This window comes from Brachionichthys hirsutus, chromosome 4 (genome assembly GCF_040956055.1).
Source record: "Brachionichthys hirsutus isolate HB-005 chromosome 4, CSIRO-AGI_Bhir_v1, whole genome shotgun sequence".
Taxonomy (NCBI): domain Eukaryota; kingdom Metazoa; phylum Chordata; class Actinopteri; order Lophiiformes; family Brachionichthyidae; genus Brachionichthys; species Brachionichthys hirsutus.
The window spans coordinates 8,054,044-8,179,794 of record NC_090900.1 but is presented as its reverse complement, the minus strand read 5'-3'; the positions used below and the strand labels follow the sequence as shown (position 1 = coordinate 8,179,794).

General features: G+C 42.1%; 12 protein-coding genes and 1 long non-coding RNA gene across 13 annotated transcripts in view; 4 read left to right on the top strand and 9 right to left on the bottom strand.

Annotated features, from left to right (window-relative positions):
- Positions 1 to 5,146, bottom strand: part of LOC137892959 (transducin-like enhancer protein 4) — a 21,272-nt gene extending 16,126 nt beyond the window's left edge. The window contains exons 1-4 of the mRNA XM_068738378.1: positions 5,102 to 5,146; positions 4,657 to 4,754; positions 2,808 to 2,871; positions 2,664 to 2,708 (exon numbers count right to left, since the gene is read on the bottom strand). Of these exons, the coding sequence (XP_068594479.1) occupies positions 2,664 to 2,708; positions 2,808 to 2,871; positions 4,657 to 4,754; positions 5,102 to 5,146 (252 nt within the window). The remainder of the gene's footprint in view (positions 1 to 2,663; positions 2,709 to 2,807; positions 2,872 to 4,656; positions 4,755 to 5,101) is intronic.
- Positions 5,147 to 23,987: 18,841 nt separating this feature from the next.
- Positions 23,988 to 30,137, bottom strand: psat1 (phosphoserine aminotransferase 1). The gene is made up of 9 exons (XM_068738656.1): positions 30,081 to 30,137; positions 29,396 to 29,456; positions 28,997 to 29,066; positions 27,678 to 27,883; positions 26,862 to 27,034; positions 25,966 to 26,135; positions 25,557 to 25,685; positions 24,490 to 24,627; positions 23,988 to 24,325 (listed from the first exon to the last, which is right to left on the bottom strand). Exons 1-9 carry the CDS (start codon positions 30,135 to 30,137, stop codon positions 24,223 to 24,225), a joined length of 1,107 nt encoding a protein of 368 aa, XP_068594757.1. The 3' UTR covers positions 23,988 to 24,222.
- Positions 30,138 to 35,139: 5,002 nt separating this feature from the next.
- isca1 (iron-sulfur cluster assembly 1) lies at positions 35,140 to 37,693 on the bottom strand. Its single transcript, XM_068738548.1, has 4 exons — positions 37,597 to 37,693; positions 36,618 to 36,671; positions 36,150 to 36,255; positions 35,140 to 36,044 (listed from the first exon to the last, which is right to left on the bottom strand). Exons 1-4 carry the CDS (start codon positions 37,675 to 37,677, stop codon positions 35,896 to 35,898), a joined length of 390 nt encoding a protein of 129 aa, XP_068594649.1. The 5' UTR covers positions 37,678 to 37,693; the 3' UTR covers positions 35,140 to 35,895.
- A 1,927-nt stretch (positions 37,694 to 39,620) lies between these two features.
- On the bottom strand, positions 39,621 to 51,535 carry tut7 (terminal uridylyl transferase 7). Its single transcript, XM_068760738.1, has 28 exons — positions 50,962 to 51,535; positions 50,486 to 50,634; positions 50,005 to 50,127; positions 49,702 to 49,879; positions 48,893 to 48,981; positions 48,444 to 48,495; positions 48,267 to 48,336; positions 47,939 to 48,065; positions 47,731 to 47,850; positions 47,500 to 47,634; positions 47,242 to 47,419; positions 46,342 to 46,985; positions 46,019 to 46,169; positions 45,598 to 45,684; positions 45,397 to 45,497; positions 45,217 to 45,274; positions 44,610 to 44,713; positions 44,410 to 44,499; positions 44,192 to 44,305; positions 43,069 to 43,146; positions 42,804 to 42,981; positions 42,646 to 42,693; positions 42,461 to 42,552; positions 42,258 to 42,373; positions 41,961 to 42,160; positions 41,748 to 41,821; positions 41,580 to 41,643; positions 39,621 to 41,114 (listed from the first exon to the last, which is right to left on the bottom strand). Exons 1-28 carry the CDS (start codon positions 51,365 to 51,367, stop codon positions 41,068 to 41,070), a joined length of 3,873 nt encoding a protein of 1,290 aa, XP_068616839.1. The 5' UTR covers positions 51,368 to 51,535; the 3' UTR covers positions 39,621 to 41,067.
- A 1,717-nt stretch (positions 51,536 to 53,252) lies between these two features.
- LOC137918103 (cyclin-O) lies at positions 53,253 to 54,885 on the top strand. The gene is made up of 3 exons (XM_068760851.1): positions 53,253 to 53,597; positions 53,992 to 54,177; positions 54,262 to 54,885. The coding sequence occupies exons 1-3, from the start codon at positions 53,253 to 53,255 to the stop codon at positions 54,883 to 54,885; spliced, it is 1,155 nt and encodes a 384-aa protein (XP_068616952.1).
- Positions 54,886 to 56,349: 1,464 nt separating this feature from the next.
- mcidas (multiciliate differentiation and DNA synthesis associated cell cycle protein) lies at positions 56,350 to 59,157 on the top strand. Its single transcript, XM_068760850.1, has 7 exons — positions 56,350 to 56,718; positions 57,078 to 57,150; positions 57,271 to 57,347; positions 57,801 to 57,849; positions 58,055 to 58,281; positions 58,501 to 58,611; positions 58,711 to 59,157. Exons 1-7 carry the CDS (start codon positions 56,350 to 56,352, stop codon positions 59,155 to 59,157), a joined length of 1,353 nt encoding a protein of 450 aa, XP_068616951.1.
- Positions 59,158 to 65,152: 5,995 nt separating this feature from the next.
- On the bottom strand, positions 65,153 to 66,881 carry gpx8 (glutathione peroxidase 8 (putative)). The gene is made up of 3 exons (XM_068738566.1): positions 66,675 to 66,881; positions 66,088 to 66,349; positions 65,153 to 65,775 (listed from the first exon to the last, which is right to left on the bottom strand). Exons 1-3 carry the CDS (start codon positions 66,879 to 66,881, stop codon positions 65,612 to 65,614), a joined length of 633 nt encoding a protein of 210 aa, XP_068594667.1. The 3' UTR covers positions 65,153 to 65,611.
- A 4,330-nt stretch (positions 66,882 to 71,211) lies between these two features.
- Positions 71,212 to 73,671, top strand: LOC137918101 (granzyme A-like). Its single transcript, XM_068760849.1, has 5 exons — positions 71,212 to 71,284; positions 72,287 to 72,425; positions 72,619 to 72,766; positions 73,122 to 73,397; positions 73,513 to 73,671. The coding sequence occupies exons 1-5, from the start codon at positions 71,212 to 71,214 to the stop codon at positions 73,669 to 73,671; spliced, it is 795 nt and encodes a 264-aa protein (XP_068616950.1).
- A 4,989-nt stretch (positions 73,672 to 78,660) lies between these two features.
- areg (amphiregulin) lies at positions 78,661 to 83,489 on the bottom strand. The gene is made up of 6 exons (XM_068738800.1): positions 83,394 to 83,489; positions 82,554 to 82,730; positions 81,890 to 82,118; positions 81,615 to 81,785; positions 80,490 to 80,598; positions 78,661 to 78,923 (listed from the first exon to the last, which is right to left on the bottom strand). The coding sequence occupies exons 1-5, from the start codon at positions 83,428 to 83,430 to the stop codon at positions 80,505 to 80,507; spliced, it is 708 nt and encodes a 235-aa protein (XP_068594901.1). The 5' UTR covers positions 83,431 to 83,489; the 3' UTR covers positions 78,661 to 78,923; positions 80,490 to 80,504.
- A 4,627-nt stretch (positions 83,490 to 88,116) lies between these two features.
- On the bottom strand, positions 88,117 to 92,593 carry LOC137893289 (proepiregulin-like). The gene is made up of 5 exons (XM_068738744.1): positions 92,400 to 92,593; positions 90,057 to 90,122; positions 89,820 to 89,946; positions 89,590 to 89,736; positions 88,117 to 88,925 (listed from the first exon to the last, which is right to left on the bottom strand). The coding sequence occupies exons 1-5, from the start codon at positions 92,440 to 92,442 to the stop codon at positions 88,811 to 88,813; spliced, it is 498 nt and encodes a 165-aa protein (XP_068594845.1). The 5' UTR covers positions 92,443 to 92,593; the 3' UTR covers positions 88,117 to 88,810.
- Positions 92,594 to 93,360: 767 nt separating this feature from the next.
- On the bottom strand, positions 93,361 to 94,854 carry epgn (epithelial mitogen homolog (mouse)). The gene is made up of 5 exons (XM_068738749.1): positions 94,785 to 94,854; positions 94,460 to 94,570; positions 94,169 to 94,289; positions 93,847 to 94,002; positions 93,361 to 93,638 (listed from the first exon to the last, which is right to left on the bottom strand). The coding sequence occupies exons 1-5, from the start codon at positions 94,816 to 94,818 to the stop codon at positions 93,584 to 93,586; spliced, it is 477 nt and encodes a 158-aa protein (XP_068594850.1). The 5' UTR covers positions 94,819 to 94,854; the 3' UTR covers positions 93,361 to 93,583.
- Positions 94,855 to 96,009: 1,155 nt separating this feature from the next.
- On the bottom strand, positions 96,010 to 104,620 carry LOC137892902 (bifunctional methylenetetrahydrofolate dehydrogenase/cyclohydrolase 2, mitochondrial-like). Its single transcript, XM_068738315.1, has 8 exons — positions 104,490 to 104,620; positions 103,598 to 103,782; positions 103,254 to 103,376; positions 102,908 to 103,060; positions 101,031 to 101,138; positions 98,381 to 98,473; positions 96,494 to 96,619; positions 96,010 to 96,125 (listed from the first exon to the last, which is right to left on the bottom strand). Exons 1-8 carry the CDS (start codon positions 104,612 to 104,614, stop codon positions 96,010 to 96,012), a joined length of 1,029 nt encoding a protein of 342 aa, XP_068594416.1. The 5' UTR covers positions 104,615 to 104,620.
- An 11,022-nt stretch (positions 104,621 to 115,642) lies between these two features.
- LOC137917942 (uncharacterized) lies at positions 115,643 to 116,614 on the top strand. Its single transcript, XR_011106682.1, has 2 exons — positions 115,643 to 116,151; positions 116,233 to 116,614. It is a non-coding gene; the product is annotated as an uncharacterized lncRNA (long non-coding RNA).
- The last annotated feature ends 9,137 nt before the right edge of the window (positions 116,615 to 125,751 follow it).

The window sequence follows — 125,751 nt, the reverse complement described above, 5'->3', positions numbered from 1 at the left end:
TCTCCTTCCTCCTGATTCTCTCCATATGCCGCCATATTTCTCTTTCAGTCTTGCTGATTTGCAATTGATTAGCTGTCCTCTGGCAGATCATCCCCATGCCCCCCCCCCCCCCCCCCCCCCCCGATCTCTGCTAACCCCTCTCCTCCCGCCTGTGTGTGTGTCCTCCCCTCCATCTGAAACTCAATTTCTCTTTAATGACGGCACCAGAGCCCTTCTGTGTAAATAAAACCAAGTGAAGCTAAAATCAATGTGGTTTATTGCCCTCACAAAATGCTAAACAAGCAATATTAGCAAGTCACTTTGTAGGTGAGGCAGACTGCCTTAATGTCACTACACCCCACCTTCCCCTAAAGCTCTCCAACATGACCTTCTCACTCTCAGCATCCGTGCAATGGTTATAATGGTCCAAGATCCATGATGGCATATCCAACTCCCTTTTATCAGTTAAACAGCACATGATTAGAGGAAGAAATTAAAGCTCAAGATGCTAATTGATGCTCTACAATGATTCACGGGTAATTCATTCACACACCTACTTGTAGTCAAAGTTGAAAACAGCGCTTACCTAGACAGATTTACATCCCCACAGTGACAGCATTACAGTCCCTCACACACAAGCACACAAAATACACACACACACACACACACACACAGTCTACCGGCGGAAATTATGGATTCACTTTGCAAAGCTGCTTCCTGTCAGAAATCGCTGAGAAGCACATGGACTCATGGGCCACACTTTACCTCTTAATTTTGTGTCCAGTCTCACACACACACACACACACACACACAAACATCAGACACATCTGATGAGTGCGCCAGTAGAAAGCTGCAGAGACATATGCAAAGATCAATATGTATAAATACAGTAGTGCACAAATCCACACAGAACTAAACAACCACAGTGTTCTTTCAGACAAATACACACACTCACACACACACTGTGTAAACATGCACAGTATACATATAGACACTACACCACACACAAATGCAAACACGCACAAAAGGTAAACACACAGTATAGATACACACAAACAGATCACACATAGAGCAAGACAAACACGCGCTCACACACAGACGGCACACACTGTCTTTGTGGAAATACACATGTAGCTGTTAGCTCTGGCCCAATAAGCTCCATCCACATTTATATATAATAAAAAAAGGAAATAAACAAAAGCAGCATGAATGTGAATGTTTAATATGGCCAAATCCTCAAATTCTACTCATTTATCAGTTTTCTTATTCAATCAAATTATTATCATCTGCTACAAAATGTTGCAACACCCTGTAAATGTCCTATAGTTCCATTATGAAATGCAAGATTTCCCTTTTCTTGGTGCTAACAATAGAATCGTACTCGAGTGAGTCATTTCTATGATTTGGAGTCATGCTGATCTTGGTTGAAAAAGTTAATTGATGCAAAAACAGAAACAATCGACCAGCGGTGATCAATCCAACAATTTAGACCAGTGATTGAAAATTCTTGATTTGACGTTAGAAATGAAAAGAGCACCTGAAGTGCTGGTAATACTTTGAGAGTATTTATTGTCACATGCACAAAGCTAATTGTAATTCTTGAGAGTTTCCTTCCATACCCTCCTCCTATTGTCACCAAACTGTCAGGACCTCGACCTCGACGGTAATTCGACCTTTGTTGAAGTTGAAGCATCTCAGAAATGAGCTATAGCTAAATTTTTATTCAGACAGAATATCAGACAAGTGGCTTAATTGATGGTAAAGGAATAAAATAAAACAGTTTTTATAGAAATGTGAGCAGATCTTAGTGACACGAACTGGAATGATTGATCTGATGGACCCCAGAATGCAGAGACAAATCATGCGCAATGCGAGTACAAAAAACAGAAGTATAGGATAATTTAAAAACAGACTGAATTATAATACTAAGGCTTGGACTGGCTGAGGTCCCACAAAACAAAAGCACAAAATAGAGCCAGATAAAAATCCTAAATATTACACTAACAGTGGGCAAGTGCTGGAAAAAACAGCAAATCAAAAACACTGCCAAAATAACTACATCAAAAAATAACAATCTTACGGTCACAGAAGAGAAGGCAAATCACGCTGGAGATACATATTACATATAGGAGCAAAGTCTGGACAGCTCCATAGGAGCCGGTTATATGTGGCGCTCAGGATCAGCACCGGACAGCTCCATAGCCTATGGAGCTGTCCGGTGCTGATCCTGAGCTCCATCCTGAAGGTGAGTCTTTTCCGTAGCATTAACTCGGGGAATGTTCTTTATCTTGCCCACTTTGGCTGTTTTTTCTGGTTTGACAAGACAAGGTGGTGGTTTTTTGGTTTTGCTTTGATTTTGTGTCGATTATCTTTGTTCTTGCGTGATGATTGCATTTTAATGCAACATTTCCGCATTATTAGATGTGTTCATTTATTCCCATCACAAACTTTGGTTCATACTTATGATTTTTTCTCATTTTCAGTATGGCTTTATCTCTAACATTTTTAAGTTACAACCTTTTAAAAAAGTGATATCAAAACGGAATATTTTATTGTAAATGGCTAAAGAGTTAAATCAAACTCGTGTTGCTTTTTTTCCATCTGCCTTACTCTGACATCCACTAATGTGTGGTTTGAATTGCTTCTTTTCAACAATTGAGTGAAAATAAAATACATTTTCCTACCTGCTTGTGCATCTCAATGTTCAGTCCGTATGACATTTCATAGTACTGAAAAAAAATCATATCAAAAATAGATTCAACATATTCCCTCCGCACCAAACTAATGCATTCATGAAAAAACACAACATCTAAACAAATGAGACTCACCATGATATAATGTCTCTGCATTTCAGTTTTTTCACTCGCCAATTTTTCACATTCCATTTTCAAGCTGTGAAGCAAAATGAAAAAGCGTTACTTGAATATCGTGAACAAACACGCACGACCAACAAGCGAACACAAATGAGAAATCATTCATGACAAGATGGCAAAATTTGACATATGCCTTCAAAAAGAGGGCATTGGAGATATAACTTGCGGAAGAGGGAACTTAGAAGTGACCACATCCTGTTACTTACATTTTCAATCCTAAATATTACGATGTGGGGGGGGATTGGAGTTGGCTGGACCGTGCTGGTTTACTCTGCAGACACTTACTCAGCAAGTACAGAGCAGTAATTAATGGATCAATAGACAACCACACAAACCTCATCACATACCGTTACAGTGTGAGTGGATGCCCAAACTGCACCATCAACAAAAAAAACAACCATAATATGAGAATCCATTTAACAGCTGTGGTTACACAAAAGCTTCCGTTAATGGAAAGCCTCCACATACGACTACAGCAAAGCTTTTATGTGCGTGTTTAGGTAAAGGTATAATGTTGTGGGTAAAGAGAGGACACTAACATGTATCTTATCAAGTATAAATAATGTCTCATCAGCTGGATTTTGCTCTTTAAAGTTTAAAGCTCTGAATCTTCAATGCATTAGGATCAACTGAAGCTGCAATTTAGACTTGATGATGATGTATTTCTGACGGTATGAAGCAGGTTTAATCAATCCAGGAAGTTGGAGGATGTAATCAGCCAGAAGTATAACTGTTCAGTATTTTAAATGAACAAATGTTAAATATTGTCTAAATGGTTTTTTTAGATTATATGTATTAACATCAATTGAGCCGTCTGAGATATTTACAGACATGGGATTAAAAAAAAGCATTTAAAACATTTTACATTCTTATCATTAATAACTTCCAAAAAAATATATGTTACATTCAGCATGGCTGCAAACATATTCATCATCCATAGGGTCTATAATATAAATATATCATTTATATTATAGTCTAGAAATGACACTCGTACATTTTTGACATTCAAACATTTTATGTTTTACATTCACATACTTTTAATGGAAATTCACAATTACTATTCTGAGACTGCTGTACTCACTGGAAATCATATATCGTGTTTTGTTTGCAGTAAATGTAATATATGTTGCATCGTGTCAGTTTTTTCTTCGCGTTGGTCACAACCGACTGCTAATAAATGGAATGTTTGATTTTTATGCATTGCTATTGCGCTTATGGCTCTGCTCCCCCACCCCGAGCAATGTATTTCACACTTCATCATGTTGGGCAAAAAAGTGTTTCACCCCACTTAAACTTGCAAAGACAGACAAGCTCACCAAGGTTGATAGGTTTTTGGACCCGAGACAAAAGCAGCAGCAGATCTACGGCGGGTCTGAGGAGAATCATTTCACGGATGTTTTCCCCAAATCACAAATGTTTTATTTCTCACATCCAACACAACAATCAGTTTGTATTTCATGCCATTGCATCATTCATGTCCCAGAAAATGTTGGTTATAATTTCGGATTCAGGCATGACATGAACATCCTGGAAATTGCCCCTTTTTTCAGATAATCCGAGGGTTCCAATTTGTAACAGTGAATAAATCTGCAACTAAGAAATGTATTGTTTTCATCAATGTATTGATTATTCTCTCAATGAATGGTTTGGCCTGAAAGCACATCCTGAACCTTGATGACAGTGATTCATCAATCAAGTGTTGAAGCGCTGATATCGACCCATAATGAGATGCATTAACTTTACTATCCATCTTAACCCAATCGCATTGGTCGACGCAGCTTCCCCGTGAGGCTCGTCCACATACCTGTGATACTGGGCTTGAAGGAAGTGGAACTCCTCCTTGATCCGGTCGCAGGACTCGGTTACAGTGAACTTTAACGGCTGTCCCGGCTGGTGGGGAACCTCGACCCAAACCAAACAGCATGTGGGGAAGAGAGTAAGAACTGAGACACCCAAGTTCAGAATTAGGACACACACACACACACACACAAACGCACACACACTCACCCACAATGCCTTGAGAGACGACAAACGGCCATTGTGGTACGGATGGTTTCACTCAGACTCCTTTCGCATTAACACACACACCAGTCACACATTCGACACTTACAGCTGCAGCAGTTTGTCAATGAACGCAATTGTCTGTGCGGGCGCGCAGTGGCACGGAAACTCAATCTGAAAACGATTACGCGTCGGGCGCGCTGATGTTAATTTGACATCCCGCCTTGGGAATTGCTGTCTCTACTTACCGGATGGCGGGCCGGGGGGTACATCTTGCTCAGATCGCGAATCATTAAAAATATATTGGCAAGTTCATCCACATGAAAGAGAAAACAGGTGCGCGCGTGAGGACGGATGTTTCCCTGCGTAAAGGTCAGTCAGTTTCGGGTTTGCGGGCTAAACGCAGGTTCCGCGATGAGTAGAAACATCCTGCTGTTCATTCTTTTATACAGTATTTCAAAAGTCCATTCACAAAGCAGGAGTTGCCTCGAATTGCTCCAGTATCTCCAGGGCTTAGTTGTGCGCGCACAAGACTGAATATTCTCCCTCTGATCTAGCAAGGAATCCTCGATATCTTCTGAATTTCCCTATAAATCATCAACTTCTGGCTGATTTTCCGTGACTAAATATCTCCACTTAGTCCCGACGACACTCTTTCATCGGTTCCTAAAGCATCCCGTTAAGGCGGCGGGAGCGTTCCGTTGGCGTTCACGTCCTCACATCCAGCACCGGCGGAACGGCCACATCACCGACGGACGCAGCCAGCCTCTTCCAAGTCAAATTTACAAGCGACCAATCGCACGAGTGTAATTACATATTCAAAAGCAATTACAATGGCCTCTGACGTTACGTCGGGACGTGTAGTTTACTTATACTACAGATGTGCGTTCGCAGCGAAGAACTACAACTTCCCGGCTCCTCCGCAAAGAGCCCAAAGTCAGTGCTGTGTGGTCTGAAGCGCGCCGTGGAGGAGGAGCGGACATTAAAGAGCACCAATAGCTGCAGACGTGTCTCCATGCTGCGCTCGGCTCTCCTGCCAATCATTCGCATATTGTCCAATCATCTCGGGCATGAGGCGCTTCATGCAGACGCCCCACGTGGGGGGCTCGGGCTGCGACCAAAAGATGTTACAACGAGTAATCTGGAGATTATCTGTCGACTTGGGTGTTGTTGTTGTTTATTGTGACATCCGTCTCATATGTTTTTCTGTTGTTGTTTTTTTTTCATTGAATCACCTTGGAACATTCATTCATTCATCCTCTAAAACCGTGTTGTCCGTTACCGAGTCGTGGGTCGTGCTGGAGCCAAGCCCAGCAGTTACACCCTGGACAAGCCGCCAGATTATCGCAGGGCCACAGACAGACAATCATTCACACACACACACACACACACACACTCACACTTATACTACACGCATTTAGTGTAACCAATTCACTAAATATGAATGCTTTTGGTGGTGGGAGGAACTTCCAGACTTCCCTTGTATATTCATCTGCCCGTTTGTATAAAATGTAATTCATCCAGGAGATATACGTGATAAACCTCAACTTCAATTTCCACTAAGCCCAATACTCCAATGGTAAAGGCTAGTTCATACTTAGACTGCCCTGAGGGCGCATGTAGAGCATCAAAAATGCACTCGAGTGCAGAGGGAGTGAACCAAAGGAGTAAAGAGCTAAACAACGAGCTGAAATTCACTCCGTGTAACTCGGTGTAGCTGATGGCAGCAACAGGTTTGGGTGAAATGAGAAATTTAGGCACAAGAAACTCGTTTCACATTGTTAGAACTTTGTCATTCAACATACAAATATCAATTATAGTCACATGGCTTTAAAAAATAAGAATAAAAATCATCTTAGTTAACATTTCACTGCTCTTCAGACGTCTATGTTAAAGAGCCACAGTGCAGCACGACTCTTTATACCTCCCCTCCTCTCTGCAGTGATGCCTCTTTGCAGACGAGATGCGCTGTTGCTGGGTCAGCGGCTTGCTGCACGTGAACACTGTTCGCTCGTTGGCTCTACTAATTGACTGACAAAAATCTAAATCTTCTCCTCCATCACGCTTCACATTTACGCTTACTTCCTCTGAATTATCAGTGCCTATTAAAGGGAGATTGAGAATTTGATGTGCCATAATTTGCATGCTTCAAAGTGATTTTTAAAAACTATAAAAGGAGTTTCTAGTTGTTTATTATTTTATTTTTTATATACATCTCAAATACACACATGTGTACTGTTATCCCTAATATGATGCCACATCAATCATGTTTCCTTTAGTCTGTCTGCCGCTGTCTCTGCCTTTTTTGATGTCCAACCTCTAATTCATACATACACATTACTGCAAGCGTGCACACACACACACACACACTGCCTCAGACATTCAAATGCACATCTCTAGTTCGCCCACATATAAACTAATATCTCAGGTAAGCACAGGGCCTAAAGTGACCTACTATCATGGTGTGTAAATCCACTGAGGCTCAGAGAAGGTAATACCATTCTCTCTTTTTCCCCTCCAAGGGTTGAGCAGCGATGTGGGTGAGCATGGGGGGGTGCAGAGGTGAGGGAGGGGGGCAGGGGAGGAGGAATAAACAGATTTATTTGCCTGCGTCGTTCTCTGATTATTTTGGCCCTGCCTTTTGTTCCAGACCTTATGAAACCCAAATGTCAAGTGAGGCGAGGGCCTCATATCGAGGCCTGTCAATCACATCTCTCTGCGCACCTGAAGCCCTGACACTGGATTATTGGCTCTGACACAAGGGCTGCCTTTGCTGCTGGCCACGGCGCCGCCGATGTTTCAACAGCCAAGTTTTTTTTTTTCTAAAGAGGAACTTCATTTGGCAGCTGATGCACAGGAGATTGCACAGAAGCAGATTTTGACTGTAAATAGGTTGGAGGCTGGATATTTGTGAGCGTATGTGGGGAGACAAGTGGCTTATCGAGGGGAGAGGGGGGGATTAAGTGTGTGTGTGTGTGTGTGTTGGAGTCATTATAAGGGGGCCTGGCTTTGGCTGAGGGAGTTGGTAGCATAATAACCCAAACCTTAGCATCATGCTCTGTGTACTGATCCCGTTGAGCTATCAGCACCTGGACATGCGTCTCTCCATCTCCTTCTTTTCACTCTGACACACACATTACATCCCACAGCATCTATTTATCTCTAATGTGCTCTATTCACTGTTACTAACTTTGACATCACACCCCACAATAGTCAATGTTCAGCCTCCGGGAAGCTATGAACGAAAACGCGACTGCATTGCACTCCCATGGCGTTGTCGAACTCCTTAATAGACTACTGCTAGTCTCAGAAGGACACAAGGTTACTGCTACAGGCATCTGGTTACATTTGCTTCCCCAGATGTTTTTGCATTTTCCAAATGATGCTGACTTGAGTGAAATGACTTGAGGCTATTTATCACAGTTTGCTCAGCTCATTTGTAGCCTCAAAGGGTTTCATGAAGCTTTTTTGAGCCCAAGACCCATAAACAGACTTGGCTTCTAAAAATCAGTGGAGTTCCCTTTAAACAGCAGCTTACCAGCACCACCATTCTGGAATACCTGGCATTTATTTTATATAGAGTACACCAACGTTGCAGTGAGGGTTTTCAATATGAATCAATGGATAGGAAAATATAAGACGCTGCAACGCTTAGTTGTTGAATCTTCTTTGTTCAAGTTTGATAATTAGAGAATGTGGTTTTGAAGATGTTTGTGTCCAAGGTGCTGAAAAGGTGTACGTGTGCATGTGATGTCTAATGCATGTTATCTTGTCTTGTATGTCTTGTATCTTAATATTATTGCGTGGCTGTTTCAGCTGATTAAAAAAAAAAAGAAAAAAGGAAACTTAAGTTAACTCTTTTATAATCTAGCATGGGAGGTGATTCCAAATGAGATACCAAATCCTCTGCTTGGGTCATTTCACTGATAAAATTCAGTTCATACAGTAAGCATACAAATATTTTTAGCTTCTCGTGCCATTTTCATATATAAAAAACTTAAATTTTAAATCTAACATTACACAATGGCGAGTCATTAAGCCACTGCTGGATTGTTCAGTCAAAACAATCAAAGGGGGCAGAGAGAATGGCCTGTCTTACAACATTAGTGAGTAATGTGCAACGAACAAAAAGGATTATTGTGTCACTACAAATCTGAGTAACCTAACATTTGAATTGTGTTTATTTCATTACCTGAGGTGTTGATGTAGCTCTGGTAATAGTAATACATAATTTACTCATATGCCAGTCCCACTTTGAAACCATTAAAGAAGCTGATTCACAGACAGACATCAGGTTAAGACACGTCATTTTGGATATAGACAAGTCAAACCTTTAAAAAATTACCGTAATAAGAAAAGCTCATTGATGTCCGATAGGTCAACATTTATTTATGCATGTATTTTTCTTCCACTGAACATGTGGAATAATAACATAGCACCAGTGTTCCATTGTCTGTGCCTGTGTTTGTGTGTTGGGGGTACAGTGTCTAACTAATCATACTTCAATGAGCACTAACCACTGGCCCGTGTTTTTAAATCTCCTGTCCTTACAGCAAGCCGCCTCCAAATCCTCCATGCTCACCCCTTTAACACGTCATTAATCCCCGGCGGCCGCCTCTTTGAACAGGGAGCTTGTGTGAAGGGATAAGCAGGCCTCCTCAGACTCAGAGACAGAGAGGTGGAGGAAGCGCTGGATTTACTCCACAACCAGCAGGTTAATCCTGCCTCCATACTGAGGGAACCGGAGGAGGTGGTGTGTGTGAGAGAGAGAGAGAGAGGGGAAATGCATCCCACTGGAGACAGTTAAGGATCGGCTCCATCAGGGTAACGACTCTCGGGGAACATCAGCATCTGGTGCTCAAAGTCATCCAGTCCCCCAAAAGGAGCGTACAGATTGCTGCCATTCCTTTATTAGATTACAAATGGATGGATAAAAAATGATTGTGCTGATAAAAACCGAAACGGCACGGAGCAACCAGATGACAAACAGGCCAAGACACTGAAAACGGAAAAATAGGAGACAGACCTATAGAGAAAGAAGAATTAATTACTTGTGAATTGGTGACATGGAGAACAGACGAAGGAAGAAATCCCAAGGGTCTAAATCATGCAGCGAGTCAGTCTAAGAGACAACGTCCAAACACAAAACACTGTTTAAACAGACGTTGTGGAAGAAGGCATCTTTGCTGCATAGGACTTTACTTCAGTCAGTTATATGAATTTAATATTAATCCTTCACAATACAATGCAATGTAACTGAGCAGATAGGAGGTCATTTGTAGAAAGATATAGAATTTGTTCAAAACCTTCCACACAAAAAACATTTTATATTGTTTTTCTGTCTTATTCTTTCTGTTGCTCCTGACTCAGGGCCACCATCCATATGAACATTTAAACATTCATATGTTTATAGTGTGTCTATAAAGCATTAATTGACAGGTCATGGACTGCTAATAAACAATAAATATGAGGGATTTTCAAGAATCATTGCCTGATTTTTCTTATTACACAATGGTTGATCAATGTTCTTTACAACACAATTAAATACAGTGAAATCTTTAAAAACATTCCATATGCCTACATCTGGACTAAAAGACACACATGAACATGCACTTACACACACATTCCACTGGTCACTTTAATTACTGTTCAGATTAATGTTTCACATTCACATGGTGACAATGAGACTGTAAGGGTTTAATATTAAATTGACCTTTGTTTGTTGAACAGAACATTGTCGGATGGCAGCTGGACCTTTAATATTCCGTCTCCTCTCCAGTCTAAAAGACTAATCAGCCACTCGGCAGGGCTCTGGCTGCTCACCAGGACTAATTCTGCCTCCTGCTGGCTGGTGACACCCACTGGGACAGCCCTGATTGGCTGTTAAACACCAGGGGGTACACCTCTGATTGTCAGTTTAGCATATTTTCATCCCTCATTTTGCTAACACATACTCACTATCCTCATAACACAAGTTATAGATGTTGGTGTGTGTGTGTGTGTGTGTGTATGTGTGTGTGTGTGTTTTACACTGTGTGCTTGGAAAAACATATCGCCAAATTCTGCAGCAACATGAACCTTCCTCCTTGCCTTTCCTCCCTCCTTTGTTGCTCCCTTCCTCCCGTTACTTCTACATCCTCCTTCTCCACTGCAACACAGATCAGATAGAATGTCACCTCCACAAACTGCTGCAAGCTAATTAGCTGTTAGCCATGTTTGTGTTCTTGACTGATGACAGGATCATTTACTCTGGTCTCCAGCTGGCTCTGTTTGTTGGAGCCATCTCATTAGAATGGCAAATTAGTCCCACTCTGTCAGTGTTCTTCCTCGCCCAATGAGAGGTGACTGGAATGCAAATCAATCAAGAGGGCGGAGAAATGGAAATAACCGAATTGTGACAGAGAGGGGAGGATTAGAATATAGCATTAAAAGGTTTTTCTGGAGGTGATTAAAAAAAATCAAATCGGTTTGTTTTCTGGAATTTCTGGACGAAATAATAGAAAAGGCCAATTTGGGATTTTTATTTATTTCTATATATTTTTTTATTTTAGTAGTGGAGGATGTGGCAGGGTCGGTATTTGCCTTTTCCAAGGTGAAAAAATATTTAAAGGTGACGCTGTTTTTAGTCGGAGGACATCGACATCATGGTGAAGGAAAATTACTCTGAATTTGTGAATTTAATTCTCCTAAATGCTCAGCTTCATTCATAATAGCAAAGCCCAGATCAACAGCATCCATCAATCAAATTAGTAGCAGGACAGCCGGGAACAGTTCGCTGAAATAAAATGATCCTGGATGAAATGGAAATAACTATCAATAACTAAACAAGCACATAAACAGCACTGAACACTAAATGAACCTTGTTTGTCATCATTGCCTCATAATTCTGCTAAGTGAGCCGTTAAACATTCCCGGCATGAGACGATCGCTTTAATTTAATATTCTGTCATCAGGTTTTCTCCTCCTCAGCAGGAAGTTATTGATCACGCCAAGGGTTGCTTTCACAACAGACAGGCTCATTCACATAAGTAGGTGCATACAAATTTCTCATCTTACAGAGTCGTAATTCTTCATTAGAATGAAGCTGAGGAAAATTGCTAATATATATATATTGCTATTGCAGAACAATAGAGGATTAAGTCACTTGGGTTTCTAGGTACATCTACGCGGCTGAGGTTGCAGGAGGTCTCAGGTCCCGCTCTGTTTCTGTGTGTTTTACACTTTCAAGTCAACCTCTGTGAAGTCACCGCTATCTCCAGTTTCATTTGTCGACAGGCCTGGTAGCAGAGAAGAGGGAGAGCAGAGGGGTAAAAGAGAGGCAGGGGGCGGGGGGGGGGGGCGGTAATGTAAGAAAATTGGAGGATTAGACGGCGAGTCGTCTTCCTGTCTGCTGCAACCCCATTCTCCTCTTCTTCCTCCTCATGCTTCCATCCAACCCTCAGACTATAATAACACCGTCTGACACGCCGACAAGCCCCTCACGCCATTTTCTGCTTTATCCCTGATTTGTTCCACTTCTTTTCCCCTGGCTTTGTTTTCCTCCTCTTTCCATAAATCTTAAACCCTAACTATCTCCCTCTTACTTGCTCTTTTTTATTTAATAGCAAAATTACACCTGACGATTTACATTCCTGTTATCCTCAACAATGTTGCTCACCATTATCAGATTCCCTCATTTTAACCAAGGCACACTCCATGCTATAAGGGATGCTGCAGATCTCTATATCAAAGCCTGAGGCAGATTTTTATTGTACATCTACTTTTGCATGCAGGTAATAGCATAGAGATGTGGTGCTGACATGACACAAGGCGAAGAGGTAGTGGTGGTGGGGGATGTGAGCAATGAGTGAGACTTTCGGAGTGTACACAGAGGGGTCTGAAAGGGCCTAAATGGATCTGCGATTGGACTCTCTGAGGTCGTCATCAGCCCAGATTGGAGGCCATTAGGGCCTATTTAAAAGAATTACTTCCAGGATGCAATCAAAAACCCTGATAGGTAATCAATGGCAACTAGATCAGGGCACAAAGGCAGTCCATGTGTCTCAATCAGCCACCATTCAGCAGGACAGGGAGATCAGTACCAGCCAGAAACTAGTGCATGCATGCACATACACTGCACATGATAGGCAGCCACCAATAGCTGAGACAAATGCACACAAATACACACTGGTATAAAAATGTACAATCACTGGGACAGAAGTAGGCATGGATGGATAATCCACAAGCACACATAAGAGTAAGATGATTTGCAGATGGCCGTGTCACTCTGACCTGCTCGCACACAGTGATTTATCAATAGGCATCTAATGTCTCCAACTTCACCTCCTGAGCTTCAGAATAAGAATTACAGGACACATCGGAGGCTGATGGACAGAGAGGGCACGAAAAAGAGCAAGGCGCAAACTCATGAGTGGGGAGGGAGGTGGAGGGAGGAGTAATGGGGAAATAGGTAACGGCGAGGGAGGAGATTGTGGACAGACAAGCTGATTTATTAGACCCTCTAGTTAACTGAGCGCTCTGCACAGGCTGCATCCACACCTGCAACACCCAGCGAGAGTGATGAGTGGGGAGAGGCTGGTAACGCTGCTCAATGATGCACACGGTGTTTAGTTCAGTATGAGTGCACCCGTTCCTTCACCCATGGAGACTCCCGTCGTGCTGCGGCAGGTGGAAGAAATGGGAATGGTAAAGAGAGAGAGAGAGAGAGAGAGCCAATGCCACAAATTGGGTCAACATGCCTGTTCATGAACAGAGCAGAGCCCACAAAGCAGCCCCGCATGCTGCGAGGCAAAATTAGCACCCACAGTCCAAGCTGCTGGGGCTTCAGAGTGCACACAAACATGCACGCGTGCATATACAAACAGTCACGGGCTGTGCAATAACTCGATTTATTAGGTTATATACACTGGCGCATATAAATGCAGAAACACGTATAGCAATAGGAACAATAATAGTCCTGACGTGATAAAACACCATCAAGAAGGGGATATGAAATACGCTGCGCTCGCTGCAATAAGATTACCGGCTATCAGCCCTCAGTAGATTTGCCAGCGGGAGTCCCCAGTATAATAAAATCAGATTAAAGGACAATCATATTTATTTCTTGTATATACAATATATCAAGGTTGCTCAGTAGCTCTTATTGTGATAGGCTGCGAAAAGGCAAGCCTCTGTGTACTCTCCTTCTTCTAAGTTGACGTTAGACTGCGTTTAATGAGCTTCAGGTGTCAAGGAGTTGGGGATGTAACAGGATCGGCTGCTGAGGCCTATTGATTTATTGTTTTTCACACAAGTTTTTGTACTTTTGTTATTGCCTGGCTGTCAGTGGTAACGTCATTTCTGAATCATTTCAGTTGAATAAAAGTTGAGGGACAGTGTGTAAATGTGAGCAGGCCAGTTCTGCGGCTGGATAAAATATTAGAAAAAAAAGATGATTCGGAGAAGTTGATGTGACACATAAACCCATCTCCTAGAAAAAGGTATGGGAACTTTAGTGAATAATTGGTGTTACTTAGGAGGCAAAGGTGTGAAGTCTTAATGACTGAGTTTTACGTACGAAACTACCACCAATAAGAGTTTACTTCTAATGGTGCTAAGTCAGTATAGGCACCGCATAAAAGGTTTAGGGGATAAAAAAAAAAAATCAAACCACAAATCTACACATATGAGAAATAATAATATTCAGTCACACAGGAGCAGTAAGTGATGAACCCCGACTATATTACTATGTTATTTACATATACATATACATGGCATGTTCTCAGCTCCATTCAAAGGGCTGCTTCTTATGCTATGTTCAGTAATATTTATAGCTGTAACTGTACAGAGACCACAATGTCCTCCAGCATCTATGTCAGAATTGACTGCCTGGATTAATGGCCCCTGCTTGGATAATAGTGTGCTATCTTTGCAATCTTGTCAGCTGAAACCATGGCTTTTGTTTTATATATATAAATGGTGAGATTGAGATTGGTGGGATTGAATTTTGTTAGCGCAGGGTTGTTAACCTCAGCAACTCTTCAAAGAGAGACCTAGAACGGTACTCTGGAGCGTGCAGTGTGTGTCCCTCTGCCAAGGCCCAGCAGTCCCCTCTAATTCAATCAAGCCTCAACTCTCTAGAATGTCTAGATGATCAAAATGAGGCATATTTAGGGGGTTGGTATTGTTGATTATGAACTTTGGTGTGGATCTAAATAGAAATTCTGATCCAAAAAATATATCACAAATATAAAACTTGAATCCTGCGATTGGACCGAGTGACCGACGTTTGGATATTTAAAGACCTGGGGATGAGACTCATCAGTCTGTCTCCAGTGTCACTCACACCAACACTAAGGATGCTGCACCTGTAAATACAATGTGGATTTACACAATCATTAATTACACAGATTTGTCTCATTTACTTCTTTAACTAAAATATTTAAATTCCATTTAAAAACAAAAAATGTGGACACAGGCCATTGTCATATTAGCAAAAGTCCACCTTTTTAAGGTTGGAGAATTCTAGCCATATCATCCTCAAATAACAGCAGGAAGCAGAATCTCAGACGTCTCAGTGGTTCCCTCGCCCACACGACTACATGTCCCTCTCCTCTGCCTAAATGCCACGTAATTATGAGTGGCTCCAGGTTTGGCAGGCCAAGATAGTTGGGGGGGGTTGTTGAGACTGTGAGATTGCATGTGTGAGCGCATAAGTGTGTGTTTGTGCATGTGTACATTGTGTGAACAGAGAAGTCATCTTATTTACCCACCTTGGTGTAGGGGTGGCCATCGCCCGCCCGGCTAAATGCCATGCAAATGTTGCCGCCACCGTCAAGCTGCCAATCACGGCGCTGTTGGCATTCACGCATGCCGCTGGAGCATTTAGACCATCTGTGATCTTTACTAAATGAGAAATAACCCTAGCCTGTCCAAGCCGGCCGCGACGTTTAAACAACGCTATCCACAAATTCCCTATGAAGAATGCCGTGGAGTGAAGACATCGCATCGTGTCAGAGGAATGATAAAGAAAACAAAGAGGGTGGAAGGGAGTGGGCGATAAGGGCGATGTCTTACTCCCCTAGCACAGCCTCATTATGATGATGTGATTTGCCGGAATGGCAGCAGCAGCTTTCGTCACTAATACCAGCTCCCCAGAGGCACGAAACAGCGCTTTATTAAACTTTATGAAAGGCTTAGCTGTCCAATTTATGAGCCTGCCTGCTGAGGACATGAGCGTGCAGAGAGGGAGGAAACACTGCGGCATTACATCAGATGAGATTACACAGAACAAAAAGTTTTACCCTTGACAGCAATTCTCTCGTTTTGCTCAGAGACGCAAACACAAGACACAATATCAGACTGATCTTGCAAGAAAGTAAGGAACGGCAGCATTTCTGTAATAACATATTTGTGGAAACACCCAAAAGGCAACCTTTAATTAAATAATTTGAATATGCATTTATGGAACAGGAATGACAAAAGAATGGATAATTAGATTACAGTATTGGCAGATTGTTTTAACAGCATTGGTTGTTTCTAGTTCATGTTTTCATTTACATATATATATATATATTTATTTATTTAGAATACCATGAAAAATTAAATCAAATAAATATTAAAATACCCAGACATAGATATTTGATGTTCCACCACTATTTACAATTGGACCCAGATCCACACAATAATCTGGACATGATACCATAAATCATAGATCGGTAGAGATCTATGACTGTGTACACTAACAAGCCATTTCTTATTTCAGAGCCCCAAACACTTTTTTAGTATCTTGGGGCGTAACCATCAGCGCTTCCTAAGTTATCACTAACATGAATAAAGTTACTTTAATTCATCACATAGAGACATATATATATACATACTTATAAAATGTGAGCCGTCTACAATAAACAGCCAACTATATAAAGTAAAAACTCTCATCCCATCTCTACTTGTAAGGGATGGGATTAACCATTTTACCGTTGTGTTCCCTCTTCTTGTTTATTGTTTTTAACAATCATGTAACCGGATGACAGACAGAAACTTAATGTGTAAACACAATAAGAATATCTAACTTGGGAACATCTTGTACACAGATTTAGTTTTCCACACTTATCATTCACCCATCATCTTTTTTCTCTGACACATCTGGAAATACAAGATGGTGTAACACCAAATATTTGTTTGATGATCGAGAGATGAGATAGCTTACTGCATTGATGTGATATCTGCTCTCATAATGTGTACTGCGGCTGCCCAGATTACTCACGACTCTCCTGATTATACATAGACACATGCACACAGAGTTGCACACACCTTGCTCAATCCACTCATGCTGGAAAAAAGGCCTCATTAACTCCTGTGTCTTTGCTGACATACTGTTATCACATGCTGACAGACACACACAGATAAACACACTCATTAAATATTCACTAAAGTGTTTATTTTGGCAGCCGGGCAAACACACACACACACACACGTCAACGCATTTGCACAGATCCCTAGGCAACAATTAGTCCTGCCCCATAAGAGTTTCCTCTCTTATCTCACTTAGCTGCAGGTGAAAATTAAATTTGTCTTAATGCACCAAAACAGGTCTCCTATCATAATGTGAGTGTGTCAGGGTCAGACAGAGGAAGTAACAGGTACACTTAGCGACAGCAAGATTGTATTTATTCCCTGTTTTTGTTTTTAAAGGTATATGCTTAAAAGAAGGGAGCCACAACATTTTAATTAAATATCTGTCGTTTGTGTGCTTTAAAAAAGACTAAGGTAACAGAATGCAAGGGTCCTTTCAAGATGAAAACAATGTGCAATTTTCAGGGGGGAACAACATCCCAATAAAATCCTTACCAGCTGCTTCTGCTACTTACATGACAGTAGAGAAAAAGAAGCAAGACGTTATTTTAATTTGCCACAGTCTTATCAAAAGAATTCAAATCGGGCTGTTTTCAGTCGTGTCAGATGGGCATGAATTATACATTAAATCTAAGATCGTGGAAGCAAGTGTCTCAAATCTGAATTACAAACCTTGAATTTTGTTGTCCATATGCAAAAAAAAATCTGATTTATGGCACATTAAGCCAAAAAAGAAAAGAATGAAAGAACTTAGTCATGTTAGCCTGGTAATGTATTTTTGGTGACTCAGCAAAATCCTTAAAAAAATAAAAAGAAGTGATTCGATGCTGTGATTTTACCCCGTTCATGTTTTTTGCACACCTTGAAACAGACGTTGAATGAATGATTATCAATGGTGGCAAATGACAACATAACCCTCAAATCAATGACACTTTGCTGCTAATGAATAACACGGCTAATTGCGGAACGGCTTGTTGCTCTTTGGTTGAGATTAATACTCCGACAATTGAAGTGCTCTAATTATCCCCGGTGTGTCTGTGCCTGAGCGCCGTCGCCACGACTTCACTCGAGATGCCTGCCGAATGAGACGAGCTAATTAAGAGTGATTTCTCCACTCCCCGCTCATTAATAACACAACGGCAATTAAGAGAAGCTACACGGCGCATTTCTGTGCTAACAGGATTAGCCTCGCAAAGAAATGAGTTCAGGAGAACAGAGAGCGAGTAAAAGGAAAGGTTAAAATGGAAAAGACAGAATGAGATATCAGCAGGCGTTGGAAGGAGAAAGAAAGTGAGAGGGACTGAAAGGAAATGAAAGGAGGAAAGAATAGGAAAGACAAAAGAGGGGGGGGGGGGGGTGGAATAGGCCAGAGAGGAAGGTGCAAATAAGAAAAGATAATAAGAGAGAGGAGAATGGTGTTCGTCTGGTATAAACCAAACCGACAGAGAGCTGAGAGTGTACAGAGGACGTTTGGTTTGCAACGAGAAGACTGATAACAAAGGAGGTCACAACGCAGGCCTCTGTGTGTGGCAGCGGGTAAAGAGGGCAGGTGCAGCTCTGACGGCTGAACGTCTCCCCTTCAGTGAGTCGCGTGGCTGTTTGCTATAAAACATCAGATCAGCAGGCTTCAAAGGTTTCCCTCATTACTAAATGAAGGAGCTAAAGTGGGTGATTTGGGGACGGTAAGAACTGTCGTTGCAACATTTGGTCTGACTTCTGACTGCGTTCATTTGAGAAAAGCGCGCACACACACACACACACACACACACACACACACACGACAGTGTTGCTGCCTTGTATGACTGTTTTACAAATTGCGTGCTGTCCCTCCGTCCACTGCTGGCTCAGACAGAACAACAATGAGCCCTCGTTTTGTATTTGTACTCATTAAGCAGAAGAGTAAGGCACAATAGAGTCGCAACGCTCCCACCTTGCTTTGGGCTACTGCACGTAAACATCAACAGGGAACTACCTTACCTTGTTGTGTTGATTCTTCTTGTTGGTTGTGTTTATAAAAAAAAAAAGAAAGACGTTTTCCCCCGATGGGTTTTACAGGAGTTCCTCTCGACTTACATTTCCTGCTTGAAACGACTGTTTGAAGGTGAAGCTGCCTTAATAGGGTTTTTTTTTATTATTAAAATTAAATAATATTAGCAGATGTAATGCAAAATTAGAAAATTCATTGGAGATTCTGAAGAATCTCTCCTCTCAATTCTACATATTCATATCTGAAATACCTTGTGTTTCACGTCAAGACAAACATGTCCTGTTATTGCCCTCCCGTGGCTCCTGTCCCTTTGATAGGCCACACCTGCTCCCAATTACCCAGCTGCCCCTGGCCTTGCTGTTAAACAACTTGTGTGCACTGTGCACGGTTCCTCTGACGGGCGATTTGGTTCGTGCGTGCGTGTTCGTCACTCCCCAGCGGTTTTCTTAACGCGATGGCTTTGAGCTTCGTCTTTCTGTTTTCTCCGACTCCCTTCCGAGCTTTGTCTGTGTCAAACTGACTTCTTTTACATGGCCACCATGTTTACCTTGAAGCTTTGCCTTTTTTTGTGTGTCTCTGATCTTCCCAGGGGTAACACTGTATTGATTTATCGGTGTCGTCTTCAGCGGCCAAAGGCATCTTCAGCTTTCTATCTCTGATGAACCCACCGTATCGGCTCGGCACTCCATTGACGATAGTTCAGAGATCCACATGGCGTTATTTCAAAAATAAAGCTGGGTCCATGCATTTTGCTAATTAATTAAACATGTACTTAATTAAACATTTCGCAAAAGGAGCAGCTACTTCTTCAACAGCAGGGCAACGCGTTTCTTTGTGACAGGGCAGTTAAAGTGCAGCAGACGCTCTGTGAGGTAAACTAAGCATTACCGAGAAAAAAGAGAAGAGCCGAGTTGAAGGAAAAAGTGTTCGTTTGAGCAGATTGTATGTACATTATCTATAGAAGACAGATTGTGAAGCAATGTCTGTCTGAAATAGACTGTATAAGGATGTCAGTCATGCTGCAAGCATGGAGCTCTTGACAAGAGACTCAATCAGCAGCACTAAAGCCTGCCTCTGCCGCTGCCGCCCTTCTTTTGCCACCACTAATCTCCACCGTAGGATGTACAGGAGCCATTTGATATTGTCTTCCCCGGTGTTTTTCATTATCGCCGTCTTACTGCTGCCTGCCGGTGGCATTACCACAACATTAGTGGGCTTGACAGAATGAGAATCACTACACAATCCTGTCACAACCTCCCATCTCTGCTGCAACCCTACTTCCATTTCAAAGCCCCTCTGTCTCCTCTTGCCTTTTTTTTTTTTTGCTTCGAGGTGGCTCTGCAGCAGGGTAATGGACAATATTTTTGGGGAAATTGCTGGGGGGTTTAGGCAGTTTGTTGGACTTCAACAGCATTCGAGCAGAAAGTAGAGTGTAAAGAACTTTTTATTGAACACCTGATTGAGGCACAGGAGTAAAAGCTCCATTAGCAAGATGCTAGAAATTGCTCTCTATTTTCTTACATTCCCCCCTGCTGGTTGTTGAAGATAGCTCAATATGACTGTCTAAAGTAAACCTATTCTTGCACTTATCTGTTCCCAAACATGAGTCTTAATTTCTTTACTGCCATAAATTCACAGCCAGGTTTGTTTAACACAGTCATGCAATTGCAAACATGCAGAAATTGTTGACAGGCGTATTCCAATTAATGCTTGACTGCAATCAGTTATTTTTGCCTCCAGTGACTGTTGCAAACCACAATAGCATTTTTTTTTTAAGGACTGTAGAATTTTTGCAGCTTCATCATCGCCTCTTCTAATGAGCAATCTGAAATCGGTGCTTGTCAAAGGGAATGGAGTATTTCTTCCCATCCCTCCTTGGATTTGCTGCATCTGATTTATTCCACTTTGCTCCCACTGGGGTGTGCATGAAATGTCGATTCCTGGTTCGGCTAGGTCTTTTAGCTTGCTGGTTCTATTTGGATGTCTATCAGATTCTCTCTTGAGCATGTGGATCTAGGGATGCTCATTTTGCAAAACATTAATATTCCTGTCTGAATAACAGTTAATTTTCAATTTTGCACCTTCATCAGATCAAATCACATTTTGTCAGGCACATTGCAAAACGTGTCTGTATTTAAACATTTCTACACAAGCTACGATGACGAATGTTGTTCCCATTATTTCTGTTAGACATGGTGTTTAATTGTGTTATATTTTATCCAAAAGCATGCGATATCTAAATTAATTCTCATTTACTCCCTCCTTGCACGGCTGCAGTTTTAATCTCAATGTTTGAATATGTAAAGTTTTTCTCGGCCAAACGCAACTAAACAAATTAATATAGGGTCGCTATTTTTGTAAATGGTAGTAATATTTCTTCTTTTTTCAGTCAGTATCTTAACTGAAAAAGGAATATAGCCATTATAGAAATCCTCTGTCTATGTTCTGAAACATGGCAAGGACCTCAAATGTATACTCACGCATATATGGAAATAATAGCAGGTGGTCAAGTGTGGGTTAATTGCTAAATACACTAAAATGTATGAGATGCGTGAATGTTCCTGCGGATGACGGGAACATGCAGGTTTTCAAGGACACTAAGTGACTATGAACTAAGACAGGCTGTTAAGGCGCGAGCCGCAAATGTACATTTAAAGAAAGTGATGAGGCTTGCTCTGACATAAAACTCACGTGGCTCAAAGCAATACCTCATCCAAGCAGAAGAATTCCACCTTTCAGCACACAAACCTTCGCAGCAGGTACATTTCCCGCCCCGGGGATCGACAGTCAACACCGGCATTCAGACTTCCTCCCTTGCCCTCGGTATTGATATTTGCTAACAGCCAAAATTACTTTTTGGAAAGAATCATCTGGGATGTTATATAAAATAATGACTCCTGGATCAACTTTGCCTTGTGTTTCATTATGTTTCGAAATGAAAGTAAGAAAAATAGCTTTTTGCCTGACTCGGGGAAAAAAAAGAGTCAGTTTCAAAGGTTATACTTCAGGATCGACTCCGGGCAGCATCTAGATGTTTACTTTTTAAGAAGTACATTGCATCAATAAGTGAAAAATAATTTCTGCCAACTTCTGAAAAAGAAATTGTGCATCTAAATTGTGAATTGATGTTTCTAGGTCAGATAAGACATGTATGTAATCACTGGTGAGTTCAGGGTCTCCTCACATCAACATTTGGTCTGAGATATTGTGGTACCATGCACACTTATTATCCACCTAATGCTCTACAAGATGTTTGTGATCTATCCAATCCATGAAGTTCAGCAACATAGAAGCTAGTTCAATTCAGGCAGAACGAGTCTCCATATCGTCATCCTCCAGGTTGCTCCTCAGACGGGCACGGATATCTCTCAGGAGAACTCTGGAGTCCCAGGATGGAACCCTCCCCCCCAGTCCGTCCAGTGATTTGTAGTAGTAGATCCTCTCTAGGAGTTTGGTTCCAGGACCAGGATTATACAGGAAGATACGCCCAAGTTCGTACAACACCCATGCAGTCTACGACCACAGAGGTCAGAATGCTCGTGTCCCTTCCCTCACCTGCCATCCAGTCCACAAAGCACCTGACCCCTGCAGGTCATGGTCCCATAGTTCAAGGACCAGCAACCAGACACCCACACGCAGGCTCGAATTTCAGGTCTAACTCCATAGGGGGGGTATTGCCCCCCCTTATTACAAGGACACACAGGCCCCACTAAAACACTGCAAAGGTCATTTTTTGGGGTAGAATTTGTGAATCAGAAATATGTATTTTGGAGAGGCTACTGATTTTAATTGGTTAAAGACTTTGCTTGTCAAGTCGGCAAAATGTGTGTATTTGTGTTTGCGTGATTAAACAAAGAACTTATTTTCCTTCATTCTCTCGTTACCTTTTGTTTCAGATCTGTGCTTCATTTGTTTTCTGGGAACTGCATTTCCCCCCCTACGATTGGATATTATGTATATTTACTACGGTACATGTTCTTACTTATACTTGTATACAGACATACATTATAATTAAGTGAAACCATCACGCCATCAAAGCCTCATTAAACTGGGCGACCAGCGCATGTGACTGGGAAAGCATCCCAATCACTACATTTAATGAGCGTACTGTAAGTTTCTTGACGAACACTTCCCCCTAGTGGCCAATTGCAGCAAAACCAGATGCATTTTCAGGCTTGACAGCAGCAGTGACTAAATATTCGAGGCTCTTCTTGGTTAAGAGTCAATGCCATATTTAATTTGACAACTTAAGTTTAATTTGACTATTCTTGTTTATTACAACATGATTTAATCCAAGTAGTCTATTACTTTTATCTGTGGAATTTGTTTTACAAATTTCATTTCCTACCACGACTGGAAAACCGGTCTTTAATGCAACGCTGCAGACAAACCATCCCACAAATAGTGTAAAAACACAACCTCCTGGGTCAAGCAATGATCAAATATTTTTTTCTTTAATGTGGCTTATTTATAGTAAAGGAGAAACCGATCCTGAATTTAGTGTTAGTATGTCAATTCACGGATTTGTGAACTAGTAATTACCCAATAACTGATTTACGCAACATCTCCCAGTCTTATCTCTGCCTTATTTCGTAGTTCCTGAGTCATTCATCACTTGATCTACAGCAGCTACTCAGTCTTGTAACGTTGAGTCTGTTAAAAGTAGTGATGCCATGTAATGTAAGAGAGTAAAGATTTATTGGAATGTGATTCGTTTTTATTTGGGGGGGGGGGGGGGGTACCACTCACAGCGACACAATGAAGGGAACAGCCTGAGAGAGATCAAGTACATGTAAAGCATCACCAATATCGGGCGCATCAAAGCAATGTCAATCACAAATTAATTAAACCAGAAAAATAATGAGACCCATGTGTGAGTGAAACATTAAACAGTAATAGTAGTTAAAGAATATCAGAGATGATTAGCGGGTGTCAGAACCACGCGTCTTAAGGTGCGCCTCCCAGATCCAACATGGATCTTCGCTAGAGGAAAGAATATCTATAAAGCCGCTGCAGGACATCAGCTGACTTTCAGAATGGCCTTTTGTTTTACTGCTGCCCTTTCTGAAATTCTTTCATGTAGCTGGCCAGAGCTTCAGCCTCCTCCAGCGTAACAGCGTTGTACAGCGACGCACGCATTCCTCCAACGGACCTGCAAGGAGAGGACGGGCGTCACGTTTCACTCCTACAAAGAAACGACATCCCGCACGGCTGGCGTTTTGATTTTACTGCATTATGTCCGTGTTGCTATACGGATTTTAAAGCGCATCTATAAAGAGTAGTAATAAAGCAGGTATTACTGCATGATAAACTAACCTGTGTCCTTTCAATGACATCATTCCACGTTGGGTCGCGCCATCCAGAAACTTCTTCTCCAAGGTTTTATCTCCCTCTTTGTTCCCAATGTGAAAGGTCACATTCATGCGACTTCGACAAGCCTCTTCTACAGGACACCTGCGCAGGTGGACATAACAGCACGTCATTATCATGTGCTTCTTTAGTCATACGGTTCTTCGCTGTCTTTATAAGGAATCAAATGAATATTTAAGGGAGGAAGAAGAGCGTAATAGTGGGCATCAGTCTAAATAAGCTTCCGTTTGGTCTGGAAGCCTTTTCTGAATTCTCCTGAGGCCGTTTGATTTTCCTGATTAGTCATACTATGAAGTAGATATATCTTGTTCTGACGGCGAACTACTCGAGGTGCAGTGAAAACATGGATCATTTGAGCATGATTACGTTTGTTTTCCAAGTAAATTAAAATAAATATTTTAACACGAAGAAAAGGAGCACGGAGCGTATGTCTTTATTTTAATTATACTGTGTTTGTTTTGAGCAATGTTATGTAATGTTTCATTAAAAATGTGTTTAAGCTGCCAACAGCTCAGGAAGTCAGTGCATCAAAATATCTTCTTCTGGTTTGTCCCGTGAGGGGGTCGCCACAGCAAATCAACCTTCTCCACTTCACCCTGTCCTTTGCATCGTCCTCCCCAACACCAGCCACTCTCATGTCCTCCCTCACTCCCTCACTACGTCCATGTATCTTCTCCTGGGTCGTCCTCTAGCCCTGTTCCCTGGCAGTCCCATCCTCAGAATCCTTCTACCGATATAGTCCCCGTCTCTCCTCTGGACATGTCCAAACCATCGAAGTCTGTCCTCTCTGACCTTGTCTCCAAAACGTCCACCATTCGTTGTCCCTCTTATTGTCTCATTTCTAATCCAACCCGGTCACTCCCAAGGAGAACCTCAGCATCTTCATCTCCTCCACTTCTAGCTCCGCCTCCTGTCTCTTCCTCAGAGCCAGTCTCTAAGCCGTACATAAGCGCATTAATATATATCGATACACATATAAAATATGAAGCTACAGCAGGTTTGGTGATACTTACACATAGAAACCATTAGAGGCGCTGATGACGTCATAAATCCTGGTGGACTTCTGCTTGTTGAGCAGCTCCATGGCAACGCTGCCGCCGTTGTTCTTAATCCACTCCAGAACCAGGCCCATGATGTAGATACTGAACAGATGAAAGACACAACGTGGTAACTAGCAGGACATTCTAAGACAACAACTGTCCGCCTGAGCTAAACCAAACCCTTACTGTTCCAGACCCCCCCCCAATCAAGCTCCATCCAGCGTCCATAATCCTGCTAACAGACGGCATCAAAATTATAACCTCCTTGCTGGCGGTAATCAACTTCTTTTTTTTTTTTAAATGCAGTTTTTAAGTTGAAACCATTTAGAGAAATGTTTTGTCTCACCGGTTACAGAAAACAGAAGAAAGAGTGACTCTGTACCTGAAACAAGGCGGTGTATTGTAGAGCGAGTTCATGTCAGCCTGCGTCTTGTAGTCCAGGATAACGGGACACTCCTTCATCGAGTGACCCAACAAATCCTCTCGCACGATGACCACGGTGACTCCGGCACAACCCACGTTCTTCTGAGCCCCGGCAAAAATCAGCCCGAACTACAAAATACAAGAGGAGTCATGAAAGCGCGACCGTTTATGTTTGGTATAATTGACTCGCAGGGTTTAAACTATTGCAATGGCTCAAGAGGAAAGGCCTCAATGTTTCTTACTCTGCGTGGGACAATGTCTGACTCGCCTCTGCTGCTTTGTCAGGCTCAGGCATATAGATATAATCAGCATAATCAGATCATTATTTTTGTACACACACCTGTAGCAGGCAAGTAATAGAGAGACAGCGGACAGATGGGCAGGAACGTAGCCAAGGAGCAGCATGTTCGGTGCCTCGCTCGAGGGCACATTGGCAGCGCCCAGGAGGTGATCTGACACCTCTCCTGCTACTTTTGGACCACTCTGGACTTGAACCAGCCACCCTCCGGTCCCCAAGCCGAGTCCTTGTGTACATCTTAAGCTACCGCTACTAACTTATGGCAATGATTTATGATGAGTTAAACTATTTGCAGTGTATTTGTACAATTCATTTCATTCTTGATGATACTATGAAGTATAAATGCCAGCATGAACACATGAACGTATGTGGATTAAACGGATTCGCCCTTTGAGTGGATTTATTTTGGTACCTATGGGTGTAAATCCTATTTGAACCGATCTTGTTTTCTATTACACATTTTAAAATGTCAGCATTTGCCGCCTCCTTTTTAAACAGGCTGCTGTTTTCCCAGACTGTTGAGTCAGTCAGTGTGGAATATCAGTTCTCGTCCTCACCTTCGACACATCCACAGGCCGGGACAGGAAATTGGAGGACATGTCACAGACCAGGACTGGCCCATTTGTTTCAGGTATGAAGTTGTATTCCACGCCGTGGACGGTTTCATTGCTGCAGTAGTACAGGTAGGAGGCGGAGGGGTTCAGCGTCCAGCAGCCGGAATCCGGGATTTCTGCAGGGAGTAAAACCAGAGTTCAACCAGGCAGAAGAATCTCCAGCCCTGCAGACGCCACCTACGGTTCAGCAAAGCGACTAACGGCTGAAACATGCCCATGTTCAACCAGCTGCAGCGGCTTAGTCGCCATCTGAAAGTATGCAATCATTTATCTATTTACTAATAACAAAAATATCACCCGAGACCCGGTTCATCCTCCGTACCAAATAATCCAGAGAAAGATGAATTTTGCATTAGTTTTATTTTAATCCATGTCTTTGAGGAAATAAAGTTCAAATTAAATGCACATTTAAAACGGAAGCAGTGCATTAGGGTCAACTTACTGCACTGAAAACCACAATCAGACACGAGCAAGTGTAAGAGGCTGCGTGCCAGAGTATTTGCTGAGTCATCAGCTTTGTCGTTTGTTACGCAACAGCCTGGACGCGCTGGAAAAGGAACGGCCTGAAACTAACTGAGGTGACTGCAATAAATCCCCATTATCCAAAACAATGATTTGAGCAACCAAATCCCAATTCTGAGAGAAAAAGTCATCAAGAATTCACGTTTATTGTTGCTTTCCTTCATTTGTGAGAGTCATTGAAGACCAGCAGTCTTCTGCCGCTACATGCACAAGACATCTCTGCGCACGCAGACTCACTCGTGTAAGAATCCAGCTTTGGGTGAACAATGTTGATTTTGCCATATTTCTCTGCTTCTTTTGCTGCCGCCGCGGACCAGTTACCGGTCACCAGGTAATCGGCACGCCTGTCCTCCTTCAGGCCAATGAGGTTGAGAGGAACCGCGCTGAACTGTCCACACCCACCGCCCTGCAGGAGCAACACTTTGTAGTTGTCTGGGATATCCCTGCAGAGAGAGGCGTCACCGTTCAGTTCGTACAGTAGGCGAGGATGGTGAACGGCATTACATTTTTACCTGAGACTGAGACATCATATGGTGCATCTACACTAGTAACCCTATATTGTCCAGATCAATACGCTGCTGTTAGACGACTGCTGGAATGTTCACATGTTAAATAAAACTGATAGATGTACAAGGAAGAAACTAGAAGGCACTCTGAGAGCGCAATCCTCCACCAAGGCACAATAAATAAAATAGCCCGGTCATGTATTTAAAACATCCTGGATCCACATGGTGATCCTGATCATCACCAAAAGGTTCTAAATGGTTCTTGGTATCTTTCATACACCAACCATGAAAAGTAAAAGGAAATCGGAGTTTATTTTTAACTGATTTTTGAATCCATAAATGAGGTTTTCAATGTTAAAATGTAATATTTTTCCATGACCTCATTCTGGATCAGATCCAGATCACAGGCAACGCTCGAGCAGATTCCTCAGTTTCACGACAGCAAAAAAAATCCCAAACTTCCTGCGGCCCCCTCTTCTTTACAGTTTTCTGCTGCAAATGACCTGCATCGTCTGCAGAAGGACTCGAAGTTCATTCATTCATTCCTTCATCTCATCCCAAAGAGCTGTCCAAGAACACTTGCTTTTAGCCATTTGCTTTTAACACGAGTCACTGTGCGTGTGTGTGCATGTGTGTGTGTGATGCAGTCCTACGGTTTGCGTGCGTAATGTTGGATTGTTCTTTAACTGCCTATTTGCCAGGTCATCATTGAGAACCAGTCATCAACTTGACAATAGCGTCACACATCACAAAAGCGGTTTGGCCTTCAGCCATCGGGGGCCGAGATAGCGTGAGCGCAAGATGTCTAATTATGCGCAAACGATGAAGGGAAAAACAGCAACGTCACACATAAAACGATTAATACATATAAAATGACTTGGTCTAGAACAGCCGAGAACGATGATGCTCCGTCTCCACAAAGTTTAATGCATGCTTTACAAAGTCTGTTAGTTAAAAGCACAAGTTAATATGAATCAGCAGCATCACGTGCCTCCCCTTTAGAGGAGCCACGAAGGAGGAGGAGGAGGAGGAGGAGGAGACAGCACTTACAGCAGCTCCTTCAGGAGGTCCGTAGTCGTGTTCAGGATTCTGGCGAAATCCGACGACCGATGGCTCATCTCTGGTTTGAACAAACAATTGAACAACAATTTAAATTTGATTTCTTTTAGCCTTTAACAAAAAAGTTATATTCAGAGTCCAGTGGGTGAGGAAGCTGGGATCGGCTGTGGAGGTAGATAAAGGATACATGACCGACTTACCATTTAGTTTAATTCTGGTTTAAAGAAAGAGAACACAACTTTTTAAACATGTCGAGCCCATTCGGACACAACAGCAGCTGTTTGCTGGTAGAATTCACGACTTCGGTCATTCCGTAATCTTGATGATCACGAGATCCTTCCAAGCAATCAATGAGGAACGAACTAAAGTGCAGAGAACTGTTCTACTCACCCAGAACACTGATGCCGGTATCACGGTAGTGGAGGAGTTCCTTCTGTGCTTGACGCAGAACCTAAAACATTTCATATATTTTTTTACATGGTTTTATGATGATGCTAACAGAGCCAAGCAAATCAAGACGTCATTCGTATGAACTAAAACACAATCAATCTAAAAACAGTCCTGGAGACTCTTCGGATAAATTGTTAATCTGATATATCCCCCCCTATTCTGCGTAGATTAAAACGAACCAACACAAGTACAACACTCAGCAGGACAAATTCAACTATTTATCGCCGAATAAAAATCCAGTGCGCAAATGTCCCACCCGGCTGCAAACACCTGAACGCGTCTGCGGTCAGACCTCCTCTCTACAGATGAAACGCAGGAAAACGACATAATCTGGGTGTTTAAAGCACAACATGCACATTGATCTTGCGTCTTTAGATTATTGGGCCAGGTAGAGGCTGCACGGGTCGATACCGAATCTCAAAGTAGGTCTGCACGAATGGATCAGGGCTGATGCAACGCTGCACGGACATTAAACATTATCCAACACATCTCTATGCTGAGCGCTGTCGTCACAAGAAGCCGAATGACAGGGCGAGTGTGCAAAATGCCGAATAAATGATAACCCGGGTTAAAAATTGCACTCCAAATGCGGAAAAAAACACGCTAAGTAAGAATGTAAACTCACGGGCTGGGGGAGCTTCGCCGGTCCGGCGCCGAAGTTAATGGTTTGTTTGTGCTCCATGGCATTAAAGGAGTTTCTTTGTTCAGATCAAGGATGTTTCCTCAGCAAAATGGAAGACTTTCGTCGCGAAGTTCAGTTTTATCCTCCGCTCTCCTCCTGCGCCCGTGGCCTAAACGCAGGGACGGTGCGTTCAAGTGCTGCTCGTAACGTCGCGAAGTTCAGTTTTATCCTCCGCTCTCCTCCTGCGCCCGTGGCCTGAACGCAGGGACGTTGCGTTCAAGTGCTGCTCGTAACGTCGTGAAGTCCAGTTTTATCCTCCGCTCTCCTCCTGCGCCCGTGGCCTAAACGCAGGGACGTTGCGTTCAAGTGCTGCTCGTAACGTCGTGAAGTTCAGTTTTATCCTCAGCTCTCCTCCTAAATCAGTATACGGTAATAGAGCGGGGACAAACTAATGCAAAAAGTAGGCGTCAGGAACTCAATTTATCAATTTTGTCCGTCATCTGGGCTGATAATGCAAGCAAAGTCTTCAGTAAAACACGACTTTGAGTCTATTTACATCATGTAGAACTTATCACCAACTTTAGACTGTGAGAAATTATTATTATTTTTTAAATAAAATAAAAACCTGTTAGGCTTTCTTTGGAAGCGGTGGGATATTTTGGGACCCAAAGAGAGGCCCCAAAAACAGTTGTTCTCCTGTCTCAAAATATATTTCCAGTCGCAGAGTTACACATCTGTCCATTTCGCCAAAATGCACGAGAATTTGATTAGTTTATCGAACTTGCAAGACCAATTCTTGAACACTGTCTCGGTCTTGAGTTTTTTTTTTACCTCCGCCAAGGAGTTCATGCTTTTTTCTATCCGTCTGTTAGCAACATAACTCAAAAGATGAGAGAGATCTTGATGATTTTTTTTTAGGAAATGTTGGGAATGTTATGATGTAATGAGATAGAAGTAGCATTAGTTTAAACGAATGTTGTCTTTCGGGGCCATAAGTTAAACACTGAAGCATCTTTCCTTTTGCACGGTCAGCTGTGAAGCAAACTGTCCAAGTCCTGGAGGTCGACTCCAACTGTCATTTCATTTTAATCACGTGTCGAAACCTCATTTCTTACTGCATTTCATTTGCACCTTCAAAATTCTGCTTTACGCATCTCTCCTAGTCTAATCTGTTTTCTTGTCCTTGCATGTTGGTTTTACCATACAGTATTTAATTGCAGATCTACTCGTCATCTTTTTTTTTTCCATGCATCATGAATGCAAACAAATATTGATGTTTAAGGAGTCTGCGACAGAAACACAAATCTCTGATGAAACAATCATTTTGCTACAACTCCTAGACTCAAGCGACTGTAAAGAAAACACACTGCTCCCATAATTCCATTTTACTGGGTTTATTACTTCATATGTACACAGATGTATTGCACAGGTAGAAAACAGCACACGACTGTACATAAAATCCTGGCATTGATTAGGCAAAACTAATCAAAAATAATAATTCATATGTACTGTCGTGAAGGATGTTTGGGGTTTTTTTTTTGTGCGCTTGAGTTTCAAGTGAGAATTACATTCCTTATATTTACATGCAGAGATAAATACATATACTTATGAACTAATGAAGCAGTTTCAAGACACTCCAAGGCTTCCACATTTGTATAGCACTGGTACGAGACACTGGATGATGGTACGCGCTCTCTGTTTATCTGACTTCAACCATGATGAACATGGGTTTGCCGGACAGATTCAAATTCAAACACAAAATACATACTGTACCATGCTTGAAGCCATTAGCCTCATAAACTCGTAGCTTCAGTGTGCATGTTGTTGGTTCTGTTGCACCATTTTATGCTGCATACATGTACTAGAAGTCAAGGAAATATTGTGCGCATGTGTGAGATGGTTCTAAATGGTTCTTGGTATCTTTCATACACCAACCATGAAAAGTAAAAGGAAATCTGAGTTTATTTTTAACTGATTTTTGAATCCATAAATGAGGTTTTCAATGTTAAAATGTAATATTTTTCCATGACCTCATTCTGGATCAGATCCAGATCACAGGCAACGCTCGAGCAGATTCCTCAGTTTCACGACAGCAAAAGAAATCCCAAACTTCCTGCGGCCCCTCTTCTTTACAGTTTTCTGCTGCAAATGACCTGCATCGTCTGCAGAAGGACTCGAAGTTCATTCATTCATTCCTTCATCTCATCCCACAGAACTGTCCAAGAACACTTGCTTTTAGCCATTTGCTTTTAACACGAGTCACTGTGCGTGTGTGTGCATGTGTGTGTGTGATGCAGTCCTACGGTTTGCGTGCGTAATGTTGGATTGTTCTTTTAACTGCCTATTTGCCAGGCCATCATTGAGAACCAGTCATCAACTTGACAATAGCGTCACACATCACAAAAGCGGTTTGGCCTTCAGCCATCGGGGGCCGAGATAGCGTGAGCGCAAGACGTCTAATTATGCGCAAACGATGAAGGGAAAAACAGCAACGTCACACATAAAACGATTAATACATATAAAATGACTTGGTCTAGAACAGCCGAGAACGATGACGCTCCGTCTCCACAAAGTTTAATGCATGCTTTACAAAGTCTGTTAGTTAAAAGCACAAGTTAATATGAATCAGCAGCATCACGTGCCTCCCCTTTAGAGGAGCCACGAAGGAGGAGGAGGAGGAGGAGACAGTAGAGACAGCACTTACAGCAGCTCCTTCAGGAGGTCCGTAGTCGTGTTCAGGATTCTGGCGAAATCCGACGACCGATGGCTCATCTCTGGTTTGAACAAACAATTGAACAACAATTTAAATTTGATTTCTTTTAGCCTTTAACAAAAAAGTTATATTCAGAGTCCAGTGGGTGAGGAAGCTGGGATCGGCTGTGGAGGTAGATAAAGGATACATGACCGACTTACTTAGTTTAATTCTGGTTTAAAGAAAGAGAACACAACTTTTTAAACATGTCGAGCCCATTCGGACACAACAGCAGCTGTTTGCCGGTAGAATTCACGACTTCGGTCATTCCGTAATCTTGATGATCACGAGATCCTTCCAAGAAATCAATGAGGAACGAACTAAAGTGCAGAGAACTGTTCTACTCACCCAGAACACTGATGCCGGTATCACGGTAGTGGAGGAGTTCCTTCTGTGCTTGACGCAGAACCTAAAACATTTCATATATTTTTTTACATGGTTTTATGATGATGCTAACAGAGCCAAGCAAATCAAGACGTCATTCGTATGAACTAAAACACAATCAATCTAAAAACAGTCCTGGAGACTCTTCGGATAAATTGTTAATCTGATATATCCCCCCCTATTCTGCGTAGATTAAAACGAACCAACACAAGTACAACACTCAGCAGGACAAATTCAACTATTTATCGCCGAATAAAAATCCAGTGCGCAAATGTCCCACCCGGCTGCAAACACCTGAACGCGTCTGCGGTCAGACCTCCTCTCTACAGATGAAACGCAGGAAAACGACATAATCTGGGTGTTTAAAGCACAACATGCACATTGATCTTGCGTCTTTAGATTATTGGGCCAGGTAGAGGCTGCACGGGTCGATACCGAATCTCAAAGTAGGTCTGCACGAATGGATCAGGGCTGATGCAACGCTGCACGGACATTAAACAGTATCCAACACATCTCTATGCTGAGCGCTGTCGCCACAAGAAGCCGAATGACAGGGCGAGTGTGCAAAATGCCGAATAAATGATAACCCGGGTTAAAAATTGCACTCCAAATGCGGAAAAAAACACGCTAAGTAAGAATGTAAACTCACGGGCTGGGGGAGCTTCGCCGGTCCGGCGCCGAAGTTAATGGTTTGTTTGTGCTCCATGGCATTAAAGGAGTTTCTTTGTTCAGATCAAGGATGTTTCCTCAGCAAAATGGAAGACTTTCGTCGTGAAGTTCAGTTTTATCCTCCGCTCTCCTCCTGCGCCCGTGGCCTAAACGCAGGGACGTTGCGTTCAAGTGCTGCTCGTAACGTCGTGAAGTTCAGTTTTATCCTCCGCTCTCCTCCTGCGCCCGTGGCCTGAACGCAGGGACGGTGCGTTCAAGTGCTGCTCGTAACGTCGTGAAGTTCAGTTTTATCCTCAGCTCTCCTCCTAAATCAGTATACGGTAATAGAGCGAGGACAGACTAATGCAAAAAGTAGGCGTCAGGAACTCAATTTATCAATTTTGTCCGTCATCTGGGCTGATAATGCAAGCAAAGTCTTCAGTAAAACACGACTTTGAGTCTATTTACATTATGTAGAACTTACCACCAACTGTGAGAAATTATTATTTTTTAAATAAAATAAAAACCTGTTAGGCTTTCTTTGGAAGCGGTGGCATATTTTGGGACACAAGGAGAGGCCCCAAAAACAGTTGTTCTCCTGTCTCAAAATATATTTCCAGTCGCAGAGTTACACATCTGTCCATTTCGCCAAAATGCACAAGAATTTGATTAGTTTATCTAACTTGCAAGACCAATTCTTGAACACTGTCTCGGTCTTGAGTTTTTTTTTACCTCCGCCAAGGAGTTCATGTTTTTGTCTGTCCGTCTGTTAGCAACATAACTCAAAAGATTAGAGAGATCTTGATGATTTTTTTTAGGAAATATTGGGAATGTTATGATGTAATGAGATAGAAGTAGCATTAGTTTAAACTAATGTTGTCTTTCGGGGCCATAAGTTAAACACTGAAGCATCTTTCCTTTTGCACGGTCAGCTGTGAAGCAAACTGTCCAAGTCCTGGAGGTCGACTCCAACTGTCATTTCATTTTAATCACGTGTCGAAACCTCATTTCTTACTGCATTTCATTTGCACCTTCAAAATTCTGCTTTACGCATCTCTCCTAGTCTAATCTGTTTTCTTGTCTTTGCATGTTGGTTTTACCATACAGTATTTAATTGCAGATCTACTCGTCATCTTTTTTTTTTCCATGCATCATGAATGCAAACAAATATTGATGTTTAAGGAGTCTGCGACAGAAACACAAATCTCTGATGAAACAATCATTTTGCAACAACTCCTAGACTCAAGCGACTGTAAAGAAAACACACTGCTCCCATAATTCCATTTTACTGGGTTTATTACTTCATATGTACACAGATGTATTGCACAGGTAGAAAACAGCACACGACTGTACATAAAATCCTGGCATTGATTAGGCAAAACTAATCAAAACTAATAATTCATATGTACTGTCGTGAAGGATGTTTGGGGGTTTTTTTTTGTGCGCTTGAGTTTCAAGTGAGAATTACATTCCTTATATTTACATGCAGAGATAAATACATATACTTATGAACTAATGAAGCAGTTTCAAGACACTCCAAGGCTTCCACATTTGTATAGCACTGGTACGAGACACTGGATGATGGTACGCGCTCTCTGTTTATCTGACTTCAACCATGATGAACATGGGTTTGCCAGACAGATTCAAATTCAAACACAAAATACATACTGTACCATGCTTGAAGCCATTAGCCTCATAAACTCGTAGCTTCAGTGTGCATGTTGTTGGTTCTGTTGCACCATTTTATGCTGCATACAAGTACTAGAAGTCAAGGAAATATTGTGCGCATGTGTGAGATGGTAGTCACTTTAAAAAAACAACAACAAAAAAGAAACACCTGTGATTTTGGGTCATTGTATTGTGTTTTGATGCAGACCCAAAACTAAAAAGCAATTGTTAACAGAGGAATCTGAACTTAAAACCATGTGTATGCGAGTCTGGAGTAAGAGAAATGTAAGAATGCAAGCATTTCATTAGGCCAGTGGCTTCAGCAACAAAGATTCTCTCAGTCCTTATAAATAGGGCAGCAAATGCTCACATGTTAAAGCTTTCTCCACAACCACATGTTCCCTTTATGTTGGGATTGTTGAAGACAAATTCACTGGACAGATTCGACTCCACGAAGTCCATCTCAGTTCCCAGAAGCGTCAACTGAGCCTTCTTTGCTATGAAAACCCTGACCCCTGCAGGAGAATCACAGCATGACATCATTATTTCCAATTAAAAAAAAGAAAATCACATCGATATATTATTTTGATATACAGATTACAATATACAGCATAAGTTACCATCCTGCAGCACTTCCTCATCAGATTTGTCACTCTCCTTGGTGTAGTCCAGCGTGTAAGTCAGACCATTACAGCCACGCGTTCTTACTCCGACCTTCAAACCGATCTGGAGAAAGATGAAGGGAACGTAAATTTAAAATGCTAACTCAGGCTACTAACTATCAACTGACTAGATCCGTAGCTAGAAAAGTTTATTTATATATCAGTAGCATGAGTGCGCAAATGTGAGAGGAGAGCGGATTAGATTAAACGTATAAAAATAACGTCAAACGTTGCTGTTTACTAAAAAACAATTAACAGGACAACTTGTAAGAGAATAAGAAGTCTACCCTGTTGCTAAGGCATTCAAGTTTAACACTACCAAAAGTAGGAGAAGGATGAATTCCTCTCATTTGTACTCAAATCTTAACACCCTGCTGCCATAGCAACACATGCAGACGCTGCTCTGGTGTCAGATCAGTTACTCACATATTCTGGCTTGTCCTGCAACAAGAACTTGATCTTGCTTACAGCTGACGGAGTCTGAGGACAACAGAACAACAACAACAAGCGGTGATTAAACCTTCTCTCTGTCTGATTGGCTGACGATTGATGGAAGCTGTGTCAGGGTCAGAGCCAGTCAAGAGGCAGCGATGTAGTGAGGGCGGCCGTCACTCGACCCCGGTCTGCTGCTGTGTGTCAGGACGCAGGACGCAGTCTCATGCATCATTGGTAGAAACGTTTACGCGCCAGCGTGCTGGATAACTTCCACGATTTACTCGCCATACATATATTTTACCCGCCATTGGTGTTGGGAAGGTGTTGGGTTCGGCCCCTGGAGTAGATTCCACCTCTTAAACCACAAAGCTGCAGCAACAGCTTGGTGAATTGAGAGACTACGCGTCGGCGTTCGCGTGCCATGTCACGCAACAGGAGGATTTCAAAAACCCGAAACAAAATAAGAATAGACGTCTTAGTAAAAAGGAAAAACCAGGAGTTGTACCAACACAAACCTCCATCAATCAGCAATGGGGGTTTAAAGTTTTCAGACCGGGTTACTACAAGAGATTCAACACCAAACACACACACGCAGCGCACTATAATCCCAATTACGCCATAATGCGGTCAACAGAAAATACGACCGCTAGCGATAGCATTCAAATACGCCCAGGGTTACTTTAAACGACACCCGGTTTGACGTCATACTTGTCTACAACGTGTTGCTATACTATGAGCTCATCTACACGATGATAATCTGAAAAGTAAAGCTCCGTAAAAGAAAAAACAGAAAACACTCGAGTTGTACCGAGTACCGTCCAAGGAGAATATGTTTTGCTAACGTTAGCTTATCTAACTTTGGATCACGTCGCATTACTATTAGCTTCCGCCGCACCTTCTGACGTAATGCATGAACCAAGCAGACGCAAATAACAACCATTCATAAGCGCAGTTTAAAATGGCGACTTACCAGCGTCAGCGCAGCTCTAGTCGGTAATATTTTTCTTTTGCTGACCGCTCGGACGGTCGCTCGCACCATGGAGGCAGACATGTTGCTCCCGTTAAAACCAAAACAATAAACTGCGCATGCGCAAGTGTGTAAATATGTCTCCGCCCTTCAGAGTGTAACCCGTTCAATGATTCGCTAACGATACGACAGACAGGAGCGACAGCCAATCAGATCGCGGGAAAGTCTACCGATAACTTGTCAAACGCAATAACAAGGCTATTTAGCACGAAGGATAAAACTTATTCACAAATGGTTAATATAACCATTAAGATTGTATAAATAATGATTCTCTGTGCACACTGTTGTAATAGGTAATCATGTATCTCTAATCCAGTGTTTAAGTCCAGGAAAACCCTGGTCATGCATGTTCACCCTCGCCGAAGCGGAGGCGAGGGTATTGCAATTGGGTGCGTTTGTCTGTCTGTTTGTCTGTTTGTTTGCTTGTTTGTTTGTCTGTCCGAGCACATAACTCAAAAACTAGTAACCCAATCGACTTGAAATTTTTACACAAGCAAGGTTCTGTCCGTGGCTCGGTCCTCCCCGAGAATGGCGTTGATCCGGATTGGATCCAGATTCTAGAATTATTTTTACATCTGGAATCGTGCCTGTGCTGTAAACTGCCACTTTAAGGGGGAGGGACACGAATGGCATGATGGGAAAAAGAGTCCAGAAGGAGTCTTGTAGTACGTTCCGGAGCAGCAAGCTAGAGCAGGTTTTGGCCCCTCTGATCCGGAAGCCTTGTTTACTGTCTCACAAGATCGAATAGTCTTTTGGAAGCGAGGGTCTGCAATCTCATTGTCGTTTTCTAGTTTAGAATGGTTTAGTCGTCGACAGGGATTCATGACGATCCTTTGAATCACGTGTCCTGGACGAGGGACGTGAAGAAATAAACAATCACAACCTGGATTGGAGATTGTGGCAAGGAGAGTTAGACAGTCACCAGGGCTGCATGCAAAGACAAAGATTAAATTAAACTAGTGGCAAATAAAATCTAAAATACACAAGTAGTGATCTTTTTGCTAATTGCAGCATCTGTTTGTCGTATTGGCAACATTTAGAACGTTATGATGCACCTTCTGCACAACCTCTGACAATTGAAAAAATAATTCCGTCTGTCTGGTTTGCAGAGGACAGTGTGAAGTTTCTAGTTCCATGTCAAACAAAAATATTTGAAAAGCTGTTCCATTGTTTTAGTAAAACAGTGTAGGACTTCATTACAAATTATCCCTACCAAGTCACAGTGTCTGCTTCTTTTTTTAAGCTGCAGTATGTGCAAGTGACTTTTTAAACATTGACTGTTGCTGTAGCGCCACCATCTGGACTACTACTGCAAAATATTGGCTGAGGAAGTTTGTCTTGCAAACCATACCAAGTTTCACGAGCTTTCCAATTCATAAATACAATTATTTGTAATACATAGAATCTATGTATTACAAATAATTGTATTTATGGGTGCCCATTACGTCGATCGCGAAGGTAAAGTCGGTCGATCGCGTGACGATCGCGTGACGATCCCTCGGCGGTCACACAAGTACGGCGGTCACACAAGTACTGTTCCACCATGACCGATGAACATTTGGAAATGTGCCTGAGGCTGGCTGTCAGCAGCTACTGTCCGGACTATGCATCACTGGCTGAATCAAGTCAATGCAAGTCATCAAAGTAAACTGATGTAAATACAAAAAATGTTCATTGTTAATTAAATTGTGTTATGCAGTATCAACATACACTGTTAATAAAGAATCCTCAATACATTGAAAATACTTCTATGTTTGTTTTTCTAGTGGGTAGATCTTCGTGATTTGGTCATTTTAAAAGTAGCTCGCATGCTGAAAAACTGTGGGCACCCCATGTCATAGAGTAAATATAATGCCTCAGAATGTAACACACAAACAATGCATTTGTGTTCACTGACTATTGTATTGGATAAAATGTTTTATGCAAAGACAGAGTTGGAGTTTTTAACCAATGGAAAGATTGACATCAAAGAGTTTCCAAATAAATATTCCGGACTGGGATTTGGTTTTAGTTTAATATTTTCACATTGAATGCATTGCAAATTAACCTTTCCGGATAGGACTGGGGTACCAAAATATCAAAGCAAATATCTCATTTGCATCTAACAAAAAAATGCAAGGCTGACATGAAATCAAAGCTCTTTTAAAATCAGAAGATTCAAACAAAGTTCATAAAAAAACAGCTCTATTAGGACAGCGATGAAGCCTGAGAGGCCATACTGAAGGATAAGCAGGTCTTTGAGACATTGATGAACAATCAATTAAAGGGCGTGAACCCCGACAGTGCAGCTACTAATCTGTGGCACCATTACAAGAAAATGAAACCGCTGTAGGAAATAAATACATTTATCTTGCCATAGAGCTAAATGAGACATTTAATCTGAGATGAAGTCAAACGTGTTTGCAGCAGTGGACACTATCATTTGGAACGGGGTGTGTTAAACTTTCTAAACTATACTTTTGCACAACAGCTACAACATTTCTCTGTGTGTGGAAAAAGAGACAGGCCGGAATCAATTCGAGAAACTTGAAGGGCAATATATGTTTTAGAAAATAATAAAAAATGATCTTGAAAAACTATCTACAGGGTTGTTTTCCTAACATATTCTCAACATTTAAGAGACTGACTGGTGGATATCACTGCAGATAAAGTAATGACAACTGAAAATAATGTACACTTGTTCCTGGCCCTGCATATTTTTAATTAAAAAACCTTTTTTTTTGGGGGGGGGGGGGGGGGGGTAAAATCTCAAACAAATAATGGAATAAAGAATCAAACAAATTACCATAACTGGTACTTGTTGATTGGTTTGGTTTATCTTAAGTTGAATGTGAACTGGATTGAACAGAGATGTGTAAACGCCAGCTGGAGCAGTTTTCTGAACCCTCATTCTTGTGTGAACTATTAAAAATAAATTCTTAAAAGACAAATATGTCATACTGTTAGCATCATAGCATAATTGCCTATGTCTTAGACAGAGTCTTAAGACTTAGGCAATTATGCTGTGAGGCTAACAATGTGCAAACATGATAGTTATGAAAACCTAGCCTATGTACTGTAACGCAACAGACACATCTCAATCACTTACACGTCACACCAACAGGCATTTCTTGAAATGTTACCATTAAAAAACACCTTGACTGGCAGTGTAGGTAAACAAAGAGATGACGTGCATACATATTGGTTTGTCTTGTTAAAAGAAAAAATTTAAGAAGCTCCTCTGAACAGGAGGGTTTTTTTAGGGGGAGGGGGGGGGCACACACATAAAAAGGCCTTATGTGGCTTCAAGTGAAGGTGTCCTAGCTTTGGCTTTCAACAAGTTCCCCACTGGCCCAGCAGGTCATCTCAGACTTAAGGGTTTTTGAACGTTGAGTTACTCTCTGCCTGGGCAAGCAGAGGAAACACAGCTGCTGCTCATTCCAATGGGTTCTTCTTCTGATCAGAGCGAACCAAAGTTCTGCCTGAAAGAAAGCAGAACAACTGTCAAAAGTGATGCAAAAACATATTTTTTGATCTGTCAAGGCCACTAGTTGATGACAAAATGGAGCAGCTTCCCTCTTCTTAAAGCATATCTTCTTTTTCTTTCGGCTTGTACCGCGACTTGTCCCTTCTCCACTTCACCCTGTCCTTTGCATCGTCCTTCCCCGACACCAGCCACTCTCATGTCCTCCCTCACTACGTCCATGTATCCTCTCCTGGGTCGACCTCTCATCCTGTTCCATCCTCAGCATCCTTCTAGCAATATAGTTCCCGTCTCTCCTCTGGACATGTCCAAACCATCAAAGTCTTTTCTCTCTGACCTTGTTTCCAAAACACCTAACCTTCACTGTCCCTCTCATTTCTATTCCTATCCACCCTGCTCACTGCCAAGGAGAACCTCTGCATCTTCGGCAATTCTCACTTCAAAAAAGTTGAAAGTTGCATACCTGCTTGTGGACTTAATATCACATTTTGTTGCGTTCTCTTATGCTCTTCTTGCACAGGTGAATCCTGAAAAACACAAGATAGAGGAGGTATAGGCGTAGCCATGGACACAAGCTCCTACTTTGTATGTCAGAAATATTTTTATCATCGGTTATATAATGAGATCTCACCTGTCTCTTTTTTTCTCTCAAGTTTTTGAACTGAGCTAAAAAGGTGGTGGGAAAGATTTCCATCTTCCCATTACCTGCCAAAAGACAATTACATATTAAACGCAGCCACCGAGGTCCACCCCTTCTTACCATATTACCATGGTCGTCTGTTAGTTTCCATTCTCTTGAATTGAAAACACCACAAACGATTGGAAAAATGTAAAGAAAGCAAACCTGCAGGGCTCCTGTACAGCTGACAGTCCTTCTTGATGTGGGCACTTGACCCACACAAGTAGCAGCAGCGTACGTCCAGTGGATCTCGCTTCCTCCAGTTCTCATTATTATGCCTGACCGGATCCTTGGCAACTCCTCCAGCGTCCACTTTGTCTCTGGGGTGCTCTGGCCTTCTTTTCCCATCCTTTCTATACTTTGGCCTTTGAACAAAACAAGCAACATTTATTTTGGTGCAGATAAACAATCGTCTGAAAGTGAACGGTGACAAATGCACAAAGGCAGCGTGGTTCCACCTACTTCTTACGAATGGGACAGTCTTTAATGAAGTGGCCGATCTTTCCACAAATGCGGCAGCAGCGGTCATTCGGAGCAACTTCTCCCCCGGTCAAGACCTCAGGATCAAAGAAATACTCCTGACACAGATCAGGACAAATCACACTTTCAATGATCACACATTTTATCTTCAACAACCAAACGTGGCGTTTAGAACGAGCACCAACCATCTGACTGGGGTACGTGGGAGGAAGGGCTTTTACTGGTGTGCCAAACACCCTTCTGCCATTGATGAAAGCCTTCATGATGAAGTTAGTCACTGGTAAATAGCAAAAACAAGAACATATATATATCATAAAACGGCAGGACAAGGAAAGAAGACTGATAAATGACAACACAAAAATAGCCTTACTTTTCCTGGAGAGCCCAGCGCCAAGATTGTGATTTAGGTCAAATGGATCTGCAGTACCAATCAAGGGAACGCCGAAATTAGTGCCACACATTTAATGACGACACAGACGTCCCCCAAGTGCCAAAACAAAACAGTTGGAGTTTATCACACAAGCTGACCTTCAATGACAATGTATTTGGACACCCATTGCTTTCTGAAGGTGGTGAGGCGGGCATGTTGACGGATGCAAACGACATGCTCTCTGAAGTCAAAGTCTTCGGTGTAAAAGCGCAGCAGGCCGAGCCACAGCTCCCCAACAGACTCGGAGTTCTTCCCGTACTGTGGCCAACGACTGGGCTGCAGGTGGAAGAGGCAGTTATTGAATTGTATTTTGTATTTAGTGATGTCATGTTCAGGTTATGTGTACAATTATATAACACTCACCAGCGTTTTTAAGTCCTCAAAGAAGTACACATTCCAGCCATCAACTAGCAGCTCTGGCTTCGTTTTGCCATCGTAAATCTGCAACAGACAGTTCAGGAGTTGAAGTTTGTGGATTCCGGGTTACAGAGAGGCTGAATTTTACGCTTGCATACTGAATATTTATATGTAGATAAACAGAAAGGTACACAGGCATCCTTGCAATGTTGAAAATCACAATTTGACAGCAAGCCAAACACCAATATTTGATGGCACTAGAGCCAGCGTTAGTTTGGAGCTCCCATATTTTATCACCATCCCAAGTGACATTAAATGAGTGAAACTGCAGTTCACAAGAAATATACTTGAGTATAAAGTCCTAAATCATTATCAAAATAATCAAGGCATACAAATACATTTGAAGGAAAGGCATAAATACAAGCAGGCATAAATCTATTGAAAGGCAAACAATTACAAAATGGCTGAATTGTCTAATTCCCATATAAAAGGACAATATAAACACATAGTATCAGTAAACAAACAGCGACAGAATTCCTTTATTCTAATAAAAGGAAAATTACTTGCAGGCGATGGTTTCTAAAGGTACAAACAGCATGATGGCATCACATCCCTTTTGTGAAGCGTAGCATTGAACAGAGACTCTGCTGCAAAGACCTGCCTGTATCAAAACTTCCTGTCAACCCACTTCCTACTGGCTGCAGAATCCATCTGCCTGCTTGAATGGCATTACAAATGAAATACAAGAGATCTGTTCTTGAACAAGGCAGCATCACAACCAAAAAAACAATCCATGAACAGAAAGCTATTTGAATGCTAAATAATCCTCAGGGCTCTAAAATTGCAGATTGGTGATGTTTAGAATGTAAACCTGAAGGGAAACTGGATGTTTCAGGAGGGAACACAGAAATATTCTGTGACATTAAATATGCTCAAACTAAAGATGTGTTTAGAGATAAATTTATAGTTCCTGTAAGATTAAGAAGAGCAAAAAGAGAATCGACTGGACTTGATTGACAGCTTTCATTTTTCTTGGCTCTTCTTGATTTACCTCGACCTGGATAACTGAGCGCCGACACAGACTTTCAGTAAGATCTTTAATACATAATGACACCGCTCCAAATACTACCTCTTGTAGCACAGGGATAACTGGCGGGTTCCTCTGCTGGAGAAAGAACAGCGCCATGAGGGTATAAGCATAGGACGAGAGGCTGCCGCGTGAAGCATCCCCAATGTCACACATCTGTAAGAGGAATAAACACCATGCAATATACTGATGTGATCAAAATTAAAACTTAATGCTACAGCGCCAGACACATACCAGGACCCTACACAAAGCATACTCACTTTGGCAAAAACCTTCATGACATAACAGAGGATCTTCACCCTCCTATCAATGGCAGCATAGCAAGCTAGCAGGTGCGTGTTGTGAAGAGCCTGAGAAGAGACGTCGGTCTTAGATCATTTGGAAATATCTTAAAGCGAAGCTGCTTTCTTTTGTAAAGGCAGATTTGAAAGGAGATGAAGAAAAGTTATAGAGGTTCTACCAGAGTGTTGTAGAGGCTAATGTCTCCCTCCAGGCCAGTTTGAACATGGTAGAACTTCACAATGGGCACTTTTGCAGTAGTGATGGGAAGGACGTTCCTCACCCCTGGTGACAAGGTGCAGATGTAGAAATAAGAAAAACGATGTGCTTTGATATTTCAGGTTTTACACATTCGTTATCTTCAATCATACTTTGCATTTTTTGTAATTGTGGGGAAAATCCCTTCTAAAACAATTAATTCTGCTGTGAGCCACTGAGAGAATGCCGCCCCCCGCCCCCCAATCATTTAAATCAGAATCAGAAGTAGTTTATTGCCATCGTCAGTGAGTGTTCACTGACTAGGACTGTTTCTCGGTGAAGTCGTGCTACATCTAACAGTAATGACAAAATACAAAAACCATACAAGTACAGACACATCAGCAGCAGCAGGAGTTGATACACAGATGTGTACTAGCAGCAGTAAACTAGCGTAATCACGCTAGTTTAAAATTTGTTAAGCAGGGTTTTCCCATTTCTGAACTGTGGTTCTAAAGGTAGGGTTTGTTTTTTGGAGCCAAATGCTTGTCCTTGGATCTGCAGAAATAAAATGTCCCAAACCGATTACTAACCTTGATGTCTTTTCAGAAGTCGTGCCAGGCTTTCAATTATAGTAATGCAAATACCATCCTGTGGAGAAAATTAATTCTGCATTATATTCTTTATTACAATTAAAAACCGAATAGCAACAACAAATCAAAACATAAGGTAATTGCAAATAAATCTTGCACTATGATCAACTGATGACTCACATTTATGCTCTCTTGCCCTTCCAGCACCATACAGAGGTCTAGGTCACTCTGTCTGAAGCCAAAACCATTTTTGGAAGACCCAAAAAGTTGCAGCCGAGCTCCTGAATATGAAAACACGATTTGTCAGTCTTGTGGATTATCCTAATAGTTTAACTTGGACACCACAAAGATGATAACTGTGAAGCTGGCGGTTGAGTTCACCAGTAAAATGTCGCCGGATAAAAGCCTCCAGGTCCTGAAGGATGCACTCTCTCACATCCACTTCCAGTTCGTCTGGGGCGAAGTCAGCTGTAGAGACCCATACTCAGATCAAACCAGCGGCCAATTTTATTAGTTTTCATTTATTTAACCAGATCAGTCCAGAGGATGTCGGAAGGAATAAATGTGTACACTTCGTAAAAAAGACATTGTTGTATTTCCGAGGCAACTCTGATCAGTCTCTTTCTGCACAGCCGGTACCTACAACGGCTAGATGAGACTAAAAATGGCAAACTGAGGGTTTAGTTACAAGTTAAATTGAAGTCATCACTTTCCATGACGGTCCGATGTAAGCATGAACCTTAATATTGACTGACTGGAACACTTGATCAATGCGACAACACATCAGTCGCAGGATACTCACTGGAGCACTGTTCGCAGACTTTGTCCAGGATGCTGAGAAACGCTGGGGTTAGTGGGGGCAGCGGATCCAGCTGCACCTTCTTGAAATCTTCTGGACAGTCTTTCTTTAGATGTCCATCACGTTTGCACAAGCTGCACACAACCATGTGTGACTAGGAGATTGAGGATAGTTTCATTTAGATTAGGCATATCATAAAGTTTATTCGCTGAAAGTATCGTCTCGTTTCCTTCAGTCGCCGACAACTTGTATTCATACAGATCAACAAAAATAGCCTCCAGCTTTTTGGGTTGTTTTTTCTTTCATAAAAGTAAGACAACATTCACCTTGCCTCTTGTGAAAGCTTGCCTGGTAAACTCATAGGACTGTGCCCTCTGTTTTGGGGTTTTGTTTTCCTTGTTCTCATTTTTTATTCCATCCCCTGAAGATGAAGGATTCCCAGTCTCCAGCTCTCCCTCATCTTCATCCACCGAGCCGGGAGTGTCAAAATCTGGCCCCTCCTCATCAGACAGAAGCTCCCCCCCTGAGATTTCATCTACTGGGAAAATGTCCTCATCCTCTGTGGTAAAGCTGTCCAAATGTCGCCTGTTACACGTTTCCGCATAAATATCCACATTTTCATCCTCCTCATCCTCAGAGAGGCCGCTTTTGCCTCGGTCCACTTTTTCCTTATCTCTCTCATCAGAGTCACTGTATTCTTCAACTTCCTCCTCTTCCTCAATAATGCAATCAGAGTCTTCGGGACGCTTTTCTTCAGCGTGCTCCGACTGAATGCCGAGCTGACTGAACTCCAGCATCGTATCTTCATTCAAAGGCTTCTCATCCGCGACTTGCGTCTTGCGACTGGAAGCCGGTGCATTGAGAGGCAGTGCAAAGTACTTGTATGTGGTTTTGAAGCAGTGGCGGATGTATTCATACATTTGCTGGCTGCTCACGGAGCGGGCCACATTTCTCACGGTGGCAAACGGGTCTGAAACAGTGACAGCCATTGTTAAACAATGCTTAGCACAGAGCATTAGCATTTAACAAATCATCAGCCCATCAACAAAACTCCCAAAACAACAGACAAAATGTCCTTTAAGGGTTGGGACAAAATGTAAGTACTGTAAAAAGCATGGAACAGAATGAAAAAGTGAATGAATGAACACCTGAACATAGAAAAGTATCAACATAATCAATATTTGAGCGATTGTTTCCCCACTACCCGAACAAAGAAAGCTTCTGACCCTCCACTGCAATGCGTTTCTTTGGCCAGTCTTTTATCTCTCGGGAGAGGACAGCACTGGTCCGCACACTGATGACATTATCGGCCATGTTGAACTCCAGCGAATAGAAGCGAAGCATTTCAATCCAAAGAAGCCCAATTTCCACGGGCAGGCGAGGAGTCTGAAATACCAGGGGCACCTAGAAGGAAAACGCATCAAGACAGGACTCAAACACCAAACTATTCAGATAAAAACCTGCAATGGAATGTTTAGCATTACCTTTCCCTTCATAAGGGAGCTCTGTGCTGGCTTTGATGACTCTTTAGAGGAAGGGTTATGAGCCCAGTGTAAATGTCCATCCTCCACGTGTGTGAAACTGAACTCTGACAGTCTGCTGAGTGAAAACACCTTAATCTAAAAATAATCAGGTTATTAGGTGTGTAAAGTGTAAAAAGGGGATAATATCAACATGAGCATGTACATTTAGACCCAGGATGTAAAGAAACACACCTCATGTCTCAGGTAAGTAGGCAAGAGGGGATCTTTGCGTTGCTGTAAGAAGTAGATAACCATAAGTGCGAAGACATATGGTGGCAGCCCACCTTCCTCTGCACGGTCAATCACACAGATCTAAGCCAAAAGAAATACCACAGAATGATGCATCTTTTTTCGTCAGATTACTGTGAGCTACAAGTCATGGTATCAACAGGACACATACCTGGGCCCAACATCTGAGGCCCAGAACCAGTGGGAGGAGGAGATGCTCCCGACAGGATAAAGCAGAGAGGTAGGAGGCAGTCTGGAACGCATTTTCATTTCCTGCACTGACTTTGCAGACAAGACCACTGTTGTGGAAAACAACAGATTGCATTTTCATTAAAGGTTTACTGCTCTGGTGCTTCTGAAACCCTGATGTAAGCAGTTTCCATTTTGCATGTAAACAAAAATCTTTCTTGAATATAATCTTGGTTAACGGCCAACTTTTATATCTCTGCAAGTCAGAATTCCATTCATTATTTTGACATAATGCAGTAAGAGGTGCCCACCTGTTTCTCTCTTTGCAGATGAGCACCGGCACCCGGGCATGAAAATCAGCTTCCAGATCAACAAAGAGAGCTGGGGACACAACAAGCTTGGTTTTTTATTTATTTCCACTACAATCTCACACATGACTGACTCCCCTATGAGAGAATCTTCCGTTGAATGAATAAGAGCTCACTCACGGCTCACAGAGAGAGATTCCTTGGCCAGCAACAAGACATCGGGCTGATGCATCTGTAAATACATTCAATTTCAAAGCATCCATAAAATATAAAAAGGTTATAAAAATGTGGTGGCTCTTACAAACTTCATAGAAATATCCTCTAAACAATTAACTTGTAAGATTGAAGTACAAAAAAAGATAAATAATTGTAAACCATAACAAAATTTAATAATAGTTGTCCCAACAAAATCATACTGGACATATTGATTCTAAGAATATCTAACACCAATTTTAAATAAAGACAATAAAACATTTACCATTTTAACCAATGTCTCATCAGTGATCTGTATCCCAAATTGTACCAAGTAACTTGTGTGCCTGATTTATTTAATCACAGCCATTTAGGTTTAAGTAACTAGAGGTTGGAGAAAATAAATAAATTGTTCACATCATCAAACTCAAACTCACATGAATTGGAAAAAGAATATCAATGTTGACATCAGAATCCTTAAATCCAAGCTTGGAGCAGGATGATCCATATAGCCTGAGTCTGATGTCTGTGGATGCAAGAATGGCAGAGGGGATATAATCTCAGAATAATCAGATGAACACTTAAAACGTTCCTGTAGAAAGAAACACTACTTTTTACTATGGAAAGATTATGTCCAAGGTCAAACAAAAATGGCACACAGGGTGTAATGAAAATATACCAAAGTAATCCCATATCTTTTAAAATATTCAACTTCAGCCAAACACTGCATGTTTTTTGCAGATTTTTGTGGAAGGATGGCCAAACATTGGAGTAGGGGGGAAAGTTCCCCGTCAGTCCCTGAGAGCCAGGAGGAAATGTACATGCAACTCGGCTCCGATCGGAGGAACAGTTTCTCAGCAGAGTTGACTTCTCACACATTTTGTGATTAAGTAGTGGGTTCATCAACCTGTATGCAGGTTGGAGGGGGGGGAGGGGTTACTCCACAAAGATAATACAGAGAGAACAAAACGTTCTGATAAGTCCCAAGTTCAATGAGAGGCTGAACTGAATTCAAATACACACACAGCTAATGTGGAGCAATCTACTCTGGCTGTCTGAAATGCACAGATATGTGTTACAAAAATAAAGAACCATATCATAATAATACAAGCAAAGAAAGTCCTAAACTCCCTGTGAGAAACGACACAGGAGCAAATAGTGTGTCCTCTACAAATCAACATCAGTATCTAGATGACTTCCTGCCTCATCACGTTTTCAGTGAACACTTTCCCCTTGAGGGACCTACCAGGCAGGACGGACAGAAGGAGGTCTTCCATGATGCCAACAACAAATAGTCTCTTTTCAACATCCTCGTCACTCATCCCACGTTCTCGTACGACAGCCTCCAGTGCAGCCGTCACGGCACGGATCTGCTCTGGACCAGGAGGCAGGATCTCAGTCAGCATCACCTGCTCTTGCCTTTCCTATAACAAACGCACAGACACAAATGGGGGGTTCATGACGATTATAGCATACTACCGACTATACTAGAGCATCATTCATTGTATCTGAGGAAAATCCTGATTTGCATATAAAGAGCATTTCTCACCCGAGCGTTCTTCTTATGCCGTTTGTCTCCGATATGCCTGTAAGCAACAGACAGAGAATCCAGGACAACGTCACACAAAGTGCACGTGTAAAGTGCACCGGGGTTGCTGGGGGACCTCTGCACCTGTTTTTGGTGTTTATTCAAAGAAAGAATATACATTAAACAGAAAACATAAGGCAGCATAGATGTTTCCCCAATAAAAAGCGACTGGACTTGACAGGTTTGAAGACATTTCACTTCTCATCATCCGAGAGGCTAACTGGATTATACATTTATGATTCACTCCACCGGTCCATAAAAAAAATAGAAATAAAAATAGAACCAGAAAACACTAAAATAATTCCAAACTAATGTCTTAGAACAAAGAACCTGAATGCAGACATTTTAGCATGCTGTTGAAAATAAACATACATCCTCTCACTCACAACTAAAAGTGATCCACAAGGTCAACATTATTTTGGGTACCACGCCGAGTCTGTACCTTTGTCAGACAGAAAATATCCTCTCTATTGAGCTGCCTCTCAGCTTCTCGCAGGTCGTGCATGTCTATGGCTGAAGCTGGAACCTCTTCAAGGCCTCTGTTCGCTTCAGCAAAGGTTTTCTTCTTGTATCCATTTTTCCATTTTCTCCCTTTGGAAGGAAGAACTGTCAAAAATGTGTCCACTGTGTCATCACTGAGTTTTTTTTAAAGCAACAATTCGTGCACTAACGGTCGAACATTTTGATACACACTCCCTTTGAACTGTCTTCAAACATTTGGCTAGTATTGCACAAGTAAAACCCTCAAGTGAAGCCATTTCCTGCGACAGATAGGAACCGTACAGTAAAGAATCCCAATGCACCCCGATGTAAAAGTGCCCTCTGAGATTGACGACTGCCGTCAACTAATTTTAGGTGAGAAAATGTAAAAACGAAAAAGCCACTTTCCTCTTACCAGTTTGTTTTTCAATTGCTCACCTGAATTATGAGCGCTTTCATCAGTCGTCCCTCTCCTCCCCTGCTCCCTGTCCTCGTTTGGACCTCCGTGTGAGCTACTCCTCCAGTGCGGCTGCTGCTGCGAGCGCTCTCCCGCGTCGTCTCCTCGACTCCCACCGCTATTCTCAGGGCCTGAGAACCATTGGCCGTCACCCTTCTGTGAAGGGCTATGTCCACCTCTGAATACACCGGGGGAGCAGCTCAGCGGCCCCAGACCTCCTTTCTTGGGACTAAGCCGGTAGCCCCCACCCTGGTGACTTCCCTCAGGTCTGAAGCTCTGTCCTTGACCCTGGTCCTGAGTCCTCCAGCTTTCAGTCTTTTCTGTCGCTCCTCCCCTCTCCCGGCCACCTTGCCTAGCTCCTCGGTAAGGTCTGCCTGAGTTTTCCATTTTCACTTACGCTAAAACTGAAGGATTAAATGTTCAGTTATTCCATCCTTATGTCCTCGTGAAACTGTATCCTCCAAGGGACCATCTGTCAAACTTTGGAAGAAACCACTTCTTTAAATAGCAGCATGCTACTTTAGCTGTTTTATATTTCTTTGCGCAGAAACTCCCGTTGGCTGCAAATTACAAAGCGTTGTAATTCGTCACAAATTGTCGCAGAGTAATTTGCATCTGAATAAAGACATCAGAACAGAATGTCTGGTTGTTTATGTTGAACCCACAAATAAAGCTGTTATGGACGTGTAGATATGTGTTCATTTAGTGTCTTATAGCATAGATCTCTGATTTCTCGGTTAACCTTCAATTGATTATTGGTAGTGAATGCAATTCTGAAGAGAAATTATCACCCCTGTGGGTGGGACGCGTTAGTGACCGTTCTGTCACCACAAATATCACTAAATTACCTTCGCCATAGTACTACTAATAGCAGTTGCTAAAAACGCGCGGACGTAGCTATAAATAAGGTTAGCCAGCGACTTAAATTAGATGGAAGATTGTGACGTTCGCCGAGCAATCCAAATGACTTCAGGAACTTGTTATGAAATTGGGTTAGCATAAGCTAGCTAACTAGCTCCTGCGGTCTCATTCGCCACTAGCGTTAATTCACCTCTCCCGCTTGAGAGAAACGCACATTCATTAATCACTCGTGTAATTAAACGCCGTGTACAAATTAGTATTTTCGTATAATTCTACGTTAGTTAACTAGACACAGCTTAACAGCCAGACTGCAGTTACTTTTAGCTTCTGATGTTTAGCTTGAAGCTAGCAGCGCAGACAAACAACAGCTAGCTACGCAAACGCTAACAACAGCTAGCTTTGCTGACTATTTATAGTTTTCTTGTGCATCTGTTCTGCCAACAGCTGCAGCAAAAACTGCCACCGACGTAACGTCAGCACTACCTAGCTATAAATAATTAGAACGTCATTGAATACCTCGTGTACTTGCACGGAGAACATACTTGAAGTCCTGTTCAGGGCTGACTTGGCGTTATCGCTAGTTTCACATTCGAGTTTGAAAGGTGACGTCCGGGCTCTGTTTTGTAGACGTAACGCGTCATGGTTCCACCCAGCGCAAAAGCGTGCTCATCTACGGAAGAGCGTTTGGGACAAACTACTTTTTTTTTTCGATTTTTGACTTGTCTCAGTTTTTAAACATGCTTTTAGAGCAGCTAGATAAACAGTGTATCATCCCAGTGTCATTGTCATCATCTTCATTGTTCTTAGGTTTTATTGACACTGGCGTTGTCAAAGGAAGGCACACCCCCAGTGAGTTCTTGTCTCTGTTGTGTTTATTCTGTTAATCTGCAGTATAATAACATTTTTTTTTTAATTTAGCCTATAAATTACAAATATGTACATTTCACAGTTGAAAAAGTCATTATGTAGTCTCAAAATGTCTAAGACTGGTCAGACTTTTGCACACAATACCACAAGTGAAAAAGCAACTTCTATTTTACCGAGTGATACAAAAGCAAACGTGAAATCCATGTTGCAGTGAAACTTTAAGTCATATTTCAATTTTGAAAACATTTTGACTTCTTTTGGTAAGAATGTCTCTCTTTTTTGTCTCATTAAAATACTTACATACAGAAACAAATATGGCATAAGGTTAAAGTTTTAGAAGAATGAATGCCTATTACAGGGATTATTAGGTTTTTGTTTACACTCTGTCCCCCGGGGAAACACGAGAAAGGTGCCCTGCCTGAGCGGGGAAGACCCCGGGAAAGCTGACGTCACCAGAAGGAACTCTCCTTCACCATCCAGCGCACCGGCTGCTTTGTGAGACAGACGGATGGTGGCCATGCTTTGAACATTACCAACACAGGAAATGGTGACTTTTGCGAACGGTGACTGCGGCCTCGGGACTCTTTACAAGCGCAGACGGACATCAAACAGTGCGATTCCTGCAACACCTGTGCGGCGGCGTCAGGCTGCCCGGCGCAGGAAGCAAGTCCTCATGTCTAAAATAAGTGACTCGGGATTCGAGGACGATTTGGGATCCTCACCGATTTCATCCGCGGTTCGAATAGACGCGTCCCCGCGTCGTCCAGGTGAGCCGCCAGCGGGACCGCTGTCCACCTGGTACCTGCAGTATGGCGACGTCGGGTACCAGATTCAGAGGGAGAAGGAGGCGCATTATCACCCCTGCAGAAGCTTGGCCCGGCAGCCACAGGTACGCCGTAAAACCCGTTAAATGAAACGTTCAAGGTGATATGGATTATCGGGTACTTGTACAACAAGTCATTTAATTGTTGTTCTATATTCAAATGGAATCGACAGATATACATTGAAAACATCTGCAGCCCAATAACTCTAGTCTCCCTCAAAGATAAAAAAAAAAAAAAAAAATTATATGATAATAATATTTCACAGTTTCATTGTTTGAATCATTTATTGAGTAACTGTCTATCTCAATATGGTGACTTATTTCATGACTTACTTTATATTTAACAGTCTCCTGAAGGTCTTTGCAGAAGTAGCACAACAGCAGTGGATGAACGTATGAAAAACGAGCACGGAACTATTTGTGCGTTCGACCTGCTGCTCAGACTCTGCTTTGCTTGCAGTTGACTGCTGATGCGCGGTGCACCCTGGTGAGCTGGCTGATCCCTGTGCACAAACATTTCCGTCTGTCCTTCGAGTGCTGCTGCCTGGCGGTGAACATCATGGACAGGTTCTTGGCATCCACACCAGTGGCGACTGATTGCTTCCAGCTACTGGGTGTCACTGCACTCCTCCTGGCCAGTAAACAGGTATACTGTACCTCCGTTGAGAATGGCAAATCCTTGAGCAAGAGATTGTGTATTTCCACCCTCTTCTCTGTGTATCACCCACAGGTGGAGGTGTGCTCACCACGGATCTGCACTCTCCTGTCATTCTGCTGTGATGCCTTCACGAGGGAGCAGCTCTGCAACCTGGAGTGTGTCATCCTCCTACGTCTCAATTTCTGCCTTGACACCCCCACCCTGGCTTTCTTTTTGGACTATTACACCAACTGCAACGGGGCAGCCCAGGTTGCATCTGAGGACGCAGGTGGTAACGGGTTAGGACAAACGGTTCCAGGCGCAAACACACCCGGGCAGTGCAGCAACTTTGCACAGAAAGTGTGCGAGTTGAGTCTAGCGGACTATTCTTTCAACAAATATCCGCCGTCTCTGACTGCAGCTTGTGCCCTGTGGGTTGCCAGGGACTTACTGGAAACTGAACATGGCCTTGTTGGTCAAACAACTCTGCGGTCCAAGGAAGATATGTGGGATAGTTTTGTGGATGAACTATGTATCCGACCAGCTTCTGCTCAATCATCTGGGAACCACGAGCAATCTGATGTCAATGCTCTGTCCTCTGTTAAGGGTCACTTCCTGTCTACGAGAGAGGAAACATACAGTCTGGCCCAGGAATGCAAAGACAACCTGAAGCTGTTGGTGTCTTTAAATCAGGAAATATTGATTTCTAACATGTGAAATAAAGTGTCAGCATTCAGATGTTATGTTGAACCCAATCCACTTTGGTTTAGTCCGTTTGTATCAACTTATTTCTTATTTTTCTCCTTTTTAGTCTGTTTCTGCAGACCTGTATACCTCAAACTATTTGTTGTTTGAAACAGAATGTTTTACATCTGAGCATACATTTTACAGATGTTTTTATATTATTGAAGTATATTAATATATTCTGTTTATAATATTTTGTCCACAAGGCTTTTACTGTATCTATGCAGTGAATTACTGCAGTTTGATAAGTGTAATTATTCTTGCAGCCTCCTTAATGAAGGAAATCTTTTTTTTAAATCATATAATAAATAACAAAATGAACTTGTGTTGGTCTCTGAATGTATAATAGAATTTGAAGCCATGTGTCATACATTTTCTGGTATAGTTGACAACCCAATTCACTGAAGTATGCACCAGTGCCGTTTTACAACAACCCGAACAACCAGGAAACAGTTTCCAGTGTGTCAAAACAAAAATATGTCGCAACTTCTAATCACAGTTTAATTAAAACCATGATGCCACTCAGATCTCCCGAATCTAAAATTAAGAATTACCACCAAATTCATTGATCTATACAATTTGGAAACAAGAGTTTATCATCAGTTTATGAGTTATAAAGACAATTTTGAGTTTTCACAGTGCAGTTAAGTCTTACTTTTTCCAGGTATGAGATTTCAGTGAGTCTGAATGTACTATAATTAATTTATATTCTATTATAGTGAGGAGGGGGGGCATTTTCTTATACTTCAAAAAATAATTTCAGTTCACATTCATAGACAGTTCCTCGGCTTTTCGAGATCAACATCCTGCATGCTGAAACAAATAATAAATAAATATAGTGCAGATCAAGTTCGATCACTGCTTTATTAGACTGCTTAAACGCTGAGAAATAATAACTCAGCCTTTAAATGAATCTTAAATGTGAGGGGTGGAAGAGGAGACTTCCTTCAGATTTTACTCACATGCACAGATGATATTCGTCCCTTGCAGGCTGGGCGGTCACTTCCACTATTTTTGCTTATCACTGTTTGAACTGTACCGAACAGCCTGCTCTCTTGAGGGGCTCGCTGATAATCCATTACGCGTGGCATCTCGACCTGCTGACACGGTGTCGACCACACAGGTGCCTCCAGCGCTGAGGGCCAACAAGGCTCGCTCTTGTTTGTTTACTAATCGGGGCATTTGTCACCGTGTGTTGACGACCCTGTCGCGTTTAATTACTCTTTTCCTTTTCCCACTTTGCTTTAAATGTAGCAACCGGCCTCGACCGAATTCGATATTTACGCATTTAATGAGTGTAAATAATGCACGGGATTATATGAAACGAGGAGATGTAAATAATAATGTGTAGAATTAGATCATCTGCTGCATGAAACGTCCCGAATGAGTGTTGATAGGAAAACAAAAGCCAAGATGTTTAAATCTGATAAATCTGACATGGCGCTTCTGGCACGGAAAACGTGTCCGCAGGCGGGAGGGGAGGGCCGGGCTGACGCAGGGCGCACCTGCTGCAGGGCCGAGTGGCGCCGTTGTGCGCGGCACCACTTTACACCTCAGAGCAGGAAACCGTTAGTCGGCGCCAGTTTAATCTCCGTGGAAGCGGTCACTCCCCGGAGACCGCATAAGTGCATTTTGATTGGGCCAAAAGACGCGCGCCCGCGGCATAGAAACACTCTCACCGGGAGAATGTCTCCTTTAAACCATGGAGCCCTCAGTCCTGCAGCGGAGCTGATGGAGATGCAAAGAGACAGAGACCTTGACATCATCTCTTCAAACAAAATGGGCCAGCAGAGGAGGAGAGCCGCGGTAAGATACACACACATATTACTGCTGCACAATAAACACACACACAGGAGAGCCGCGGTAAGATACACACACATATTACTGCTGCACAATAAACACACACACAGGAGAGCCGCGGTAAGATACACACACATATTACTGCTGCACAATAAACACACACACAGGAGAGCCGCGGTAAGATACACACACATATTACTGCTGCACAATAAACACACACACATATTACTGCTGCACAATAAACACACACACATAATACTGCTGCACAATAAATACACACAGGAGAGCCGCGGTAAGATACACACACATATTACTGCTGCACAATAAACACACACAATAACTCTGTTCTCGTGGATCACCTGCAGGATAACGCGCTGGAGCCCAGAAGCAGCAGCCCGGTCACTGTGTACGTGGACCTGCCCCGCGTCAGTCATCAAGGTATCGGCTCCGCGCATCTCACGCACGCGCCATGATTAAACTTCACGCGCTCGCTTAAAGACAAACATGAGCGAGGAATAAACACATGAATCACGTGACAGTTTTATTTTTTTCCCACAGCATTTCCAACAATTGCGTGGGATGATTTGGAAGAGTGCGGTGGAGGGAGGAGAGAGAGCGACTCCATCGGCTCACAGGTGAACGGAAACATGACGTTTAGAAGTATGTATGTGTGTGCGTGTGTGTGTGTATAGGTGTGTGCGTGTGCGTGTTATTTCTCCTGGATCCCATTGTACAACAACTTCTACCGACGGCGGAGACGCGACATGACAGATCGTCGTTCGTCCCATGCAGGCTGTTAATGTTTGACACGACGCGCAGGAATCCTGCCTGAACGATCCCTGTTTGCTCGGGACACGCAGACTACCGCTAATTGGGCGGACCTGAGTTTGGTCCGCAGGGAGCCTGTTCGGAACGGGTTCGCCGTTTGTCCCGGACCGCGGCTGAGAAATGACCACCAAGACATGTCCTGCTTTGATGCCACATTGGTCTTCTTGGTTGTTTTGGGATTCTCAGGTCTGATGCAGCTAAGATTTCATTGTGAGATTTTAAAAACATATAACTATTCATCTTCTATTTCACTTTCGCAGGTAAATGAAGCCCAAGACTTCGGAGGATATGCGCTGGATTTCATGGCAGGTTAGTAAATAGTTCTAAAACCTTTGTTGTTATTTGATTATTGATTATGGCCAATAATAGTTGTATTACTAATTACAGTAATAATAATACGACTACTTCTACCACCACTACTACTAATAATAATGATAATATTAATAAAACTATTTCTTATTATAATTATAATTATTATTATTTGATCATCAACTTGAGTCTTTGTCTCTGTCAGATTCTCCTGCCACACTGGAGAGCAGTCTGTCTCCAGGTGAACTGGTGCCCTTTCAGGGATGTGTAATTCCTCCACTCACCCCTCAGCGGGGCTTCTCTTCAGAGGACAGTCTGCCTCGCTCATGCACAGACGCAGGACATTCATATGCACAAGAGGAGACTCTGTGGAGGGATATTGCCCAGTACCATGCCAAGGCCTTAGGAGATTCCACTGAAGTCAACAATCAGGTCATAATGTGTTTATATATATATATATATATATATATATATTATTGAGAATACATTAAATCCAGTGTTGTATTAATCATGTGTTTGAGGTGTAATAAGTAGGCGATTTAATGCTTATGAAATAACACATGCCAGTACATCATCTAAACATAAAGATGCACATTGACCATAGAAACGTCAATGTCAACGAATGTATTTGTCTCATATTTTCACCTGCAGCTCCATGAAATTCTGCAGAACAAACAGGAAGAAATTGATTCCTGTCAGGAGAGAAACCTCCACCTGAGGCAGCTGGCCAGTCGGGCAAAGAACTTGGCCTCAGTTCTAGAAGTGAGTACGACTGAATGCGTATCGTCACGCTTTCATCCTTCAACTTCTTATCTCTTATCTCCGCCCCTGTCTGGCTTTCATTTGCACATTTCCTTTCAGAAACTTCTGACAGTCGGAGAGCCACGTCCAAAAGAGTCAGTGATGCCATGCGGCCGCGAAGCTTCCCTGAGTCCCTGCAAGCGGCAGCGTCTGGATGAAGGATATGAAACAGAGTCCTCTGACTCAGTAGAGGACATGCTGAGGGACATCAGCACACGCTGCAATGCTGTCCTGCATGGCGCTGCTGCTGCAACAAAACCACGGCAGCAATCAGAGACTATACGCATGCATGGCTCATTCTCAGGTCTACAAACCTCTATTTCTAAAGACAGCATCCTGGACAGAGCAGAGCCTGAAGAGAGTGCCTCATCTTTCAGAACCTCTATTAGAGAACACAGCACCATCAGGACGCAGGTGTTTCCCAACGGGCATGCCTTCACCTCCGTCACTCGGCAAGGAGGCTACCGTTTTCGCTGGGTCCCCAACGACAGCTGGAGCCAAGGTTAACAATTATAAAAGTGTATTCCAATCACACTTGTGTCAATTCAAGAGTGGAAGGAAGTGTGGGTGGGCAATGCTTGTTAATGCTTAACTTATAATCCATAGGGATATTGGTGAATGATTAAATGATGCTTCCCTCAGGTAGCCTGTAAGATGATCAGTCAGCGGTGGCGCCAGACAAAGGAAACGACACTGCCAGAGCTTTTGTTTTCATTGCGTTCCTGTTTACATGCCTTCAAATGTAATGATCCAGCCAAACAATAAAACAATGTCATGTTTATTTTTGTAAATGTAATATGTTAATGTTTTGTTAAAAGTCAAATATGGGAATAAAATAGTATATTTTATAGAGAACCGACCTGAGATTGCTATTATCCTATTATGAAACGAGGGCTCATATGTAAACAAATGCAAAGAAAGCAGTCAGACAAATCTGACCCCTGACCTCTTGAAGAATCAGGGACTTCTTCCCCTTTGTCCCTGACCGAGGGACTGTGTGGTCTGAATAAGGGTATTGCATTCGGTCATGATTCATTGCATCCTACATCCTTGTTTATATCCTTCTTTCTGGAAATTGCATTTTTTTGTTGCTGTTGTACGATTAAATGCTGTTGTAAACCATGTGGTAACACTTTATGGTTATCTAATCAGTATTCTCAAGCCACAAACAATTATAGGTGTAAACACTTCAGGGTTTTTAGTAATACTTTTTTTTAACTAGCTAAAGACTACAGGACAAGAAAGAGTAACTTTATATATATATTATGTTGGAGATCACCTGAAGTTTAGGACAAGATGTGATACAAAACACAGAAGCTAATGTACAATTATGTTTAATGTCCTACACAGTTCAAATACAATGTCGAAGGAAAAAAACTTGCAACCATTTCAATCTTTTACACTGCAGAATAAAGTGTGCCTACAATAATATTAAAACTGTATTTTCTCCCTCTGTCAACAATATTAAATATTTGCTGTTTTGCCACTTAAAATGATTTTCGTTTCATACCCGATTCAGTGAATTGTGCTTTATAGGCTTTATAGAAAAGAGATCAAATAAGGAAATCAAAAGAAGAACAGCTAATTATCTATCAGAAGAGGATGTGGCCATCTGACCTATGTCTGTGATGTTTCTTCAAGATCACTGTCGGGGAATTTAGCTGTGAAAAGGGGTGGTGGGGGGGGTGGGGTGGGGGGGGGGGGGGGGGGGGGGGGGTTAGATTTGCATGGGACAGACTTGTCCATGTCAAATTTTAGATGAGACACCTGTTCAAACGTCCCAAACCTGGGCCGGCTTACATAAGAGTGGAAGTCAGTGAAGGCAACACTCCAACTCATAAACAGGTCATAATTGCTGCTGTCTTTAACACAGGCTTTAACAGCACCTCCTATAAGAACCTGATAATGAGAAGGGGTGTGATGAAAACAGTAAACAGACATTTCAGTGTGACATGGATAGATTCATCACAGAGAAACTAGGAACTGTATATTTGTGTAATTTAACAGAGACATTTCTGTAAACAAAAAGAAAGATATAAGGTATAAAACACTGTGACACAGCTCTTTATAGCTTGACATGACCAAGCTGTTGATTAAATATAAAACTATGTGAGAATAAAATGCTGAACTTACTTGTCACATGACTTCAGCTCATAGACAAATAGTCCGTCGCTGTACTTTATCTCACTATAATTTATTATATGAGCCTGATCAATCAAATATTAAATAAATAAAATAAATGACAACACAACAAAGTAAGTGATCACTTAGCAACTATACTCAATAAGTCACTTCTATAGGGCTTCACACCTACATACATTATATACATTATGAATTATTAACATCGTGATGCGTCCTTTATTAAGTCATTCCGGATAACTTTGTCATCCGATTATTAATGAACTAATTATTATTTACTGCACATTAACTAGTTGACTGGTAGTTAGTTTTTTTTTTTTTTGTTGTTGTCTCGTCACCAGTCCAAATTTTGTCTACCTATATTGTTACCTATGAAGCAATCAATGGCAGTACATTTTATGATGATCATGTATTTGTGTTTAATAAGTGTCTATCAAGTCAACTTTTATTTTCTGCTATATGCAATTAAAAATAATTCCTCCATTATGTAATATTAGCATCATATGAGAGGGATTTTAGTGCAGCAAATTTCACATTTAAGCAGCGCAGACATGAACAAAAATAAAATAAATGGGGGTACAGCAACGCCCTGCTTGATAATAAGCCTGCTGGAGTAACTGCATGTGAATAAAAGAGCATTGTAACCAAGTCTTCATCGTTCAGACTCCAGAACATGCCTCCTTGATCCAAGATGATTACCGTTAACAATTTAAATTCCTGCTGCCAACGGAACTCACACAGGACGCTTCTCATGTAACCTTCACGCCGGCTTAACGCGACACTTCAACTGCAAACAAATCCGTTTGTCTCTGACCAGCTCGGCTGCGAGAGGGCGCAGCTTTGTTTAAGCTGGTTGTGACACATTTGACCGGTTAAGCTGCCGCCAAACTGCGGGAGGGGGGGGGGGGGCAATGCGGGAGAGAAAGGAAAACACAGACACAATGAGTTTCTAAGGTGACTGAAGGCAAACCCGCAGGGACGCTGCAAAGCAGACGGAGTCCCGCGGGAAAGAGGGTGGCTTAAAATAAAATAAAGTAAAATCAGTGAAATAACTTCCATTCTTTGTAGCTGGATGCTGATATATGGGCCATTCTACCAAATTGGTTCAATTTGCTGTCCCACAATCATATATTTAAAAAAACAATAAATTGTTCAGACCTTATACAAAAACGTATAAACTTCTATATAAGCAAACAACTTCAAATAAAGCGGAAACATATAATCTGAATGTAAACAAACAGGTGCAAAATAAATCTTACTTTCTTTTAGAATTTTGTTTTGCCCAGACATGACCCTAATAAAAGGACTAAATTATTAACACCTAACACCTTTATAAGTCTATTTTACATACACTGCTTTAGAGGAAAGGCGCATCACGTGTTCATCTCACGTCTTTGTGCTTTGATAATGTGCTTTCATGACCCGACTCCAAGGAAAAATAAAGGATTATTTCAGCCTGCTACAACATTTTGGTAATAGGTGTGAATGAGGTCATCAATCAATAAAGTTTATGTAAAAACACAAGGCTACAATATTAACCCACGCAGTTTATTACAGGGGAACATGTTTGATGAAAAAGAGCAAATCCAGTTGAAGCAATTTGCTCTGATGAACGTATTTTTGATGGAGGCTGCATGAATCACAAGCAGCAGTTTGGACGAGCTGTAAACACGTGTCACGCATTTCCGGGCTCGTGCTCGTGCTCGGGCTGTGTTTGCGCCATATGGATGTGGCAGGTGGCGCGAACACGCACTACTCGCGCCGTTCAGCCCGTTTAGCGCCAGAGAAGCGCATCACCCGAAGGTGCGCCCACGGACACAAGGGTTACACGGAAAAATAAATAAATAAATAAAAAATATTTTTAGTATCGTGTTGCCCCTTTGAATGAGGAAAAACAAGTATAATATTCATTTTTGTTTTAATTGACATGCAGAGTATACATCTGAAGGAATATTTGAGTTGTCAACAATGTTTTCCTTCAGTGAAAACGAAATACAATAAATGTACCTTTTATAAGAGCAACATTTAGTTTATATCATGTGAAAACATAAAGATAAAAAAGGGTCGTTTTCTGCTTATCTTCTTCTACTACTAGTATTATGTCCGTTATGCCCATATTAATATATTTTTCTGTCCGTTATTTAAGTTACATTTTTGAAATTGATCTTGAATCCTTGTTTTAAATCGCCTTTATTCAGAATGAAGAATGTTTAATTGTTATATGCAGACAGCTGAGTGTGGCGGCCTGATGCCTCCGAAATGAAGCATATGCAGGAAATTGGCGACATCCATTTCACGACATTAATGTTTTTGCTTTTTACAACTATTTTTACAACCAGGACAAAGGGAAGGTCTATTTAATGGTGAACTCCAAGCCCCGCCTTATCACCAATAGCGGGAAGGAGCACGGTGACTCCCGCGCCCCCGTCCGCCCGGGGAGGCTATTTAACGGAGGACCGAGTCCATCAGGAAGACAGACGGCAAGTGCGTTGGGACTGAGCGGGGCCCCCCGGGCAGGCGGAGAGGGAAGGAAATGCTGATTTAGTCATGTTGTGGAAAGTGAGATGCATGTAAAAAAAAAAAAAAAAAGGACATTCAAACTGGGTGAGTAGACCAAATTTACAAAATGTAATTATCATCCAGGAACCTATTTCCTTAATATCATGAATAGGCTGCTGCTGCCAGGCAACCAAACTCCAAACACATGGCTCTATAACAAAGTGTTTTACATTCTGGTGTTTATTAAATAACACCCATTTACTGCAAAGCCTAATATACATAAATAACCACACATTTTATTTATTTATAATTATTTTAAAATCGAGATTATGTTCTTTTTTTAATTTTATTTTGTGGTTTAGTCTGAATTTATGTTTTCATAAGAAAGATAATGAGAAGCCTGACAATGTTTTTTTTAAAGGTAAGACATTATACTGCCTTTTCATACTAAGATAAAAATGATTTTAGCTGTGCAGACCCTTCCGGCTTGTAACCGGTTGGTGACTATTTGTACTGCTGCTGGCTGGGCGATCTGATTGACAGCTGTCAGATACACTCCTCACTGCTGCTATTGATGACCTCAGAAACCTGACATCCTATTATACTTTCATTCACCTATGTAATAGAACTGTTCAATAAAGGGGGAAGGTTAAACTTTACTTTTTAAAATTTCTAAATTTTCTCTATGACAGCAGCTCGGCTTTCATATCAACAGTCAAATTCCTATCTTTTGCATATCCAAAGTGAGCCGTGACTGGTTTGGTGGCAGTGTAATGTTAACTGATGTCTCTGTCGCCAGCTCACACTGCGCTGCTCCCTGAACAGTTACAATCGACTGCACTTTCTTACTCATGGCTGTGCAACTTTGTTGCAGAAGAAAATGTACATATTTGAGCATCTGTTGTCACAAAGAGTTAAAATAGAACAATCGAGGACACCAACATGGGCCTGATATCATCGTGGGTGGCTGGTAGGCAGTGCCTTGTTTGCTGGTTGATTCTGAGTGCCAGCTTACCCGCTGCTGCCCTCCAACTGCCCATTTCATTCCACACCAGCAGCCCCCCCCCCCCCCAGGACTTCTGTAACTAACAGGTTCTTCTCGCAATTAAAGAAAGGAGGTTGAGCATTTAAAACACGAGTCATCTGAAGATGACTTATCTCCCTAAAACCTGCAAAACAACAACAAATTCATTATGACTTTGGTGAGCAGATAACCTATAGAGGAAATAGCAACCTTCTACAACGCCTCTAAATGATCTTCCCATGGAAACAACCAAAATACATTTAGTACAAAAATCTTAATATGCAATGAGGTTAATGTATAGTACTATTGAACATGTGAATATTCTTGGCAGAAAAAAGCTGAATGATTATGATCGATCAGAATAATTGATACTGATAATATTTTATCATCATTTTATGGCTGTAAATAAAGAGCAAATGCAGCTGCAGGGTAAGGAAAAAAAAGCACAGACCTCCACCAAGCAGCTCATTCTCCTCATAATTGGATTTACACCAATATGGTAATCTGGATCATCATCAAAAGGTTCTAAATTGTTCTTGGTATCTTTGTACACCAAACATTAAACATAGAAGCGAATCAGAGTTGATGTGTATTTGTAACAGATTTTTGAATCCATAAATGGAGTTTTCGGGGTTACTTTTTCTTTCTTCCTGACCTCATTCTGGATCAGATCCAGAATACATTTAGTATAACAGTGCATATCGGACCACTTTATGACTGTGATTTTTGGTGAATGAATCGAATGCATATTTTACAAGACAGAATCTTTTTTTGGAAAAAGCCTCAATTAGAAGTAAATGGGAAAATCCAGATTATTTCACATTCAGACAGGTATCTGGATCGCTTTCAAAATTTAATGGGATCCGTTAGACCAAGACCCGCATCAGCAAGAGCCATCCAGCAGTTTTTATGTAATCCTGCTAACAGACAAAACAACAGAACAGAACATCCTTGGCAGAGGTGATTTGATTCAGGGGCTGAAAGCATTTTCTTGTTTTTACAACATGAAATATCTCCAGAAAAAAATTCTGACGCATTTATTCTTTGATGAATGGGGCAAAATAATATACTTCACCTTTTGAAACAGATTTTAATGCAAGCATTATAACTATAGGAGCTACATAGCACAAACAGAACCGTAAAATAAATCAGATCCTTCAACTGCAGCAGTGGTCATCATCAAGGAATGTTCATTGTCATTATTGATCATAGTTCAGTCGGATTCTTCCTTTCCTTTCAAGGCACAGGAAGCGCTGACATCACACAGAGATGGGTCCGATTATCTCTGCACTCGCTCCATCATAGCTCCACCCGCTTCTTCACAATGATTTCCCTCACCAACGCCGTGGCCTCCAGTCGAATGCTCTCCATGGGCTCATCCGTTCTCCAGAAACGGACAACTTTCCCTTCCGGATTGACCAGAAACTTCCAGAAGTTCCACTTTGGGATCTTCTGCACAGAATCTGAAACGTAAGATATTACCAGTCAAATGAAGCTGGAATCGTTTGAAAATACTCAAAATGTTGTTTCCAACAATCAGCTTAATAATAATGTTATCAATCGTGTAGCTTCAGATTGGTCTATCGACTAATGCTACTGCATTAGCGTCAAATTCAGCGTATCAGTGCTTCATTAATTATTATTTTAAGCAACTTAATATGCTATAAAGCCACTTAGTACAGCCCTTGAATGCAACACTAATGCTCATGCCGAGTCAGCAAAACAAAACCGTGTATTCCTATTTTATTCACACACAAAAAAGAGTAGCGATCAACCTGTGAGGAATTTGAAGGCGGGCTCGGCCTCTGATCCCATTATTTTGATCCTGCTGAAAAAGGGGAAAGTGACGTCGTAGGTGGACATGGCGAAAGCCTCGATGTCCCGGCTGGTCCCGGTCTCCGTGTCCCCAAACTGTCCGCAGGGGAAGGCCAGGACGTTGAAGTGGGACGTGCCCAGCTCTCGGTGGAGCTCCTGCAGAGACCTGTAGTTCGACTCCGTCTGCTGGCTGCGGCTCGCCACGTTTACAACCAGGGACGCCTGCAGAGCAAGAGAGCGAAGGAGCAAAGGAGAAGAGGAGAAAAGGAGAAAAGGAGCAAAGGAGCAAAGAAGAGAAGAAGCAAAGGAGAAAAGGAGCGAAGGAGCAAAGAAGAAAAGGAGAAAAGGGGCAAAGGAGCAAAGGAGAAAAGGAGCAAAGGAGAAAAGGAGAAAAGGAGAAAAGGAGCAAAGGAGAAAAGGAGCAACATAAAACACAGTCTCCTGCAGCAAAGCCCGAATCCATTCAACACGAATCTACTCGGAGCAGCTGGTGACGATGATGACGATGATGACGATGATGATGATGATGATGATGATGTGGACCTACTTTTCCTCGGTACTTCTCCAGAGCGACTGTCCTCCCCTTCGCGTCTTTCACCTCGAAGGAGTAGAAGTCCTCCGGCTCGCTGGGCTTGCTGAGCTGCGTCTGCAGGAGGAGCAGACAGGCCGCTCCGACCGCCACGCTCAGCAGCACCGCCACCCTCCTCGCCTTTGGGCTGGAGGACTTAGCGCGGTAGCCCCCTAACGCCTCCATCTTGGAGGGGGGGGGGCGGGGGGTAAAGAACGAGCCTTCCCCGGCCCTGCCCCCCAAAAAAGGGCTGGAGCTGAAGTGAAGGCTCTCAAGAGGAAGTCCCAAAATAAACGTTGATGGGGGAGAAACAATTCTGACATTCACAGTTTAAGTGTTGATACAAAATACACAAGTATTTTATTATTATTATTATTATTATTATTATTATTATTATTATGATAACCCTGGAAACAGCTGCAGGACTTCACTTTGGGCTTTCTTGTCAGAACGTAGAGATGAAAAGTTCGAAGCTCGACACACCAGACTGACCAGAGGAAGCTGAAGGGTTCCTTCAAAATAAAACGAGTCATCTGCTGGTGACATCCTGAATCCCACTGGCTCTCTAGTCTGGGTATATTTATTCATTTGAGTTACGCTGTAGAGAAGATAACCAACCTTCAGACTCATCTTGGAATTTATATTAAATATTCGATAATCTATTAATTAATTTGATCATTAAATGAAGACAACATTATTGTTAATATAATATATTATAATATATAATATAATATAATATTTTTGTTAGTTTGTTTGTTTGTTTGATCGATCAGGGACATGATATGGCCAATCACAAGCTGTTCAGCAGGCAGATCGCAGTGAGGGTCCTGCTGCGAGTACACCGCTGGCCACTGGGTGGCAGTGCAAGCCCAGTTTTGAGTTTGACACAGTGAGTCATAGGCTGGAACTGGGTTCTCCACCAGGCCAGAGTCAACCAGTCCAGAGAGCCCCAGTAAACATTCGAGGTAAACAACAACACCACAAATACATAGAAGAAAATATACACAAAAATACTCTATTGTATATATGTGCAAGTTTCTATAGCTAGTTCGTATCATTTGCAAATAATAATCCATATATCCACTTTTAATTCCATTGGTAACAGAAGTACCATAAGCACAATAAATGTATCATGTATAATAGTAATAATAGTCAAACTCCTCATGGACTGACCACTGTATGTTCTCCTGAGGAACGGTAGCCTTTAATTACGTAAAGGTTTTTGACATTTCAGCTGTCTCTCTGTGTGTCCAGCCCTTTCATTGCAGCACTGTTGTATGATGAAAGTCAGTTTTATCCTTTCTATATTATCTTGCCTCATTCAGAGACGGTGTTGGCGAAAGGCGTATCCTCCCAGCATGGCTGTCCCACCACCAAGAGCATCCGATGCCTCCGCTGCAAGAGGAAATGCTTCTCAACAGGTTTCTATCAGTCAAATGTAGTTCTGGCTGGATGTTTCTTCTCTCTAAGACTGGTTTTAAAAACAGACAGTGAAGAAGCGAGTCTGATGTGCAGTGGTAAAGCGTCCCAGAGCTTTGGAGCAGCAACAGAAAATACTCGATCCCCTTCTGAGCTTCCACCTCGACTTTGGCACCTCCAGTAGCAGAGGTGCTACAGGATTTTGAATCAACCGGAGGCGCGTGTAAGGGAGAACTGGCTGCAGAAGCCATTGGGACCAAATATAATCACTTCGATGTCATACAAGAAGGAAATGGCAGAATTGTTATAAGCAACTGAAACTGCAGGAGGATGGTGGGAGGTCTTCTCATATTTCCACAACACACTGGGCTCTAGTTTCTACATCAACACATTACAAAGCCCGAGTTTATTAGGTTTTCCATTTTGCACATGTATAGAATAGACCTCGTATGCATTGCTTTGTGCGTTTGTGGGGTTATGAAATATGTTTGCATTGCAGGTTGTAATGAGAGAAGACATCCTCTTCATCCATTTTCTGTACTGAACAAAGCTTCTGCGAGTCCGCAGGGACAGTCAGTGATGAAGTTGGCAGTGGAAACTCAATTCATAGAATGGAGGACCTGCTTGAGGACACGTGTACTTTGAAACACACCAGCAGTCTGACTGTTTGTGGTCGCTATGTCTCTTTCTCTAACCTTGTAGTTGTGGGATGTTGAACTCAAGGAGAAAATGAGTCATCTGCCCTCACATTTGTCTGTGGTCAGAGCCCTTTCCTGGAAACAGCAGTTACTCAGCACGTACGTGTTAAATGCAAAGACACGAAACACCACTTTGCTTTCAGCACCATCCAAACGAAGACTGCTTTAATGATACGTATAAATATGAAGTGTGTGTAATGACAGTTCTGTTATTTAGTTCCTGCAGCTCTGTTCTCGGACGTATCCATCACCTCGACCCTCGGGCTTCTACACCTCCGATAGGGGCAGCCGTCCAGGAGGAGGGCACCTGCAGCCTTCAGTGGTCACCAGGAGGCGCCCGGCTAGCCAGCGGCTCCACAGAGGGCCGCTGGCACATTAATCTTCTTCTGTTTTTCCATTGTGGGTCACGGGAGTTGCTGGAGCCTATCCCAGCTTGCTATGGGTACACCCCGGATGCGTTGCCAGCGCATCATGGGGCCACACAGAGACAGACAACCACTCACGCACACACTCACACGATACGGACAAACTGGGGCAGACAATCCACCTGAATTGCATGTTTCTGGAGGTGGGAGGAAACCGGAGAAAGCCCATGCTGACACGGGGAGAACATGCAAACTCTGCATGGATAGGATTCACACCCGGAGCCTTCCTGCTGTGAGGCGGCAGCGTTGACCACTCTGCCACTGCGCCACCTGGTCTCATTTAGCCCATAAAATATCACATTTGTTTACATAGAGATAAGAGGATAAATGTACTGTGTGCATTCAAGAGTTAAAATAATGTTTTGATGCTGTACTTCTCACAGTCCTGCATTTTACATGTTTAAAACAATGTCTAATATTTTTGTATATGGCTCTTTAAATCAATTTTTAGCCCTTTATTTTCCTCTACATCCAGTTAAAGGCTCTATTCTGCATCAGTCTTTACCAGGCTTGTGTTTTTATTTGATGTTGATGATGTTAGTCACTTTGTGTGCCCAACAGCCACTAAATCATTTTTTTGCAGTTGAACATTTGTAAGGGATTATTTTTGTTTTCTGACAACTCATACACAACAATCACATCAATTCAATATTCTCTCGGCAAAGATGTACGTGCGAGAAAGAAATATATTACCAAACCGCAGTTGAAAGAACACGTTGTTGAAAGTGCCTGTGGTAAAGACTTCCTTCAAAGGAAAAACGACCCCTGTCCAAAGTGCTACATCTCATGGTTGCATTGATGCGAGGGTCAGACATCTGTTTCTCAGGCCGTATTATGCAGATACTTTCATCATTAAATAAGTTCAACTTTTCATGAAACAAATTGAATGAATAAAAACTATAATGAGCAAAAAGCAAAATATTCTTTCCTTCTTTAAAAATGCATTTCATGCTAAAACAGTGGATAGATTTGATGATGCACTAAAGCAGTGTGGTCCAAGATAGCCTGTTAGTTCAAAGTCCAGGTCACACCATCATCTACTTCAAAATTCACATAAATAATTCAAAGTTTTTATTCTGTTTTAGTGAAAGAATTATTTATAACATGTTCAGTATGTCAGTACATTTGTGATATTCTGAAAGTTAAATGCTTACTTTCTTTTGAAAACTAAGCTTAGTCTAAAGTACACATTTTATATAAAAGGAGGACCTAGGGCCCTAAATCCTATTTTTAGGATTTGTGTTACATTGACAATCTGTTATTTTTATATTTTATTCCACAATCAAAATTATTTGTGGAACTTGTTTCCTGCCTCATATGGATAAATAAATTAGAATTTTTCTTTGATTCTTTTCACAAAAACATTAACCCAAAGAATTTTCTGTAAATAAATTATTTTTCTGGGACAAAAGATTGATGTCATTCTAATCACTGTACAAAAAATGGGTGACAAATTCCAGCATATTGTAAAATGGATATTCTACGTCTGTTTTTATACAGATTAAATAAATAACACAATATATTATCAGGACAGAGCCAAGAAAGCTTTATTTTTTGTGAACAGATATGGCTTACCAACTGCAAGCTGTAGCTTTAATAGGTATGTGGCTGGTATAAAGTTCTACACCCAACTCCTGTCAAGAAATGTTTTTCCCAAGAAGTTGAAATATTGTTTTAAAAAAAAAAATAGCATAAACAATTTTCCAACAATCAACACATTCCATTAGTTCTATTTTCAGATCTCAGTCATTCTCTTTCATCAATCTAGTGTAATATCCTTTAATAGGTTTTATTTCATGGTTTTTACATTTTCTGACCTGACATTATAAACTACAAGAAAGGGCAGCACTCTTTACCAAAAAAAACATTTCACAGTGAAACCACATCCTGTGAGCTTAACACATAAAAGCAGGCACATGCAATGAGGTCGGCTTCAGTGCTTTCAAGTCAGAGCAAAGAGAGTGATACCTAGAAATGTTTGGCCCAAAGGGTTTCATCCTCCCTGCACCGTGTGTGATCCTTCTCCTCCTCTTCCTCATCTGGCCTGGTGAGTAATACATTCAAAATATTAGATCATTTACCGTTGTTTAAAGTAAAGTAAAGATAAATGGTGGTTCACCCTATATTCTCATCATGTCAAGGGCCCTATATATGGGTGTGTGTGGATTGTTTAGAGGGGACCATTATAGGGGGTGAATGTAATTTCATCGTGTGTATTTGCATGCATCATCACAAAGAATAAAAGATTAATATTTTTCAAGGGCCAACTGGTCCACTGAGGACGCCATTGCCCTCACCTCTGTTCTGAGCCACCTCGAGCATGCTAGGAACTACGTAAGAATGCAGTTCATAGACTACAGTTCTGTCAGGGTGCAGACAGGAAGGGCCCAAAAGCACGACGGAGAAGAGAAATCCAGAAATTGAGCTTGATTAATCAATAACTGGGTAGTCAGTCCAAACCAGCAGACAAATCCGAGGGAGCAGGCAAAGAGAAAGTTCAAAAACCAGGCAAATCAGACGAGTCCAACGGGGCAGGTACACAGGCAGAATCCATAAAAGAGGCAGGGCCGGTACACACGCAGGCGGGTCCAGGAAGCATGCTGGAAAGTAGGATCATGCCACTAAACAATCTGGCAGAGTGCAGAGGACTGAACAGAGACTAAATACTGAGGCGCTAATGAGGAGGTGAGTGTCGCACGTAGAGCAGGCGGCATGAATCAGGAGATAATCTCATTATAGGTGTGGAGCTTGTCCAGTCACTTTTTTATCTTGTCTTGAATACGGCTTCCTGTTTTTGCTGCTTTAGATACTTTCATATGGATACAGTATGTCTGGTTGTGCTAAGCTTAATTTGCACTGACCTGGAGAGATTCTTTTCATGTTGATGCCTTGTGCTAATATGATGATGATAATGATGGTTTTCTTGATCTACATTTTGCAGCACAGCTGCAGTAGTAATGTCTTTTAGACGGTTTCATTGGGTTGACTGATTATTGACTAATGTATCTACGTTTAATTATATTGATGACCCGAGTCGGATCTGTTTCAGGTCATGGCTCTGAGATTATTGGTGGGAAACCAGTGGAGCCCCACTCGCTGCGTTACATGGCTCTGGTGAAGAAACCTGGAATGTGTGGAGGAACACTGATCGATCCAATGTGGGTCCTGACTGCAGCCCACTGTGCTGGGTAAGAGTGTTGCATGCATTCCTAAAATTGTGCCAAATTCATAAAATTAAGTACAGCTAATATTCTTTCTCCTGAGATAATAAAGACATGATGCATTGATATATCAATGTCATAATGCATGACTTCCTTGCGCACTGTTAGCTTTTTAGCTTTAGAGGATGTGTACAAATCTAAATAAACCCTGATTTTCCAGCCAGTCCAGCATTAAAGAAGTTTTCCTCGGGGTTCACTCCATAAAAGCAGACGAAAAAGATTCCCGGCAGGTTGTCGGAGTTCAGCGTAATTATCCACATCCCTGCTATGATGCAGTAGAAAAGGTCAATGACCTGATGTTGCTCAAGGTAAGGTAGCCTTACATGAACCAGTGAATTAATGCTGAGATATAGTAATAGTGATGCAACCAAAAGTGATTCAAATTGAATGAGAAATTCAGGGTTGTATTATAAACAATGTGAATAGTGAAAATAAATAAATACTGAGCTGATATGCATGTAGATGTACAGTATATAGTACATATATATGTATATGTATATATATACATATGCATGTAATTATGTGTACATTATATAAATTGTGCAGGATTTATATTGAATCAAAAGTGACCGTATGACTGATTGGTGGTTAGAGACAGCCAGCATCAATAATTGCAATGCCCTCCTCTTACAAAATGTCAATGTAATTTTTTTCACATTTCAGCTTAAAAAAAAAGTGAAAGAAACTGACACAGTGAAATGTCTCCGGTTGGGTAGCACCGTCAAAGAACCAGAGCCTGGCACCAAGTGTCTGGTGGCTGGATGGGGGAAAACAAGTTACGTTGCTAAGCAAGGGTCAGATATCCTCATGTCAGTCAACGTGACTGTGATCAGCAGACAGACATGCAACTCTCCAGAATATTACAACTTTAAGCCCATCATCACCAACAGCATGTTATGTGCTGGTTCAGATGGCAAGAAAAAGGCCGATACCTGCCAGGTAAGAATGTTTTTTTTGCAGAAGTTTAACCACCTATCGTCACACTCTCAACATCTTAATGGCTACATAATACGTGTATTAAAATGATGTAATGCACGCCTTATTGTCCCTGTAGGGTGACTCGGGAGGACCACTGCTGTGCAATAGAGCCCTAGTTGGAGTCACGTCTTTCGGGCACAAATGTGGCCTGCCTAAAAAGCCTGGCGTGTACTCTCTTCTGACGGACAAACAACTCATGTGGATCAAAAGCACAATGAAGATTTCAATTCAATGAGCTCCCCCCCCCCCAAATGTCCTGGCTAAGCACTTCAACCTGATTAGATAGAGATCTTTGAAGGGTGTGTCTTCTGTCATTCTTTCAAAAGCTATAGAACTATTATATGTGCTGAAATTATCATTTAAAATCGCAGTTGTTTGCATGCCCTGGCTATTTACACATAATAATAATAATAAACAAGCATTTCTTCCTTTGTCAAGGAAAAGCCTGTTTGTGATTTGACCTTCATGCTCAGCCCAAATATGTGAAAATATGTTTCAATTTAAATCAGGATTTCTGATTGGTCACAAACCCTCTCATATAAGTCGTTAGTCCCACTCAGCGTTTCAGCTTTCTTCTTTCAGGTTCATGTTCAAATCAAAAGTGTACGCAGTCAATGTTTTCTCGCCGTGCTTCGAGCCTCCCTCTTTGTTAGGTCATCAATAGATTACGCAGAAAGGTTTACTGGATGATGGAATTATAGTAATGCCAGGATCATACAGGTCTGACTCGCTGATCCAGGGAGAGGTGCTTGCTTGAGTACTCAGACCACAATACAGATTCACACGATGCAGCTGAATACCCGCACAGGAAACATGCAAAATGTCACAATAATGCGTTGCACAAGAGACTTTGACACTCGTTTGTCTTGGTCCTGATTATTTATGGGTTTCTTAGTCTCCTTTATCTTAAATACTGTTTTTTACTTTCATTATTTTGAGTCACGTTTTTTTTTTCTTCACATTTGCTAATCATAGCCTGAAACTGTCCACAGTCTCTTGTGGCGCTGACGTTCAAGGTGTCACGGCCACTAGGTGGCGCACTCTGCATTAAAAAACAAGGTGTAAAAAAAATAGATACTAATGTGTGTTTAAAGTTCATCTGGATTCAGATTGGATATATTTACTGCGTGAAAATCTCCTTACAGAGTTCCACATTGACAAGTGGAGAACAACGTCATGATCATTGCAGCAAAAAAAAGATACATTCTATTGATTGGCTAATTGTTTTTATTTCATATAATGTCTGTCATGATGCGCCTTACAGCGAGAAGGTACCGGGTTCGAATTCTATCTGTGCGGACTTCGTCTGTTCTCCCCGTGTCAGCGAGGGTTTTCTCCCGGTTCACTGAAAGGCGGGGTACACCCTGGACAAGTCGCCAGTTCATATCATGGCACACATAGACAGTCTCACACAGTCATACATACGGACAATTTAAAGTGTCCAAGAAAGTTTCATGTTTATAGATGGAGACCGGAACCCGGAGGGGAACCAGCGTAGACATACAAACATACAAACTCCTCACAGCAAGGCTAGAGGTGGAATTCAACCAAGGACCTCCTTGAGGCAACAGCACTATCCACTGCGCCACTGTGCTGCCAACACATAATAATAGTAAGTAAAATACAAGACTACTAACACTACTAGCATGACTAAAAGGTAACTGACAATGTGTGTTGTTTTCTTAAAGTAGAAACCTGTTTATGAATTTGAGATCAAATACAAAAGGAAATAAAAAATTGCTTCCCTTAGTAACTGATCTGCCCTCTTGTAAAGGCGAAGGAATTAAATCTGACCTCACCCAGGAAATTCCAGCAAGCCCTTTATTTGAGCACAAAGTGAATTATCACTGACCAACCATCTGTCTGTGTGTTTACTGCGTTTCCATGGTCACCCACTGAAGCGCATTGGACCCACTTCAGTGCCAACAAAACTATTATAGAGCGCCACACCCATGTCAACGTATTTTGTCAAGTGTGTATTATTAAAGCTTTAGGCACATTTTGATAGACATTTCAGTAATGGAGATCATTATCCCTCTCTCTCTCACACACGCACTCACCCCCCCCCCCCCCCCACACACACACACACACACGCGAGGGTGAATGTTTACCTGTGCTTGCATCACCTATGTGCGTGTGGCATGGGCCGCCCACCTTGCCTCACCTTTTCCCTCAATGGCCGGTGACGCCACAGAGGGAGATCTTATTTCATAAAGATCAGTTCACACCGCATTGCAGCAGGTGAGTCAGGCTCATCTTATTATGCAGGTGTAAAAGTTCAGATTTTTAATCGCACAGTTCAGAAGACACTTAGCTAAGACAGTTTGTCAGAGCTCAAGAGACGGCATGTCTTTTCAGACAAATGTGAATATATTTCATTTCATTTTCTAACCGCTTATTCCGCTATCGGGTCGCGGGCCAAGCTGGAGCCAATCCCAGCAGTCAATGGGCGAGAGGCAGGGGACACCCTGGACAAGCCGCCAGTTCATCGCAGGGCAACACAGAGACAGACAACCAGCCACACACACACTCACACCTACGGGCAATTTAGTGTCACCAAGCAGCCTAGGCTGCATGTCTTTGGTGGTGGGAGGAAGCCGGAGAACCCGGAGAGAACCCACGCAGAGACGGGGAGAACATGCAAACTCCTCACAGAATGGCCACAAGCCGGAGACGAACCTGCGACCATCTCGCTGTGAGGCAACAGTGCTCACCACTGCGCCACCGAGCCGCCATGTGAATATATGTATTCATCAATTGAGTAATTATCAACCAATTAACACATCTGCAAAGATCTTTCACATTTGTGTGGAAGCTCGCTGCAGGTCAGACCAGCATTTAGCCTCATGATGTCGTCCTGACAATTAGGATACAACAATAACAAACACAATGAGTCACTCAATCCGATCCTCAACACGGCTGCATGTCAACCGGTGCCTCCAGAGATAGTAGCTCAAACCGGCCTATTCAATGTCGATTATTGTCCTTGGCACGTAAATTTCACCCAAAAAACAACTGCACAACAACTGTCAAGACCCTTGTCTGCCTTCAGATGTTTGTTTTTTTCATGTATTTTATTGGTGTTGAAATCAGATACTTAAAAACGTCAATCAGTTATTCTTCTGCACTTGATGTTTCGTTGCTCTCATCATTTCTCTCATTGCTCTTTTTCACCGCTGCATACAATTAACATATCATTTCTTATCATCGAATACTACCTCTGTACTTTCGGCTTGTCCCGTCCTTCTTCACTTAAAGGACATCATCATCCTCCCCAACACCAGCCACCATCGAATCGTCACTCTTTTTAGATTCAGAATACGCTCATTGCTGAACTGTCAGTTGGTCAGATAGTTATATATTCATGCTCTCTCAGAAATCAAACCTTCAGAGCTTCAGCCAAAGTACTAGTGGAGATACAGAGATTTCCAAAGATACCATGACAAAGTTTTGAGTACTTATATATCCTTATTTTTATGTACCGGTAATAATAAATAGTGAAATTAAGATGAGAGGATGCATGTGATGTCACCAGACAGCATAACAGAAGATGATTCCCATGACTTCACTAATGTGGAATTAGAATTACGTTAGAGGACAGCCCAATTATTCAACCAACAACCTCTCCAAAATAGGCATTGTTCATCTGCCATTGTGATGTGTGTGTGTGTGTGTGTTTGTTGTTATGAACATGGACGTCTGACCTCATAAATACTGTATGTTAATTACCTACGTGGAGAAGGAGGTTATGTAATTACCGGCGTTTGTCTGTCTGTCCGTCCGTCCGTTGGACTGTTAGCAAGATAACTCAAAAAGTTCTGGATGGATCTTAATGATTAGCAAATCATTACATTCTGGTGACGATCCAGAAGAGATCCTGGATTATGGATCAGTTTTAAATTTTCAGTAACATTCAATGGAGCTTCAAACTTTGTTCCTCAACATCTCGGTTGATTATTGGCTGATGTTTATGCTATTTGACACAGTCATGTAGGGTGGGGTCCTCTACCTCACCACCGAATTCTATCTGGTTCGGATCCAGGATGACATTAGGAAAAAATATTACATTTTAACATTTAAAAATCTGTTAAAACTCTGAGTACTTTTCATGGTTGGTGTATAAAGATATTAAGAACAATGTAGAACTTTTCGGTGATGATCCAGCTTACCATGTGGACGGTGTTAATCTAATTATGAGGGGAATGAGCTGCTCGGCGGTCTGCGCTCTCTGAGTGCTTTTCTCATTATAAACTGTGACACACAGACAGCTACGGTGTATATATATACATTACCAGTCCCTTTAACTCTGATAGAATCTGTTAGAGACAAAGGGAGGCTAACCTCCTCCTACCTTCAAACTGCACTTCTACTGTATTTTGAGCCACAAGCAGAATACATTTTTTTTACTATTATAACCGCTCTTTAAATTGTCATCAATGAATTCCATTCAATTCAATTCGTTTCTATTTACATAGCGGCAGTACATCGATACAAAGTTATCTCAAGGCATTTTCCAGGTAGAGCAGGGAAAGACAGAAGTATATTATCTCGTTATCTAGTCATGGCCTGAATGGTCACAACACATTTTTGCATGCATTTCCCTTCTGCGGGAGATCTGCAGGCAGGTGTGCAGCACGGTATCCATGAGGAATGGTGATTCCCTTTGTGTGCGCTGTTTCAACCACGCTCCTATTTCTCCACTCATATGATTGTCTTCAAGTATTTGTTTACATTCATGCCAACAGATAACTTCCAAGTTACCCGAGCATCACTAAAATACCTTAGACGGGACACGCCTCCACGTCTTTTTCCAGTGCACCTGTGCGACTGACTGTCGTCTGCCCGTGAACAAAGGATGGCGTTCAACACTGTTAAGAAAAATCCTGTGATGTCATAGCAAAACAGAGTTTGACTCCGAGCGAGGGTGGCAAGCGGCAAGGCAGCGTGAGAATAGTTGTGACTTCAAATAGAACAGAACCTGAAGCAATAAATTATTGTGACTTTCTGCTTTACGCGCTGAAAAATACTTTCCAGTCTCTCATTCCCGTTGCTCTTATGATTCCATAAGTTCATGTGCTGAATCTGTTCAGCTTAAATGTTAGTGTGAACAGGCTGCTGAGGAATGAGACGCATAAACACAAAAAGACGTTGGCGTAACACTGAGAGACTTTATTGGTGATCAAATTCCATCCCTTTTCAAGAGTTAGATGAAGAGCGCTTCGCTGACCTATAACAGTAGTGCAATAAATAAAAACCAATCCAACAGAAAATCAACGGACTGAATGCTCAGCATTCGCACATACAGATCACGACAACAGTTCAACATGCAAACACTCATACAATTGTGAGCAATAAATAATCACACTAAATAAATTACATTCTAACTATTTCTGGACGCTGCTTTTTTTTTACAGACTGTGTAATAAAGCAGTCTCTCCTCTCTTGGCGCTTCTCCGATCCTGCTCCTCTGGATGCTCCATCTTTCGGCTGGTTGAGAGGAGACAGAGAGAAGTGAACCGTCAAACAGCAAATTAAGGTAAATTAAGATAGCTAAGATCTGGGACAAGACAAAATCATTAACAAGCAGACTGGCTGGCTGTTTTTTTTATTTTTTTTTTATGTAATGGCAAAGAGACTAATATCTTTTTGATAATGAATCCCACAAATGATGTCTGCCACTTTTAAAGACAATCTTGCAACTCCAAAACATTGGAGAATTGCCATTCAGTTTTGTGTGAAGCCTGAGTGTACAAGACATCCCCAACATTGTCCAGGTGCAGAAAAAAACACCAAGATCAAATTCCCTAAAGGTCAAAGCTGCAGCTACGTAAGATTAGACTTAGCTTATTCTGTAAACTAGCGCACGTTCAGGTATGACTTGATAAGGGTTTGGGAAAGTTGAGCGTCGTCTTTAGATATTTTCACTGTCTCACACTTCAAGTACTCTCGAGAAAAAAATGCAACATTTTCTTTAAAATTGGCAAATCGGAAATGTGTAACAAAAAATTGTGTAACAATTCAGACAGGATAACACAATGTGTGTTTCGTGGTCATCCTTTAAATTCAATAATCAAATAGATTAGACTGTAATCATCAGTGTGACACTGACCCTAATATTGAAGCAATTCATCAGAAGTACAAACATGTGTCTTGAAAGTTAAGTTATAGTAATAATATACTATTTGCATTTAAAAACCTAAAAGCTCTGACAGTTTTACGGTGAAACATTTCTCGACATATGAGTCAGGCTTGCTATTCTCAGACTGGGGGAGATAGACGTGACGCATCAACCATGAGGAGAATGCTGCACAGTCACATTGTTTCTGGCTGAAACCTTTGTGTGTTGTCTCGGGGAAGCCTTGCACGTCTGTGAACGTGTGTTTGCTCGGAGAGATCTCGCCACCTGTAAGCAGGCTGAGGTCTCAACGTGAGGTCCTCACGTGTGTGCTACGGTGAGAGTGCTGTTATTGTTGGCACACAGGTCAAACTCTGAGACAGATTCTGTGGCTTTGCGTGCATGCTGACGTGCAGTGCACAGACGGGACAGGCCGAAACACCCCTGCCTAAGCCGGGGTAATTCCTCTGCTGGGGATTCCTCTTTGTGTGATGCAACCAGCAGCATTCAATAACAACAACAAGGGCACGATGTCGTCCGTCACTCTCTTAGCCCACTCTTTCCGGTTTGGTTTAAAGCTCACGAGAGCAGAGGACAGACATTACCGTCTGAGCACGTAAGCACGCTTTCGTCCAGTGAACTATTTATTTTAATATAAATTTTTTTGATACTAAAATTCTGACAATATCTTTTATATCAGGGATCGGCAACAGATACGGCTCTTTTGGAGACTGCACCTTATATTTTTACAATGAGCCCCAAATCTCATGATCATTTCTGGTTTGAATTGTCACCTGAATTCTCAAGGGTTGGAATGGCCCGGTACACTTTAGATTCTAATACAGTGAGAAGTAAAGTGAGTGTGTGTGTGTGTGTGTGTGTGTGTGTGTGTGTGTGCATGCACACTCAAGTAGGTAATGAACCTCAGTAACACCTACCTCAACTTGATGTCTTCATACCACAACGTCACGGATGGGATTCTGTAGCTTCTCCTGCTCTGTCCCAGTTCCCAGGTAGGACGCCAGGAAGTTTTTATGAGATCTGTAACTACAGAAGACATTCAACATAAAAAAAAAAACTGAGTATAGCAGTCAGATGTTCATTATGAAGTCCTTTTAAAAGGCAGTTTTGTCTCTTTTGATTGTTAAAGTTTTGTTTTTTTATTTACTCATTGTTTGGATCTGAAATTAAGGTAATGTCACTCCTGTCCTAACGAGATCTACTTTCCCTCCTCCACCCACACCGCATGGAAGAGTGTGGCTGTAAAGCTTTAAATGCATTCCATGATATTGGACTATTGACTTTGTCCCACATTACAGCAATGCCCGGGGTTTGGTTACATATTGATAAGGTGCTGGGTTTCCGGTAAACGGCAGCATTAGAGTAGCTGATTTAACCGATGTGACACGTTTCGCCGATATAGGAGTGAGAATGAGACACGAAAGTTGTAGAAATCAGAGTCCATCTTGTGAAAGATGAGCAATGCTTGTATTGAACGGGAGTGTCTGGGTGTGTCGATATTCCTTTGATGTGTCAACATGCTAGGATGCCAAGAACCGTTTCTGGGGATGATTGCGATTCGTTGAGACTTACTGGCAAGTGGTTCGTTCCCTTTACGTGTGTTTGCTTAAAGCTCCTAAAAATCTCCTCTAACAGTTTGAAAGAATGTAAAGAAACTGCAGGGTTTATATATGTACACTAGCATAAAGTTCAACTAAATAACAACCAGTCCAAAAATAAATGTTTGAACATTTTGAATCTGTCCTGTACAATGTGCACATAACACTATACAAATCACCCCATGGGTCCATGATGCACTTACTGTTTAATTAATTCATTGCTTAAATGTGCAATCATATTTTTAACTTATCCGATAGTCTTTTTCAAAATGTATGTCATTGTGTTTTCCTCATGTACTACATTGCTCATCAATTTTACCTTTTTATTTTACTGTCATGGATATCGAATACCGATGTCCTATCTGAAAGATATGTGAGCAGCTTCATCAATCTATATCCCAGTGTGTGTGTGTGTGTGTGTGTGTGTGTTAAATGCATACTCACTGAGCACAGATCAGCAGCAGGATGGCAGTGCAGCTGATGACTGACAGGACAACAGCAATGACCACTAAGACCATCTGCACCAGCTGAGTGCTGCTGCCCTGATCCTCCCGGGTCTTCGTCACCTCCAGAGTCTGGATCTCACAGCGCTCTCCATTGTAACCCTTCAAGCATCTGTGGAACAACGTGAGCAAAGTCAGTGATATTGCAGATTCATCTTGCCGTATCTACAGCCCAGAGTAACACACATAGTAAATATGCAGTGATTGTCTTCTCACATGCACACTGGCTCCTGCAGGCCCTCTATGTATTTGCAGTAACCATGAATGCAGTAGCCCAGGTAGGTGGAGTTGCAGGGATCCTCTGTGGTGCTGAGAGTCGATGTGTACCCATTGGTGAAGATCGTGTGCTCCGGGTTTAAAGGAGTGCTGCTTTTACTCCTCTGTTTGTTCCTCTTCTTGCCTTTGCCTTTCTTTTTCTTCCTCTCATCCCTGCTGGGAGATGAATCTGTAGAACAGGAAATCACAAGTGCCTCTTAAATGAAGGTATATGGTGCGATTTATTTTAGTTTTGATAATTTGAGGTGCTTTAAACCGTACAGGTCATATTTTTAGTTTTAGTTATATAGTTTGGGGGGGGGGGGGTCCAAGGAAATCCTGCGTGGGAAACTTTGGGAAATTTGTTTGCAACATAAAAAAAAGGATCAATTTAATTCAAATAATTTGTTTATACTCTATGAAGTAGCTAAATGTGGCCTTTCTAGATTAAATAATCAGAGTCTTGCATGTAGTCTCTAAACAAAAATAGTCTCATAGGACTAGTCTCTTAAAAAAGTGAAAATAAAATCAATGTCTGAAGCGGTTTTTTTGAATGTCTCACCACATTTTTGACCAACCAGCCACAGGAAAATTAAAATATAACCAACGAATTCTTTTGTCATACCATGAAAACTGACGTTTTTGGTGTCTCCTCCTGACAGCTCCTCATCTGTTTCTAGCTCATCATCAGTACTCAGTGACCCCTGGAGGCCCTCGCCGGAGGTCGGGCCCCGAGTCACCACAGCTAGTTCACTGGAGAACGAAGCCCCAGATCCCTGAGTACCAAAAGTACCACAGACGACTGTAAAGCAAAGAGCCCAGGAAACAGTCAGCGACATAATATCAGACATATACAAATAAAAATAAATTTTAAAAAAGCAAGAAAATGTAATGAGAAATTATGGGAAAGGTTTATGTCATATGACAAAAATTTAGGGAGTGTTTTTTCAGAGCTAAAAATAACCTGCTAACGTGAAGAGAAATCAATGCAATTATTAGAGAAGTTCATTTTTCTGCTACAAAACATACATTTCCACATTTTCTTTAGATTTCTTTTTGTGTGTGTGTGTGTGTGTGTGTGTGTTCAAAGAATCTCTGGCTGCTCCCATATTCGTTTTCAGAAACTTTGACCCATTTGCAGGTGACTCATCCATTCATCCTAAAACATTAAAAGAAATCTGAGCTTGCATACTTTATTAGCACTGAAACCAGTACAACCAGTCCACATCCAGAACCACGGTGTAAAAGAATGCATCTTGTGCACCAAACGACAGACTCAACACAGTATCTGAAATGTCTTCACATTTAACAGCACACCTTCACCCGTTCTAATTAGTCTCATGATAGAGCCTGTCCGCTCCTTCTCTCTCATCATATTGCTTCATATTTAACTTCTTTCAATCATTGATTTAGACTCAGCACTTCACACACACACACACACACAAGAGAAAATATAAAAACTCACCAAAGCACAGGAGACAGGTGAGGACGAGAAGGTTCATATCCCAGGAAGAGCGAGTAGTGTGTATGACGGGCCTGCACTGATCTGTGTGAGTCGGAGTGTGTGTTTGTCCCCTGCTGATAGAAGTTGCGCTGTGCTTTCTTCACCTCTGGGTGCAGCTTTTATAGACCAAAGCCTGCCTCTCAGTTCTAGAGAGATGGGTGTGTGTGTGAGAGAGAGAGAGTGAGACAGATGCAATCGCCTGTGTGTGTGTGTGGGTTTGTGTGTGTGTGTGTGTGTGTGTGTGTAATGATTAATCTGCCTCAGGGAACACATTTTACACCTGATGTTGTCACACATGACGAGTGTGACTGAATTACAGAATAGTTTGATGTATTCTTGTCTCCATTAAAACACAAACAGACTTCTTTAACTTATTACTTCCTCATGTCTCCCTCTGCGGTCACGGATAAGGCTCTAATTAGTGTCAAAGCATTAGTGACACCTACACACACCTACACACACACACACACACACACACACACACACAGTCAAACATTTCATCATAACTTTACCCTATTCATCTGACAATAGCTTCACATGCAAAGCACTGTTTTTTTTGTTTCTGACTTTATTATAGAATAACCTAAAATAACTAGAAATAAATTTACAGTTCACCGCTATTCTTGTAAATTTACAGCCCAATATTGATCACAATTTGTCAGCATATTACTGTAATTTACTGACAAAGCTGAGACATAACTGTGAAGTTTATCTACATTTAACAATATCGATGACCCGAGTCGGATCTATGACATTATCGTAACCTGTAATCGCATTTCTCTGATTTTTTATCTCTCCACATTGCATTGCAGCGTAATGTGTTTCAATGTATATTCAGTAGAATTACAATTGACAATCTTGTATCTCCAGTGTGAGTACTGCTTAATTATAATTTAGTTTCGTTTTTTTTTTTGTAAAATTTTGTTACGTTTTAGTATGCTATAAGGAACAAACTTAGAGCTAATCCACCTTTAAATGTTTTCTGTCTTTATAATGATGGATAATAATATTAATATCATTATTCTGTAGTACTGTACTTAAACAATAAATCATATTTCAATGCTTAACTATGTAGCATACATAGCTTTCAATATTTCTTATTTCTGTTACTGTTCAGTCACTGGTTACTACACACTAAATCTACTATCCTAATATTCTGTGTATGTTTTGCATTGTCAGTCATCAGACTGTCTATCTGTGTCTGACTCCTGCATGCGGTTTGATGAAATGATGCACACCGTTTCTATTTCGGTACACTGAGGAGACCTTAAGGGATGGGTGGGGATGCTGCACGGAAGAATGCGCCAGTTATGTTGTTGTGTCTATGAGGCCACCACATCGTTCGTGCTACGGTGGAATCCCGTATAAAACTGCTAGGAATGCTGGGAAGTCACCTCATTCCTCACCCTCAACACGACCACAAGCTCCTGACGTATTTTGTTTATAACTGCTTTGGAATTAGATTATGTGTAATGGCATTGGGGATGTGTGATATTAATATGTGGACAATCTGACACAAGCCTGGAGAAAAGCATCCAATGTAAACACACAGAAACGCGGCTCATGGCACGAAGGATGAAACTTTCTGATGAGGAAATACTTTGAAAGGCGCCATAAAAATGGCAAATATCTGACGAGCAGCAGGCTCACGATCATAGCTTATGCATAACCTTCAAAACTATGGACATCAACCTGATTGGGATGTTGAAGGATGGATCAGGTTGGGGTTGCTCCCATGGGAACCATGAATGTGAATGAATTGCCATTTATTGATAGACGTGACAAACACGGTCTCTTGCAACTGGAGACAAAAGTCAACATGGATTATGACAATGTAAAGTGGTCCAGTATGAGCAATAAATAATGTTGTGACTATGGGACTACATTTCTAATGATGGTCTGGGAAACGGAAGACTTGAAGTTGCAACTATTCGCCTATAACTCTGTGCTATCATTTAAATAGTGAAAGGCTTTTAAAGGTGTTAAAAGTGGACATGATCAGAAGATTGATGCAGAGATTATGGTTTTTTTTTGTTGAAAAAGAAAGCGATCCCATCTTGACTTCTGAGAAGCTCCGTGAAACATTGGTGGCTCTTTGCATAAAAAAATCAAGCAGTTTCCTGTGTACATTATACGTATATGGCAGGATATAATTTAAAATGTTATATTTATAATATAAATAATTGGAAAACAAATCGATGAGCATAGATTAAAGATTTAGATTAGATTAGATTAGATTGACCATACATTTCTGTGTCTGAAATTGTTCTGAAAAGAGTCTTCACTATGTTTTGTTGAGATGATGTGTAGCGCGTTTTAAAAATGCTCAGTTTTTCTGTAACCAATGGTTAAGATCGGATCCTGACTTAAAATGAATATCACACCCAATGACGACCCGGATTGGTACCACATTTATTTTTGTCACTGATGCAAAATCCAATAAAAAAAATTCATGTCAAGTTTATAAACCTCAAAACAGAAAATTGTTTGGACAACATCAACAAAATCCACTACATCTGGTAAATTGAATGGATTGAATGGGCCTGAGTTTCCTATTTAAATGACTGCTTTGTGGTTTTTGTGGACTTTTACATCAGGTGAACTTTGATCCCACTTATTTTTAATTTTTTTGACTGACCACAGTTTGGCTTCTCTACAAACAAAACCAAACAGAATCTGACCTGTACTACTAACGCGGTCTTAAGGATGGAGCACATGTCTACTGTGCGGAATGCCCATGGATTGGACATTGGATTCAACCTCTGAGGGTCATGAATATCTCCATAAGGTTTCATGACAACTTTGAGTTGCCATAGAGATGTTTGAGGAGAGGTGGGCTAACCGTCAGACAGACATTACCATCCTTAAAGCCGTGCTTAATGGCGCTTCCGTCAGCCACATTAGTCACTGCATGAGCAACTACTATTACTTTTGCAATAATTTTGTAATAACACTTACATCCAAAGCCTGGCGATTAGAGCAATATGCTGTGTAAGTGCATGCTAATGTGTTATAAGTATTCCTGAAGCAGGGCAGTGTCTGCAGCTTAGTTAATGTGTATGTATAATCACTGCTGTCAATTAGCATTCAGAACATATAAAGATGTGTGTGTCAGGTGCTAAAATGGCTCATTGACTCTGCTTGAAACATAAATGAGAGTGCTGAGTTTATTGATTAACTCAGCGCCGGACATTGCACTCATTAGATGAGGCATTATATGAACACGCAATATTAAATGACATTTTTTTAACATTTTATTTTGTGTAAAATATTACTTAAATGGAAATTTTCAGGTGCTGTGAAAAGTAACCCCGGGTCTGGAACTCTTGTCAATGAACAAGTTAAACATTTTGGAGATGCAGTTCCCTTAACTTTTCCTAGTGGATCCAGGTTTCCATGCACCAGCATAAGAGTACAACGGAAACACGATAAACAATTACATTGAAATAATGGTATTTGTTGCGTGATTTTTATCTAACGGTGAATAAATGCGATTCATCTATCTGAAAAGTAGAGCCTCATTTTTTAGGCATTATTCCATTTGTCCTGACATATCAAAACTGTGTAGAGGATAAACAAGAAGGTGTTCGTACAAAAAATAGAGCATGAGATCGACGAGAAGGTTGATTTGCTTGTGCAGGAAGAAAAATGTCATTGAAAAATTACAACTTTTTAGAAAACATTTGATATATTGACTCAGAATCAACATAAGGTTAACACTAAATATAATCAAAGCACTTATGTTGAAGCCGCATTAAAGGTGAAGCGTCATCATTTTATCAGTACGGCTAACAGATGGTCAAAAAGATGTTTCACACTCATCATTAAGCAAGTCATTCATTTATCTTCTTAACCGCTTTGTCCGTTATCGGGTCGCAGGTCATGCTGGATGAGGGGCGGGGTACACCCTGGACAAGCCGCCAGTTCAACGCAGGGCCACGCACAGACAGATAAGCATTCAAACACACACACTCACACCTATGGACAATTCATTGTAACCAATCTGCCTAATTTGCATGTTCTTGTTGGTGGAACTCGGAGAGAACCCACGCAGACACGGGGAAAACATGCAAACTCCTCACAGAAAGGCCACAAGTAACCTGGGACCTTCTTGCTGTGAGGCGCCACAGAGTGCTGCCTCAAACATTAGTGCTGTTTAAAATTATCTTTGTAAAATTATCCTGTACAGGAATCTTCAAAATATAATGACACAGAGACAATATCTGAACTCCAGATTTACGATTGAAACAAAAAACCTTCTTGCAGTGAGGTGGCAGCATTAGCCACCACGCCACCCTGCAGTCTTATTAATAGAATGAGTTGCAAGTCAATTTTTTCCCGTTCTGGGGCACAACTCTTCTAGTTGACTGCTCTGATCTCCGAACGCAATTCCCGGATTTTTAAAAAAATCTCTTTTAACCTTTTTACTTTTTAAACTTTGCGTTATTACAAAATGCTGTTATTTTAATGGGAATTAGTGAATTTTAAGTTCCAGAAAACTTTGCTTTTTGTTTTTGTTGTTTTATCTACAACTTGGCACAATTGCAGTTTTCTAATACAATTTGAATGTGTCATAAGTCTGTTCAGAAAGGATTAAAGAGGTGAATGAAGACAGAACAATTTGGAAATTCATTCTTTATTTTAATACACATCTTCAGTCCATCAAAAATATTTGATGCGGCACATAGATTTGTTAGTAAAAAGAAAAGAAACTTTACCAAACTACAACAACACATGAAGTGAGATTAAAAAATATATATAAAAAAACACAAGAAAATACTCTTGTTCATATATAAATACTTAAAATAAATTAGCAAAGTGAGAATACAGAACTGTTGCACTTAGTGGCCACTTTAATGGCACACGTAATGACAATAAAATAGTCACAATAAATACAAGTTAAACCAGGCAGAAAGGATTTATATAAATATATATATATATATAAAAGTGTAAACCGTGAATGTATGTAGTAACACATCAGAAGAAAGGGAGCTAGGATTTTCTAATAATTCATCTTGTGGGCTGAGTTAATGTTGACGAGAAAAGCCCTCAGAGAGCACAGACCTCCTTTTGAGTTATGTCGCTAACAGACTGACAGACAGACAGACAAACGCTGGCGTTTATATAACCTCCACCTCACTTCGGCGGAGGTTATTATCATGACAAAGAAAAAAAAAAATCTGTAAAATCTTGTGCATCCCCGTGTTGTCTCAAAAACGTAAAAGCATGATTAGATTAGATTTCTAAAGCCGTGGATCAGTGTGTGAAATCTTACACTTAATTATCAAAGACTTTCCCATGTCCCTTGTTTTTGACACACACAAGTAAGAACAAGTCTAAGCTCGTCTCTTGACCTAGTGCTATGTTGAAACTTTCATTTACGTAACAGGGACATTTTCAGTGAAGGATTCTGTGTTTGCTTGCTTGCGGCACTTAGTCAGGACTTCTTTGTAGCCCTGCATCTTCTGTTGATGTGACGATCGTTTCTTATACCTGTAAAATAACACACAGAATTACTCAGTCCATTTCAAAAGCAATGACCAAACATTGGTTTCTAACATGCCCAAACATCCTTGGGGGGGGGGGGGGCAGAGAGGTCTAAAGAAAAGGCTTTGTACTCAAAATCATTTCCTGTGGTTTGACATGTCTCTGCATGACAACGGGTGCTGAAGCAGACCATGCGTCACGAGCGGCATCACTTGAAATACAAGCTTCACCAGCAGGTCTTCATAAAAGAAAAGCAGTGTCTGAGTCACCTTCAAAGTTTAACGTGAAATGAATGACCTCTGCACAAATATGCCTCGAAAATGGAAAATGCAATGATGGGACGGAAAGTTTGAATGGAATTCTGTTAGTTGTTGTTTACTTAGGCTTATAATGAGATGTAAAAGGCAACAACAGGAAAGCAATGTCCACTTAATGTCATGATGTGAGGATTAGTAGTCTAACAGGAACATGGATAGAGCTGCTTGTGTGTGCGTATTTTATTTATATAAAAAAAATTAATCAGTATATATATAAACTTTTCAGCTTATTGGTTGGAATCTGAAACTTCACAGCTACGTCCCTGAAATGCAGTTTAGATATGCCCTGTAAGTAACGAGGGGATCAAGCTTGCAAACACATCCATTCATCCATTCACTGATGACAGCCTTACCATTTGCAGCAGAAGTACAGCGTTCCTGACAGTCCCACAATCAGCAGACACACACAGAAAATGATGATGATGATCTGTTCCTCTCTCATTGGCTGAAAGACCAGCTCCATGTTGCTACACCTGGGGCCGTAGAAGCCCCCCTCACACCTGCAACGCGAGAGAAGAGTCAGGCTGATCGCACATGATGATTCAAAGCGGTAGACTCACACTCGCACACGCGTAGAGCGTACTTGCAGTGGTGTTCGTCGATGTCCACCAGCAGCATGCACTGTCCGTGGTTCAGGCAGTAGTTGTCATACGTGCTGTCACAACTCTGTGTGGAGCGTTTCACCACACGAGGGCTCCCTTCTCCCTGCACTGCAACACAACAAGAGCATTGTTGGGAACTCTGCGGCATAATGAAACGGGATGAGTGATACCTCGAAACAATGCCCACATGTGACAATAAAAGTGCAGCTGTTGAATACCTGTAGATGGAGAGGTACTGGACGAGAAACTCTTGGTGAGTGCACAAGGCCAGAGCAGCATGACGCCTGTCAAGGAAAGAAAAAGCTCCATTTGTTACACTGATAAAAAAGTATTTTATTCAGAGTTCAGGCAGGAGGTTGCTACCAGGAATTGTGCTTAGTTTAGCTTTTCATCTTAGTGTGCTTAAAATGTAAAATAATGTAACTTGTATGAAAAAAAAAAAAAAACATTATATTTTACGCTGAATTTTATTTTATATTTTAAAGGTCTAATTGTCTTGATTGTTTTGTGACTTACCCTAGCAAAGTTTTTAGGTTCAAATATAATTCTAAATTAACAGATTTATAATGAAGAACAGCATTAAATTATCAAATAAATCCATTTGCATTATTTTAACCTGAAATACCGTGTGGGCAGGGGGATTTATTCATGTTTAATGTTTAGCTAAGACACCACACTACCATTAAGAAAGAATTTTGCTTGAAGAAAAAAACAATTTGAAAGAAATTTACTGCCAGTTTATTTCCTGGGAGAAACTATGCCAGAGACTTGATGCGGTGCGATTTGCTGCCCAGCCCACATGCTTGTACCAGCATGCACAGCTTCATGAAGCAGGCGCCTCCGTTCCCGCAGGCAGGTCAAGAAATCATGAGAAGCTGGATGCGAAAAAAAAAAGCAGGACTGGTTTTGAACTGGGTCATACTGGCACTACCGGTACTTAAGGTTTCGGTTCCTCTGTTGTTAATGCTGGCTGTTCTTTTATGAGAGGAGACAGGCTTATCGTCAGATGTTTCTGACATGGCGGATCAGACTAAAGTAGTGCATTTATGCTGGAAGTGGTGACTAAGCAAGCTTTTTGATTTCACTTCTCAAATCAGAATGTTTATATCATTAGTCACTGAATCACTCTCTCTCCGACATGGCCCACAGCCAGCTCGATCCACGCACCCAGCTTCCCTCATTGGGATAAGATTACAATTGCACCTGTATTTTTCCACGGATTGGGAAAATCACAGTTTTCCAACAGCGAGCATATGACCCACATATTAGATAGGAGCAGAGGGAGGAAAAGTTATCAATGGCCCAATCCTATCGTGATGGATAGCTGAGTAAAAAACCAGGAATGAAAATAAACAAAGAAATAAAAGGACCTGCTGCATGGGATTATTCTAAAACTCAAAAAGTGGTTCATTTTAAGAAACATCTTGGAGTTCTGAAAAGATGGGAAGGAATCAAATGTAAAATTATTCAAATATTCACATCAAGGCTTGAAGGTACAATTTCAAAGTACATTATGAGTATCTCCAGTACATTTCAGAGGATTTTTTTTTTATTATTACATTGATTCTTCTGCAGCAGGAGATTACAGAGGATTTTGCTTCAGATTGCTCAATGGTTCCTTAAACAACTGCTAGAAGCACAATGAAATCATTTTGTATATTAAAAGATCAAATATTTTAAAGCATGACTGCAGAAATTAGTTTTTGCTTATATTCTCTTCTGATTTCATGAACGCTTAGATGTACCTTGGAGGGAACTCAACCACTAGAACTGTTGGATGTTGTTAAATGTCCGAAGTGCATGTTGAGTAAGCAATTTGTGAATTTATTGCTCACATCTTTCAGCCCCCTCCCCCCTCCCCCCCAGCTCAGCATGTGCGTCAGCTTGTTAACTCAAATATGCGGCAAAGTAGCCCCTCTGGCTCCAAAACTTCCACTCAAATTGTCTTCATAATTGATTTTGAACTGAAAATAAAGCCTTCTTCTTGATTATAATAAAATGAGGAAGACGATAAATCCTAAACTTTTATTTTTTGAGGAAATGTGGAAATAAACATGGCATGATATATGATATAAAATAAAAGGTAGAAGTTAAATATTTTGTTGCAGGAAAAGAAAATACTCTTATCATAGCCAGCACCTAAAGGACAAGTGGAAAATATATGAGTAAATACGTACACATTATAGCCGAGTCAAATGTGCTTTTTACATCTAGGCTAGAGTATTGTTACAATAGTTACGTGCAAAAAAATCAAAAAAATCTAGCTCAAATACTGTGTACCATAAATGTTTACAATAAGACTGGGATATAAAAGATAATATTACAATATTATGTGGCGGAGGGTTAGAAATTGCTGAGTCACGGTAACTATTGCCCAATATTTTAAATTGAATATGCTATGTTTAGTTCACGACGCTGTGTAATACTGTGCTCTGTGCTCTGACTGGCTTGCAGTCTTGTTCTAATCTTCTTGTTTTTTTCTTTTTTCTTTTAAGTGTAAACTGTTCGGGACGTGCAAGAGAAATGTCCTGACTTCTCCCTATTTGGCATTAAAAACTTACCGATGAGTGAGAGGAGAGCTGAAGTGTTTCTGTTCGGCTTCATGGCAGGAGGCTGCAGGACGCGCAGGTATGGACGCGCAGGTATGGACGCGCAGGTATGGATGGACCAGTCCAGAGATCTATTAGTAGGTGAAAGTGGGAGGCCAAACCTTCCGGCGGTCTAGGTGTGGTGACAGATCCCTAAACAGACGTCTCAATAGACTCGCTGGAAAAAAGGAAAAAAAACCTTCAGAGACGCGTTCTGATAATAAGGAGGGGCCGCTCCTGTCACCGGATGCTTTGAATATCGGTGAGTCTGTCTGCAGTTTCTATTACGCAAACAGAGAGCGATGCAGTCATGGTCCTTACGTCAAGAAAATGCCTTAGATGTGAAATTCCTTCAAACAACACTTACGCTGAAGTAGTATTTTGTTATTGTGTACATACAAATTCTTTAAAAAAAACCTACTTATTAATTCAATAGATGTGAGAAGCATTTTGCTGATGTGAAGATTGAGATTATTTTTGTTTTATATAAATTATACATATCTACTAAAAATATAGAATTTGTCTTTTGAAATTGCAGGAATATTTTTGGCCTAAAATGTAGTAGAGGTATATAATATTATGTTGACTTACTGCAGATAGCAATGTTTGTGAAAATACCATCAGTAAATGTCACCTTTGTAATTTATAATTAAGAATAAGGTAGGCTTCTCAAAATGTTTTGTTGCAATGGTTTATGTTGCTTTCTTAAGTTTTGTTAAAAATGTTTACATGTAACTTAATTTATTTTTCTTGACCACTAATGTGACTGCTTTGGTCGATGACTCCAGTACAGTGTATCCCAGTTTGTGTGTGCTTAAGTCTGTGTGTGTGTGTGTGCGTGTGTGCATAGATTATACTTTTTCCCAGGAATGTCACATAAAACATTAATTCATTTTCAAATATTTATTCAACATTTTTAAATTAAAAACACTTTAAATACATTAATTGAAGTTTTATAATAAATAGTCACTTTTGTTGTCATACTTTAACAATATGTTGAGAAATATCTGAGCATGAACAGCTCCAGCTGGTCAGACACACAACCGTCAGTGGCGCTGACAGACAATCTGATGAAAAGTCATGGCTTATATTTTATCAAGTTGTTAAACATGATGACGGTAATGATAAAGATGATGATGAAGAGTGAGCCGTATGGTTCACACGAAGGACTCTGATGGTATAGATTTGATGAGCTGTTTTGATTTTGCACACCTGGGGGGAAAAAACAAAACCTAATTCGAATTTTGTAATTTCAAAGTCAAATTTAACAAATTCATGACAGAAAAATAAACACTGAAAGTTTGTCATTTTGGACAAGTATGTGTGAATGAATGAGTGATTCCTTGCAATTTAGATCAACACTATTTAATACTTATACTTATATTACTACATAAGTGAAGCATTCTATGAAGGGTCTCACCTCATGTAAGCAAAGCAGTAAATCACGATGGCCAGGAAAACGATGAACATGACCACCCCGAAACTGATGGCAATCAGTTTCTCCAACTCGGCTGGACTTCTGGTTTTAGAGATGCTTAGGAAATGGCAGCGAGCCCCGCTGTATGAGGATGTGCAGCTGTAGACCAGACAAACAACTACGTGAGTGCATTCCAAAGGTGAACACGAACCAACATGAACAAGAGGAAGCAGAACTGAAGTCTATTCACAGAATATATTCTCTGAGAGCCTATACAGGGCAGACATTAAATGCTTTTTAGGTATGAAGAAGTAAGGCTTCTTACATGCACGACGGTTTGTCGTTGTCTTGGGGATACATGCACTGCCCACCATTTTCACAGAAGTTTGCGTGTTCATTTCCGCATGATTTGTGTGAGCCCAGGACCAGAGGTTCCTTCATAGTTCCTGTAGAAGTATAGAGGGAGACAGATGGAGAGATGGACAGAGAGAAAGAGAGAAGTGTCTATTATCACATGTTTGCAAAAGCAGAGCGCCTAGATCTCAGCTAAGTCACGAATAAATCACTTCCACTGTTCAGAACCTCACATACCAAATCGTACAATAACGATACTTACTGTTGACTTTCTGGGTCAAGTTTGACTCGGGAGGTGCTGCGGTCTGCAGGTTATCGGCTAGCGTCGGCGATCGTCCTGCTGCGGTCAGGAGTAGAAGGACAGCCGAGAGGACTGGAAGACAAAAATGGACCATTATATTTCACTCTGAAAAGCTTTTCCTTCCTGTAACAAAACTAATTGTCTTTAGAAATGCTGTCATTCATTTATTCTAATCACACATGATGAACAACAGGATAAACATCATTTCATTGCTAACACATTTCAACACTTTTGCCATAAGCCAGGCTCTAATATCAAATGCGACAGCAGAGAGGGAACGTCTTACTGTTCTCCAGGCGTTTCGGTCTTTGTGTCAACATCTTGGTTTCCTGATGTTCTCTCAGCTCCTCCTGCAGATTCAGTGTGATCAGTGCAGCAGTCAACTGCTGAATTTATATTCTCCTTTTCAGCCGCTGGAAAAAAAGAAAAAAAAGATCAGCCAATAAATGAATCACTTTTTCTTTCTTTTTTTTTAAACATGAGAAACATTTCCTTTATTTACACCAAATACCTGCATGCACAGACAAAGTCATAATAGCGGCATGGGAATGTGATTAGCAGGAAGTACCTTTAAATGATGTCCTCTTTGGAAGGCTGTGAACCCACGCAAGCACTCGATTGATTGAATTCAAACACGGCCTTTTGCAGTTTTTATAGGTTGCTGTTATTGATTACAGATGTGAAAACATCAGCGTCCTCTGAGGGTGATTAGCGAATAGCTGCCTTTACCTTTATATACAACAGTAAGAAACAGAATGTGTGGATAAGAGTGACAGACAAACCCAATAAAAATATATATTTGGACACACATCATGTTGGTAGACACACCGCCTTACTCGGTCATTCTGTTTATGCAGGTGTGGATCCTGGGCCGTTACTATCATCAATCAGAGATGCAGCCACCAGCGATCAGCGACACACCCCTTTATACCTCCGTGTCTTTTTTACAGCACCGTAAGACGCATGCAATAAAGGCATAACGGTTCTGCTTTGAACAGGGGGTGTAAAAAGGGCATTTGTATAACGTGTTTACAAAGAGTAACTGCTAAATTCTGTACAGTAGACCTTTTATAATATGCATCATTCACAATAAGCATCATGTCTACAGTTCAGTCGCCCCCCCCCCCCCCCCACTGACCACTGCAGCCTGTCAAACCCTCCCCTCGGCAGTAAAAAGAAACGGACAGAGGGACAGTAGGATCGTTATTTTTATTCAGTATTTATTTTTCAGTGAATTTGGATGTTCAAAAATGAACCAAAGCAACTTCAGTAGAAAAAATATGAAAAATGTAATTCATAAATAGTGAACTCTGAAAAAAATAAATAAATAAATGAATCAACAAAATTGACAGTATAAACAAAATACGAGTCAAGTACATTTCCCAGCAGGTATGGAGCCTTAGGCTTGTGGATTTTTTAATAAAAGTGTGTGTGTGTGTGTGTGTGTGTGTGTGTGAACCTTAAGAACTGATTACCATTCAATAAAACAAGCATCCTTCTACTGAGTGTGTTTAATGCATCAGGGCATTTCTTGCAGCGGTCACAGTGTTCTTCATGAGCATGGCGACTGTCATCGGGCCCACGCCTCCAGGAACAGGTGTGATGAAACCCGCCTTCTCCTTCACTCCTGCAAGTCAAACAATCGGCATGAAGTTACCAGAACGTAACCGACTTCGCTCTGTCTCTGTTTGATCTTGATCTGAAGTGCATGAAAGCAAATGAAGTGTAACTCAGATCTCTATTTATGTGTTGGTGTTCCAGTTGGTTTAGCAGTCCTGTGATGAGAGGAATAGGTGGAAGAAATTTCCAGTTTAATTGCTGACCATAAAATATCTGTTTTTGTGGAATGAACTTTAACTGCGAGACCAAGTTTAAATGTTAATGTGTAGTAAAACTCACAAACAGATCACAGTTTAATCGCAAATCTCATTTTCAATGGTATGGTTTCACATCTTCAAAGGCTTCTACGTCTATATCGACCTTGTGTTTATTTACCCTCAAAGTCCACGTCCCCGATAAGTCTGAGTTTTCCCGTTTCGGGGTCCCGTATGCGGTTTATTCCCACGTCAATAACCGCTGAGCCCTCTTTCACCATATCTGCTGTGATCAGCCCAGGAACGCCTACGCACAGAAACCAAGGAGAGAAAATCATTTCAATTCTGCTTCACCACCACGACCCCATAGACACAGACGTAGTTCATCTGCTGAATGGACCCCTAATGAGCTGCTTGGGGCCTCCTTATGAAAACCATTCCAGGAGAACAACCTGGTTCCAGGTTTTACAGTGAATCTCAATCAATGAATAGTCCAGGGAGGTTTAACCGACGTGCAATTTCTTTTTTTATAGAATACACTTATAAGCCTTTATTTAAAAAATATATTTCTTGGTCTCTGAATTGCGGCGCTCTACAGTCTGAATATTAAGGTTATGAAACCTGTTTTTCTGACAGGCATCTGTAGCCAGAATGATGCTCTGTGATGCTTGTACCCTAAACATTATCCCAACGTACATAACCGATATCAGGACGGAGACAGGTTCTGCCGGTTCCACAGAAAGACGCCTTTCCTCTCTGCAACAATGCTTCTGTCATCTCCTTTCAATGACAGTTTCTAGTTTAATACTGTGAGACAAGAAGAAGGTGAATCCTCCGTTGCTCGCACCCACAAATTTCAAACTACAGCCTGACTCTCATGTCTATAACTTCATTTACAACAATTACATCCTGAACATTCATTCAAATCCATCAATACACTCAAATTAATGACTGCCAAGTGATGTATTAACGGCCCCCGAGAGCCGGATGTTGGGCTGCGGAGGCATAATTGATCAGTGGATTTGTTCCCTATTTCCCTGAGCTGCTTTTCGTAATCAGGAAAGCATAACAAAGGCTGTATTGTAAAGGAAGTACAACAAAGCATCCCCTACGGCATTTTCTTTAACGTCAATCTTTCAACAGAGATGCCTCCCTCGCTTTGATTTATTATCTGGCATTCCAGGTGCCCCAGATCACTATTGTTGGCTCCTGAAAGCTTTCATGCATGACTGCAGTTGGAGCAGAGAAGCAGGTAATGTGCTGCATGTCAGCCTTGATTTAGGCTCAGACATTCGCTTCAAGTAAAGGCTGGTAAGCGCTTTCACAATCTTTCCCCACACCAAAAACCTCTAACCTCAACTTCATGAAATGGCAAATGGCTAATCTTAAGCCATAAGTTGAAGTACTTTCCTTCAAGTAATTATTTATTTTTTTATTGTTAAAATAAGGAATAATTTTTTAAACTATGTAATTCAGAAAACAATGATGCACACATGTAGACAGCTCAGTCAGTCAGAGTGCAAGGACAGACTATTCCAATGTTGCTCTGATTTTGAATCAACCCCTTTGAGCTAAATACCTTTACTGTTGTGTGTTAGTGATGCAACGGACCGACGCGTGTAAATGCATGTGATAACTATCGTAAATGTAACTTATCTACTGATGGAGATGATGAGTGGCGGCAAATTCCTGCGGTGAATGATTTCAACAACTGCCCCCTCCAAACTCTGTAATGAGGGGCAAGTCACAAAAGGGAGGGGCACTCAGAAACAAGGGGTATATTTTGTCTGTGTAGGCTCTCAGTCATCTAGGGCGAGGCAAATCAAAAGAGGAGCAAAAAAAGAAAAATCAACTGGACCTCTCATCCAAGCTCTGACTGACCAGTAGAGAGTCCAGATACTTAAACTCCTGTTGGAGCAGAAAACAAAGAAAGGACCGAAACCACCAGGACAATAAGACTCCTCAGGAGGGAGTTGGGAAGAAGGAAGTGGGGCTGGCCCTTGAACTGAATGATTATCAGGTGCATCACAGTGGTAATAAGCACTGTATGTGTGGGTGCTGTAATTACCTGCTGCTGCAATAATGATGTCAGCCAGGTTGGTCAACGCCTTCAGTTGTTCCCTCGGTGTGCATCTGTGGGCAATAGTCACTGTGGCGTCACCTGAGAGAAAACAATTCACAAATCAGAAGAGAAAACCCTTCAACCTAAAGATGGTTGCATGTGCAAATGTTTAGAAATATTTTGTTACAAGATGTGGGTGAATTAAATTTCAAGTCAAGACATATGAAGCAGTGAAAAATCCTAAAATCAATAGAACCCTGGTCCCTCGTGATCATTTATAGATGTCAGTTTTGGAACTTCTTACTAATTAACTAATATCTGCCATTTCTAAAACTGAATATATACATGTAAAAAATATAATCTTTGTGAATGCCACTTAAGGTGGAACAGACAAAGAATCATGCCAGGGAATATACTGCCTCTGCCTTCTGGGATATCCACGTGTAATAAGTATAGCAGAATGCAATATAATATAAAGGAAATTAATTTATTATAGCATATAGCAAAATGAAAGGAGGTTCTCAATATTATCCAAAATGAAAAATGAATATTACAACAGGAATACTTTGCCTTTGAGGAGGTAAAAAAGTTCAAATATTCTGGAAGGCAATCGGAGTTTGGTGACGAGGCAGATATTGTGCCACAGCCCACTTTTACAACTGCTGAGAAGAACACGTGACTCAGTTTGTGTTGGCTAGACAGACCATAATGACCGGGGGGCAGAGATAAGTCCCTTTCTACTCAACTGGGTATATCTCTGATATCTGATGCCGTCACTTCAGAGATGTTAGCAAGGAACAGAATTTGTATTTTAGTCAGACATTGAATCTTATGGGAATTTAGTCATGAAGATCACTGAGATGATGAAATGCTTTGATAATGTTCAATGCCATTGATCAATATTTTTGACCTGTAATGAGATCAGTGCTGAATCTGGCTCCCCTTACATGCTGTGCATTTTGTCTCTATATAATAATAGGAATTGTTGTTGCCATTTTCTTTCTGAAAATCAAGAACATTTGGAACAATTAAAACAGCTTTTAGCTCTGAATTCTGAATATAAACGTGTTTATATAAAATGTGAACATAAAACTGTATATCAATGTATTCGAATAATTACATCAACTTAATGTAATTGGATCATCTGATTTGATATCTGTGGGCAGGAACTACATTTGACCAAACCTACGATGGTTAATTGATCTATCTTTTCACCAGAATACAGTACATGGGGTGATGATGGCGCAGTGGTTGAGAGGGTTGAAAGTTGTCATGAAACCTTATGGAGATATTCATGACCATCGGAGGTTGAATCCAATGTCCAATCCATGGGCATTCCGCACAGTAGACATGCGCTCCATCCTTAAGACCGTGTAGGGGGCGACAGTGGCGCAGGTGGTTGAGCGATCCTATGATCGAGAGGTTGGCGGTTCGGTTCCCGGCTCAGGCACATGTATGTCGTTGTGTCCTTAGGCAAGACACTTCACCCACATTGCCTGGGCGCATGCGCACGCGGCGACCAGCAGCGGACTACAGTTAGAAAGTGTAACTGCTGTAAACCAAATTGCCCTCCGAGGGACAAAATCAATACAAAGTATTTAGTGTTACTATTTAGTATTCAACGAAGCACTCCATACTGTAAAAGAAAAAAATTAAACAACTAAAATAGCATCTAAAGTCAACTCTATTCTATCTGCGTCGCTTGAGTAACACCAGGGTTAAAGAGAAAGATCCACACCAAAAAAGTAGTGTGTTTATTATCATTATGATTTTTTTTTAATTACATTTCAGTTTGAAATTCCCTGAATCTCTGCATCAGTTTGTTGATGCATTTAACCATGCGCCACATAGCAGGTGGCAGTGGGGCAATTACACTTGTCATGATGAGCAAGCGCACAATGGAAGCAAAGCAAGACGTCTTCCACAGTCATCAGAGGAAATGGATGTAGGTGTGGAGTGTGAAAAGAAATTACCCAAGGAAGATAAGAGTTCGAGGGAAGGAATGGCAAGTCACAACACGCCAACCTCCTGGGTCACATACCTCATGGTGCACGTGTATGGGGGCGGGAGTGGTCTGTGTGTGTGTGTGTGTGTGTGTGTGTGGGGGGGGGGGGGGGGGGGGGGGGTTAACTTTTTCATCTTGTCTTTTTTCACTTTCAACTTAACAAGGAGAGAAGGCCACATTAAGGAAATATATCAAATATAACTTTTACTGTGTTGTTTAAACCTTTGTGCTGATTTATCCTGCAATGTTAATATATCTTATTTCTGTCGAAACAGCATTTCCAGGGAAATGTATTCCCACTCCCCTCCCTTCCTTCCTATATCCTTATAAGGTCGGTTCATCCGTCTGCAAACAATGAGCAACGATGGATGGCTCATCCTTATAGGGCTGTTCCTGTTCCTTCACACTCACTTTCTTTTTTTCTCCTTGAACTATACAGAATAAGCATCAGCGTTTACGGTTTCATTTGAAGGTGAGAAGTCACTGAAGACTTAATTTTGCAAAAGATTTAAGTATCAAATATCTTTCAAGCCAGAATGGTGCAACATCGTGCCTCTACAGAGTTCAGTCCTCTATTCATGTTACGATGCCAACTTACCTGCACAGGTGCACATAAAATACACACACACAGATATGCACAGACACACTTACCACCGGGGCGTTCATGGTTGCGATCAGTGTGCAGCAACATTGCAATGGGCATTCCAACATTTTTGGAGCGACCGGCGACCAGCACGTTCTTTCCCACTGTCTCAATCCCTGCAATGACACTTTTTTTAGGGGCGTATACGTTTAATGAAGATTTTTTTTATTTTTATTGACTGTAGTCATCAGCTGAGACAAAGGAGAAGGTGACTGATCCTACAGGCATGTGAAGGGAAGGTTGTTACACGAGCTGCACCACAGTCTGGCACCACAATGTCGCGCCTGTGACTTTTAACCTACAATATTTATTATCAGACAACAATAAGTCAGTTAAAGTTAAAGTGAGTCACTGTGGGAAGATATAAGATAGACATCTATGCAACAGAGTGAATTATATGCACTTGTGTAATCTGAGCAGTCTCTCAAACCTTCAATGAAATCTATACTACCGGTACATGGATTGTATTCATTCATTCATGTTTTGCTTACATTTTCTGTATTAGAAGTACGTCTCAGCTTCCCAAATCAACACGTTCACATAATACGACACTGATAAATCCAAGTAGCTTCAACGTCCTCCAGACGATGTTGGTATTCTTCAGTCATTCAATGGTACGAGGAGAGAAAGCCGATGTTTATCAATGTTACTAGCATAACAAATTCATTATTATTAATGGCTGCCATACTATTCCAGACATTCATATGTCAATTTTTTTTTTTTTTAATGCCTTAAAGGTATTTTAACCATTCTTCCTCGTCCAAATAGTTGAGTATTGTGTCCATGAGTGAGAGAGAGGAACCTTCATCATACCATTCTCAGCCCATTTTTTACAGGACACGACATCCCGAGGCCTCCTGAACATACCGGTGTGTGAATAGCAAACATTTTCTGGAAGCTGAAGTACCACAGCTATCATGTTCCCCTGCTCACCCGCAGATGTCAGCTCACGGGGAATCGCCAATGCCCTAATAATCATCAGTCACACCGCACTCACGATCACATCACGTGCTGCTTAGAAGGACGTACAACTCAACTCCACTCAACTGGGCTCCTATCCTATCTGAAAATGAACAATACTTTTAGTTACGCATTGCATTAATTTTCTGCATGTGTGTTGGATACAAATTTTTTTTCAAGTATTTATTTATTTATCTTACATTTGTCTCAGCATATGAAGCCAAACATCTCCTGCCTGATGACTGTGTGGTGGAGCGCGCGTACAAAAGTAGACAGAGTTAAAGTGAGGGTCAGAATAATAAACCTGTTGTTTGGCACCATCTCGTGGTGCAACTATGAGAAGACATACAGTCCAAACAGCTGTCCTACAAGGGCTACTCAGATTTAACCCTTGTTATTGTTGTTTGTTATAGATCAGAATGAAATGATTAACCGCATGCTCTATGCGTGTGTTTTTGGTAAAATCAACACATCTGTTCCATTCTATTGCAACCCGTTACCAGGCTGTCACGGATTGTCCCTGACAAATGAACTTTGACATAATTAAAATAAAAGGGTCACGTGCTGAGGTTGCATATATGGGGGATGAACTCATAGAGCCAAATAAATACAGTCTTTATATTACTCCATCAGAAGAGCCCCTCCTACAAATGCCACAGAAGCCATTTACTTAAACATAACTCTGTCTGGTGACACTGAGATTGATTTTTTTTTTTTTACAATAATAATGTTTAACAAAGCAGCATTTATGGCACTGAATATATCCTTTAAGAAATCTAGTATTATTTTTATTTCAATTCAAATTGGATAGATTATCAGTGCCACCTATGGGATTATTTGTTTGAAGCACAATTAAAAAAACAGAAAAATAGACGCTCAAAATGAAAGTCAAGGTACAACAATAATGCAAATGTTCGGGGTTTACGTGCTCTTTTGATGATCTCCCAGACGGCTGCAGGTGTGGCAGGAACCATGGATCTCTGGTCTAGACACAGTTTACCAATATTCACAATATGGAAGCCGTCCACATCCTTCTCTGGAGCGATGGCGTTACATACCGCTCGCTCGTTTATGTGCTCTGAAGGGGGGGGGGGCAGAACAAACATTCAGTGATACCTATTACTAGTTCCAATTTTCATATATACATATGTTCCAGAATAATTTTTCACATTTCAGTCAACAGCTACATAATCAGCCGTGCGGCCAGCTGGTCCATTTCACTTTCATGTCAGTGACGGACACTCGGGTGCAGATGTGGCGCCTGTGTTTACCAGGAAGCGGCAGCTGCACCAACAGGCCGCTGACTCTCCAGTCACGGTTCAACTTGTCGATCAGCACCAACAGCTCTTCCTGGGAGACTGAGCTGGGCCTGACCATCGTGTCACTGGAAATACCTAGAGAGACCATAGTTAGTTTGCGTTTTCAACACAGCATTAATGTTTCTGGGAAAATGTTTTTGATGATGATCCAGATCACAATGTGGACGGTGTGAATCTAATTAGGAGGAGAATGAGCTGCTTGGCGGAGGTCTGCCCTCTCTGAGTGCTTTTCTAGTTTATATTACATTGATGGGGGATTCATGCAATACAAGTTGGGATATAAATTGATATCCGACCCAGTATGCTGGCTGCCCGGGTCTTGTTCCTAACGTAGGTACGGCTAGCCGGGTTGTCCCCAACTAAGATCACTCCTAGGTGTGGTCTCATGTGGCCCTGAGCAACCAGCTGCTCCACATCACGCTGGATTTCTCTGTGGAGCTGACGAGCCAACTCTGCCCCCGACATCACCACCGCGGCATGCCTAGAGAGGGAAATCAGGAAGGTGTGAAGGCACGTCACCAAAAGGTGCAAAACACATTTAAAATAAAACTGTATGAGTCAATAAATGTTCAGTAAACAGCATTAATTATGAGGTTTAGGCCTTTGTAGCAGGGCCAGTTCAAACCAGTTTCTAAGGTCCAGTGGGTGGCCGTGATCCTGGATCCTGGATCACTTTGAAATTTTGGGTCGGGGGGGACACACACACCCTGGCCATTACATCCAACTCCAAAATAGATATAAATGTTTTCTGCAGAGAACATAAATGAGTGGCATTTTTTTTAAACTCATTTGAACGTGATTTAATTCATAAATGAGGAGAAGAAATGGGCTTTTTGGCCCTTACGAGACGCCGTCTATTCAGGATTGGATATCAAAGTATGGTTTTACTTTACAGGTGTAACGCGGACGCGTCACGATGGATCGCGTTACTATTTTCTCTTCTTCCCGAGTCGAACTCTGTAATAAATCTGAAAACACCGTCACGCTGCGGTGCGTCCGGTAAACCACTGCGGCGAGTGACGCGTCCGCTAAACCGTCTCTCCTCCACCGTGAACGGTGACGCAAGCCGCCACTCACCATCCGCTGACACGTGACGACACGCACGCACGCACGCCCTCACGAAGACCACGCATCACTCATCCATCCCTCCGCCCGTCGGCACGACGCGCACCGCGGCGCGCCGGTTACCTGGCCGCAGACTGGTGCAGATGTCTCCGCTGGCTCCGCAGCTTGGCGCGGCAGCCGCCGTGCTGCAGCCGCAGCGGGCTGCAGATCCTGAAGGAGGAGCGGAGCGGTGAAACGGAGGCCGCCATGTTCGTGTGTGTGTGTGTGTGTGTGTGTGCTGTAGAGCGTGCGTACGTCGTGCGCGTGCGCGAGAGGGACGACGAGGGTAGCGTGGTTAAACCACAAGAGAAACGTGTTTGATCTGATTCTTTGTTGTTTGCTGCTGAATGCGCGTGGAGCCATTCGGCTTGTGTTTATGTGTTCCAAAAGAGCTGCACTGAGTTCTGTTGCAACTTGTAAGGCAGCCAGCGTGGGGAAGTATGACACGCACACGCAACAGATTTCATGCGTGCGTTTATCTGCAAACAATCCGCGTTGTCGCTGAGTCTGTGGAAGCTTCGCTCCCTGAACAACCCCGCAGCTTTTGTGTCGCTGACTGTTCCACATCAGTGATGATGCTGTTCTCCTCCATTGGAGGACACTCTTGGTTGGAATCATGTCGGTAGAGCTTCGGCATCATGCTTCACATGATTTAGTGAGGAACGCACTGCCTGTTGGCGGTACCAGTGCATCCTGCCATTGTAATGGTGGCCAGTTGGAATCTGTTTCCCAGACCAGGTCCTCCCCCGGCCTGTTCCGGATCCCCTCCACTCCACCCCGGTCTGTTCCGGTTCCCCTCCAGTCCACCCCGGTCTGTTCCGGTCTACTCCACCCTGCAGGCCCTCCCCGCTCCACTCCACTACGGTCTGTTCCGGATCCCCTCCGCTCCACTCCACTCAGGTCCGCTCCATCCTGCAGTGATACTGCATGCGAACATTGCTTCCAGTGAGACATACCTATATCGTGGCTGTCAACTTATTATTTTATTATTTTTATGAATTAAAACACTGCTCACAATCCCGTGTCCTGTCGACAACGCCAGATAGGCATAGTACGAAGACAGAATATTCCATATTACACATGAATACTGTATGCTGCGGGATCATCTTTAACCTGGGAAGGAAATGAAAGTGAAATGTTCATTGCAATGGCAAAAGGAAAGACTAAATGTGCCACCATTTCAACAAACCAGAAAACATGGACTGAGGTACTCAGAATTAATGGAGCATCCAGCTTCAACTGAGCAGCTCATTCACACCACTAGATGGTGCTGTCTGTCCACTTGTGGGCAAGTGGACGAATTGACAGAATGTTTTTAAATATCAGAGCTCTAACAAATATTAGTCAGCTATTATTAAAATTAGCATTATTAGCAATATACAGAAACTGACACTATGGCAACAGATTAGGTAAAGATGGCCAATCATGCTCATGGTATTTGAGACAGTAAATTGTATTACAGAATATAGGTGTTATAAAAAAAACAAGGAAGAACTACAAAGAAAGAGAATTACAAACAAAAAAAACAGCATCATAAACAAACAAGTGCTGTGACTACTAACGTGAATTCATGTATGAAGTTGGGAGCAGCAAAACAAACAAAACTATTGTACGATTGTCAATCTGAGCAGATGACACTTGTAGAGTAAAGGTTTGTTTGAGGGGTAGGAGTGGAGTCGGAAAATGTGGTAAACACTGCTCCCAATCAGGCCTGCCTGGGCATGACATGAATGGAGAACATTCACGCAGGCCGGTGCTACAAAAGCTACGAAGCAGCTAATCTAATTAATGGCTTTTAAATGGCTGTTCCGTTTGCCAAAACTCAGGCTCGTTGTGCAACTGTTCTGTTTGAACAGAACGAAAACAGTGCTTTTGTTGATGGTGATATAATTGCAGCAGCAGAACACATATTTGATCGTGATGGAAAATCACGTAACGCGCCTCAGCAAAGCAACAATATTTGAGCCGTTTGAGCCAAAGCTTGTTTATGGTAACAACACAGACCGAACAATCAGTAAAACACTTCCCCAAAAGATTTAAGCGTAGCATGAGAACACTCCAGGAAGGCACAGACAGAGAATCAATTTCCTGTGACTGTTGTGAGACTGTGAAATTTGTTGTGTGACTGTCAGAGCGAAGACGGTACCCGCAGGCATTCGATTAACAAGCGCTCCCCTGAAAAAATCTCCTGAACGTCTCCTTGCTTCGCTTGAAAGGACAGAAACTCTTTTCATAAAATCTGATCGTCCTTGGGAATTTAACAACTTTAATAAGAAGATTGCAGAAACTCTTTGATGAGATGATCCATATTTTCCACCTTTTTTCAGAGTTCGATCCAACTTGTATGAGTAACCAAGATCTCTGCCACCCTTATTCTTGTCTTGTACAAGTTTGCAATATTTCTGTAATAAGGTATTTGAAGAATCAACATCAACATTATGTTTGTTGTGTTGTTGTTGTTATCAATGCCTTGTGTTGTGCTACATGCCTGATAGTCATCGTGACTTGCATTCCATCATGCTGTTGCTCTATCATTGTTGCTAATGTTTGGTCATGTTAATGTTTTCTTGTTGTAAATCATCACTGGCTTAATAAATATCTCACCCACAGCTGATGAATGAAGCTCGACGCTGGCATTTTGACTCTTTCTTAAGGAAAGGCTGATATTGCAGTATTCTTATGGCTTTACTGCGATGCCTCATTCCATGGACATGAAGCCCTCCTCCTGTCAGCTTGAATAATTAAGTAAATAAAGTGTGACAAGTATTCATTGCTAGGAAGTGCTTGTACAAAAGCAAAAACAGCAGAACATCTGTGACTGATAAGCACAACCTTGTTCAATCATTGTGGCGTCCCTTTTTTGTCATGGTTAATAGATTTAAGGCCCTCTCAAATTGTCTTGTCCTGATTTTGATTTTTGGCCAGTCATGCAGATGGAGTACGTTATCATTTAAAAACTCAGCCTGGCCTGTGATGAACTGGCGGCTTGTCCGGGGTGTACCCCGCCTCTCGCCCGTTGACTGATGTTTATGGCGGGTAACGACCGAGAACGTTCACTGCTAAGTCCAATGGAAAATACTAGACCAGGCTCATGGAGCTGTGGGTGAACTGTGTGGAGAGTCAGTGGTTCCAGCCGACCCCCACGCAGGCTAAATGTCAAGACACAGCGTTTATTTTAGACAGTCCGGAAGTTCCTCAGACTTTTCAGCTACAGAATTCTAAGGAGAAAATATGAAACAAAAATAACTTAATGAATTATTACATCAATTAACGAGTTAAAGTGAGGCTTCTATTCGTTAATTACATTTGAATGGAGCTGGTTTAATTAATTTAATTAATTAATCAGAGACCCCCCCCCTCTGGTTGGATCGTTACGTAACGCGTCGTGCACGTGGCCACAGCCATTTAAAGCAATCTAATAGTACCGTCAATCCGCACGCAGCCCACTCGTTGTTGTTGTTGTTTGTGTGTGTGTGAGGCATTAAATACATAAATAATAAGGAGGCGTTCAGAGCAAATATTCTCCTCAAATGAACGTTTATTCTCCCAAAACCAAATGACGGACGGGTTCCTCCGCTCCTCTTAAATCACAGTGAACGCAGCTCGGGGGGTTACGGCGTGCGGGTCCCTCACCGGAAGTTAAACAGGTCTAGATGTTATTCCACAAAGCGCGTTAATCTCAGAATGTGAGAAAAGGTTCACTTAAAGCTAAACGCAGAAATCAATACATCAACATTCAGCTTTAGTAAAATATGCTAATCAGTGATCACTCGAATATATAATGATCTGCTGAACAGCAACACGCATTCATTTGGCGAAATACCCTGCAGGCGCATGCATGGTATGCGTTACGCGTCTCTCTCTCTTTCCCAACCCCCCCCCCCCCCCCCCCCCCTCTCCCCCTCTCTCCCTCTCTTTCTCCCCCCTCTTAGCTGTCATCCCGAGCGACGTTGAATCGACGGCTCAATCCCTAAACGCCCGGATGACAGCAGCAGGCGGCATTCAGGGCAGCTCCAGCTGAGACCGGTGACGTTTTCCTGGCGACCCACGGAGAACGGTTCTCCGGGCGGAGGAAGAGGCGCGGAAGCGGAGAGGAACGGCGCGTTTCCCTTCTCGTGGTGTCCAATTTCGTCGGTAAGTACGTTTTCTTTCTGGTTTAAACCCCCCCCCCCCGGTCCGGCAGCGGCTCCAACCACTTTTCTTTCCACGTTTCTTTGTGGCGAGCGCCGTGCGTGTTCTGAGGAGAGCCCGGGCCCTGGACGCAGCGTAAAGGAGAGATCTGAGTGCGTGGATCTCTCCGCCGCGCCGTGCGCTGACAGGATTCACGTTCTCGCCACGCATTCGTCTGCGTTTTGCGTTCTCGTAGAATTGTCACTGATCGCACGCAAACTATGCGCGTGAATGGAGCGCTGCGCTACACGTGAGTCCCACATCCGACCGGATCACAATAGCGCCGGTCTGCTGGCGCGCCGACCGGTCTGAACCGGCGTGGGAAACGGCAAACGCCAGGGAAGAGGCAGGACCTCGGCGCGCAGCGCCGCTTTTCATTGAGTGTTTAATTACTTCGCTGTTAATCACGCGAGTTCATTTCAATCTGTTGAGCCATCCGTGCGCGCAGCAGAGAGCAGACACTGTTTGACTTACAAGGCGGGTCGGCGACTGGGCATGCGCGCTGCGCGCCACAGCGCCGCCTCGTTGCCCAATAACAAACGAGTCGAGTCGAACTGAAAACATCTCAGGAGCGCCTCCAGGCGACTTCCAGATCTGCTCCAGGCGCGTCGCTGCGCCGGCGAGGAAGGAGCGCCGTGGCTGCTGACGGTTTGGGCGGTGTGGCTGTAAGATCAACCCAGACGCACGAAACGTTCCTGCCATTGAATCCTCTTCCTGTCTTTTCAGGGCGAGTCTGATTGATGACGAATCTAGGTGGAAAGAACGGTGGAATAGTTCTATTGATCTGGAGTAAAAGGAGAAACGCTGGAAACTCTGTCAATTACAAGTTGCAAATCTTTATCGAAAAATGTTTCCTCAATAAATAGACAGAGAAGTACCCATTCATAGTACTAAACTACTACGTTTACTCACTTGAATATTACATCCACATTTAAAACAATCTAATGTCTGAAAAGGACTTCGTTTGACCCCATGCTCGCTGCCACGGAGTTACAGCAGAAGGTCGGTCCGCCTGGGGACCGGAGGTTGGCCGGTTCAAGTTGGGGAGGTGCCAGTTCACCTCCTGGGCACTGCCGAGGTGCCTTTGAGGAAGGCACCAGACCCCTAACTGCTTCCAGGGCGCCGCCATGTGGCAGCACTCCTCTGTTCTCTCTACTGCATATGATGATATGTACATATACATATAGTGTGTGTGTGTGTGTGTGTGTGTGTGTGTGTGTGTTCAAGCTTATACATGTGTGTGATTTAAACAGTGTGCATGTGTTGAAACTTGAAAGTAAAGATAATTTCCCCATTGAGGGCATAAAGGATCGTTCTTAAACATTTTGTCAACAACGAACAACATTTCTTTTTTTTTTTTAATAATTTATTATAATGTCAACAATGTTTCTGCTATTTCCACCACAACATGTGATTTAAAGGCTTCATATCATAATCATTGTTCTGCACATACCCCAGAATAAAACGATCAAATCCCCTGCTCTCCACAGGCGGTGGAAGAGCAAAGCATTCACGCAGCCAGAACGAGGTCATAAAGTTAATGTTTAATCAGCCGATTATGATAAGAGAGAGGGAGGAGGAAGAACTGTGGGGTCTTTAACTAACATGTTCTGTCTTGTCTTTGTGTGTGTTTGTGTGTGTGTGTGTGTGTGTGTGTGTGTCTTGTTTAAGGCCAGTGTTAGAGCCATCAGTGCTTTAATAGAACGGTGACCCCGTAAGCCGGAAATGCACTGATTGCCATATCACGTCTCGCCATAAATGTTGTTGGACAGATACGAAGATGATGATATATTTTTACACATCTCCGTTTGGACGTTTCAGCCTCTCCCATTTCCTGTATTGTTTCAAGACCTGCACACCTGTCTATGAAGAGTACTCTTGTAGTTATTCATTTCTGCATGTCCTCACGCCTTTGTTTATGCATTTTAATGTACTATTAGCAGAACTATTGGAAATTGATTCTGAGTCCAATCTAATTCCCACCATAATTTCAATTAAAAGTGCTGTTTTGAACTGGACTGGTTTGGCAGAGATTAAAATCAATTCATTTTGGTACGCTCTTAATTACCTCCGCCGAGGCAAGGTTTATGTAATCACCGGTGTCTATCTCTCCATATGTCTGTTATCAAGATAACTCAAAAAGATCTGGACGGATCTGGATGAAATTGCCAGGAAATGTTAGGAATGTTATCTGGAACAGACGATTACATTCTGGTGACGATCCCAAAGAGATCCTGGATTCTGGATCAGTTTGAAATGTTTGTTAACATTGCAGCCAATGGAGCATCAAAATTGGTTCCTCATTATCTCGGTTCATTATTGAACGATGTTTATGTAGTTTGACACAGTTATGTAGGGTGGGGGGCTCTGTCTTGCCACCAAATATCATCCAGATCGAATCCAGAATGGAGTCAGGAAACTATCTGTTACAAATACACATCAAGTTCGATTTACAAGAACAATTTAGAACCTTTTGGTGGTGATCCAGATCACCATGTGGATGTTGGAAATCCAATTAAGAGGGGAATGGGCAGCTTGGCGGAGGTCTGCGCTCTCAGTGCTTTTCTAGTTGGATGTTTCTATCCCTACCTTGTGGAATTACAGTGGATCCACAGCGACATCAGGAACAGATGCTATTCATCCTTTTTATACTTTAACCTCGCTGCTTAATCCTGTGTTTTGGAAGGACTGTGTGTCAGTGGTGAAAGGAGTGGAAGCCCTGTTTACATGAATGCAAGAAGTATTTTTAGACCCTGTCATGTTTTCATTCTAAACAAGACACTCAGCCAAACCAGTTTTCATGGAGGTGCTTTATCTCGGGATGCATGCACATTTATTTTCCTATAACCTTTGACTCTATGTCTATCTCCTCCTTTTCTGCCAATCAAAGTCAGGGTCACCTTCATGCTCGGTAATGAGGCAGGTCAAAGTCCATCACTTAAAGTCTCACTCTATATATTGTGTAATTTGTTTGTTTTTTTTATCTTGAAGACTTTCTATGCTAACTTTCCTCTGTCAGGGGTTCCCAACCACTGGACTGTGAGGCATTTGTTGCCGGGCCGCACAAACAATAAATCATTTATATAATTTCCATTTTTTTTTTTTATCATTGGAGCCTAATAGGTGTTTTATTTTTCTAAAAACAACCGTATTTTCACCGATGTAACATTCGCCTGTGAATCTTGACACGTTGAGATGCTTGTCTAAAAAATAAATAAAATAAACTAGTAAAAATTAGTAAAAAAAAAGTCTTTGGAAGGAAAAGGAGCCGACGACCTCCAAGAAAAGAAACCGTCTTTTTAACAGACAATACCAGGAGTCATATTTAGGACACGGGTTTATCTGCAGGTGACTCCGCACCGAGTCCGCTCTGCATAATATGTGCCGATAAGATAGAGAACGATGCAATGAAGCCTCCAAAGCTGCTTCGGCACATAGAAACCAAGAACCCTGGATTAAAAGACAAGAAGGGTCACAACTTCAACAAATGTGTGTGTTATGGTGAATAGATATCGTTATTACAAGTGCATCATATAAGGTTTAGTGGTTACATTTACATTCCTCTTTTTGCTTTTTAATTACCACGTGCTCCGTGGAAAAATTGCCCAGCGGGAAACCAGTCTCGTGGCGTCCTCTGAAGATGGACAGTCCTAACTTGTTGCACCAGTCTCTGCACCACTAAGGTGACCGCTGTGTATTGCGCTGCCATGTTGTGATGCTAAATTTCAACAGTTGAATTAGATATACTGTATCCGGATTAGGAGCATGCCCGGTGCAACAAAACTAATTTGTCCAAAACCTCCAGCATGCAAGCAAACGGTAGTTCATATGTTACTATTCAGCAAGTGTTAGCATGCTAACAAATATGCTAAACAAAGGCATGTTGTCCTTGAGTTCAAAGCACCACCGTTCCTCAGTACAAAGCTGCTTGTATGGCTCTCGACTTGCTTCGTTAATAAATTACTAATGAATAAAGCTGGTAGTTCCTGTCCCACGGCATAACATAAAAGCTGCAAGAAAAACTGTTGGATGCCTTTTAATGGGTGAATTTCTCTCCCCTTAAAGAGTTGTAAGTGGATTTGGCCGACAAGGAGGGCTGTTTGGATGGGATTTATGTTTTCCAACAAAAAGGCCTTGATTGTATAGATGAGAGAAAGAAAAATAAATATATGGAAAATGCACTGGAGTCTGTTCTGGTTTCCATGACAGTAGCCCCCCCATGCAGGTTGGCCCTTCTGCCAGAGGGTGTGTCAGCGGCTCTGTGGGCAGAGGGGCACTTGGCACCAGGGCTAACACCGTCATGCTGTCAGAGAACAGTGTGTCTCTCTGAGGGTTCAGCCTCGCCCTCGGAGCACAATCGCACTGTTATGTCTGAGCCCGTCATGTGACAGTCGTGAATGTGGGAATGTCCATGCGTGTCTTTAGCATGTTCTTGTTGTAGAGCTGGTTAAACATTGGTTATATATTACCTTTATCACAGAGGTCATATATTCACCCTAGTCCATTGGTTGGTTGGTTAGTCAGGAGGATTAAACACACTGGTAGAAAACCAGTGTTTTTCTATTTGCCATTCTATTTGATTGTTAAAAAATATTTTTTTTGGTTTTTTGGGGGGGGGGGGTTCCCCCTAAATTTCAACTCAACACTTGATTAACGCTTGAAGAGAGCCGAAGTTTTGAATGCTAAACCTTTTACGAGAAAATGAGAAGACCACACATGAAGGAACCGCCATCCTTTTCTGAGACGTTAAAGTTCCACGATTTGTTTAAATGTCATTTTAATCTTAGCGGGAGAACAAAAATCAAACAGTTTCAGGTTGTAATGAGAATGCTTTGCAGCCACTGGTTTGGTTTTGTCTCTGTCTCCAACCAGATGTAAGTTTCCTGGACACGCAAGTCCAGAACATGTACGTGTATGCCAGAACATTTATGGTTTCCACACATGTAAATGAATGCAGCTACTTTCAGGGAACTGATGATGAATGCTAGTCGCCCATCCTGCTCCTTTGTCCTCCTGTTACCACTGTCCTGTAGGTTTGTGTTTTTCTGACCCATAACTCATAATGCTGGGATTTATTATTATTATATATTTTTTTACTGACATGTCTTCACAGAATTGTTGTGTTATTTCTGAAGGTTTTCTGTCTGAGCACTTACAGTTACCATTAACTCGTATACGCTGGGGGCCGGATCCCTCCGAGTACAGTGGTTTTCTCTATTTCGGTTGCTATGAAGTCAGAAGAAACCCTCACTTAAACCGCCATTCTTCTTCTTAACGCCTCCTGAAAGACAATCTTTACCTTCTTCCTGGATAAGGACAGTGAAGGAAGGTGCATGTCAACAATCAGCCATTCATCGCCCTAGTTTGTGTGTGACTGCCCATGCTTGTTGGTGTTGTGTGTATGTGTGTGTGTTTGTCCTTTCCACTCGGGCCATGAGAGTGTTTCTGGTGGCCTTCTGTAAGCAGCTGGGTCTGTATCAAAGCGTGTCCACACAGAGCATCGCTTGTTTTGGCAATGGCCTGGTGTTAACTATGCTAATGGCGAGCTCGCTGCTCAGATGTGAGCCGTTGTGTTTGAATTTATGGGCGGTAAGAATGGACCGGTTCCTCTGACTGTAGTGCATTTGTCAGGAGCTCCTGTGTCCTTGCTTTGACTTTATTGAGTCATCATTTTGCCACTAAGACCTCGGGTCAGTTTGAGGCCTTGGAAAACACCTGATGGTAAAGGACTTGAGGAGGGAAGGTCTTGTTGGTGTTTGGGATAATCACACATTGTGGGTTGTTTTTTTTTGCCTTGTGGGACCATCTTTTTTTTGGCCTCCAAGTCTTTTGAAATAAAGTTGAATGAAATAAAGAGACACGTATTCATCATTATGATAGAACCAGATAACGCGCCGCTCACGATGCGCCAGCAATGAAATTGTGTAGTTTAACGGAAATGACCGGACATCATTTAATGTTTTCATTGTGAATATGAACTTGTGTACTGATGACATATAACCTTACAAATAAGCCATGCGTTTGTTAAATCCTCCAGTGGTACAAAAGGAGTTTCTTTTTTCCCCCCCGTGTCAGAATCTTTTTGGATTGCATAAATTAATTTGCCGTCGATGTGATTCAAGCAAATCTGTTGGTTTTAACCAGTGAAGGGTGCGACGGGCCTGAATGATCGACCTGTTGGCACAGAACCCCGTCCACACTGTTGTGTGGCTGGTGTTGCCGCCTGTTTGTGTTCGATTGTATGGAGGGGGCCGTGCTCCATGTAAGGGTGAGCAGCTGGCTGACTGGTCACTGCATGCTCTCATGTGACGCTGCTATTTCTAGCCAACTCATTCCTCCTCTGCTCTGCCTTTAGCAACACGGGCAAGTGTCAGACATGTGACACCTCAGAAAGCAGCGAGACGTCGGGGTGGGAGGGGGGCAGCTTGTCACATAGAGTCCGGTGGTATTTATCTAGAGGCCACCTTGTGTGTTGAGATGCCGGCTACATAGAACAATGGCTTGTTGCAATGTTCCGGAAATGATCATGTTCAAGATATGAGGGAAGCGAGGGTGCATTGGAATAAGTAGACTATTCTGCCTGCAGTCATTTGTAGTTGCCAGTAATGTTGGCACGTGGCTCAGGTAAAAAAAAAAAATCTTCATGACAGTTGATGTGGCATGAAGACATCAGGGCTGGCATTGCTTCGTGAGCAAACCACATGACATAAGTAGAATGGCATCAGAGGGGACAGGTTGTCCCCTAGGTCCTAGGAGACTGATTGTACATGAGAACAAATATAAATCTAAAAATAAAGACTTGTTAAGGTTATAAGTTGATGTACTTGGCCGGCCTGTCAACACAATCTTTACGTATTTATAAATACTTCTGTCTGTGGCTTGCAAAATCTACTATAGGGTGTATTTTCATGTTGCCCACAAACTGCAATATTAGAAAGCAGAAGAAGTGTGATTTGTAGGTTATAACCTTAAAAAATGTATGAATGCATAAACTGCTGGGGAACTCGCCGAACAAATTGTTGCCTTTTTGTACATAAAGCTAGCAAGTTAGAAAAATGGTAGGAGCACACTTTTTTTTTCCTTATGAAAGAAGAGACTTTATACGTTTGCACATTCATAGTAAATAATATTCTGTGGGGTTTGGAAAATCTGGAAAAATGGGCGAAAACTGGGCTACTCAGCCTCTTGCTGAGTTGAAAATGGCTGGCAGTCAATGAGTTAAGATGAAATTTAAAAAAAAATAGGATTAGTTTAGTATCGGCAAATGAATATTTCAACTAGTTTGCAGGAGGTGCAATAAGACAAACTAAAAAAAGTCAACAGTGTTTCTCTTTAAATGTAGCGTACAACAACAAAATGGTGGACTCTGTGTACTTAGAATTTAAGTTGTACATGAGCAAAACCTCACTGTGGCCCCTCCTGGTGGGGAAACATTGTGTTGTGTTGTGAGGCAATGTGTGGAAAAGTCTCAAGGAAATGATTTATCCCAGCAGGATTAGAGGTGCCCCAGGACAAACCCCCGCCCTCCTCCCCGCACGCCACTCACCACCGGAACTCCAGCAGGCCACTTGTCACAGTGAGTTTCCTTCAGTAATGCGGCGTGCTGTGACGGCACTGCCTCACACAATGCTGTCACCCGAAATACCTCTCCCTGCAGTCCAAACAGCAGCTGCAGCGAACCTGAAACGGTGAAGAGGAGGAAAAACACAACGTATCTGCTGTTTTGCAAGTTTGGTCATGTGACAAGTGGTTGAAGAGGAACAACTAGCAGATTTGGATTTCTTCATATCATGAGGTGTGACCAGATTTTTAAACTTGCCACATAAATGCAAGAATGACAGCTGTGATTGTTCTTTTTCTTTTTTAAGATGAAATGTCCAGATTGTGCGTGGAGGGCACAGCTGGTTAATATGATAAATGTACTGGTTACTCTGGTTAATGTGATTACTAAAACTCGTTCGTAGTAGTAGTAGTAGTTGTTGTAGTAGTCGTGGCACCAATCCAGCTCTCCTCCAATTAAACGTACTTCCTCAATCTTCTGACGGCTCTACATTCATGGTTGGAATTTTGTTGGCTCACAAACTCGTTCATTATCAGGAAGTCTGCTTTACTGTATCTTTCGTCTGAATTTATCCTTCTGTTGCTGCACAAAATGACATCAGCAGTAGCTTCAGTAATCAGCTTTGTGTTCAAGTCTTTTTTGTTGTTGTTGCTAATCTGCTGCACAGTCGTAAAGAAGAAATGTCCTCTGTAGTGGAAATGTAAGGGAGCTAGTCAACACACCATGCAGGACTTGCTAATCAATTTCACTGTAAGCTGTTGTTGCCCGATCAGCTTAATGTCCCCCATATTGAAAGTACACAACATACTTTGTTGTTAATTCTGCCATTATGTGGATGAAATGGCACCAGAGGTAAATCCCAGTCTGTCCATCCGTCCTTATGAGAGCTCCCTATGGGATTAAAGCAAGCGGCTGAAGTCGTCATGTGGAATTCCTCTGTGACAGCCGTGGATGTCGTTGTCACGGCCATCCTGCAGCATAGTAGCTCCGAACTAAGCAAGCAGCGCGTTTTTGAATAACTGGCGGGATAAAGCGCTGACTTGCAGGCCTAATCTGCTCAGCTCTGACAGACCTGCCTTCACTGAGGAGACAAACTCCAATCTGTGCAGAGGCCTGGCACTCCTGCAAAGTGGTCGCAGGAGACGCCATGTCCAATGCGTTCTACCATCACCGCGTCGTTCACTACGCGTGCACAGCAGCAGGTCTAATCAAAGCGCTCCGTAATACTGTTAGCAGGATCATGTGCTCGACGGCAGGATTAAGAGCAGGAGGGCACAGGCCGCTAGATCCAGCTTAGATGGGTGGGGGGGGGGTCTCTGTCTCTGGCTTCCTCTATGCTCACATTTGAGCCTCAGACGCGGGGCACAACCATCATATGATCACAAATGTCCAAACAATGCCGTAAGTTCTACTGGACTCCTGTAGAATATCCACAGTTGGTCTATCTGCTTGTTTGGGTCCACAAACACTTGATACTGTGACAAAAGAAGCACACATCTAATTTGAGCCTTTTTTTTAATTCGATTTTTTTATAAACCTCAATATAAATATTGAGTTGCTCCTTTGTATTTCTGCTTACTTTAAATCACTCTTTGCTGTTAATGGTGTCAGAAGCCAATAAGCTCCTCCTGTCAAAATGTATTTTCGTGACTTCCGCACATTGGAAGCCACTTTCATGAAGATTTCTTCAGCCACTAGCAGCAAAGAATGCATTGATGAGGATTCATCCCCATCAGCAGATGAACTCGAACCCGCCGCTGACATGGCGTCCCTTTCTTCTCGCCTCCTATTCGTGCTGTGTTTTAGACGCCCTAATACCGACGGCCACTTTGCCCCAGTAACACATTTTAATACCACAGAGCATGCCAACAGTAGATTACCATTCTTTACAGTTGGGAAAGAGCTGGGCAGGTCGGCGGTGCATTAGCTCAGCGCTAGCACACGGCTGACTGTAATCCATTTTCACATCGAGGATGGGGTGGGATCGAGACGGGGAGGCAGAAGAAAGAGGTGAGGAAGGACGCGGGTCAAGGGGAAATGTTTTACTTGTGTGCGCCTTTGCTGATTTGTAAAAGAGAACTGGAACTGTCTGGTTAGAGCTGGGTGTGTGGGTGTGTGGGTGTGTGGGTGGGGGGGGGAGGATAAAAGAGAAGGGGTCAAGGGTAAGATGACTCCTACGCCCAGGATGACAGGGACAGGTGGTAGAAAGGGAAGAAAGCTGGACTGCAACTTTCAAGAGACGCTATTGTTGGTGTACTGTACTCGTTTGTGTTTTTAGAGTCAAAACGGGAAGCCTAGCCAAAAAACCGCCCCCCCCCCCCCCCCCCTCCCCTCCCGGACTGACCGACCCCTTTACTGGTGGTAACAAAGCAGCTGGCTCTAGATTCGTCTTTGATCGGTCAATAAGGATCCCTGTTGTGAGCATGGTTTATTCTCAGAGATGACGAGTATTTTCTGCCAGTCTAAAAGCTTTATTTTTGGCACCGCGTCCTTTGTGTTGCTGCTATTCTTGTGTGTGTTTGTTTTATTTTTTATTTTTCTGCGTATGCTTCTGGAAAATGTCAAATCCCAGATGTATTAAAGTCGTCTTGAAGTCGTATTCATTTGATCTGCGTGCCTCTTTCGGTACCGTTAGTCCTCTGGAATTGGAGTCCTTTTACGGGCCTTTATAATCTCGTCAATACGTGCAGCATACGCACCGTCGGAGTCGTGTCTGTCCCCAGTTGTAGACTCACAACCAGGGAGGAGTTGTGCTTTGGTCAGTTTCAGGGTGAAGGAATCAAACCTGCACACAGTCTCCACTGAAACCAGAGAGCGCTGACCTTAAAAGAGTGTTTAAACCCCAGGCTTACTCAACACTGAACCCAGAGGGGGCTCGATTGTTTGTTGTTGAAATGTGACCTGCTTTAGTGTTGCTGCAGACTTGGATACAACATGTCTGCTTTTATTATCCCTTTAAACGCTATTGAAAAATGATGGCTTGTCAGATTGCCATGGCGATCCACAGGCGGCGTGCGGTGGGTTTTATGCCCGGCATGAGCTGGAGCTGATCAGAAGTGCAGATGAGATCTCACGAAAAAGGAAAGACTCCCTTTGCAGTCTGCTTTACGTGGCAGGAGGAGTTCTGTCGCCTGCGTGGAAGAAGTTGTGTGAAGTCGTGAACGGAGATGCGAGAAACCTTGAATTTGAATTGACTCGAGTTGAGGGAGCGTCAGATGGTTTGACGGTGACAACGTGCTGTTGCCTGTTGATTGGTACGTGTGAACATTGTCTAGTGCTAATGTTCACACGCATCTTTAAAATAAGGAAAAAAGAAACTATTCTAACTCTGATGAAGGCATTTTTTGGCTTCGCTGCCTTGGGACTGAAGTGATGCATGGATTCTGTAGGTTGATGATCACTCATCTCTGAGGAAATGAACCAAAAAAGTCCACTGAAGACTATTGATTTAGCTGCAGACCCGGATTCATTCCTGACACAGCGGCTCGTCGCTTCTAACAGCCGTCAGAAGAAACCCGGCGGATTCCCAGACTTTACTTGCTTCTTGAAAACTGACTTGGTGCTGCAATGCAGACCCGCTGCACTAAAGAGGGCACACAATGAGCTGGAGGATTTCTGCGAGTGTGTGGGGAGCCTTTTTGGATCTGGCATTAAGAGCAACGTGCTCTTTACAGCCGCGCACGCTGTTGTTGTCGTTCTTAAATGACCCCCCCACTCACTCCTGACTTGTCTCTGCTCTGTGCAGTGTGTGTACGCATGTGTTTTGGTTCTTGGAGACAGCGCCCCCCTGCTGCGAAGGCGAGTCAGAGGCAGCAGGTGCAGCTGACGCAGATAAGATTTTTTAGCAAGCAGGGCCACTTGAGGGACAGAGAGGGAGAGACGGTCGAGGAAACTGACAATCATCAGGTCGGATGGCCGGACAGCCTGGGATGAATGGATGTATCGCCCCTGCTGCTGTCCGTGAAGCGCAGTGGCAGCAGGCTGATAGGTTATAGGTGAGTTCTGAATGGCTTTCAGGTTTTATGGTGAAAACGGTGCAAAGATTGCCTGGACGGCAAGCAAGAAGGCTGCGTGACGGCATTTCAGATGGGTTTAAAATGCTTTGACTTTTGTGGCTAAAATCATATTTTAGAATAAAAACCTTGGAAGGCGGAAAAGCAACTGGTGTCCTTGTTTATCGCAGCGTTTCTCAGTGAGAGTGGAGGAACGGTTGATTTGAACCCGGACGCTGACGCCTGTCGGCGTGTGGTTAGCAGTTAGCAGTGCGGGTTGCTGCCGGCTGAATCCGAGTCGCGTGAAGACGTCTGCTGAGGTCGTCTTCGTGCGGGACAGTTGCCGGGAGGGCGGTGAACCAACCGCAGCCAGATGACGGCGTGTTTCCTCGTGTTGATGCTGAATGTTGGTGCTGCGTCGGTCGAGCTGTGGCTCGTGTCGTGATGTGACCGCACTAACAGCGGGAGTGTTTCGCGCTCTGAATGCCCTTGATCCATCGGCATGCGTTCCTCGTCCTGCAAAGCCCTTCCACGCACAGGCTTGCCTCTCATTGGTTGTCTGCCTCTGCTGTCATTGGCTGCCTCCTCTCTATCTGCACTTACACAACCAGTCAGTGGCTGAGGTGTGACGTGAATGCGGATACTTTGCTTTTAGAGACTTGTGTCAGCTGACTGTTTCTCTCTCTCTCTCTCTGTCCTGTTATCTCGCTCTTTCCTGCAACACCACTACAACCTGCTGATTTCTCACTAAGCCTCTTCTGCTACATCCTCTCATTCCTCCTCTGCTCCTGTCATCAACTCTTCTATTCCACTCCCTACTAATAATTCTTTATTCCCATCAATCACATGCTCACCGCCCCTTCATTCCTTTCCTTCCCGGTCCTATTTTTCTCTGCTTTTCCATCCCATCATCCATCGGTGTGTGTGTGTGTGTGTGTGTGTGTCTGTGTGTGTGTCTGACAATCATTCATCTCCCTTCCCTCTGATGTAAGGGGACATGAAGGTGAGTGGAGTTGGTTGATTTCCGGTCTGCAGCTCTGCCCACTGGATTCTTTCCTCCTTCTGTCTCTCTTGCGTTTAACTTTAGAAGCGTCCGGCGCCCTTTGTGGCGAGGACACCTGTGCGTATGCTTCAGGTGTAACAATTAGGCAGCGCTCTTAGGACGCTGCTGTGAGTCATCTGACGCTGCATGTAGGTTTGGGCAACGCATTGGGTGGATAGCGGCGGCGTGTCGGTGCAGACTGGAGCTCGTGACAGTGTTTTGCACCAGCTTTGGTGCAGTGGCATCTCACATTCAGCAGAGAGAGCAGGAATGATAATATTAAGTACTTTGCATGCAGGTTTGTCTCCACAGTTCCAGCACATATTTCAGGCTATATGGAGCCAGAGATGTTAATTGTAAATATCAACCAATAATGCCTCCCCATTCTTTTTTTTTAAACCTTGAGTTTGTTCTTTCTGTGCATTTTTCCACAAAAACAAAATGTAAGCTTAATTTAGTCCTATTTTCATCATGTTGTTTGTGTTAGTGTGTCCTCATTTGTCCTGTTTGCCACCTGACACCCACCAGGAAAACAAGGGGCCTGCCAGAAGTTATCCTCAAGCTCTTGTTGCCTCACGGAGTGCATCATTTCAAGAGGTTTATGAATTAGGGTACCCTTCATAGGTGGACGCCTCCCTGGGGAGGTGTTCCGGGCATGTCCCACTGGGAGGAGGCATCGGGGAAGACCCGGGACACGCTGGAGAGACTGTCTCTCGGCTGGACTGGGAACGCCTCGGGATAATCCTGGAAGAGCTGGAGGAGGTGGCTGGGGAGAGGGAAGTCTGGAAGTCCGTGCTGAGACTGTTGCCTCCGTGCCTCCGGCCCCGGATAAGCGGTGGAAGATGGATGGTTGGAGAAAAAAGATAACCGTCATACTGGGCGCCTAGCTTCATGGAATTTACTTCTATGTTGTTGTTTTTTTTAAATCTGCATGAATTTGTAAAGCATTTTGTAACAGTTTACATTCAAAGGAATCCTTCAAGGTCTAAAATGAACCATTCATCAGAGACTGTGTTTCCTGGTTCCTCCAACATACTGAAGGTCGGAGTTTCAGCAAGAAATGACTTTCACGTGAAAAGTTCAGGTCAGATCACACATGAATCTCAAGCTGAATCTCTGGGTAATGTTCATAGGTTGATGGGTGAGAGTAAGGTACCTGTTTTTTATCTGCAGTTGTGGTTTCCATGGTGAGCATTGCTTCCTGTGGTTTGGCAGCCATGTGATAATTGCAACAATTGGAGTGTCAAATCCGATTTTCCAGTTGCAGATGCATGCTACGGTTCATTCCGAAGCACTAAGTGACTTGTTTAAAAGGCTGAAGTCAAAATCGAATTTTCTTGAACTTGAAAACTGCACGCTGCTTGTCTCGAAGAAGTAGATCATGTGACTGGCGTGGCAGAAAATATCTGCTGCCGACTTTCATGCAGTTCTTCTCTCACCGGGAGCAGGAGATAGACTTGGCTATTGCTCATGGCGTGGAACCATCAGCCACTTTCACACAGTCTCCTCATTATGTAAAACATGAAAAGGGTGTAATTGAGTGGGTCATTGTTGTAGCTTTGTCCATGTTCTCACAGCGGGGTTTGCAACCACATCAGGGTTATAATAGTTTCGGATTTTTAATTATAGTTTAGTTTTAGTTAGTTTTGAATTTGTTTTCTCTAATTCAGTTAGTTTTAGTTAGTTTTTAGAGTGGATTTGTTAGTTTTTATTAGTTTTAGTTTTGTTTTTATTAGTTTAATTTAGTTTTTATTAGTTTTAGTTTTTCATACTTTGTGTTATTTGTCAGACGCAGGATTAAAAAATAATAAAATACAACTTAACAAAAGATAACATAAAATAATTTATATTTTATATATAACAATATATAATATTTTATATATAACAGTCCGCAGCATAGCTGCTAACGTGCTACAATCTCGCAGTTAGCTTTCTTGTTTCTCTCCGTCGTAATAAACACATCCCACATGGGGCTGGAGCGCTCGGCGTTTCCTGCCGGCTTCCGTCGGTAGTGACGTCACCAACCCGAGTCTCAACGAGCAGTGACGGGAACAGCCGGACGGAGCCGCTGGCTCACGTAAAACTCCTCGAGCAAAATAAATCAATTTCAAAATCGATAAAGACGAAAACGAAGGGATTAGTGTCTTTAATTTTTATTAGTTTTAGTTAGTTTTGTGAACGGACAATACCGTTTTAGTTAGTTTTAGTTTTCTCTTTTAATTTTAGTTTTTATTTAGTTCAGTTAACGAAAATGTTTTTTCAATTCTAGTTTTCGTTTTTTCGTTAGTTTTCGTTAACTATAATAACCCTGAACCACATCAACTAATTTATCTCCGCATTAGTCAGTTGAGGTCCGGGAGCTCCTTTTATTTAGTAGAGGAGGAGACAATATCATTCAAGAGAGACAATTGCTCAGGGCATCATGATGATAATAAAATCTTTGGTACTTTGACTCTTCAGAGAGATAGAAATCCGAGAGCTTCTATCCCGAGCGGCAGCAGGATGTTTCTCCCTTGTTGGAGTCCAGACACTGGCGGTGGTGGCCGATGGACCCATTGATATTGATGAAATTAGGAGTGGTGGATCTTTGAAGACTGGGCTGACAGGATGACAGTGAAAGTGTGAAGCCGTGGGTTCGAATCACGATCGATTTGATAGATGTGACTCGCTGGTGAGAACAGCTGATGACTCCGCTGATGGCAGCAAAATAAGACTGAGCATACGTGAGAGGTGTGAATGACATATAAGAATGGAGTTCCTGTAATTGCCTCGGGGAGGACCAGTCTGTTCTGCTCTGTGTACCGACCATCAGCTGGAACCATCCCTCTTCTTGTAGACCTGATTAAACAGCCATGCTGCTTCTGCACACATCAACACTCAGTCATGCTTATCTTTCCTACTCCCCCCCCCCCCCCCCCCCCCCCCACACACACACACACACACACACACTTGAACAATGAGTGCTTGACTGACGCACAGACCGTTTCCCCTGTGGAGTCTGCTGGTGGACGGCCATGTTTGATTATGCGTGTGTCCTGTGGAGTAGGTTTTCCCCCACATTGAGCATTTACACAGCATCTTTTGTCCATTATTTTAAAGTGATCCCTGACTGTTTTGACAAATCGGTCTAGAAACACAAGAATATACCTCTACTACGTAAATATATAATTATTTCTATTCTATAAGATATAAAATCCATTTTGTTTGGGGGCTGCCAATGTTGTTTGTTTGTTTTAGCAGCGATGAGCTCCTCCGTTTAGCCTTTTCAGTCTGAACCACAGCATCAGCAACGACGTGAGGAAGAAGGCAGAGATGAAAATCGACGGGAGAACTCTAGATTTGCTCGTTGTTTTCTCTGTGGCGTCTGCGTCGCCTTTCTTTCTCTCTTCAGATCTTTTCCCATCAGGGTCCATCTAGCAGTTTTTCTGTAATCCTGCAAAGAGACAGACAAACACCGTCAAAAACATAACCTCCTTAAGTGGAGATAATAAATGCATCCCTCAGCAATTAAATGATTGTTTAGAGGAGTGAATACCTGCAAGTTCAGTGACGTAGCACTGGAAAGTTTGTTTGAGGACCAACCATATAGGACATGAAGAATGTATGTAGTGTCAAGCCGCAATTTCATGAGTTCATTTGTTTACTGTCTGAAACTGATATTCTTTTTGTCCACCGACGCTGATCTATCGCTCCGATCTCTTTCTAGAGGAAGCTAGAGAAATTCCCAGCAACGCAAAGTTATTTTTTTTGAATTGGCTGCTTCTTATCTCGTTCCATTCAAGTAAACAAAAAGAACTGACAAGGGATCATTTTTATTCTTACCTTCTGATGATTCAGGGAGGGCTTGTCCAGACCCGGATCAGCGGACCAAGTATTATCTCATCGTTTTATGGTGTCTGTTGTGGTTCAACAAAGGATAAAGGGTAGCAGTGTGTGACCTCAACTGTTCCAGATGGAGCTCTTGGTCAGGAGGAGGGAGCCGTAACTGGCCCAGGGCTATTTAGAAAAGAGTTGCCTGCCCCCACGCGATCTCACGAGCACGCAGTCGTTTCATGCCGAGAGAATGTGCTGGCCATGCCTTCTAGCTGCTTACAGTTAAAGCTCCCCATAAACAATTGACTGAACCATAGAAGGAGACGTGCTGCCATTAACCCCTATGACATTACTCTGATTATGTCTCAGAGACAAAAGAAAAAGACGAGAAAGAAGCCAGACCGAGTCATTTGTGGTGTCGAGGTCTCTCGAGGACCACCAAAGGTTTCACTGTTGGTGGCCTCATTGTCCGTTCCTCAAACTTGTTGTGATGTAATTGAACATGGTGGAGCTTTTCACGCACATGGGGAACTGTTTGTTTGCCTGTTGTTGTCGAGGTGATTGGCTGTTGTGAGAGAGACGGAAAAGGGTTGTTGTTTTGCTTCGAATAATTTGGGCATGCTTTCCCAGTTGTTGACATGGATAAGTTATAGTCTTCAACTGAATGAATTGTGTGATCATGCTTTTTTTTAATCAGACTAGTTTAGGTACCGGTTGTTGACATCTGAACTAGTTGCTGCCATTTAAAAAAACAAAACTCTGAATTTT

Coding starts and splice junctions, on each gene's coding strand:
- psat1 (XM_068738656.1), bottom strand. CDS start 30,137: ATGGAGCACAAACAAACCATTAACTTCGGCGCCGGACCGGCGAAGCTC. Junction 27,035..27,677: donor AAAGCTGGATTCTTACACGA/GTGAGTCTGCGT, acceptor TACTCCCTGCAG/AAATCCCGGATTCCGGCTGC. Junction 26,136..26,861: donor GGCCTGTGGATGTGTCGAAG/GTGAGGACGAGA, acceptor TGTATTTTGTAG/TTCGGGCTGATTTTTGCCGG.
- isca1 (XM_068738548.1), bottom strand. CDS start 37,677: ATGTCTGCCTCCATGGTGCGAGCGACCGTCCGAGCGGTCAGCAAAAGA. Junction 36,672..37,596: donor CTAGAGCTGCGCTGACGCTG/GTAAGTCGCCAT, acceptor TGTTGTCCTCAG/ACTCCGTCAGCTGTAAGCAA. Junction 36,045..36,149: donor TGAGGAAGTGCTGCAGGATG/GTAACTTATGCT, acceptor ATTCTCCTGCAG/GGGTCAGGGTTTTCATAGCA.
- tut7 (XM_068760738.1), bottom strand. CDS start 51,367: ATGGAAAACTCAGGCAGACCTTACCGAGGAGCTAGGCAAGGTGGCCGG. Junction 49,880..50,004: donor GGCATAAGAAGAACGCTCGG/GTGAGAAATGCT, acceptor CGTTTGTTATAG/GAAAGGCAAGAGCAGGTGAT. Junction 44,500..44,609: donor TTAGCCTCTACAACACTCTG/GTAGAACCTCTA, acceptor GTCTCTTCTCAG/GCTCTTCACAACACGCACCT.
- LOC137918103 (XM_068760851.1), top strand. CDS start 53,253: ATGGTGACTTTTGCGAACGGTGACTGCGGCCTCGGGACTCTTTACAAG. Junction 53,598..53,991: donor GCTTGGCCCGGCAGCCACAG/GTACGCCGTAAA, acceptor CTTTGCTTGCAG/TTGACTGCTGATGCGCGGTG. Junction 54,178..54,261: donor TCCTCCTGGCCAGTAAACAG/GTATACTGTACC, acceptor TATCACCCACAG/GTGGAGGTGTGCTCACCACG.
- mcidas (XM_068760850.1), top strand. CDS start 56,350: ATGGCGCTTCTGGCACGGAAAACGTGTCCGCAGGCGGGAGGGGAGGGC. Junction 57,348..57,800: donor GCGACTCCATCGGCTCACAG/GTGAACGGAAAC, acceptor TCACTTTCGCAG/GTAAATGAAGCCCAAGACTT. Junction 57,850..58,054: donor TGCGCTGGATTTCATGGCAG/GTTAGTAAATAG, acceptor TGTCTCTGTCAG/ATTCTCCTGCCACACTGGAG.
- gpx8 (XM_068738566.1), bottom strand. CDS start 66,881: ATGGAGGCGTTAGGGGGCTACCGCGCTAAGTCCTCCAGCCCAAAGGCG. Junction 66,350..66,674: donor TGGAGAAGTACCGAGGAAAA/GTAGGTCCACAT, acceptor CTTGCTCTGCAG/GCGTCCCTGGTTGTAAACGT. Junction 65,776..66,087: donor CGCCTTCAAATTCCTCACAG/GTTGATCGCTAC, acceptor CTTACGTTTCAG/ATTCTGTGCAGAAGATCCCA.
- LOC137918101 (XM_068760849.1), top strand. CDS start 71,212: ATGTTTGGCCCAAAGGGTTTCATCCTCCCTGCACCGTGTGTGATCCTT. Junction 72,426..72,618: donor ACTGCAGCCCACTGTGCTGG/GTAAGAGTGTTG, acceptor CTGATTTTCCAG/CCAGTCCAGCATTAAAGAAG. Junction 73,398..73,512: donor AAAAGGCCGATACCTGCCAG/GTAAGAATGTTT, acceptor TTGTCCCTGTAG/GGTGACTCGGGAGGACCACT.
- areg (XM_068738800.1), bottom strand. CDS start 83,430: ATGAACCTTCTCGTCCTCACCTGTCTCCTGTGCTTTG. Junction 82,731..83,393: donor CACCTGTCTCCTGTGCTTTG/GTGAGTTTTTAT, acceptor TTTGCTTTACAG/TCGTCTGTGGTACTTTTGGT. Junction 81,786..81,889: donor CTGCAGGAGCCAGTGTGCAT/GTGAGAAGACAA, acceptor GTTGTTCCACAG/ATGCTTGAAGGGTTACAATG.
- LOC137893289 (XM_068738744.1), bottom strand. CDS start 92,442: ATGAAGCCGAACAGAAACACTTCAGCTCTCCTCTCACTCATCG. Junction 90,123..92,399: donor AGCTCTCCTCTCACTCATCG/GTAAGTTTTTAA, acceptor TTTCCTTGACAG/GCGTCATGCTGCTCTGGCCT. Junction 89,737..89,819: donor ATCGACGAACACCACTGCAA/GTACGCTCTACG, acceptor CTCGCGTTGCAG/GTGTGAGGGGGGCTTCTACG.
- epgn (XM_068738749.1), bottom strand. CDS start 94,818: ATGTTGACACAAAGACCGAAACGCCTGGAGAACA. Junction 94,571..94,784: donor ACCGAAACGCCTGGAGAACA/GTAAGACGTTCC, acceptor TTTGTCTTCCAG/TCCTCTCGGCTGTCCTTCTA. Junction 93,639..93,846: donor TACTGCTTTGCTTACATGAG/GTGAGACCCTTC, acceptor TTTTCCCCCCAG/GTGTGCAAAATCAAAACAGC.
- LOC137892902 (XM_068738315.1), bottom strand. CDS start 104,614: ATGGCGGCCTCCGTTTCACCGCTCCGCTCCTCCTTCAGGATCTGCAGC. Junction 103,377..103,597: donor CCGGGCAGCCAGCATACTGG/GTCGGATATCAA, acceptor TGGTCTCTCTAG/GTATTTCCAGTGACACGATG. Junction 96,126..96,493: donor CGGGGACGTGGACTTTGAGG/GTAAATAAACAC, acceptor TTTGACTTGCAG/GAGTGAAGGAGAAGGCGGGT.